Source organism: Haliotis cracherodii, unplaced genomic scaffold, assembly GCF_022045235.1.
Source record: "Haliotis cracherodii isolate W230 unplaced genomic scaffold, xgHalCrac1.p SCAF_2, whole genome shotgun sequence".
In the NCBI taxonomy this organism is placed as follows: domain Eukaryota; kingdom Metazoa; phylum Mollusca; class Gastropoda; order Lepetellida; family Haliotidae; genus Haliotis; species Haliotis cracherodii.
Genome location: NW_027266275.1, coordinates 44,639,697 through 44,783,875, shown reverse-complemented (window position 1 = coordinate 44,783,875; position 144,179 = coordinate 44,639,697). Strand labels below are relative to the sequence as shown.

At 40.8% G+C, this 144,179-nt stretch overlaps 3 protein-coding genes and 1 pseudogene across 3 annotated transcripts in view; 1 reads left to right on the top strand and 3 right to left on the bottom strand.

The window, feature by feature from the left end:
* The window catches only part of LOC139467629 (homeobox protein Hox-B4-like), a 429-nt gene extending 178 nt beyond the window's left edge, over window positions 1-251 (bottom strand). Inside the window, exon 1 of the mRNA XM_071249156.1 lies at window positions 1-251. This exon is cut by the window's left edge and continues 178 nt beyond it. Coding sequence (XP_071105257.1) covers window positions 1-251 — 251 coding nt within the window.
* A 24,344-nt stretch (window positions 252-24,595) lies between these two features.
* LOC139468143 (nucleolin-like) lies at window positions 24,596-110,614 on the top strand. The gene is made up of 11 exons (XM_071249920.1): window positions 24,596-24,742; window positions 40,298-40,399; window positions 51,190-51,505; window positions 52,535-52,609; window positions 81,865-81,976; window positions 93,940-94,067; window positions 94,816-94,954; window positions 102,148-102,323; window positions 103,463-103,595; window positions 104,560-104,696; window positions 110,051-110,614. The coding sequence occupies exons 1-11, from the start codon at window positions 24,713-24,715 to the stop codon at window positions 110,179-110,181; spliced, it is 1,479 nt and encodes a 492-aa protein (XP_071106021.1). The 5' UTR covers window positions 24,596-24,712; the 3' UTR covers window positions 110,182-110,614.
* On the bottom strand, window positions 77,830-79,950 carry LOC139468982 (uncharacterized; annotated as a pseudogene).
* A 15,532-nt stretch (window positions 110,615-126,146) lies between the features above and the next one.
* Window positions 126,147-127,130, bottom strand: LOC139467628 (myb/SANT-like DNA-binding domain-containing protein 4). The gene is made up of 2 exons (XM_071249155.1): window positions 126,988-127,130; window positions 126,147-126,438 (listed from the first exon to the last, which is right to left on the bottom strand). The coding sequence occupies exons 1-2, from the start codon at window positions 127,128-127,130 to the stop codon at window positions 126,147-126,149; spliced, it is 435 nt and encodes a 144-aa protein (XP_071105256.1).
* Between the last annotated feature and the right edge of the window lie 17,049 nt (window positions 127,131-144,179).

The following is a 144,179-nucleotide window of genomic DNA, read 5'->3' as shown; positions in this document are numbered from 1 at the left end:
GGTGGCAGGAAGGCGGGAAGGAGAAAGGTAGGAAGGAGGAAACAGGGAAGGAGGGAGGCAGGAGGAGGGTTCTTTGTTTTGTTTTGTTTTGATGGTGGAGGTGGTGGAGGTGGTGGAGGTGGTGGAGGTGGAGGGTAGTCAAAGCAAGGATGAAAGCGATCTTTCGGGAGAGATGGGTGGTCCTGAAAAGGGCCATTTGGAGGAAGATGATGAAAAAACAGGAACCGGAAAACGGGAAACGGAAACGTCATCCTAGCTTTCTAGGGCCGTGGCACTCAGCCATAGTAACAGCATGGTGGCCAACGACCAAAGTAGCTACAGTTGGGGCATGGCGTCTCCAGTGATGAACCTGTGGGAACCGGAGCGTTCTGACAAGCAGCCTTGGGGATCCGTTTGTGCCAGGGAGTCTTTTCTCCTCCTCCTTCTCCAGGAAATGTAGCTGGTGTGTATCCTCCAGTCGAGGAGACTTGCCGGGATGTCTACATGGTTCGTCGAATAGGTTCACAATGGGGATGATTCACAAGTGACACTGACTCCACTCGAGGGATCCCTCTTTATAGGAGAGGGACCGGATTGAACATCGCTGCACACTGATTGACCCAACACGCTGTGCGCTGATTGGTCCAAAACGTGGCGCGCTGATTGGTCCATTCCCACGCCCGGCCTGAGCCTCGACTTTTCCAAAACCGACAGACCCTTGTTTTTCTTTCCATAGGAAATGGATTTTACCACGGGAAAGAAAGCACATCCGATTGGTCAGATGTTTCGACCAATCAGATAAATAGACCTTCTTGTTTGTCTATATAGAGGAGGGCAGAAGTTCATCAGGCACTCATAGCCACCATGACTGGCAAACAGAGTACAGTGTATCATTTGGAGAAGGCAGAGATGTCTCGATCCAGACGGTTAAGAAGCGCTAACCATACTTATTGTTTGACATTGAACCCAGACTACTTGGAAACCATACCACCAGACCGCCTACCCATAGAGCTACCACCTTTATTTGACACGGTGATTGAGGACTTCTATCAACAGATGTCAGGCCAGAAGGGGGATCATATTGGTCTAGGTATCCGACACCCCCATTTGGACACCCACATACTGATTCCATTTCGCCGCTTTGAAGATCTCCATGGCCTAGATATCTTGCATGCTGTGGAAAAAGTCCAACAGTCCAAACAAGACATTGCCATCGATGCCATGGTTGTGACCTTAGTACACGTAGCAGATCCTGATGGGCTAGGATCAGGCAGCGGCCTGGACGACCTAGAACGCGTGGGACGTGCCTTTGCCCAAATCAACTATCAACTGAAAGTCTACAGTAAAGATGTGTTCTACAGTCTGTTGTACAAGTGTGAAAAGGCTCCATCCGACGCCACCGTGCTGCATTTATACCATCATCATGACCACTACCATGTGATCACTTCCATGGGTCTAATCATTACTGCGAACTCTGCGAACTCATCCCGAAAAACACCCCTGCTGCAAGCAATACCACTGCCACCACTCCACCACTTGCAGACCAAAGGAAGATCATGGGATGTCTTGCTTGACATGTCAAGGATGGTTCCAAAATCAACACTGTTACACCTGACATCTCCAGAGGGAGGACCCAGTGCCTGTCAATCGATTCACAGGTGCCCGACCTGTTTTCAGCTTGTCCGTGTCTTGGAGTCACCCATGACTCATCACAAGTGCTCAGATTAGCGAGCTCCATGCTTAGTGTGTCAAGAACCCGTGACCCCAGACCATTGATGCTACGTCACTCCCCTCCGTGATGCCAACGATGCAGAGGAGGAGGTGGAGGAGGAGGGATGTTACAAACAAGTCCATGAAATAACATAACCATCAGCTGACATGTACGATCACGATGGCATGTCTCCCATGGATGCACTGCCTTCCTCCAGTGACATGCCAAGAAAGTTCAAGAAGGAGCCTTGTTTGACTTGCAAGAAGAACACTTAGCCTACTGCCAGAGCGATGTCGATATTTTCAGACGTGGATGCGCTGCCTTCCGACAGTAGTTCATGATGGACTGCGGCGTGGATCCCTCTGTAGAGCTGGTGACACTCCCTGTGCTCTGCGTGAAAATCTTCAATAAATGCTTTCTGAAATTCAAAACCATAGCCATCATCCCACCTCAAGGCTACCAACCCAAGAGAAGATATTCCCAGGCCTGTATGAACTGGTTATGTTATCTCATGGAGACCGACCCCGATCTGCACATCCAGCACGCCAAGAATGGGGGTGAAAAGACGTTCACGTGCTGAGAGGGTAAACATCTTTACAGTGTGGATGGCTACAATCCAGCAATAGGCACCGTCTATGAATTCATGGGCTGTTTCTGGCATGGGTGCCGCTCCGGTTACAAGACCAAACGTGGAGAACCTCATGCCGTCCTGGGCTCGTCGATGGGAGCACATTATACCGACACCCACTATCGCCTGGGCCTCTTGAAGCAACATCCTGATGTGAAGCGTATCATCACCCTGTGGGAATGCGACTTTAAAGCCCAGCAATGGTAGGACCCAGCTTTGTGGACTATTTTGCAGGGACACCACTGTTCCAACCTATCTCCCCCACTAAACCCTCGCAACGCCTTCTATTGAGGACGAACTAATGCCACCTGAATATGCTACGAGGGCCAAGAAGGTGAAACCATCAAGTATATCGATATCTGTTCGCTTTTCCCTACATTTGCAAGACCGACACAGCTCTACCATCCGCTACTGCCCTACAGATCGGGTGGAAAACTGTCCACTCCTTTGTGCCGAAACCTGGTCAGAGACGCCCTGCGAGCACACGGACGAAGAGAGGGCCTGGGTGGGCACGTACACCACCATAGAACTCCATAAAGCCGTGGAGAAGTATGGCTGTGACTCAACTGAAGGAAGGTCTGCGGGTTCGCCTGCTTTTATGAAAGTCTCCTCTCCTCATCTCATAGGATCGGCACATACACGATGGGCATCTTGGATCTCGAAAATAGGCTGGTACCTACGCGATGGTCTTGCAATGTAGTGGGCTTCAAGTCCAAGAACAGGTAAGTGTAAGGCTCTCGGGTGGCGTCTTCATAGGCTTCACGCAGAAAAGGAACTTTGCCCGGAAACACGTGGCTGGCCAGACTGTCGATCTGCGATGCATCACTCAGATTTTTATAGGGGACCATGTAGTGAGCATTCAGACTAATGGTGCGATGTTTTGGGTGATTGGGCAAACAAGTTCTGATTGAGATACAGCACATATGTGTTTCGGTGATGATTTTTCTTGGTGTACCACCGCAACATTTCCGTTTCTTCTTTCATATTGTCGCCCAGCAAATCATCAATGACCAGCCAATGCTAAAAGGCCACACCTTTTTCAGGCAAGGCACGATATCCGCTTCTTAAATGCTGTGCCCAAACTCAAGAGCGACCCCTGAGCGGTCTGCCATTACTTCCAGCTCATGATGAAGCGGTTGCCATTGGCTGTACAAAAGGGGAGGTCATGACCTCTTCCTTCTCACCATGTGACGTCATCCTCCTGTGTTCGGGGGATGACTGACACAAGGCAACTGAGCCTTGCAAGCATGGGCTGACTCTTTTTTTTTCAACGAGCATGCGCACAGGCATGACAGACAGACAGATGCACAGACAGACAGACAACGTACATGACATCTCAACTCAGCCTCTACCCTCGGTTTGGCACCCTATCTGAGATGAGATCAATCAAGACACAAAGAGTCAGTTCAATCTATCCCTGTTTAATGATGAACCATAACAAACTTCAACTTAGATACAAGTAGGAACAAGGGAATCAAGGCCAACCAGGCAATACAATGCGATACAATGCGAAAAAACGGATGACAACCCTCATCACAGTCATCACACTTGTCTGCCCAATGATGCTGTTGGTACTGTTACGGCTGGTGTTGCTGCTTCTGCATCTGAGGCTGACCATTGTCCAGAGAAAAGGAATCCACAACTTTTTGGAGGGTATAGTTATTCTTTCTTGTGGGGTATAGGTCACCAACACTATAGCTTCGTTGATGACAGTGCTATCGTTGATGATATTTCGTTCATCTCTCAACAGAGCAAAGTGCTGGACAGGCTCACTGAATTATTCTGCCCACTACTTTGCTCTGTAGAGAGATGAAAGAGTGTCGCACCATCATCACACATGTGGGCCCGATGAGGGTGGTGGCGGTGGTGCTGAGGTTACTACTGTTACTATTGCAACGAGTGCTGCTGTTGCTGCTTCTACTGATGCGGGTGCGGCAGCTGTGGCTGTTTTGCTGTTGCTGCTGCTTCTGAGGGTGTTGTTGCTGCGGGTGCCCTTCTATCTGCCGCGTGTGCCGCATGGGTGAGTGCATGGATGAATACTTCTAGTGAGGGTGTTGTTGCTGCCGCTATGGCTGCTTCTTCTTCTGCCGGTGTGGTTGCTGCCGCTGCTGCTAGTATCGCTGTCCATAGTGCTGAGTCAAGTTCTTGTGCTTCTTCCACTGCTTCTGAGGGCGTTGTTGTTAGTATGGGTGCTTCTCCTGCTGCTGCTGTTGCTGCTGCGGTGAGTGCTGCGACGAGTGGTACTGCTGCTGCTTCTGGTGCTACGAGTATTGCTGCTGTTGCTGCTGCTGCTGCAGGTGTTGGGGTTGACTTTTCCACACGTAGTCCCATGCTGGGTATCCAGATGGCATACCCCGGAGGCAGCAATGTGTCCACGACAATCTTTACCCTCTCACGTATGTGGTCATGGGAAGATTTGTACAAGCGACTCGATCTCAGCATCTGCCGATGCAGAGCTACCTGCTCCTCCATGATGTCTTCCATTTCAAGAAGTCCGACATAGAGCATCAGACTTTGATGTTCATCCTTGAGAACGTCCTCGTACTTGTCCCCCTCCCTCTTCTGGCAGTAGTAGACGTTGTCATCCCTGCGGTACATGATGGTGTTGCTGCTTGGAGCGTTCAGTGAAAAAGTGATGGCCAGAGAACGTCGGTCATATTTAAAGGCACTGAAACCCTGCTTCCTGATTGGTGAAAAAATCCAACCTTCTCATTGGTGAAGAACCCGACCTTCTCATTGGTTGGTTTCTGTCCCACACAGCACCCTGTGTAGCTCACCCATTGTGTTTCTTTTCCATAGGGTCAGGCTTGTATCAGAGGGCCACCCAGGGCGGAGACGGTCTCTGATTGGTCCAAAACCCTAGCTTCTTATTGGTCAGATTTCGATCCTGTTTTTAGTCTCTCGAAGTGGTGTATGTCAATCCACTTTCGGTCCGTGGGTTCATGGCTTCATGGATGGAAGTGAGAAGGGCATGGTACTCTCTCTAACCATGTCTGTCTTCCAGATAAAACGGCAACAGCCAACACAACATGAGGAACATCATGAAAAAAAAATGGTCTAGTCGTCTCTGTACCCAAAGGGCAGCATGTCTACAGGCAGGCCTGTCGTTTCATCGTAGACGATCCATCGCTTGTCGTAAACGGCAACGGTAGTCTTTTCGGGTGGGTTGGGTCACAAGATCGTTCCCATGCCGAGGTCCTTTACGAACGATCTGATGGCCTTCTTCCCAGGCCATTGTCCCAGTATCAATCCTTTCATGGTGTCAAAGTTGAGGTGTTGTTGGTTTCTGTAATTCAAGGTGAACCCTCGCACTTTGCAGACCATCGGGTCTTGGGTTCATCAACTCATAGGCATAGTTTTGGGACCTCCTGACACAAAAGTCTTGATGGTGTGTCCGTACAGTTCGTCTGTAAACTCACCCAACGAATGGCCCAGCTCTGGATTCGTTTCGTGGGGTCGATGAATGTAAATGAGGCTGTCGGTGTCAAAGTACAAGGCCCAGTGACCCACCAGGGTGTGCGGTGAACCAAGCAGCTATGGCGACATCGAAATGAGGATTAGGGGTTTGGATTTCTGCCTTGCGGGTATAGGTCACCTCAACCATATGTTTATTGACGACGGTGATATCGTCGATGGTATTTCGTTCGTAGGTTGGTACAGTGGGGTCCCTGCAAGAAAGCACGCAAAGAGGGGTCATCCTGTTGCAATTTTTTAAACTCGCATTCCCACAGGGTGATGATACGCTTCACATCAGGGTGTTGGTTCAAGAGACTCAGGTGATAGTGGGTGTTGGTATGACGTGCTCCCATCGACGTGCCCATGCAGGCATGAGGTTCTCCATGTTCGGTCTTGTGACATTTCTGGCACCCATGCCAGAAACAACCCATGAATTCATAGCCATCCACACTGTAACAATGTTTACCCTCTCCGCAGATCGGGGTCAGTGTCCATGAGATAAACCTAACCAGTTCATACAGGCCTGGGAATATTTTCTCTTGGGTTGGTAGCCTTGAGGTGGAAGAATGGCTATGGTTTGGGGTTTCAGATCGTGTTTTCGGAAGGCTTTCATGCTCAACGCAGTGAGTGTCATCGCCTCTACAAAGGGATCCATGCGATCCATCCTGATGTAGTTCTGTCGGGAGGCAGCACATGCAGGTCTCAAAATATCGACATCGCTCTGGCAGTAGGCTAAGAGTTCTTCAAAGTCAAACAAAGTCAAACAAGGCTCCTTCTTGAACTTTCTTGGCATGCCACTGGAGGAAGGCGGTGCGTTCCATGGGAGACATGCCATCGTGATCGTACATGCCAGCTGATGGATAGGGACCTCTGTAGGTCTGGTTGGCTTCGGTATTGAACAAGTGAGGAAAATACCCTTTCTTCAGTTCATTCAGTTCAAAGGTCTCTGGAAATGTTTTCAGCGCCCAGGGTATGAAATTGTAACTGTCTTCGAAACACAACCGTCCCACGGTCACCTGTAAAATCTTTTGCCCAGATGTGGGCACATGCCCTTCATGATCAAGTGCAGATCATAGGCTCGCGCGTTATGAGCAATCACATAAATTAGGTCCTCCTTCTCAGGTGGCTGGACGGGGGTGTTCTTCTTCGTCTTCTTCGTCTTCTTCATCTCCTCCTCCTCCTAAACCGGGGCGGGCGCGTCCACCTCCATGGTATCCTCCCCCTTTCCCTCCCCCTCCTCCTTGGATGATGGACGTCGCCGATGCTTAGAAGGGGGGTTGCTTGAGAGGGTTCTGTCCTGTTTTCTTTTGCCTAGGCATGCTGTTGTCCCCTTGCATGCGTCCTCCTCTTCTTGGTTCTTCTTCTTCTTCTTCTTGGTTTTTTTCGGCCAGGGTTGCCAACCAGGCACACGTATCGTCTAGTGTGGTGGGGCCTTGAAACACTTTCTCGTGGCTGGGACCATAACCTTCTTCTCTTCATGGACAGTGTTCGCACAACTCCTTTATCGCTTGACCGATGCATCATCCACATCCTAACTGCATCACGCACAAATCCAGAATGTGCACCCTCGTGTCTTGCATACATTCAAAATCATAGAAGAGGAATTTTACGTTGTCTTGTCGGTTTTGGTTGTAACATTCCTCCTCCCCCTCCTCTGCATCATTGGTTTCACAGAGGGGAGTGACGTAGCAGCGATGGTCTGGGGTCACAGGTTCATGACACTATCATGATGTAACATTTATACTAAGTTTTCCTTTAATAATTAGATCCACATCAAGTGCTTTTATGAGTTATCATGGTGTAATATTTATACATCATTTCATATAATTATAGTTTAGCAAGTAATACTTATCATCAGGTAAAATGCATGTATAAAATATCAGTAGTTTCAGTTATAGCTTTTTAGATAGATGCTAGCCTAAGGTAATGGTAGCGTATCTCCTAGACATACTATTCAAGAAGACAAGAGTTATGTCTACATAGTTTAAAAGATTTGAAGCTTTTAGATAAATGCTAGCCTAAGGTATCAAGATCCCATCTCCCAGACAAAAGATATGTCTACATAGTCTTATAGATTGCCTTGAACTATTTTATCTAAGTAAATCTGTCATCACCTATATTAGAATAACATTCAGCAATTACTTCAATTTAGACTCATTAAGGATTAGCCCCCATACAAGCTCGTCTATAATGATACCATAATCTCTTTCCAAGCACCCAGTAAATATGTCAACAAGATAAGTGCCAACAGGATTAACAGGATTAAGTATTCACCTCTGTCTAGCCATTCATTTAGCATATGGCACACCCCATCGTGTATCAACCAATCATATTCCTTTTTGTTGTTCTAAGTTTAATTAAAGACATACAGAAGCAAAATGTTAAGCAGAAGGGGTTTGTCACTAACCAAGCAGATCTCTCTCCCACAGAGGGTTGTACCAACTCTCTGTGGCACCCCAGCTATTTCTAAGATATTGTTAATTGTTCATTGTTAATTGTTCTTGTAAATAAAATTGTGATTAGTCTCTTGTGACTCTGGCTCTTTGCTGACTAATTCCCCCAAGAAAACCAGCACGCCATTTGGAAGGTTTGGTTCATCCGAACAGAACCATAATAGGACCATAATAATTTGGCGGAGAATCATCGATTTCGGAACCACGGAGCCCAGGAACTAACTACGACCAGCTACAAGAACCCATTGGAAGACATGTTCAACCGTGATCATCTAATGGAATAATGAGCAAGCTGCATCCACCTCTGACCTCAACACTGGATTAAAGACAACCAACTCCTCCAAAGACACCAACCAAGGAAGAAAAGGTCTTCAAATATTGTAAGTACTTCATTACATTGTTGATTACCGTATATGACCGCGGATAAGCCGACCCCGTAGATAAGCTGAGGTGTTAACTTGACCATTGAAATACGAAAGAAAATGATATGACCCGCAGATAAGCCGAACCAGGAAGTTAAAGGCAAAAAACACTGCCAAGTCGGACTGCAAGACATGTGCCAGTACTCGCAGATATTCAAAAATATAAGATGAAAAACGTTGCAATTATATTTAAAAAGTCATTATTATTTCTAGTAAAGATTTAACAAACCAGTCATCCACTTTCATAATGTGGGAAGCTGTTGCTCTTTTCTTTTTTTTAATCTCATAATGATCGTTATGTGTTGCCATCAACAACGAAGCGCCATTTTGTGAATCGTTGTATATAGAATTATGAACCTGTGAGAAAATATATCAGCTAGTGCGAAGACTCACAGTTTGAATTCAGCATCGTAAGCATGGCGTTTTCGTTTCAAACTCATGATGAGAATGTCAGTCAGTATAAATATACCAACTTTTATAACCCCCTTTATACCACTATTGTATGTTAATCCAATTGAATTAAATAAACTATGAACACATTTAATGACCATCACTTACTCACAGGCTTCTCCAGTTTATTAAACTAATCTCTCGAAAACAAAGGAATAAAGCCCCTACTCCAAACACGATCGCTAAGCACCCGCAACTTGAAAATGTTTGTGTAAACAACATGACAATACCAATCGGCCAGTTATTTTCAGTGCTCATTTCCTTGTGTACCGTGTTGCTTTTTAAACAACAGGAAGCAATCACAGTGGTCACCGTTTGTGACGTCACAGGAAACAGCTGATCACATGTTTTTTGCAAATGGCGAACAGAATAACTCGCCGACACAGTTGTTTATTTGCCTCTTTCAATAAAGGTAGACACTTGTTCACTATCAATTTATGAACTTTGCAAAACGTACGTAATAGCTATTGGCAATTTCATCTGGGGATTATATATTATTGCTGTGAATTTCATATATACATCTAAAGATTTAGGAGTTTATGAAGAGCGATAAACTTTGAACATTCAATTGAAAACTTATTATCGGAAGTAGTAACATGCATGACATTTTTTAATAATGACAACATTGGTGTATAATAATAACTTTATTGATAATTTATAACAATAATGGCTCTAGTCGTGGTAACTTCCAAACTTTCGGGAAGTTGTAATCTATCGGACCATCATTCAGGCGATGTTTCTGACAGATCACAATCTGAAAAATACTATCATGAAAGTGTATCCCGTGGATAAGCCGACTCCTTTCTACAGAATCTTTTTTCTGGCCTCAAAGTTCGGCTTATACGCGGTCATATACGGTACTTGTCTTTCTTTAATTTAGTATGGTACATACTAATAGGTGTCATGGCAAATATGGAGTCTGGAATGGAAAGGAACTTTGAAAGTGAAATTCCAACAGTGTCTTTGCCAAAAGTGTAATTCAGGCAAAATTTGGCCAAAAAACAACAAATTGTTTAGTAGATACAGGGGCATCCATTTGTTGTATTTTGTCTGCTTTTCTTAGCACAGCTTTTGAAAACCTTACTCTTGGAAACTCGCCCTTTCCACAGGTTAAAGGTGTTGGTGGCGAATTGCATAAAGTGTTAGGTTCAGTTGTGTTAGATTTTGTCATTGAGGATCAGGAATTTTCTCAAAGATTCTATGTTCTGCCTACACTACCAGAGGCAGTGATACTAGGTGAGAACTTCCTTGATCACAATGATGCAGTCTTAGATTATAGCTGTCATTCCTTGATACTTAACAACAGCGCCTCAGATAGGCAATATATCAATTTCATAACCAATTCAGTGCAAGAGATTTGTGGATTAGCAAAAACAATAGATCAGATTTACATTCCCCCTCAGAGTGAAATTCATTTCAAGGTTAGTCAGAGGCCAAAGGGGATTCCCTCAACCTCATTGAACCCATTGCTTCCCTCACTGCTCATTCTGAAGTAGCAGGTGGTAGAACTCTTTCTAAAGCAAAAAGCAAAACTGCTACATTTAGGCTTATGAATCCTTCCCAAGAAGAAAAGGTTCTAGACAAGGGTACAGTTGTAGGAAAATTTAGTTACATTGACAAAGACTCTGTTTATGAAATAGACTCTGACCAACCATTCATAAGTACCTTTAACACTGACAATGAGAAGAGAGACAATAACACCAGGGACTAAAGTGACGTCCAAAAGAAACTTAACCAGTGTTTGAAATCACTCTTGCTCAAAAACAACAAAACATACATGCATGAAGTAAAGTGTATTGAGAAGATCAATATATCAACATAATCAACACTGAAAATGACAATCATACCGCGACCAAAAATAACGTCAGAGCCCCCCAAAGTTGGGTGTGGTACAAAACTCAAGCTTTCAGAATCATGGACAATAGGCAGAGTACATAAACAATTGCTCACGTTCAATAACAAGTCATTAGTAGCGTGTGTGACCACCAAATGCCTCAAAACACGCAAAAACTCTTCGACGCACAGAAAAAGCCAGTCGTCTGATGAGGTCACGTGGGATTTGTCGCCATTCTTCTTGGAGGGCCAAGATCAGTTCTTGCCGGTTGGCTGGAGAGTGTGGTCGTTGTCGAACACGACGATCCATCAAGTCCCAGAGGTGTTCTATGGGGGACATGTCGGGTGAGCGTGCAGGCCACGGCAGGCCGTTGACGTTGTTGGCTGCGAGGAAGTTAGTGACAATTCTGGCTGTATGGGCTCTAGCATTGTCATGCCGATAAATGACACCACGTGGCGGCTGTTGGAGAAATGGTAGGACAACTGGACGAAGAATGTTATCCATGTAACGCTGGGCTGTCAAGTTTCTGTCAACGATGACCAGCGGTGTCCTCTCCTGCCAAAAGATCCCTCCCAACACCATGACACTCCCTCCACCATATGGTACGACCTCCTGCACGCAACACGCCGCATGTAAACATGTCGTCATACAGAATCGACTTTCGTCAGTGAAGACAACCCTCTGCCAGTCACGTCATTGCCAACGTTGTACAGTCCGGGCCCATCTCAATCGCAGACGACGATGTTGCGCTGTCAATAGCTGTCCTCTGTATGGTCTAAAAGCCCTGATTCCATGAGCAGTGAGTCTCCTGGCCACTGTCTGTCGACTAACACTGTGACCTAAGGCATTTGTCGCCAATGACGTCACTGTCAGGAAGTGATTTCGGAGGTGCAAGGTACGCAAGTACCGGTCATCATGGGGTGTGGTCACCCTGGGTCTGCCTGTTCTTGGCCTGTCAGCGGTCCGTCCTGTCTATCTGTAACGTTGCATCAAGTTGGTAACGGCAACACGGGAGCAACCGAAGGTTCATGCAATATGGGCGTGGGTGGCTCCCATCTGTGCCATACCCAAGGCTCGTTCACGATGTTTGACTGTGAGTCGTGGCATTTCTTTTGTGTTTTTTATCACTGTGGATGTCTAACTTGCTGTTGCAATCGTTTTATACCCTTACCCGCACGTGCGTTTGCAGTTGTCCGTGGTGCACATGTTTTTCACTTTTTCGCGTGTTATCTCGCAAACATGTAACAGAGGATTAACATTTTCTGCAGACACTATTGTTGTATTTAGGTTATACTTTGTCTGAAATTTATATTTTCAGTTGGTAAAAATTCTTTTGGACGTCAGTTTATGTTAAAATTGCACATGAATTAGGATTGGATTTGACCTATACACAACTGACTCCAGACCAACGATACAGACTACTTAGATTTGGGGGACAAAATAGAGACATGTTTTCAACCAGTCTTGCAGATTTAGGAAAGACTGACACTGGCAACCACCCACCTGTTAAGTGTAGACCATACTGCCAATCTCCTCATCTCCAAAAAGTCACTGAAGAACTTATAGATGATTTTCTGAAGTATGATTTGATCAAGGAGTCTACTTCTATGTATTCAGCTCCCATTATCCAAGTCAAGAAACGTGATGGCTCATATAGATTTGTTTGTGACTACAGAAAGTTAAATTCTGTCACTTTACCTATGTCATGGCCTCTTCCTGTTTTTGATGATGTTGTTGATCACATCGCCAATGCACAAGCTAAGATCTTCTCAACTTTAGACCTTGCTAATGGCTTCTTCCATGTGCCATTACATGAAGATTCAAAGCATAAAACTGCTTTTGTCACTCATCAAGGCCTTTATTAGTTCAAACGTTTGCCCCAAGGTTTGACAAATTCTCCACTTTGTTTTCAACAGTTCATGAGCAAAGTGCTAAGAAAATTGCTTTTTAAGGTTGCGCTTATTTACATTGGTGATTTGATAATTTACAGCAAAAACTTTGAAGAGCATCTCCAGCATTTGGAGCAAGTATTTTACTATCTCACACAGGCAAAATTAACACTAAAGCCATCCAAATGCAAGTTTGCAACAGACAAAGTTTCTTTTCTGGGACATGTTTTATCATGTGGACGTGTTCAAGTTGATGACAAAAAATTGAAATGATTAAAACCTTTCCAGTGCCCAAATCACAAAAGCAGATTTGCTCCTTCTTTGGCCACACAAACTTCTACAGGAAGTATATGAAAAATTACGCTCACATAGCGCTTCCACTGAATGCTTTGCTAAAGTAGCATTCAGAGGCAGAAGTAGGAAAGAAACCAAAGTTCCAATGGTCACTTGCGTGTGATCAGGCATTCAATACACTCAAATATGCTATGAGTAATACAACTGTTCTGGCTTATCCAAATTTTGACAAAGAATTTCTACTCGCAAATGATGCAAGTGATATGAGCATAGGTTTTGTTTTGAGTAAAAAAGATGAGAAAAATAATGAACATCCAATAGCTTTAGGTGGTTGAGCTCTTCAGGGCAGCGAAAAGAACTGGAGTATTACAGAAAAGGAAGGCTTATCCCTAATTGAACCAATAATATCATTTCGTCCATACCTTGCAAATTCCAAATTCACAGTCTACACTGATCATATAGCATTGAAATGGCTGAAATCCATCAAGGATGCCACAGGTAGGTTAGGGCGATGGTCTTTGGAACTTTCTACCTACGCTTTTGACATTATGCACCGAAGCGGCAAAGCCAATGGGAATGCCAATGCTCTCTCACGTGGGGAATATGAGGAAAATATTAACTGTAATGATCAGACAGAAGAAGATGCTGAGAAAACAGTCTTCTCAGTAACTTCAACTCAGCAAAGCAAATCAACTAGCAGTACCACAATCTTGCCAAACACACATTCATCCACACAGGTCACACAGACAACTCAGACTGAGGATATTTGCACACCTATTGTTAATCACTTGGAATAAGACACACAGACAACACATTGGTCAGTCACCTTTAAATATGAAGAGGATTATCAGTCAGTATCAGTTAATGTTGTTGCAGCATTACATGCTACAAATGCTGATGTTACTCAAGAGACATTGGTTGAAGTAAGTATAAAAGAACATCCAAATTTACGTCATCTACAAAGGATTTGTCCAGATTTCATCCAAATCTTTGACTACAAAGAGGATGATGTCCTTCCTAAAGATGAAAAGGATCGTCAAAAGATTCTTATCGAATACTTTTGAAATTGATGAAGGCATCCTATACAGATTCGTTCCACAAAGACAGAAAGGCCATGCGGACAAATTCATTAAACAGCTGGCAGTCCCAAGAACCCTCAGGAATCAAGTCCTGCAATCCTACCATGACTTTGCTGACTAATTCCCCCATGAACACCAGCACGCTATTTGGAAGGTTTTGTTCATCTGAACAGAACCATAATAGGACCGTAATAACACACTAAGTATGGATGTCCCTCATCTGAGCACTTGTGATGAGCCATGGTGTCTCCAAGACGCGGACAAGCTGAAAACAAGTCGGGCACCTGTGAATCGATTGACAGGCGCTGGGTTTTCCCTCTTGATGGTTACTGCAGATGTTGGGTGTAACAGTGTTGATTTTGGAACCATTGGTGACATGTCAAGCAAGGGATCCCGTGATCTTCCTGGGGTCCGCAATAGCCAGAATGGAGGCAGCGGTGGCAGCGGTATTGCCTGGTGCTGGGATGTTTTTCGGGATGATCATAACGGTGGTCGCAGAGTTCGCAGTAATGGTAAGACTCATGAAAGGCTGTCATGGAAGCAATCACATCGTAGTGGTGATCATGATGGAATAAATGCAGCACGGTGGCGTTGGGTGGAGCCTCATCACACTTGTACAACAGACTGTTGAACACATCTTTACTGTAGACTTTCAGTTGATAGTTGATTTGGGCCAAGGCACATCCCACACATGCTAGGTAGTCCAGGCCCTGACAGGGGCCTTCAGGAATGCCAAGGCACTGAAACAAGACCCGTGCTCGTATGCCTTGAACGTCGCCTTTATCCGTTCTCTTCAATCTCTTTCTCTGGTTGGTCCATTCTTTTATCAATGCGTGTCGGTCCGACATTGATTAATGAATAATTTGCATACTCGTATATGCAAGGGGCCGACACATGGTTCCTGTAGGAAGTGACAACTTGGAGACGATGGCTTGCGGTATATACAGTTCTACTTTATACATGTTGATATATGTGGTCAGCACATGGTGGTAGTGGTTGTTGTCTAGGTGCCCCGGAGCACCCAGCCTAACCCTAGCTAGGTTTTTTTTTTTCTCCTCTCTGGACCAAGGCTTATATAGCCAAGGTCACATGACATTTAGTAAGTAATAAATATAAATGTAAACAGTAAATCATCAGTGACATACTTGCACATCCTGTTCAGGATGGCAGACGGTCTATGTACACAAAAATGGGGATTAACAAATAGGATTAGCATCTAATAAATAACAGCAATTAAGTGTTTCAAGGCATATAGATGTCATGGCTCCAGGGTAATGAGCCTTTGCAATCAAATGTTCTTCAGACAATGGATGTCGTAAATCAGTAGCTATGACAACTTCCCTCCGTTACGTGAAGCTTGGACCCCAAGCTTACATGAGTCCAAATTGATATGTGTGAACTTTTTCACCAAGGAAAACAACCATGCAAATGTGATCAAAATCAGTTATATGAAATCCTTATGCAACAAATATATCTATGCAATGACGGTATGAAAGTGATCATCTAGCCAATTTGAATTAGTGCCAGTTTGAAAACTAACCAAGTGATCTTAATAATGTGCAATTTCACTACAAGGTAATTACCGCTTTTCACAGATTCAATAAATATATCACAGAAGGTTCTTTGAATTCAGGAGTGACACAGTACTGCATAATGATAATGAGTAATGTCATAAAAAGTACAAATTAAACATCTCAGCAAATATTTCGCATAAAGAAATTTGAAACCAGGAGTCTAGCTTTACCGCGTGACTCAAACGGTACTTGTGGGTACTATTGCCCTTTTAAGTACAATGGGTGCTCTTCCCGTGCCTTTGACGGAGCTTGCCCATATATTGTGGGTGCGATGCCCAAGAAAAAAAATCCTTAATTCCGACATCAAAACTCTGAAATGCTGAATACTGCTGTGCTGTTAATTACTTAATACTGACATACAATAAACATTTGTGTGGGGGTGGCTCACCCAAGAATATCCCTAATCTGAATTCAAAGTCCTAGACAATACATTCAATTTTGTACCAAACTGTGAACATTAATAACTTGTAACAAATGACAAATTTTGTCGTTTAGATTTTTGAAATTACAAGTCGAGCTTTAAGGTGTGACTCGATAACCCTACAGCTTAGGTTTGTCTGGGCCCTAGCTGTATCAATATGTCTGGCGTGGCCTGGAGACATTTCAAAGATTCCCTACACAATAACTTCAAAGATCTAGCTTGACTAAAGATGTATTTTGGAGTATATTGCGCATATATAAAACTGAATTTTTGAAAGACACATTTTGGCATTAATATACTGGCTTTGATTAAACATACCTGGTTGCAATATTCAACAGTCACACAATATATATCCTTGATTGAGTCCATGTAAGTAAACACAAATTTGTCAGTCCCAATGAGATATCTTGTACACAGTGTCCATCTTGTAGGTGCCCGTGAGGCGGCTTCTGTATTGTGCAGGGTCTGCATGAAGATGGCTGTGGTCGGGTCTCTGTGGGATAGGCGTGTATACTTCTTTTCTTTGGTCGTGTGCAGTGTGCAGGAACGACATCTTGAAGGGGAAGTCTTAGCAGTGTTGCTAAGATATTTGAGCAGAGAAGGTTTGGGATCGGAGAACTTGTTCTTGATCGGAGAGGTTCTTGTTCTTTCTTCAATCTTGTTACAGGCCGTTTTTTCGTTCTTGGTGATTGGCCTTCAGGAAGGTAGTATATCTTTTCAATAAGAGACTGTCACTTCCTACAGTATTGTGAACCATATGCCTTGCTGCAAAGAGGTACAGGAAAGGACAGACTAAGAAGTCTGTCATACCCGATAGCTCCACCAAATTAACAACGCATGTGGGTCTGACGTTGATTAATGAACAATTGGCACACTGGTATATGCAAGGGACCGACGTATGGTTCTCAGTAGGAAGTGACAACTTGGAGACGATGGCTTGCGGTATATACAGTTCTACTTTATACATGTAGATATATACATACAAAAGACACTATGTGCCTGGTCAACACATAGTGGTAGTGGTTGTTATCTAGGTGCCCCGGAGCACCCAGCCCAACCCTAGCTAGGCTAAGGGTAAGACCTTTTTTTCTCCTTCTCAATCTCTCTCTCTCTCTATCTCTCTTTTCTCCTTCTCTCCTGTCTCAATCTCTCTCTCTCTCTTGTCGGTGTTAACGTTACTGATGAATGGTTGGTCAGAGCCGATTTCAAAAACAGAGTCTTTGTCAATGTAACTAAATTTGCCTACAACTGTACCCTTGTCAAGAACCTTTTCTTCTTGGGAGGGATTCATAAGCCTAAATGTAGCAGTTTTGCTTTTAGATTTAGAAAGAGTTCTACCACCTGCTACTTCAGAATGAGCAGTGAGGGAAGCAATGGGTTCAGTGAGGATGAGGGAATCCTCTTTGGTCTCTGATAGTCTGACCTTGAAATGAATTTCACTCTGAGGGGGAATGTAAATCTGATCTATTGTTTTTGCTAATCCACTTATCTCTGGCACTGAATTGGTTATGAAATTGATATATTGCCTATCTGAGGTGCTGTTGTTAAGTATCAAGGAATGACAGCTATAATCTAAGACTGCATCATTGTGATCAGGGAAGTTCTCACCTAGTATCACTGCTTCTGGTAGTGTAGGCAGAACATAGAATCTTTGAGAAAATTCCTGATCCTCAATGACAAAATCTAACACAACTGAACCTAACACTTTATGCAATTCGCCGCCAACACCTTTAACCTGTGGAAAAGGGCGAGTTTCCAAGAGTAAGGTTTTCAAAAGCTGTGCTCAGAAAAGCAGACGAAATACAAGAAATGGATGCCCCTGTATCTACTAAACAATTTGTTGTTTTTGTGCCAAATTTTTCCTGAATTACACTTTTGGCAAGGGGCATAACTAAAGACACTGTTGGAATTTCACTTTCAAAGTTACTTTCCATACCAGACTCCATATTTGCCATGACACCTATTAGTATGTACCGTACTAAATTAAAGGAAGACAAGAAATCAACAATGTAGTACTTACAATATTTGAAGACTTTTTCTTCCTTTGTTGGTGTCTTTGGAGGAGTTGGTTGTCTTTAATCCAGTGTTGAGGTCAGAAGTAGATGCAGCTTGCTTGTTATTCCATCAGATGATCATGGTTGGACATGTCCTCCAATGGGTTCTTGTAGCTGGTTGTAATTAGTTCCTGGACTCCGTGGTTCCGAAAACGATGATTCTCCACCAAATTATCATGGAACTGTTCTGGGTGAACAATACCTTCCAAATGACGTGCTGGTTTTCTTGGGGAATTAGTCAGCAAAGAGCCAGAGTCACAAGAGACTAATCACAATTTTATTTACAAGAACAATTAACAATTTACAATATACTTAGAAAATAACTGAGGGTGCCACAGAGAGTCTGTACAACACTCTGGGCTGTGGGAGAGAGGTCTGCTTGGTAAGAGAGTCAAACCCCTTCTCTCCTCTCTGGACCAAGGCTTATATAGCCAAGGTCACATGACATTTAGTAAATAATAAATATAAATGTAAACAGTAAATCATTAGTGACATACTTGCACATCCTGTTCAGGATGGCAGACGGTCGATGTACACAAAAATGGGGATTAACAAATGGGATAAGCATCTAATAAATAACAGGAATTAAGTGTTTTAAGGCATATAGATGTCATGGCTCCAGGGTAATGAGCCTTTGCAATCAAATGTTCTTCAGACAATGGATGTCGTAAATCAGTCGCTATGACACTTGGTCAGAGGATTGAGCTTCTGGGCATAATGTTGTGCCACCACAAGGGCCCTTCCCAAACAGGATTGATCTTCGTTCTTGATCCGTACAATGCCCCTTTTGCATTTTAACCATGATTTCACTCCAAACAGATGGTGACCACCTGATCCTAACCTGTCGGGATCTGCTACGTGTACTAAGGTCACAACCATGGTGGCATTGATGGCAAGGGCCTTGTTGGACTGTTGGACTTTTTCCACTGCATGCAAGATATCTAGGCCATGGAAATCTTCAAAGCGACAAAATGGAATCCGTATGGCAGTGTCCAAAGCGGGGTGTTCGATACCTAGACCAATACGATCCCCCTTCTGACCTGACATCTGTTGATAAAAGTCCTCGATCACCATGTCAAATAAAGGGGGTAGTTCTATGGGAACGCGGTCCGATGGTACGGTTTCCAAGTAGTCTGATTTGAATGTCAAACGATAAGTATGATTAGCGGTTCTTGACCGTCTGGATCGAGTAGTGTCTGTCCTCTCCAAACGGGACGGTGTACTCTGTTTGCTCGTCATGATGACCCTGAGTGCCTGATGAACGTCTGCCTTTCCTTTATATAGACAAATCTTCTCCCAAATCTGGGGAAAACCCAGATCAACATCTGACCCCATCAGAAACTTCTGGAAGCTTCCAGAAACTTCCAGAAGCTTGGGTTGTTGACCAGGGTCTGTTCTGGTCTCTGATTGGTCAAAATCTCCGACCAATCAGACGCTTGGGTTTTAGACCAATCAGAGGACATGCTCGGCCTGTTCGGGTGTCTGATTGTTCGAACCGGGGTTGTGCTTTCTCTCCCATGGTAAAATCCATTTCCTATGGAAAAGAAACACAAGGTTCAGTCCGTTTTGGAAAACCGGGGCTCAGGCCGGGAAACGGAACAGACCAATCAGCGTGCCGTGTTTTGGACCAATCCGCGTGCAACGATGTTTGATCCGGTCCAACTCCTATAAAAAGGGATCTCTCAAGTGGAGTCAGTGTCACATCATCCTCATCATGTCACGTCGTATGCAAGCATCCTGCCAAGTCTCCCCGACTGGAAGATACACCCTAGCTACATTTCCCAGAGGAAAGACTCGAAGTAGGAGTGCCTCGGCTACATCCACTGGAAGAGGAGGAAAGGCTCCCTGTCAACAGCACCCTGATTACATACCCCAGAGGAGAAAAAGCTACAGAAGGTATTAAGATACATCTAGTGAAATCAGGGACGATGTCACCCTCGGAGGAGTGGGTCAGATGGTTGACTAGTGGACTATCATCAGAGGAGTGGGTCAAATGGTTGACTTGTGCACCATCAGAGTGGATAGAATCAGTGGCTCGTGCTGGCAACGAGTTCAAGCCAAAGCCACAACACCACAAGACGCTGTACTACAACTGTAGCTACTTTGGTCGTTGGCCGCCATGCAGCTACCACTGAGCCCAATGGCCAAAGAAGCAGGTGTTGCAGGTTTCATATCCGGGGTTTTCTGTCACTTCTGTTTTCCTCTCTGCTGCTGCTGCTGCTGTTTTCCCGTTCCTGTTCCGGTTCCCGTTCCTGTTTTTTCATCCTCCTCTTTCCTTCCAAACGGCCCTTTTCAGGGCCATCCATCTCTCCCGAAAGATCGCTTTTCATTCTTTGCTTTGACTACCCCTCTTCACCATCGTCACCCCCCCAAAACACCCCCCAAAAAAGAACCTGACTCTCTTCCCTCCTCCCTCCTCCTGCCTTCCTCCTCCTTACCATCTTCCTGCCTTCCCAATGCCGCCATCTTGGAGGCGCTGTGCCGCCATCTTGGATGGGGAGATGCCGCCTCGGAAACCGGAAGTGAGTAGAACCCACTTCTGAGTGACGTCATCGGAACCGGAAGTGCCGCCATCTTGGATGCGCATGGAACCGGAAGTGCGGTCCCCTAATCCTGTAAACAACTACATATATTTCCCCATATATACTCTTCAAAAAAAGAAAATTGACATAGATGTAAAACCACTTTTTGCCAAATATCTAAAATAATTACATTAAATGAGAACCAAATAAGTCAAACAGAAAGATGATGTGTCTATAATTCGCGAAAAACACATGCAAAGCACATAAACGTAGGGCTTGGGGATCAATTTTACAGCTTCATCCAAACGCAACTGCCTGTTAAAAACGTGCAGCACAGGATCCTGCATTTAGGCATGCAGGCCCCCCTGCTGAATGGGTATATAAATCCACATCAACGGCTGTTCACACAGTCCTTATAACGGCAGTAGAGGCGGTGACAGAATGCCAAGACTGAATGCAGCTCAACGGAACAACGCCATTGGGAGATTACAAGCTGGAGCAACTCAGCAAGAAGTGGCCAGGCACTTTAGCTATTCAGACAGACAATCTCCGCACTGTGGACCCGATACAACAACTCCAACAGAGTTCAGGAAGACCAAGGGTGACAACCCAAGCACAAGATCGATACATCCGGCTACGACACCTCCGAGACCACACTACCACAGCCACGTCTACAACCACACAGATCCCTGAGGTACGCAGAATATCAGATCAAACGGTACGCAACAGACTGAGGGAGGCTGGACTTTTTGCACGAAGACCTGTTTGACATCATGTATTGACCCCATGTCATCTGGCGGACCGTCTGCTTTGGTGCAAACAGAGGGTTGCAAGGTGGCACGTGCAAGGTGGAGAAATGTACTGTTTACTGACGAGTCCCGTTTCCTAATCACACGTGCTGATGGGCGCGCACGTTTCTACGTGTCTACAGACGTCGGGGTGAACGTTACGCCCCCAACTGTGTGCAGCAGGTTGTCCCATTTGGCGGCGGGAGAGTCATGGTATGGGCCGGAATTCATCACGGTGGTAGGACACCTCTTGTGCATGTGGCAGGTGCATTGACAGGTGTGCGTTACAGAGACTTGATCCTACAGCCTTACGTTCTTCCTCATGTCAACGTTCATGGCGGACAGTTCCAGCAGGACAACGCTCGACCGCATATTGCACGTGTTCGTCAGGACTTCCTACAGCACAACAACATTCAGACATTACCTTGGCCAGCCCGGTCACCAGATTTGTCCCCGATTGAGCATCTGTGTTCGCAGAAGGAATCCACCGCCCCAAACACTTCGGGCGCTTCTTGATGCACTTCAGCATGAATGGCAGCACATCCAATAGCGTGTTATTGACAACTTGATTGCATCTATGGGTCATCGGTGTCAAGCGGTGATTGATGCACGTGGTGGGCACAACCGATACTGACATTTTCTGTACCCCTGTGACATTAACTGTATTGTGTACGTGTGTCTGTCTAGGTGACACGATTAATGGTGTGATTAGCAGGAGTGACAGCAGTATATGAGTGTGTAGCGGGCGGTGTAGCAACAAGAGGTTCTAATTTATGTAATTTTGGTGGAGAAAGTTGTGTGTTGAGTAATTTTTTTTTTAGGTTATTTTTAGTTTTACAGACATTCTCGTTCATTAGCGGGAATAATGCCTGTAAGTATCACTACCCCTCAATGCCCGCGGGCCATATGTTGGAGGAGGGCCCATCCGAGGAACAGAACAGTTCTGGTCCTATGGTAGGGGTCGTTACATCTTATCCAAGCCATGTTGTATGAGGTAGAGATCTGGCCATGGCAGTACAGCAATGTTATGCTCAAAATTCTGTTACAACACGAGCAATATGTGGGCGGGCATTATTATGCTGCAACGTGACGTTACGCAGTAAATTATCTTGAACGATGTCGTCCCGGTAGGGTACGCTGTTCAAATTCCCATTAACAATGATACGTTCGGCCATGTGTTGTGATGCCACCCCATACCATTACACTCCCACTGCCAAAATGACATCTTCCTGACGCAAGGGCGTTAACTGACTATAAAAGTCCAGTTTCCATCCTTGTCGACCGTTGGTCTTCTCTTACGACAAGCATAGTCGCCTTTTACGGCAAGCATGGGTTGCTTAAGACCCAACACCTGACAGTCATTGTGTGCTGTTCACATTGGAAAACCATGTGTGCGAGTGTCATACTCCCAACAAATACGCAAACATCCAATTTGTGTTTATTTGTAAAGATCGACGTGACGTCAAGGGAGCTTTCATTTTGCGATGAGGAATGTATTATATCACAAATTCAATTTATTGATATTTAAGATATGTAAAATTCACCATTACATCACCAAAAATATTTATTCATTTTATCATATCTAAATTTTTGTCCTGTATTATGTACTTCAGTGTGATAGACTTCTGAAGTTGAGGAAAGTGACATTTCCATTGCAGTGAACATGACACTTTGGCGGAACTATTGTTTTACAGGAACATGTTTCGTTATAAACTTAAACTTCTCATTTAAATCTTCAATAAAGACTGTTCGTTTCACAAAGTGCCATTTTTCTTATATGACCAGCGTGTATTCTTTCGCTTCCAACAGCGGTCTCGTAGATTTATAGATATTTTTTTAAGTTGATTATATTGATGGGTATATTCATATCCAAATGTAGGGAAAATAATTTTGTTGAAGTCAGATAGTTTTTTTATCACTTTTGTTTCTCTGTAATAAGATTTTACAAACACGGAACTACTATTTTAAAGTCGCAATTACAAGAGTTGTTGAAACGACCCTGCGTGTGATAGGTGGGTGAATTTAAGTATCAAGGTTTTATATTTAAACGAAATAATTGAATCTTCCGGTAGACAACTACGCAAACAGTATATAATGAATAGGATATTCCATGTGTCGAGTGAAATATCACGTTTCTCTCATTTCATCACACGATGAGTGAAACATTATATATTACTCGACACATGGCATATACAATCTTTACAAACATGTCATAAAAAACCCTCTGACGTAATTTGGGTTATAGCGAAAACGGCACCTCAGCAAAACGTCACCGGGCGAAAACGGCACCGATTGGCGAAAACGGCACCTCGACTCAAGCCAAAACGACTACTATTGTCTGGCGAAAACGGCACCTTATATTTTTTTTTAACCTTGGTCAAATAAGTGCTATTAGTGCTAATTAGACCCCTACTCCAATTTACTCTCCGACTGATTGGGAGGCGCAGTTAACTTAATGTGAAAACACTATATGCTTTCAAGTTTTAAGTACCTTTACTCAATTTAAACTGAAACTGTATTTAAGAGGCCTAACATGGTGCTGTCAGATCACAATTATCCACAATGGCCTTTCGATGTGTTGCATGAGAGAAGAATGTCAGAAAACAACAACATGCTGTGATAACTGTGACCATGTAAATAAACCATATATATTACTAAAAAAATCGTTCTTATCCTTATTAGAAATAGAGGTGCCGTTTTCGTCCGACACATAGTAGCCGTTTTCGCCAAATGCGGTGCCGTCTTCTCCAGAGAAACCGGTGACGTTTTGCTGGGGTGCCGTTTTAGCCTGCACCCTTCAAGGATGATTACGTATTGTACCAAAAGACATTTAGTAAACAAGGACGTACCAAATAAAAGAACAAGCTTACAACACTTGTATAGAAGTGAAACTACATTGCACATTTGAAACTGTTTTTTGTTGTTGACAAAATAAAACATAACTGGGGCGTTTTGACTTTGTCGCGTAATTACGTGCCGTTTTAGCAGAGTCCCGTTGTATCTAGCGAAATCTGAAAACGGTGTTCCTTGTCTTTCAGAGAGTTCTAGTTCCGGTTCGCACGAATGCAACAGTCGCCAGAAGATTGAACACGAGTGTGGAGCTAGGAGGATCTCAATTTGACTGTACGCGAAAGTACGAAAGAAAGCTGAATATAGACATGGCTCCCCAGCAAACGAAAAAATCAAAGGTAATGTTATAATAGAACACATTTACATTATCTAACGTATCCAAGTGCGCCTCAAAATTTCGATTTGTTAACTTGACGAGAAACCACGTGGTCATGCTAAGGCTGATGTATTACCACGACCACGTAGATGAATACACAGATATATGTTGGCAGTAAGTTACGATTTACAAATTGTATTATCTGTAGCGCAACAGTCTTAAGTGAAAGATGTCACGACAATTTCTATTTTGTTTCGATCGAAGGGTTGAAATTAGACGATACGACCAGTTGCCGCCATTTTTTCTATTAGGCCTATTACTGTAATATTCTTACATTAAAATATAATTATTAAGAAATACTATGGCAGTTACAAATATAGAACGAGTGTGTATGCTATATGTTCATAGTTAAGTCTCAAGACATTTCACCGATACCTCTGTGCCTGGAGTCAGATATTGTGTTGGTCTCATACATGGTCATGTAGGCCTACATGTCCAGGGACAGCCACCAAGTCTTAAAGCTCCTTAGATGACTTGATAATCATATCTTAGAGTGTCTGTGTATATGGAACTCCCTTATGGAATTTGTCATGTGCAAGAAATTTACAAAAAGCTCTCTGTGGGGATGTACAATATATTTTTATTTATAACATTAATTAATGTGTGTTAAAGGGGCACTGATCTAAAGCAATTCCCTGGGACTGGTTGTTGCCTTTGTTATTATATTTTCCCAGTGAGTACCCGGATGTATAGCAGAAATCTAGACTAGTTCGCGACCTCTGCTGCGCCATTCGTAAGCGCATTAGTCACTTTTATGGGTGGTAATAAGCACGTATGGTCACATTGATCAACAAAATGAAATACAGTTTTCGAGATATATAAGGAAATGTAGGTATCTTTGTAGGTAGCATCGGTAATGGTGACGAAGTTTTGCTAAGTCCCTTGCTTAGTAATTTTGCGATTTTTGTTTACAATATTTTTACTTGCAACACAAAGTAAATATTTCACCTGAGCATTGCTTTTTTTATAGTGTGTATATTTTTTTACAGTCAATATGTGTAACATTTTAAAATGTATTAAACGCCTCAATATTTAGTTGTTTTACAAAGTGACTGAAAAACATTTCCAACTGTATTATGATAACGAATTCCAAACATTTTTTATGTATATTTCATCACCAAGAGACTGAAAATGTTACGTTGAAAAGTACATTTCTATGTTGTTTGGCTTCTAATCAGACATAATAATCTGTTGTGATGTTTTTAGGCCCTTTTGATTGTCTTGATCACTTTTAGTCAATTTGGCCAGAGTTTTCAGTCAAAATGACACATTTATTACACATTTTATTATTTGCCATAGAGAATCACATTTTACAAATTCCCTGTTCGAGGAATGTATCTGTGAATATCCACACAAAGGAACAATATCCCAGTTGTCTGCAGCTGTACAAAGAAACTTTTTCGATGTCACATGTCTCTGTAACAATCAAATATTTTAAAAGCTATATATTGTTTCGGGATATTATAACCCATGTTCGATTCTCAACTGATCACTTAGATTGTTTGAGATGTTTCACATAGGTGTCAAGTCTCAAGGGTCGACTGAGAAAGCCCATGTGAAAACTATTTTCATAACGTCCACGGTTCCTAAAACATCCATTGAGTGATAGATAACAATGAGCAATCAATCAACATATTATCAGTTAACCCTTTGAACAAAGTATGTTGTTTTTACGTCGGCACTTCACGCCATGATGTGAGTGTATTCCCTTTGTTTTAGTAAACCTAGACATGTAAACACTCACTTTTGACAGTGATTAATCAATCAACGTATTTTCTGTTAATCCTTTGATGACTAGGAACGATCCATTGATTTACAAAAAAGTAAATCAACTGATCATTCACCTCTTGCTGGGCTGCCAAGTGCTTATGACATAACACACATTTCACCTCACTTCAAACCTGGATTTAGATTGAATAATTACCCCAGACACAATAAATGCCAAATGGGAACCTTTGTCAGGTAATCTAAGTGGTACTACCACTAATTGTTACACCAGAAAACGTGGATGACAACAAGGGAGTAGTAATCATATTATCGATGCAATCCGAAGTCCGAAAATGCTTTCACTGCATGGATACTTTTTTTATTATTAAACTATAACCATCTGGTGTATTTCCAAATGACTACATCTGATGAGCTCCGCCGTTCTTTTTGTCTGTTTGTTTAAGCTGAAGAAATTAATTAACATGCGCCCTTTGTCAAAATCTTTATAGATCACAGTTAACTAATCAGTGTTCAAAAATGCGTAAAACAAATATTGCCTCCAGCCTCCAAGTTTGCAGACGGTAGCCCAGTCTCTGGTCACGCTCAGTTGTGTTGCGTATCATCCGGGTACTCACGGGAAAAAAAACAATAACAAAGGCAACAACCAGTGCAGGGAATGGCGTTAAATCAGTGCCCCTTTAAGGATAAAAGAATGACTAAAGAAAAATAACAGCAATACTGGCTAGTGACCAGTTATCACCATTTTTTATGCATTATTTTAGTTCTCTAGAAACTCTGATGATAGAATCAGCTATGTCTAATTGTAAATCTTTAGGTATAGTCTGGAAGGTAATTTAAGGTACCGATGTTTACTACAATATCTGAAAAACTATCGGACCTACTCCAGTAAAAGTTGGTATGAGATTATTAAACAGTCATACATAACTGGATATTACATTTAAAGACAATCAGTGTGTAGCGGCCATAATATTTCCGTGTTCCGTGATGGGATTCGAACCACTGGCCTTCTGATCAGAAGTCGGACACCTTGTCCTTGTGACCAAAGGGGTTAACCCTTTTGATATTTTGTGATTTTTCTAATTTTTATTTTTTTTAAAAAGTTTATGGAATGAAGTTGGACATAGACTCAATTGGGGATGTGGTTCGTTTCCGGGGCAGAATTCCAAAACCATTCAGTGTATTTGATCGAAACTTGGCAAATCTATCAGGCACATACTGAAGTGGTTCATTTTTGATAAAAAAAATTGATAATTTTTTTTATTTTTTACAATTTTTATGGAAAGAAGTTGGACCTAGACTCCATTGGGGATCGGGTTCGTTTCCGGGCCAGAATTCGAAAACCATTCAGTGGGTAAACAATGTATGCTTCTTAAAGAACATTCAACTGTTGACTCATTACATACAGAATTGCACATTTACTAGTGGTTACTTTACAGACAGCTGCCGGGGGGATATGTCATCTTTCTGATGACTCTTGTTTCAGCATGTTCATATGTAAGCTCTGTCCTACCATGCATCAGAAAATCAGCTAAAGTCACATTAGGATAGAAAGATCCTTTTCTCTTACTTTATGTGATTTGCAACCTGCTATTAGCTTCAAAAGCACACGCACTGGCATGTTGTCTCAATTCATGATAGAAATCGTCAATATTGTCAGTTTTCTGGCAAAACTGACAAAAAGCATATCTTTAAAACTAAAGATTTACCTGAGGATTGAAAGAATTAGTGATGGCAGTCACCAATTTTCTGAAATGTCTCAGCTTGTTCCAGTTGTAAATTTGCTGCAGGAAACAAATCAACATTGTCATTGAGGTCATCACCACCAAAGGGTAACAAAAGTTCTTTCTTCTGTCGATCATTCCTGATGTTATATCCAGTGAATAGATTGTTTTCAAGACAAGCTATCCACTTGTTCCAAAGAACGAGTTGACCATCCGACTTGCAAATGAATGCAGGATAGTGTGGCAGATTAATCACTGTATGTGTCTCTTGTTGATCTTGTTCCACCATAAAGTCGGTTGATATTTATGGAATCCCATATAATTGTCGTCAATGTAATGTTTTAATCGGCCTTTGGACTGTGTCATACTGGATGATAAATGATTGAAGTCATAGTAGCGTGGACCATCTCGCGTCCATGATATCATGTCCTAAAATGTGAATACTTACAACACCTGTATAGCTATTAGGTTCACAAACAGTGTGGATGTCGGATTCAAATCCATGATCACCGAATTTGGCACTGCTAATGCATGGGTGCTGTTATGCATGCACCTGGAATTGCCGATTCTCAGACATGCCCCATTTTTATCCCCCTGGCATATAACGCGGGGGGATATAGCTATGGGCATGTCCGTCTGTCCGAATCGTTTCCGTAGCAGAACTCGAAAACCGATAATATTTCTTCAAACTTTGCATCTACATCACTTAAGTGGTGAAGTTGTGCCTTTTGCTATTTTGGACTTTTTCCAATTTTTTTTATTTTCCAATTTTCATGAAAGCATGCTGGACATAGGCTGTTTAGGAATTTTAGAATTTTTTATTTTTTACGTTTCCATGGCAACAAGTTGGACTTAGATTCTTATGGAGTATAACAAATAAAATGTTGAATATTTCCTTGCCAAACATTGCATGTCTATATATAAAGCACATACTGAACTGCCATTTGATATTCAGGAGTTCAGTTCACTGATGTTTTAGAAATGTTTATTTTAGAATTTCCATTGCAGCTATTTTGACATGGGCTAATAGAAATGTTGGGTCAGTTACCTGGTTTGGGACCATAACATGTTAAAATGGGCGGGGGATATAGTTCCATGGCAACAAGATGGACTTGGCTTCCAAACTCTTCTTTTTTTTTACAATTTCCATGACAAGTTCCACCTCGGTTAAAAAAGGTTAGGGTTTGTTTAGATTTAATTATGTCATAAATTCTGCAACAGGGGCGGGGGATATAGCCACGTTAGTGGCAAACTCTTGTTAAAATGGGCGGGGGATATAGTTCCATAGCAACAAGATGGACTTAGCTTCCAAACTCTTCTTTTTTTTACAATTTCCATGACAAGTTCCACCTCGGTTAAAAAAGGTTAGGGTTTGTTTAGATTTAATTATGTCATAAATTCTGCAACAGGGGCGGGGCATAAAAACTCTTGTTTTGTTATTGTTTCTCCTATATTTTTTTTCATTTTTTGCATAGAAAACCGCACAGTAACACTTGTTTTACTTTCAATTTCATATGGATGCGACTATGGTGGATCTTTTGTTGGTAAACAATGTATGCTTCTTAAAGAACATTCAACTCTTGACTCATTACATACAGAATTGCACATTTACTTGTTGTTACTTTACAGACAGCCGCCGGGGGGATATGTCATCTTTCTGGTGACTCTTGTTTATATAGATAACAATAGTTTTCAGTTCATTAATTCTGGAGGTGATAGTAATTTAATGCTAACTATTATTTTGCCATATCCTTTTTCTTCAGCAAATTATGTTTGCCATGGATGTAAAGATTGCCTGTATAGGTCCCAAAATAGCTGCGTCAGGAAGCTGTTGGATTTGAGTGGTGTGTGGAGGCACAAAAGCTCAATGTCATTCTCCAAGGCAGTCTCCATGATGTCCAGGCGAACATGACCATCATGATTGTCCATGATCAGTTGCACAGGTTGCTGCCATCCACAGTGTGGTATGAAGATGCGATTGAACCACTCTAAATATCCCCCCATCAATGTAACCACTATCAGAAACAAGGTAGAGCCAGCCTGAGGGCACACCTTTTCTATAGTTCCTGTGGGGTAAGCACTTGGAAAAGATGACACCTGTTGGCAGCACCTTCCCGTCAGCGGAAATGCAGATATTAGCCGTTATATGATCTGATGTGGTTACTTGTTGCTGGTAAATATGGGTTCCTCTCCGAGTTGCAACACATTGGCTGGAGGTCTCCTGCCACTGAGGCCAGTTTCATCTTCATTAAAGATTTGACCAAATTTATCAGGAGGCGCTCTTGCAGATTCAGATGATGTTCAAAGAACTTCTGGAACCATTTTTCACTTGGCCCAGTAACCATGTTGAACTTGAAGAGCTATGGTCTTCACACTTCTTTATTATGGCGATGACAAAGGTCCTTGTAATGGATCACTTATATGGAAATCCATGTTGTGCCATGTATGTTATGTAGTTAACTAAACTATCCTCCTCTAAATTAAGCATAGGTTTTGGACCACGTTTTGAAATATCTTGAATGAGTCCATGAACATGATCATCAATATTTTTTCTTGGTACAGCATTTTCCCTTCAAGCTTGCGGAACCGTCATTTTCCTTGCCCCTTCAACATCAACAGCATTAGCCAAACTTTTGGCTGGGTATCTTTGTTTGTTTAACAGACAGCATAGAAAATTAGATATTTAATGAATGATAATGGGTGCTATGTATTCCTCTAATATATTATCATGATTATTTCAACTCGTAATTTTAGTTAAATCTTATGTAATGGCTACATCATGTTGCATTACAAATTAAGAAGAAACACATTGAAAGAAATTACTGGTAGTCTAGTAATCTTCTGAGCTGGATATAGCCTTGGCCAAAAATTTCGTGTGTGTAGAATCTCCTAATTAATGGTGTTTCAGATGGCATCCATTTCGGAAACCGATTCTACACCTTGACTTAGAAATTACTCTAGTAAGCTTTTTATCGAACATTTTCTAATTTGTCTGTTATTGATTTGACTTAGCTTATTTTAAATTAAATGGACTCCAGGGTTTAATGAAAAATGAAGCTCTGCATGTTTCATAGCCGTTGAGTATGTAGTTTAAGATAGGGTTGTCTCCCTTTGTTAACGGGACAGTCTTTGGTTTTGTTTTTTGGAATAACCAAAATTATGTGATGTGCGTTAATTGAATAATGATAATCCGAATAAGAAACATGACTATTAAGTTATGAAACTCAACCATATGTTTTCCTTATGTCTAATGCCTATTGTATATAGCAAGTGACTGGTTGTCTGCTGTATTCTATCGTCTGCTGACGGAGTGTGTATCAAATGTAGTCATACTGTCTGCAAATGCAACATAGCAGTTCCCTGATCTGATCTGTGAGGTGTAAACTCGGCAATATAATGTTTGTCATAAGTTTCTTCAGACTATCACCTTAATAAATGATGTCTCCCTTGTGCTTACCCTTAGTTACAGTTAGTCATGGTTTGTCGAACAGGCCCACTATTGGAGGTAGTGTAGTACATCTACTATACCAACATTCAAATAATTCTTGATAGACTAAATTTATTTGTCATCATGTGAGTCGGCAGTTTATCGTCTATTTGGGCCTATGACATGACAAGAATAAAGCAGAACCATCAAAGTTATGTTAAGCAATATCATTATGTTGCTGTCACAGGTCACATGACATTCCCCAGGTATGTCGATGCTATTAAAGTTTGGGGACGTAGGCGTCTAACTGGTGTTGCCTTTTTTTATTATTTTCTGCAAATTGATTCCATCATCTGTCTTCTGTCTTGCTGGCTGCCTTGTGAAAACAAGCGGAAGTGACAATATTTATAACTGCAAACAAGTCAAACAGGGGCTTGGCGATAATTGGTACTTGGCGATAAGTGGTCGCTAGCCAGTATATGTGTTGGTTTCACTTTGGTTGAATGAAAGGGTGAAGTTTCAGACAACATTTAATGGTACTTAATAATCAATGGAGAAACTTCACTGTAGCAATAGTGTCTTTAGGCATTCCCACCATATCAAATCAGTATAATTTGTGAATATGATGAAGAGTTGAAAGAGCTTAGATCCCCTGACGATGGGGATGAAGAGTGTACAGAGCTTAGATCCCCTGACAATGGGGGATGAAGTGTGTACAGAGCTTAGATCCCCTGATGATGGGGATGTAGTGTGTACAGAGCTTAGATCCCCTGACAATGGGGGATGAAGTGTGTACAGAGCTTAGATCCCCTGACAATGGGGGATGAAGTGTGTACAGAGCTTAGATCCCCTGACAATTGGGGATGAAGAATGTACATTGCTTAGATCCCCTGATGATGGGGATGAAGTGTGTACAGAGCTTAGATTCCCTGACGATAGGGATGAAGTGTGTACAGAGCTTAGATTCCCTGACAATGGGTGATGAAGAGTGTACAGAGCTTAGATCCCCTGACGATGGTGATGAAGAGTGTACAGAGCTTAGACCCCTGACAATAGGTGAGGAAGAGTGTACAGAGCTTAGATCCCCTGACGATGGGGATGGAGTGTGTGCAGAGCTTAGATCCTCTGACGATGGGGATGAAGTGTACAGAGCTAAGATCCCCTGACGATGGGGATGAAGTGTGTACAGAGCTTAGATCCCCTGACGATGGGGATGAAGTGTGTACAGAGCTTAGATCCCCTGACGATGGGGATGAAGTGGGTACAGAGCTTAGATCCCCTGACGATGGGGATGAAGTGTGTACAGAGCTTAGATCCCCTGATGATGGGGATGTAGTGTGTACAGAGCTTAGATCCCCTGACAATGGGTGATGAAGAGTGTACAGTGCTTAGACCCCTGACAATGGGTGATGAAGAATGTACAGTGCTTAGATCCCCTGACGATGGGGATGAAGTGTGTACAGAGCTTAGATCCCCTGACGATGGGGATGAAGTGTGTACAGAGCTTAGATCCCCTGACGATGGGGATGGAGTGTGTACAGAGCTTAGATCCCCTGACGATGGGGATGTAGTGTGTACAGAGCTTAGATCCCCTGACGATGGGGTTGAAGTGTGTACAGAGCTTAGATCCCCTGCGGATGAAGTGTACAGAGCCTAGATCCCCTGACAATGGGGGATGAAGAGTGTACAGAGTTTAGAATCCCTGATGATGGGGATTGAGAGTATGCATGGCATGGATCCCCTTATGAAGTTTTGAGAGAGGATGAACAGCTTGCTGAAGCCTTGAAGAGCATTACGAAAGGTAAAGTGCTATAGTAGAAATGTTTCTGTCAAATATTTAGCTTCCTTGGGAAGAAAGTCAGGTGAAATTACATCGTGGCATGCTTGTAAATGGTAGCGGTGGTCAACAACAAAAATACAAATGCTACTGAAAGTACTAATGTTGACACTGTAATGTGTTCATGTGGCATTCATTTTTATAAACCCATTGCGTCTTCTTTACTCAGATTGCTATGGAATATGATATACATTATGTTGCTAGTAGGGCTCCAAATAGTTAAGGTTTGTGTGCTCCTGTTTTTAAAATGATAAAATATTTATTATTTGAAATATTGACCATGCTTTTGAACTCCAAGATTCATTATGAACTTAGTTGAGAATCTTTTTCTCCTGAATCTGCTAGAAAAAAACAACTAGCATTGGTCTGTTGTAACCTATGCTAGTTAAAAGAGGTTAGACTAACATTTCATATCTGTAATTGTGTTTAATTATCCCCCGTCACGAGGTGGGTGCCATCCGTCCGTCTTTTCGTCCGTCTGTCTGACAATCACATTTCGTTTCCGGAAAAGAACACAAAAACCATGAGCGATATCTCAACCAAACTTGGCACATAGATAGGCCTAGTTGTGAACTAGTGCCTTTTTGATACTTTGGGATTTTCCTGTATACCTTAAACCTTTTCTATTGCATAAAGGAGGTATCTGTACACAATTTTCATTGGGTAGTAGGCTTGCAAGTTTGTGCGTGAATTTTCAAGGGGTCAAAATTGCATAAATTGAACATTTTGTTTCATATAACTGTTATTCTAATTCTCAGTGGAAAAAATGATAAATGTAATGTTTTTTTACTTCCATTTTCAAATCGTGTGAGTAGATAAAACACTAATTCCATTGAATTGTGACAATAAAACTGGGTATTAAAATCTGCCTGAAAGAGGTGATCGATCAAAGAAGATTCGAAGAATAATAGATAAATGAGACATCCTTCTGCTGGCTTTATTCAAGATGGCCACCATATATGCTCACAGAAAAACTTTCATTTTTTAAGCATTGTTGCAATTATCCCACTCATCCACTACATCAACATAATCTACCACCATATCTCAATAAGCAATTTTATCAAATTGTTTTTTTGGGGGTGGTGGGGTAACATTGTATACAATATCTCAGCCCCTATGTAATGTTTTCATGTTGTTTTCTGTATAGGATAGTACAATGATTCAGGCAGATTTTAATCCCCAGTTATAGTGGTTTTATTGTCTCAATTCAATGGAATTGGTGTTATACCTACTCACAAGATTTGAAAACGAAGTAAAAAAACATAATTTTTTACCAATGTTTCCACTGAGAATTAGAATAACAGTTATATGAAACAGAATGTTTGCCAAATTCAGATAAGCAAACATATTACCTGTAATCAAAGACATGATTTGGATAGTTTAATGACTTAATAAAAATGTCAGTGCCAATTTTGAAAAAATATGCATTTTTACTTCAATTTATGCAATTTTGACCCCTTGAAAATTCACGCACACACTTGCAAGCTTACTACCCAATGAAAATTGTGTACAGATACCTCCTTTATGCAATAGAAAAGGTGTAAGGTATACAGGAAAATGTGGGAACGAAAATCTAAACTAATCCTCTTTTCTGCTGGTGGCCAACTGACTATTACACTGAAAATCACCAAACTTGGCTCCAATCTTGAAAACAGTACAATATTTCTTCAAACTCGGCATATAGATAGGTCTAGTGGTAAACCGGTGTTTTTGATAGTTTGAGAGTTTTTACAAATGTTTCCTCAGCAAGAGCATTACTCGTAAACTGTTTACATATTCTACGAAAACATCTACGCAGAGATGTCCGAGAACGTTACCATAATTACCTAATTGAGATGTATACCACTTGACAAAGAAACTTGGTCAAGGTATATGGTGATTGATTGTGGAAACACAACTTACAAGCGGCACCCTTACCAGCCAATTTCAGTGCATGGTGGTAACATGAATAGGGGCACCCGAACCAGCCTACTTCCTCACAGTGGGTACCAGTAACATGAACAGTTGCACCCTGAACCAGCCTACTTCCTCGCAGTGGGTACTGGTAACATGAACAGTTGCACCCTGAACCAGCCTACTTCCTCACAGTGGATACCGGTAACATGAACAGGGGCACCTGACAAGCCTACTTCCTCACAGTGGGTACCGGTAACATGAACAGGGGCACCCGAACCAGCCTACTTCCTCACAGTGGGTAGTGGTAACATGAACAGTTGCACCCTGAACCAGCCTACTTCATCACAGTGGGTAGTGGTAACATGAACAGGGGCACCCGAACGAGCCTACTTCCTCACAGTGGGTACCAGTAACATGAACAGGGGCACCTGACAAGCCTACTTCCTCACAGTGGGTAGTGGTAACATGAACAATGGCACCCAAACCAGCCTGCTTCCTCACAGTGGGTACCGGTAACATGAACAATGGCACCCGAACCAGCCTACTTCCTCGCAGTGGGTACCGGTAACATGAACAGTGGCACTGAACCAGCCTACTTTCTCGCAGTGGGTACCGGTAACATGAACAGTGTCACCCGAACCAGCCTACTTCCTCACAGTGGGTACCGGTAACATGAACAGTGGCACCCGAACCAGCCTACTTCCTCACAGTGGGTACCGGTAACATGAACAGTTGCATCCGAACCAGCCTGCTTCCTCACCGTGGGTACCAGTAACATGAACAGTTGCATCCGAAGCAGCCTACTTCCTCACAGTGGGTACCGGTAACATGAACAGTTGCATCCGAACCAGCCTACTTCCTCACAGTGGGTACCGGTAACATGAACAGTGGCACCCGAAGCAGCCTACTTCCTCACAGTGGGTACTGGTAACATGAACAGTGGCACCCGAACCAGCCTACTTCCTCACAGTGGGTACCAGTAACATGAACAGTTGCACCCGAAGCAGCCTACTTCCTCACAGTGGGTACTGGTAACATGAACAGTGGCACCCGAACCAGCCTACTTCCTCACCGTGGGTACCAGTAACATGAACAGTTGCATCCGAACCAGCCTACTTCCTCACAGTGGGTACCGGTAACATGAACAGTGGCACCCGAAGCAGCCTACTTCCTCACAGTGGGTACTGGTAACATGAACAGTGGCACCAGAACCAGCCTACTTCCTCACAGTGGGTACCAGTAACATGAACAGTGGCACCGAACCAGCCTACTTCCTCACAGTGGGTACCGGTAACATGAACAGTGGCACCCGAAGCAGCCTACTTCCTCACAGTGGGTACTGGTAACATGAACAGTGGCACCCGAACCAGCCTACTTCCTCACAGTGGGTACCGGTAACATGAACAGTTGCATCCGAACCAGCCTACTTCCTCACCGTGGGTACCAGTAACATGAACAGTGGCACCCGAACAAGTTTCAAGAACAGTGTCCAGCTGTGTGATGTAATGTCATCTCGCAGTATTGAATACATTTTCTTTCTTGTTGGCAAGTTCTGCATTGCTTGTGTGTATGTTCCTCCAAAAGTGTCATGGACACAGTTGTCACATTCACTGACTCATTTCCTGCAGAAACTTCAGGATTTCTCCAAGCAGCATGGATGTGAACATGTCCTAGTTACTGGGTATTACAACTGTGGTCTGAGTGAAAAACTGAACCTTAACGATTTCTTTAATGTGTGAAAAATGACTCGACTCATTCACTCTCCAACTCACCGTCTTGGAGCAACAGTGGACTTGTTGTTTACTGATCATGCCAGTGCTGTAGCATTCCAGACTCCACTCATCTACTCAGATCTTCAGATGACTGGTCCTGTACTTCTCCGTACACCCCATGGTGACCCCTGCTCTCATTGATCTCAAAGTGACGTAAGAACTCTGATTGTTTAAGTAATAACACAACTCATGACTAATAGTTACATATTCTATCATAAACTGCGGATGGCAAAACAACACCAGTAATAACTTTTTTTAGTGCTGCAATTAGGCCATTTACAAAAAGGCCCAGTGAACATAGTTCACAGGAGCTAATGCATTTCACACAACCCGACATGTTATATTGGCGGGGGATATGAGTATTTCATGCTTGTTATGTTATAGAAAGGATTGAGACTAGAGAATTCTTTTACTTTGGTCATATCAAACTTGTGCGTAGATTTTGGGGGAAAATTATACGATATTCGCTAGTCTCGGAATAACAGTCTAGTGGGTGTGTTTAACACTGCTTGCTTTGGATTCAGATTAAGATACTTAAAAAAATCATTGGCTATAAACCCTTCAAAAGGTCATCTGATTGTTTCTGTCAGTTCCAATCAATATACTCATTACAAAAAATCTGAACACTCCAGTTTTGGTTTAAAATAGAAAATGTTTATTGTCCCATGTATGATATCTCCATATATTTTGGTGATAGGATAGTTATCTCATCTTGGCAGAACTGTTCATCAGTTGTGGTTAAATTTGTTGCCAGTAAATTATGTCTACATGTCTCACAGGATTTTAGCTCACATGTGAAAATCAAGTGAGCTTATGTTGTGGTCTATTTGTTTGTTGTCTGTCTGCCGTACTGCATCTGCCGAAAACATTTCAGAAACTGGTTCCTATAGCATGATCAATGTCTCCTCCCCTATTGTTCAAGAATTTTTAATCTGACTTTCAATATGACAAACCACAGAAGCTACATTGAAAAAGCTATTTATGCTAATATTTGATGAATCTATAATGAAATTGGGTGTATGTTTAAGTGGGCATCAAAACATGTTGTATTTTGTGATATTGTAAATTTTGAATATAATTTTACCTTTGCATTTGGACAAAGCTCTTGGTTCTGTAGTATTTTTACATCTGCGAACAATGTGGTGATAACATGCTCTGAGATTTTCGTCCAATGATTGTGTGATCGTATGGCCTGATCCGCGAAGTATAATTTCAAAATATGGCCTGCGACTGCTTAGCTCTGAACTAGGGATTTTACCTGTTAAAAGCTTCGGTTGCAGACGACCCCTTTTCCGGTTGCGCTCGGCCTCGTGCATCACAGCCTTGGCTGCCAAAGCACTTCCGAGGGAACCGAATGGAAGTCGGGATTGTCCCACTCCAGTTCCCTCAAAATATGCTTTAGGCTCTGTAAACATCTCTTCAGAAACCACTGGACCAATGAAGCTTAAACTTCACATACTTCCCAGCAATGACACCAGCTATATTAAAAAACCTTTTTGTGGCCACTGCTCAGCTTAATTAGAAAATATATATTGCTATTGTAATTCATGTGGATAAATGGCTTTTAAATGTGTAAATGGCTTTTAAATGGGAACTATTATGCATATTTTATTTTTGTCGATTCAGTAGTTTTCATTATTATGCACAGGAATGCAGATTATTTGGTGTACCGTAATCGACACAATAAGCGCCCAGGGCGCTCTCAAAATTAGAAATAGGGGGCTCTTATTAGAATATTATTTTGGTGAAAAAACAGAGTTGAAAGATAAATTTCGTGGTTTATGCTGACAGACTTAAATATTTATATTCGACAGATATATTTTTCCGGAATTTGATTGCCCATAATTAAGGGAGCTGGAATATTGCTGTGCGGCGTTAAACAACAAACCAACCAACCATAATTAAGGGTGCATATAACACACGAGTGCGTCTTATACGCAAATAAATAAATCTTGTGTACATTGATCAATCGGAAGGGTGCTAATTGGGATTGTTCACTAGCCATTATATTAGCAAATATCGCCGTGGGCGCTTATTAGAGCGGGGCGCTTATTACGTCGAATACGGTATATTTATTGACATTGCACACATCTAAATGGCGCTGTTTCGGGACATCTTTTGCAATAAATTAGTTATGTTTGTAATAACATGGCTGGATACGATTGAGTGAGTTAAATGTAAGGGTTTTCTTGTTTCATTTATTGTTTTCACTTTTCAGTTGCATATATTTTTCTTTATAAAATGTGTGAGCAGGATGATATAAGTTGTAGCAGGATCACTCGGGGTACATGGGGTTTGTACCCTGAGTGATCCGGCTACAACAAATTTATCCCATGTTTTGACATTGATAAAGAATTAACACAAATTCAAAATTGATAGAAAACAGCTGTTTGAGACATGACTTCTCACGATGTCATGTGACTTCCTTTGACTCGGAAAAAGCGTGAAGATTTTTGCTTTGAAGCAGAGTATAAGGTTTTTATTCTGTCTCTCGGAAATCCACATGTAGCCTGTATTGCTCATTCAGATTTATTCACTCGCTGAGAAATGTATTACCCTCCAAGGCAGGTTACACAGTATTATACCAAGATCACGTGGTATGATTAAGTATTTTCATTAAGCCTCTTTCACTTGCTCTACTCCGTCATCATTGATTCGAAAGTAAATTCACCCTTGTGTGTCAGAAGCAATGCTTGTGTCTTCTGAGTTCCTTGCTACAGTCATCATTATCCTTACAGTATTCTCCCACCCTTTTAATTTATCATATAATTTTTTAATGTAATGTTTTCACGATATATAGCTTTTCCAATAGACGAGTGGTCGGTCACATAAGAATGATAACCGCGAAACTGACGTTCATGCATATGAACAACACAATTTGATGTTCTTACGTTTTTCATGAGATTATATTCTTGAAATGGCATATAACCAAGGACAAACTACTTACACATTCCTAGCATGAATACATACAGAAGAATATTTGTGGAAGACCCCAAATTACTTTGAAGAACTAAAAATAAAGGCCCATGGGACCCTCTTAGATTCGTGACCTTGGAACACGGAATACTGTTTAGCTTGCTGAAAGCAGGTTGCACAATGCAGGAAGAGATGTTGAACAACCTTTCATGTGTTTCAGGGAAATCCTGGAAAGGTGAAGCCAAGTAAAGGCAAAAAGGTTGCACCTCCACCGACAGTGTCAGATGAAGATTCAAACAGCTCCCATGAGGAAAGTGAGGAGGTATGTAAGGCAGTTGGTTTTATGAAAATTCAGATAATTTCAACAATGAATTTTCAATTTTAGCTTTAATTACAATTTTGTTTACAGGATTTAAGTTTCTTTATGGAAAAATGTCTTTCTGGCTTGTAAGATACCTCTACATGGTCTCAATGCTAGTGTCGAACCTATTCGACGGTATCACTAGCTGTGCATCAAATGTCAAACAGGCGAATAGCATAAGGACACCACCAAAGAAAACTCGCAATATTTACTTACCAAGAAGGCTTTGCGTAATATTTCAAATATGTATGTCATGCATAAACATGATAAAATGTTCAGCCTGCTAAATATCAAAACTTTCAGTAGAAAATATTGTGAGTTTTGGCCACATTTCTCGGCACATAACTAACAGAATCGGCCATTGTTGACTTTTGGCACTTCACGTTGAGTGCCATGCAGTCGGGTATTTTCTTTATGATATCTTTTTTTACATATGATCTTTTTCGATCATATTTTTTGTTAGCAGACGAAAAGAAAACACTCAAATTCCTTAGTTCTAAATATTAGCAACTTTTGGTGTAATTTATTGTAAACAAAAACAATCTGAATCAGAACAATGATTGGATGGAACTTGACCCTTGAATACTATGACAATCATTTTGTTACATCTAAATTAATTTTCTAGAATTATTTACACAGATGTATAAAACCTTCTGACATTGACCTGCTGTTGACAAGCCGACAAACGTCAGACACTTTTGTGACCCTAATTTGAGAGTTTTGTTTAGTTGAACAATGTCCATAAACGCTGCGAATAGTTATAAATATTTGATGATATGCAGAACCTGAACTTACATTGCTCATCATTACTAAAACCAGAAGCGTGTGCAACATCTCACACATCGAGACAAAATATGCAAAAGTTGATCAAACTATCGTAAAGAAATATCCCTGATAGATTCAAAAGAAATTACATTATTTAATATCTGTTACCTCTTTACTATGTATTGACCTAGGTAGCAGTTTTCACTCCTGTTTTATATTTTTAGTGATTTCCGCATGTGCTTAAAGCCCTGCCCTGACTATAAATAGCCAGCAAGGTGGCGACTTACCAGTTTCTAACAGTGACTGACAATGTAAACACAACCGAGTGTCTAGAGAAGCTTTTCAAAAAATGTATGCAGACAAGATCACCTTTGACCATCAAACTTTGTATCAACCTGAATGATAAATCTTGGACACCACAAATTGGTCCATATCTAGATATAAGTCAAAAAGATTTTTGTGGTTTTATCATAAAAAATCGAATCGATCGTGTTTGGCGTCTGCATCAATCACAAAGGATGGAGCTTATTTACGGTTGCGCTATAAATAGCAAAGCACATGGTCATGTGTACATGTGACACATTCAATGCATTTGTGGTCCAAGTGTATTGTTTTGTATAATTTTACGGCAGAACAGCAGCACAACAGTTTCGGTTAATGTAACAGTACCGATACATAAATACGAAATTGACATTAGTTACATTTGTATTAGACCACAGGGTTCACAGGGGATTAGCCGTGTGTGGAGCTTGAACTAGTCCACTGGGTCGTTGCTGGCAGAACTGAGATCCTGGGAGACCCATATGTCACCAACATCATCCGACATGGGAACAAGCTGGCGCTTATAGACGACCCGCAGCTCACGTCGTTGCCCATAGCCACCTACCACCCTACTCAACAAACGCTACCTGGCGCGTCCACCTTATTCAGGATGACCACCTCAGGCTGCTGTGCTCCCGGATCCAGGCACAGGATGTATTCATCAGCCTAGATATCGAGGACGCCTATTGACATGTCCCTATACATCCAGACGACCGGGTCCATTACCAATGGGCCGTTCCCCCATTTGGATTTTCTTCGGCACCGTGGCTACTCACACAGTTTACCACCATTTTCGGGACATTCAGTTCGAGGCATTGGGACACCGTCGCTCTACTTCGCTGCAGGGACTCCTAACTCATGTACCTATTGGGGTGGAAGATCAACCTCAGGAAGTCAGAGTTGACACCCTCAAATTTCCTTCAGTTCATCGGGGGCCTCTTCTAGGCGGACCTCGATCTCTTCTCTGTACCCAGAGACGGGTGGGATCGCAGCAGGTGCACCTGACTCCAGCTCTCCACCTAACATACACTCTGCGCCAATGGCAATTCCTCCTGGGCCTCCTAACCTCAGCGCAGGACTTGACCTACAGAGGAAGGCTCCAACTGCGCCCAGTTCAGATGTTCCATCGTCATCCCGGATCATCTCAAGTAGCATCCCCGGTAGTGGACGGTGGAATCGAATGTCTTAGGCGGCGTCTCCTTGATAGGGCTTACGACCTCTCTGCGCCTATTCGTAGACGCGCCCCTGCAGTGATGGGGCACAACTGGAGGGACAGTTTGCCTCGGGTCTGTGGTCCGCCGATCAGCGCCTATGGCACATCAACAACCTCGAACTGGAAGCGCTTATCTTGACCATCGCTCACTGGAAGCAGGCCCTCAGACACGCCCGGCTCGACGGACAAGATCAGTGTCGTATGGTACTTTTGGAACCAAGGAACGAGTCACTCGACTTCGCTCTTTCAACAGACGTTCCGATTGTTTCACCTGGTGGATCATCTGGGGATTCAGTTCCAAGTCCACCACATCCCGGTCTGCCAAAACATCCTAGCGGATGCCCTCTCTCGGCCATGAAAAGTGGCTCCCACAGAGGGGAAACTTCACCCAGATGCCTTCGCTCTTGTTTGTCGAGATCATGGTCTCCCCAACATAGACCTATTCACCACCAGCCAGAACTACCAGATCCACGACCTACATATCTCCGGTGCCGGATCCACTGGCTTGGGCAGTCGACACTTTCAGTGTCCCCTGGGAAGGACTAAAAGCCTACACTTTTCCGCCACCTGTATTCCTTCCCAAAATCGCCCAGAAGATCAGATCGACACGGAACCTTGATCTGACTTTGGTCGCGCCCTGGTAGCCAGTGAGGGCTTGGTTCGTCGACCTCAGAGAGCTGTCCGACTTCAACCCACTGCCACACCCAGATTGGCCAAATCTGCTGATCCACCCTCACAGCAGACAGCCACACTCAGGACCAGACGGGTTATTTCTTCACTTCTGGTCCATTTACAGAGAGCACAACGCCAAAGGCTACTCGGCAAGAGCGGCTAGGGCCATCACGTGAGCAAATGGTCTTCCTACTGGCGCTCGCCACAGCAGCCCATGTCAGTGAGCTACACGTCTTGGACGTCACTCGTGTCTGCTTTGAGCATGGAACACACAGCCGTGCGTCTTGGACTGTGGCGCTACACAGCAACTGAGCTCTACTTGCCATCATGGAGAGGTGTACTGGCGATCAAACACATTCGTCGCCAGTCACCATATGCGAGATGTCGTATTGGAGGATGTGCTAGGCACGCACAACTTGGTCCGTTCGTAGTGCCCAACAGGGTCCTTTACTACACGCACTGACCTCGCCTCCAAGTCCAGAGCCGTACTTTTGACCTCCCCTGGCGTAAGCCCTGGAGGATCCATAACGTCGCTTCCTTTGGTCACGTGGGAGCTGCGTGACAGGGTTTGCCTCTCAGCTAGTTGGAACAACTTCTTCAAGCAAAGACCTTCACACAGATCTTTTCTCTCTGTCAAGAACAAGCAGTGATATGCATTAAGGAGTAATGCAGGATGAGTATACAAATATAAAAAATATCTAGGATTTTACTAGGATGAAAATAACGCTGTCCATATTTTATCTGAGTTCACCTGCCGCTTTGGAAATTTGTGCACAAATCTAATATAAAAAAAAATACTAATAGATCAAGATCTATCATTGCACCATCATAAAAGAAAAGCTCAACATCTTCATCAGTTTTATTAAAAATTTGTTTCTGAAGCAAGGTAACTAGATCTACATCATAAATTAATTCATAGACTAAATTCTAGCACCAAGTGTTTTGAACTTATTATCCCCCGGGATATAATGCGGGGGGATACAGCTATGGGCATGTCCATCCGTCTGTCTAAATCGCCCCGGAGCAGAACTCGAAAACCGTTAAATATTTCTTCATCAAACTTTGCATTCATATCACTCAAGTGGTGAACTTGTGCTTTTTGCTATTAAGGGATTTTAGAAATTTAATTTTTTTACATTTCAATGGCAACAAGTTGGACCTAGGTTCTATAAGGGTGGTGTTCATTTCCGGAGCGTAACTCACAAACCGTTACATACTTTCTTACAAAACTTTGCATGTCTACCAGGCACATACTGAACTGTTGCCTTTTGCTACTTAGGAATTTTAGAAATTTTTATTTTTTATGTTTCCATGGCAACAAGTTGGATTTAAGTTTTCATATAGGGTGTGTTATCTTATGGAGTATAACAAATAAAATGTTAAATATTTCCTTGCCAAACATTGCATGTCTATTTATAAAGCACATACTGAACTGCCATTTGATATTCAGGAGTTTTAGAAATCTTTATTTTAGAATTTCCATTGCAGTTATTTTGACATGGGCTAAGAGAAATGTTGGGCCAGCTACCTGGTTTGGGACCATAACGTGTTAAAATGGGCGGGGGATATAGATGACTTTGTTGACTATATGCTTGTTATCCCCCGCCCAACGAAGTTGGCGGGGGATTTAGAAACGGGCTCCGTCCGTACGTCCGTCCGTACGTCAAGTTTCGTTTCGTTTCCGGAGCATAACTCAGAAACCGTTCAATATTTTGCCTGTCAGGTACATGCTGAACTGTTGCCATTTGCTATTGAGAAATTTTAGAATTTTTATTTATGTTTCCATGGCAACAAGATGGACTTAGGTACTGTAAGGGTAGGGTTCGTTTCCGGAGCATAACTCATAAACCGTTCAATATTTTTTCATCAAACTTTGCAGGTCTGTCAGGTACATGCTGAACTGGTGCCTTTTGCTATTTAGAAATTTTAGAAATTTTTATTTTTTACGTTTCCATGGCAACAAGATGGACTTAGCTTCCAAACTCTTCTTTTTTTTACAATTTCCATGACAAGTTCCACCTCGGTTAAAAAGGGTTAGGGTTTGTTTAGATTTAATTATGTCATAAATTCTGCAACAGGGGCGTGGGATATAGCCAGGTTAGTGGCAAACTCTTGTTACGTTATTGTTTCTTGTAATTTGTCATTTGTTTGCATAAAAAAACCGCACAGTAACACTTGTTTTACTTTCGATTTCATATGGATGCGACTATGGTGGATCTTTTGTTGGTAAACAATGTATGCTTCTTAAAGAACATTCAACTCTTGACTCATTACATACAGAATTGCACATTTACTTGTTGTTACTTTACAGACAGCCGCCGGGGGGATATGTCATCTTTCTGATGACTCTTGTTTTAAAATGTCTTAAAATAACTTACACAATTATTGAAAGGCATTTTTTATTATTATTAATTACATATTTTATTTAGTCCGCCAGCTCGCTCTTTAGTTAAGGTTTGAGGTGAGAAACACATAAAAAATACGGAAGCCCTAATGACACTTGGCATGCAAATCAACAGGAAATCTGGGTAACTGCCATGGGACTTGCAAAGTTTCACAGATTGAGTGACTTCAGTTTGAAGAGCTTTTCAACAAGTGTGACTTGCTACTGGGCAATGAAAATGTGACGGAAACGACAAAAATACAACTTTCATCAATAAGTAAGGAAAGTACTTGACCATTACAAGGGTTTTCATGATCGTTGTCATCCAGATTCAAGATGAAGGCAAGACAAACACAACGAAAAAAACCAAAACACTGTTGAAATCACCGATGACCGTGAATATTGAGAAATGCGGTTACTAAACTTCAGATAGACCGTACACTATTGCTGAGTGAGGCGTTCAACAACAAACATATATGATATATTATGGTGTTTGTTCATAAACACTGCTATTATTCATCACGACAAACATGTTTTGCTCTCATCGAGAGAATAATGCAGAACTAATTTGTGTGTTGGACTGGAATAAAGACATAAATCGTGGACATTCCACAGTATCGCTTTGTGAAGATGTGAAGACGACATGGTAGATAAGTTTTGAAACCAAACACCTACGCGTCTGTTTAAAAGTTTTGTAATTGTTTGATGCTTATTTATTACCAATAAAACTTAGTCCTTGATGTCAAAACTGCCCATGTTGGTTGGTGTTTACATGACGTCACCCGTTGACGCATTAACCAATGAAATGTGTGAGTTAACATGTCATATTGACCTGTTAGATCACTCGTATAAGTTCCGCCCACTGAGAGTGCGGTAGTTCCTACCGTTAATGCCCCTTTAACATTAATATTTGAAGTCTAAATCCTTAATCGTAATGCATAGATTTCACGCTCGAGTTTTTCGAATTAGTGTCTGACAACAGCGGCAGTAGAGATATAACATGTACTGATATGACATAACATATATATTTTAACTTATCCTGCATTACTCCTTAATGCATTCACTGCTCACCTTTGACAGCAGTGAAAACTGTGATTGACCCTGCTTGACGAAATGAAGATGTTGTTCCATAGCAGGACCCCCAATGACAAGCTGCCACCTCATACCGGAAGTGGTAGATGCACTGTTGGTCACGACAAAGTACAGACGTGTTTCTAAATCCCTTGATAACTTCAGCAGTCAAATCAAAGGTTAAATCATTGCCATAAATCCTGTAGTTTGGCTGTCATCACACCACAAGTCCTTTTCACTGTTGACTATCCAATATTAGTTATACAAAGTGTTTAATAAATAAATAAAATGCCAGGCTTCCCCCTACACTTTAGAAGGTCCGATACATTATTTAATAAACTGCAGTTTATTGTAACCATAACTTGAATAGTAAATTTACTGCAGGTTATAAGGACCCTTACAAATTTGAAACAATGGGCCCAATACAAGGCCTACCTGCAACAGGCTTACTCTGTGCAATGTCTTACTACAGTGTAGAATATTTAACTAAGTTACATTAGTCAGGTTAAGACTATAGAACTGCCATCATCGAAGTAGATAGTGAAATTATACTTGTCACAAGTGTGGTCAGTTGTGTACAATAGGAACCTTTGATGGAAGTGTTTCCCATGACTGAATGGCGACTTTCAGATGCTCTGCATGTGCTGTTTTTTCAAGACAAGATAACAGCCATCATCGATCTTCTATCACATGATGCAGGCTCGGCATGGCTCTCCATCGCCTTGTTGTCTTGCAAACACTGCCTTTGTGATGATCAACTTAAGGCTTGGCTTTTTCAGCTCCACTGTTCCTCTTGAAGCCTTTGCAAATAATGAATCCATGAGATTGCACAAGAAGTGCACAACGATCATTGTTATCCCCAGTTTGTGCCTGCTCATCAGGATCTCAGGGATTTAACTAATTTACTTCTTTTCATGGACTTGGGTGAGGATATAATGGGCAACGAGAATAGTCCTCATCAAGGACTCTTGAGAGATTCATCAGCTAAGTGACTTTAATCTATTTCGGGACAACTGGTTCCTTCCACCTCTTCTTCCAATCATACACACTCGACCCCTTAGTGATAATAAACGGTTATCAGTTTCCTTTGATCACCACTACAATCCATTCTCTACAGTGAAAATATCCTGCCAGCCAGCTAGCTGCCGATCCTGACATTGGCAAAAGGTACAATATTCTTAAATAATGCTATCATCAATTGTCTCAGTACGAGACTCACAGATTTTATTCTTTTACATGCTGTAAAAGACAAATTAAACCTTGATGTTCAACATATGGTCTTTCAAAAATCTGTAGCTAGAAGAACCGCCTCATTTCCGCATGACTTCTGTTGCGTTACTCTGTACGCTCATATGTCATAGCGATTTTCTTGTCTTACAGGATGCGTATCCATCAGGAGCATGGCCATTTTTTTCGATTTGTGTTACAAGGTCGTCCTTACAAAGGAAATTGCTCCCTTCATCTTCATGGCATTGTTTTCAACTTCTATATCTACGATTGCATTCAGGAAAACACTGATGTCACCGTCCTTCAACAGCTCGCTTTCACAAAGTCAGTTGGTCAATGTCAGCAAGTCCGAATTGACTCCTAGCCAGCTTCTCAGTCTGTTGACATCAGCACAACCTCTCATCTTGCAAGGGCAACTTTGACTTTTTCAATGCTTTCTCACAAAGTTCACTCAGATCGATGACTGTCGACCACTGATCTCCCCGCTCCACCTCCGTCCCCTTCTTCAATGGTGGCTCATCAAATTGAACGTCTGCGTCAGGGTCTCTTTGAGGCCGTTCGTATCTTCAAGATCTCGTCACATCCCAGGGGTCTCCTGTCCCGACCAGACCCGACAAGCTTTCGACAACAGAATGGTGACTTCTTGACCTGGCACTCTTCAAGTGGATTTTTCACTTATATTTGCCCCCAGAGTCGATCTATTCACCACTCAGCTATCCTAAGTTGTCTCCCATCCCCAACCCACAGGCTTTGGGTCATGATGCTTTGGCAATCCAATGGGAGGGACTCAATGCCTATGCCTTTCTTCCAACAGGTGTTCTTCCTCTGGTTTTTCTAAAGGTGGAGGCCATCAATCACTTGGCTCTGACTTTGGTGCCACCCTATTGCCCAGCGTGCCAAACTCAAAAAGGGGCGGTTGTGTAGCCTAGTGGTTAAAGTGTGAAACCCATTTCTGGTGTCCCCCGCCGTTATATTGCTGAAATATTGCTAAAAACATATCCTCACTCACTCGCTCAATTGAACGTTTCCATCGTCTTCCACTCCATGATGACCTGCTACCTCACGTCCGGTTGCTGCATCATTCCCTTGTAACGCTCCATCTATGCGATTGGTGCATCTGCAGAGGTCCCTTCTCGCTGAAGGCTATTCTAAGCGTCTATTACTGCAGCTCATAGATCTTCCACCACACGCCTTATAAGATCATAAGCAGATGGCCTTTGAGACTTATTGTCGCGCTCGTGATGATTGGCCTCAACAGATCGCTGAATATCTGCGTCTTCTTTGTCTGAGAGTGGAACTGGTTGGTCCGGTGAGAGAGCAATGTATCTTCCATCTTCCTGAGGCAAGAGAGTTAACTGACTTTAAAAGACCAGTTTCCACCCTTGCCGAACTAGGCTGGCATTACTGGGCTCGATCATAGCGCCACCAGTGGCTATTACCAGTTATGTGCCGTTTTGGTCTCTGATGTCCAGGGTCCCCGTAAGTTCAGACTGCTGATCCTGGCTCAACAGATGTCTTGGCCTACTCAACGCAGATAATGCCGTACACTTGATCTTGTTCCTGTTCTCCTGCTCACTTGTGTATAAATGGAATAAATCTTTAAACTTGAACTCTGTGTTTTTTGCTTCTTGTTTGTTTAGGTATTCCCAGATCGAGTTGCCCGTTTGATGGGTGGATTCGCTCATCTTTAGATCTGTAGAGACCATTGAAGTCACTGTCAGGCGCGGCCATGCATACTGTGTCCTGAACCTCTAGTCCGCTCAGCTCTACCTTGTGTATCTGTGATGTTGTGTTTTGGTTCAAAGATCGTCTTCTGGATATTCTCATCCTGGCTCGCTTCATTCATTAGGGTTAAATGAGATGCCAAGCTTGTGCATGCTATGGTCATTTGGAGATAGTGGTGTACATGTCTTGTAGAGACGCTTGGCACTCCCCCTTCCTGACTGATTACTAGTCGTATGCTGTATCGATCTTTCATTGAACAATAACACACATGAAAACACGTTTGGCATGTATTACCTACTCGAGCTCATGTTCCGTCTCATTTGCGGATTCGTGTATCAGGATTGTTTCACCTGTTGTGGGAGTGTTTTCCCGCTCACAAGTTCTTGTTGTTTTTGTATGACACTAGGCAGTTATGTTTTTATATATTTCATTGTTTAGAACCTGCTTCCTTGTTTTGTCTCAGTTGTAGACATTCAGTCTAGGGTATCTGTGCCCACTGTCCAACCGTTGAATATATGCATATTGTGAGACAGGATAAGTTAACAAATTTGAGTTTATTATAATTTCTATATTTATATAATTATCCTTCTCACACGCTATATGCCCACCCATCCATCCCTGCATCTCGGTTCCTCTGGCCTGATAGCTCTGACGAAAGAGAATGAGTTGGTAGAGACAGACATGTGATCAAGTCATGTAAGGTTCATGTGCACGGAATGGCCTGTAACCATTGTGATACTGGCATGTGTTGGGGTGAATTGTTTTTAAGAAGCTGGAAACTTTGTTCAAGAACGTTTCCACAAAGGAACGAAAGGAAAGAAGAAATGCATATTGTAAGACAGAATAGGTATATATAAATACACAATTTAGAATAAAATTTCCAATATTCACCAAGATCACTTGAAATAAAGATTAGTGTATATTTGTCATTTATTGTATCCTGCAATTTCTTACATGTTAGAATCACCTTATATTCTCATTTCAGCAATTGTCATGACCTCAAAAATTGACTTTGCATATTAAATTAACTGAAATGGTTTGTACTTTACCCTCGCATTGCATGCTGATGAACAATATATACATGAATTTGAAGTCTCTACTGCATGTGATGCTAAACTAAATCCAGCAGGCAGTGTTAAGAAATGTGCAAACAATTATGCAGGGTTAAAGTAATTTCTTCTATAAAGTGGGAAAATAGTCATTCTTGTTTGGAACTTTTTCTGACTTTTCCTGCAGACTCTAGGTCTGTTACACAGCCAATTAACAGCCACACTTGACACTGGCTTGATTGATCGGGATATCATTTGATCCATCTCACTTTCAATAACCTTTTGAGAAACAGTGCCTTATCATTAATATTTTTTCTCACCACAGGAGAAACCAAAACCAATGATGGTTAAAAAGAACCAAAAATCCAGGGTTCAACCATCTAAAAAAGTGAAAGTGAAAGAGATAGTAAAGGATGAAGATGACAGTGAAGATGAAAGCATGGAGGATGACACTGACAGTGAAGGTGAGAACACCATTCCACCTGTCATAACCAAGGAACAGAAAAATGAGGATGAAGATGAAGATGAAGATGAGAACGAGGACAGTGATGAAGAGAGCATTACTAGCACAAACAAGACAGCTGAAGCATCTGATAGTGATGACGACAGTTGTGATGATAGCAGTGAAGACGAGGGTGAAGGTAAGTGTTGTCGAACTATTCTCAATTCTCAAATGATCTCAATGCGAACTTGATTTGTGAAACATGGTATGCTTGTGTTTTAGTTATATTTGTATGGATGAGCAGACATTCATATTTTGCTAACAAATAAAACCAATAATTATTTTCTCAGGGTATGTTGACAAAGGACAATGTTGCAAATATTTCTTTCTCCTTCAATTGCACCAGTTTTGATGATCACTGATGTTGGTCACCATGATAAGATTGAATGTTCATGAAATGGCAGTTTCAGATAACATACAGCCAAGATAATGGAAATTTGATGTGAATGATGACAAATTGTCATGAGGCCAGGGTCAAGCTCACTAGATGGAAAACTTTCCCTGTGTTTGGTTACATTTTCTCTTAAAGTGTTAATATTTTTATCACAAAACTTGGTTTGTGACTTGAAATAGGATAACTTCCTCTAGAAAGGCTTTTTGTCCTCATATCTGCGTGTGATGTCATATTTCTGGTCTCTCAATTTTTAGTTCAACTGGCCAGAAAGTCCATGTGAGCTCAATGTTTCTTTTTTCTCAATATTATAAAATTTCACCATTTGACATAAGGGTTTTGATCATGCTTTTAATTTTTATCTTATAATGTATTTGGATCTGTAAACAACTTATGAAATTGCAAGATTGAGAAAATTCAACTTTGGCATGTATGTTTATTTTCATGACAGGGCGGTGGGGTAGTCTGGTTGTTAAAGTGTCGCCCCAAAGCTTGGGGTTCAATTACCCACACTGGTATAATTATAATTATAATTATACAGAAGCCTATTTCTGGCGTCATCCTCCTTAATAAAGCAGTGTAAGAAAACCATACTCACTCACTCTTTTCATGACATAATTTGTTTCAAATCATTATGATGTTAGTGTTAGTATTTGGTCCTCAGCATTTTTAATGCAGAAACATTGCATGTCATTGCTGACATTCATTTTCATAAAGCTGATTTTCTACATATCTAGGTGAGCTACAGTGCTATAGTACTGGTTTTGTTTGTTGCAGATGAAGAAGTGAATGGGAAAAGGAAAAAGCCACAGAAAGAAAAGCCAGTTAAGAAAAGTAAAACTGAGACTACAGGTAAGGGTATTTAGAAAATATGAGATAGTCTTCAGATTCATATGCAAAGTTTACTTGTTTAAGCACGCACATCACTATTTACGTGCAATAATCTTGGCCTCAATGTTAAACCCCATTAAACTTGTTCTTCCCCTGCTCCCACCCACCCACCCCGTTTTTTTTGTGTGCGTGTGCGTGCGTGCATACGCGCAGCTATTATTATGAATGTCATGCAAACTACCCGTTCCATGAAGATAAAGGTCCCTGACGCCAGTCTTGTGGCTAAGGATCTAACTAGCATAATCCCAGGAAGGGAGGAGTGTCTTTGGCCCAATGATATCCTGAGCCTATCGTGGTCTTAACTCTTTCATCACTGGCTGCCCCAGAGTTATGTCCCTTGAAACCCTGCAGTCCCTGACACTGACAAGGCCTGTACACTGGCCTCCCTGGCAGTATTATTGGAAAATCACACTATCATTTTTGATGCACTTTTTCTACCAGAAACTTGCTTTTAATATACATTTATCATATACCATTGTAAAGAGGATTGAGTATACTTTAATATTCTTTGTTGTTATTGACTCTAACCTTTGTCATTATCTAATTACAGGTGTTTACAAGTGAAATAAAACTTGAAAACACTGAAAAAATGAAAACAGACAATGAATTTTGGCTCAAATTGTATTAAAAATCACAAAAATAAATCACAGATACAAGGTAAACATAACACAGTGGTCTTGTCATCTTGGACGGCACAGGTAATCGCAGGTGTTACAGGTAAATTCTCTTCATGCACATCTGTAAACAAATAAACAAGTTTACAACTCTTGGTACTGACTTTGTTTTCTATACTGATGTCACATATTACTTATGATACACCTACAGCCTCTTAGGTAAACTCGTTAACACAGGTAAACTTGTTAACGCAGGTAAACTCGTTAACACAGGTAAAAACAAATATTTGATTTATTTTGTTCTTTTTCAGGATTTGAAACAAAAATTAAGTATTTAAGTAATTAAAAAGTAATTTATCACATTACCTGAACATTGAACCACAGCTACTATAAGAATGACATCACAGGGAAGATATCACAGATTGATCTGAAGAGGGAAAGATTGTAAAAGGACAGAAAGATCGTAAATTCAAGTTCTGCAAATATAAAAGTTGTGATAACATATTTACAATACACTGCTATTTACAACTGCATAATAAATTAAATCAGTACTTTATTAAATCAATCAATTAATAAATAAATAATTTATACAGTTACTAAAATTTAAATTAAGATGTAAATAACAAGAGAACAAACATGATTATAGAAATAAATTTTATTCAAATTGAGCGAAATATAAGGACATACGACAAACCGGCAAACTACTATTCGGATTGCGATCAGAAAAATAAATTAAAAAAAAAAGAAACAAATACGTCATGCCACTCACCTTTGTTGTTGTTGTGATCGCTCGTTCACGTGTAGGCTGCATTCTCATTCGTCGCACTGATAATCTGTTCAAACACAGAATCATTGTAAAACAGTTGGAAAAAATCAATAGCATGACTCTTCACTCACCGTACGTGTCAATATATATATTCTTGAGTCCGGTCGCCTCTTCAAAATCCCTCATGTCTCCACTGTTGTTGTCCCTCTGCCACTCCCATTCTTGAAAGTTGGCGGGGGGGGGGGGGGGACATCTCGTCGAAACCGTCAAAATCTTCACCAAAATATTCGCGAAATTCCCTCTCCCCTTCGCTTAAATTATTCAATTCAAACACATTACTATTCCCGATAGAGTCGTTGTTAATCATCTGATCGCTATCCGAATCGTAGTTGGCCGCCATTACGCTTGATTTACGATTCAAGCGAGAAAAATACCTGTCGCGAAAACAGGTGACGTCCGCGATTTTCACGCCAAAAAGACGGGGAAATTCCATAGAATGACGTGTCAATCACGTGTAGATCTCATTTCCATATTTAGAACGAGATTACACACGAGAAAGGAAGTAGAAAGAGTGATTTTGTAAACACGCTCGCGCCGCCCGATTTATCGGGCAGCCGTGTGTGGGGCTTGGACAGTTCTCGCCCGATTTTTCGGGCAGCCGGGTACTGGGACACGGTTTATGCTGCCCGATAAATCGGGCAGTCGGGGCGAAAGGGTTAAGCCAGCCTGCTACCGTGGCCTTGTCAGAATGTGTCTTGCATGAGATAACGTCTGTTTCCATGTCAGCGATAGGGATCCGTAGCAGTGATAGTATTTGAGGCCTCTGATAAGGTAGAGAAGTTTGTCAGGATGGTCCACCGTGGGTCCCAGTGCAGGAATGGTACAGTGTCTGTGTCCCAATGGGACGAAACTGTCTGTCTGGTTCTTGGCCATGAATTCTGGAAGTGAACGTAAAGCAATGGAAGACCAGTTTGGGGAATGAGTAAGGCTGGAGTTGTTCAAGGCATGGTGTTCAGAAACTCTAGTAGCCGTAGCCATGGATATGAGCAACGCTGCCTTCTGGGATTTCTGAAGTAATGTAGCAGAAGCAAGAGGCTCGCAACCTGGTATCAGGAGGGCTGTGGGGACCACTGAGAAGTTCCATTTCGGGAATGTATGAGAATTACTGACATCTTCCAAGAAAAATGAAGGCATAAGCAGTGTTCACTGTAAGTTGCGCCATTGGCGCACTAAAGTTTTATATGTACAGGCGGGTCATGTAGGTGTACTTGTGAACTTGAAAATAGATCATATTATGAGTTTTTACTTGCAAACTGTTGCAAAACTCCAAACTACGTAGGCTTTCATTGTAACAAAATTAGCGCTACCTTACTTCCCCGAAGCGAACTGTTATTGATTTGAATACTCCGAACGCGGCACATAACTTTCACACCATCTTAATGAATGACAGGCGATGCCTACAAATCGGTTTAATGAGGAAAACTGAATCTCTTTTTAAAGCTTATTGTGATTGGTCTATTTCTTTGAGTGAACCAATGACGTTGCATGTTGCAAATTTACACTTTTGTTGCTATGGCGGACACACTTGCTGTCAAACGCTGATGTCAGTCAAGAATTCTTTTAGTTTTTCACGAAGAAGCAAAGAATCAAACCTCAAATTAATCAATCCCCCCTTCAAATTAATTAATTAAAAGGATTGAGCGGCAATGCATACATATATGGGCGGTACTCCTCCAATGCAAGGACGATGCCCATCCAGGAAAACGTATGCTATGTACGGTGTGCACTACCCACAACAAAAACATGTTTACGGGGAATGGCATAGTAACAAAAGACATGCAATATCAAAGGTTCACAAATAGCCTAGTCAATCGAAGCAGAGAATTTGAAAAATAATTTTGAAGCAGTTAAAAGGCCTTTATCTGAAAAAAGCAGTCATTGTAGGTATGAAGGTTGTTTACTTGTTAGGCAATGTGCAGTGTTAGTATTATTTTTGCTTTTTTTTATACAAATTCATTTTGAATTGATATTAATTGTTTAATAAATGTGTTGAACAGATCTTGCTTTCTATTCTTGGTGTTCGGATTGTTGACCTTTCCAGGTGGTGAGATGGAACTTGGGAATGTTCTCGTGCTTGAGGCCTGATTTGGGTTAATGTAGAATATCCTTGCGTAACGGTAGTGGAAGAGGATTGTCATGAGTAGAGCTAATAGTCTTTGGAACCAGGGTCTCTTGGGCCAGATCAGGGTGATCAGAATGATGGTACAGTCTGTTGATACTACCTTCCGTATCACCCTGTCAAGGAGCGACCATGGAGGGAAGGCTACGCAAAGAGATTGGTCCCATCCATGGACAGTGTGTCTGTCTGTAAGGGCTTAGGACTCAGAACTGGACTGACATAGACTGGAAGTCGGTGAATCAGACAAGTCACAAAAAGATTTACGTGCTTGCTGTCCCATGTCGACATGATCCAGGAGAATATCTGGATGGAGGGTCCATTTCTGCCGTGTCTTGACAGTCTGTCTGCGAGGATGTTCAATTTCCCTGGTATATATGTCTCGCTTCCATCCGGCAAGGTACTGAGTCGGCCAAGTTGAATAAATGTGAAGTCTCCATCAGAGAGGTGGACTTAGTCCCGCCCAACTTAGGCCACAACTCTGGTGTTGTCCATGGCATTAAGAATGGAGAAGGTGAGGAGATTTTTCCAGTGCTGGATTGCGTAAAATCTATATCTCGGAGCTGACGAATGGCATGTGACTTGTGAAATGTATTCATGGCGAGGTCTGCTTCTTGCCGAACAGACAGAATCTGTGATGAGGTCGGGATGTGAGAAGAGATCAAGTCTGGAAAGATGAGAGTTATATCGAGTAGACATCTCAGCCTTCTGCTGAGCAAAAAAATGCTCCAATGCACTGATTAAGAACGCCGGCTGCTCAAGCGTAATGGACAGCTGTGGGCAATTGGTCAGTTGTTTAGGTGGAGGAGTCAGCTTGTCCGACTGTGACATGTAAGCCACCTTCTTGGCCGCACCTTTTCTCTTGGCTTTGGTGTGTGCATCGTTAAGTTTGTAGAATGCCTTCTTGGAGAGTTGGAGACAGAGTGTACAGTGATCGTCTTCTTTACAAGAAGGCTCTCTTCGTTTCTAAAACTTGTGATGGGGATCGCCAGAAATCATGACCCTGCCACACTTGTGACAGGCTGATTGCGAGGTGGGTGGTGGTGGTTAGGGTAAACAAATCAACAGTCACAACTGATATTCACTTGGATTGAGCCCAGTCATCAATATACACTAATATACAAATATAGTATAACAAAGTAATGAAGTATAGCAACGACTGTGACCTAAGCTAAGTGCAGAGAGATCATGTACTTTTGTAGGGACGTGTCGAGCACACACTGAAAAGAAGTGAGGATTTTCCCGCCTTACGCACGTAAGAGATGTGGGCTGCGAGTGCTTTTTTCGGGGCAACTAATGTTGTACAGTTGACAGTGAAGAGGACCCCAGTTGAAAATCTGAACGTTTTAGTATGGTGTGACTGCATCCAAAATACAGGATTTATGGCAACAATGTAATAGAGGTAGAGGATTCATAAGAGTTATATTTCAAATAACTCTTGAAAAAACGCATGCTGGTATACCGGTCACAACATCACGAGTCACCAGACACCTTTAACCTGCCAGACCATAGCCATGTCAAAATAGTATATTATTTTGTGAACCTACCTGTCATATCATTCATTTATTAAACACTTCACAATGTCTGAAAACATGTGTCATTTCAATTCATCATATTTTATTGATAGATTTAAGTTTATTAACCATTTCTCCCAATGTTCTAAAAATGAGATTCTGGCACACATGCCTCGACAATGGGTCCCTGTAAAAAAAAGTCAGAGCAAAATAAAGAACTTTCAAGCAAGTCTTTAAGTAAAGTAATAAAAATATTCAACTAAAATGTCTCTAATAGTTTAAGTTAGGGTTTTTGTTTTGATTTTCATGCTTGTACATAATGTTTAAAGCTCTCAATGCTACTGTTGAACCCATTCGACAGGCGCATAGTCGAAGTACACCCCAAAATGAAACTCCCTATAACTGTTAAACGAGTAGGCTTTGCATATATTTTAAATTACAAATGGAATGCAAAAATCCTCAGCTTGCAAAATATCGAAACTTCCAGTAGTTTATTTACCTCAAAAAGAAAACATCGCGAGTTAAGAAAGTATCAACCAAATTTATCGGCACACAGCCACCAGAAACGGCCACTGTTGACTTTTGGCACTTCTCGTTGAGCGGAATGCAGTCCGGTATTTTCTTTATAATTTTATCATTTTTCATATTCAATCATATTTTTTTGTTTGCTGACAAAAGGAAAACACTCAAGTTCCTTAATTTCTAAAAATTAGCAACTTTCGGTGTAACTAATTGCAAACAAAAACAATCTGAATCGTAACATCATTGATTGAATGGAACTTCGATCATGGCAACGGCGGTAAACAAACAACGCCACATGCATAGTGATCGTGTCAGACTATTACAATAATTTTGTTACATTTAACTTAATTTTCTTGAATTATTGACACCGGTGTATAAATCCTTGTTCTCATTTTTATAGTTTGCAAATGATTTCATTTGATAAACTTTCGGACACATTGACAACCCATCATTGGGCAACAAACACTGCAAATAATGACAAATATTGGATTATACACAAAATCTGAACTGATATACATTAGAGGTGAACCATTCAATAACAAAATAATGCAGTTTACGAAAAATGATCAAAATACTTTCAATTTTAGATATCGTATCTGAAACTGGAAGCACGTACCGCATGAGACACATGGAAGCAAAATATGCCAAAGTTGGTAAGCTATCATCCAAAAAATTCCAAAATAGATTCAAATTCAAAAGAAAATACATAATTTACTATTTGTAAACTGTTTACAATTTATTGATCTAGGATAGCAGTCTTCACTCCCATTTGTTTCATATTTATTCATGATTGCCGCTGTTGCTTAACATCAAATTTGTAAGTCTGAATCCGAAACCGTTAAGTATTCCAACCTCGATTATTTGAAAATTATTTTCTGAAAACGACAGCAGCGGAGAGCGATATAACATTGATATGCCATATTAATAACAACATTATATTGTTATTGGTCTGTCATTGCAAGGACAATTTAGAATATTAAGGATTGTTTTTAAAATGTTTACTCCCCATGCCCCCATCTTCAGAACGGATGACAGTAGGTATACATCGACTCGATGAATGTAGGGCCTGTGATTTTGTACCCAAGAAAAATAACGTAATCTGTATGACTTTATTTATTTTTTCATGTTTATTGCAAACAATGAGCAGAACGTTATGATAAAACACTTAATCAAGTTGATTGATTGTGATAGGAAAGTAATAAATTCTCGTCACTGAAGAAGAGGCCAATAAATTGGTAAACAGTAATTTGATTGTAGTGTTTTGACAGGAAAGTGATAATAAATTAACTTTTTCAAACAAAATGTAATGCAAAAACTACAAAATTGTAATAACAAATTATTCTTGTACAAAAGCACATACCAGTTAGGGTACGAACTCTCAAGAAATATTATGTACAAAAAGCTCATTTCAAATGGATTTCATGGAACGATGGGATAAAAAAAGATTTCTCATCAGTGTAATTCCTTTTCACATTTTAAACAATGGTTTATGTTCCTTTAGGGACAAGCATCAATGTCACTGTCACATACCTGAGCATACTACAACTAACCTGGAAAGTCCTGCCTGACTATTACACATTATTTCATAGGTGAGAACCCAAAAAGAAATACATAAATGTGGGATATGTTCCAAATACTTTTCTCCAACAGAACAGAACTGCAAGAATTGTCTATCTGCCCTATTCCTTTTTCAATAGATATCATTCTCTTATAAATATAGGGCTAACTCACCGCCACCCTGGTTCTGGTGATTAAACAAATTAAAATTAACGTATCATTTTCATATGACAATTATATTTAGGGCTCCAAGCCGAAAGGCTGTAGAGCCCTATTGTAACCGTTCGATTTATTATTATTATTTATTATTATTATTATTTATTATTTCGCCGTTTTTTGTTCCAGAGATAGCAGTTTAACCACTGGCTCGATTTTGTTCAAATTTTGTGTGTGTGTGCAGGTTGTTAGGTACCAAATACCACAAAAGGCCGTAGGCCCAATGGCCAAGGACAGATAACTGAAAAACAAGAATATTTCGCCTCATTGCTCCGCAACAGCTTGTCCGATTACTTTCAAACTTTACACATGTCTGCTGCTTCGGGTGCTTGACATTTTCTGTTCTTTGATCTTGGTCATTGGTCACGTGGTTTGCCAGCCATATTGAATTCAAGGTTTTCACAGGGTTTTGAGGGTACTTGTCTTCAAATCCTATCTCCTCTGAATCCACTGCATGAAATGCATCCAAACTTTTTGAGAATTGTCTCCATACATATCACATCAAACTCTGTTAGCCGATTTGGGATATCTTTTTTACTTGCTGCCATATTGGATTCAAAGTTTTTACAGTGTCTTTTGGGCACCTGTCTTCAAAACCTATCTCCTCTGAATCCACTGCAATAAATCATTTCAAACTTTCTGAGAATTGTCTCCATACATAACACACCAAACTCTGTTAGCCGTGTTTAGATATCTTTGTTAGTGACGGCCCTATTTGATTTTGATTTTGATGATTTATTTCACCGAAATTTTACTTTATATAAAGATCATATCTTGTAAGGTTCTCCACAGAAACTATTGAAAGTTGACCTGAAGTTAGTCGGACATGTGAACCTCATCTTTTGTTCTTGGTTGCATGCTAAAAGTAACACCGCTTGGTGGTAATATTGACAAAATACCGAATACATCGCTCAGAAAACCCAGGGTTATTTCCCTTTGACCGTCAAGTGTCTTTTGCAGTATGTATACTACCCTTGAAGATGAGGGTTAGAATTGGTCTTCAGCAACCCATGCTTGTCTTAAGAGGCGATTATCGGGAACATTGTCTTGGTGGTAAATGGGTTTAGAACACACTGGTTAACTCTGGCACACACCAATTTCGTAGTGGTGATGTCCTGCAAACAGCGACTCTCTTTTGATGGAGTTGGTACAAGCAAACCATATGCGGATTCGAACATGGTCAAAGTCAAACATGGGTGAAGAACACACTGGGACATATGTGTTGATGTCTCATAAGCAGTTCATTACATTTGACGGCGTTGGTACAGGCAAACCATTTGAGGAAATCGAACATGGACGAGGTTGGAAACAGGTTTAGCACTTTATCTCAGCAATACGACATAAACCCGGGGCCCTGACGAACTCATAACACTCATCCATTTGACTTGAGCTCAACTGACAAAGAAGTTACAGCCTGTTAAGAGTCACCAAGCCAAAAAGCTGAAGAGTCACATTGCTATCGTTCCGCTATATTCCGCCGATTTTTGTACCAGAGCTAGCATAATAACCACCGTCTCGATTCCGTTCAAATTTTGTATGTGTATCCAGATACTTATGTAACAGATACCACACAAATACCAAGGCAGTAGGCCCAAAGACCAAAAATAAGCAATTTCTAAGCTATATTTAGCCCTATTGCTTCGCAACCGCTTGTCCAATTACTTTCAAACTTTAGATGTGTCTGCTGCTTTGGGTGCTAGACATTTTATTATCCCCCGCCGCGCGAAAGCGCGAAGCGGGGGATATAGTATTCACGACCGTCCGTACGTCCGTCCGTCCGTCCGTACGTCCCACCTGTTTGTTGCCGCGATATCTCAAGAACTAAACACTGGATTGTCTTCATATTTGGAACTATGGTGTATATACAGACTCCGCAGACACCAGTCGGTTTTGGTGACCTAGACCCCATTTTCAAGGTCACAGCAGGCATATCTGCTTTTGGAGTTGGAAAACGGTGTTGCCGCAATATCTCAAGAACTAATCTCTGGAATGTCTTCATATTTGGAACTATGGTGTATATACAGACTCCGCAGACACCAGTCGGTTTTGGTGACCTTGACCCCATTTTCAAGGTCACAGCAGGCATATCTGCTTTTGGAGTTGGAAAACGGTGTTGCCGCAATATCTCAAGAACTAATCTCTGGATTGTCTTCATATTTGTAACTATGGTGTATATACAGACTCCGCAGACACCAGTCAGTTTTGGTGACCTTGACCCCATTTTCAAGGTCACAGCAGGCAAATCTGCTTTTGGAGTTGGAAAACAGTGTTGCCGCGATATCTCAAGAACTAATCGCTGGATTGTCTTCATATTTGGAACTATAGTGTATATACAGACACCGCATACACCTGTCAGATTTGGTGACCTTGACCCCATTTTCAAGGTCACAGCAAGCAAATCTGTTTTTGGAGTTGGAAAACGGTGTTGCCACAATATCTCAAGAACTAATCGCTGGATTGTCTTCATATTTGGTACTATGGTGTACAGGCGGGGGATATTTCGTCACTCTGTGACAAATACTTGTGTTCTTTGACTTTGGTCATTGGTCATGTGGTTTGGCAGCCATATTGGATTCAAGGTTTTCACAGTGTCTTTTGGGTACCTGTTTTTATATGCATACTCTACTGAATCCATTGCATGAAATGTTTTCAAACTTTCTGAGAATGGTCTCCTTACATCGCACATCAAACTCTGTTAGCCGATTTTGGATATCTTTTATAGCAACGGACCCATTGGGTTTTGATTTTGATCTTTTTTTTCACCGAAACTTTACTTTGAAGATCATTTCTTGTAAGGTTCTCCACAGAAACTATTGAAAGTTTTTATGAAGTTGCCATATGCATCTTATTGTTTGTTCTTGGTTGCATTCTAAAAGTAACACCTTTGGTGGTAATATTTGATTAATATTTGGGACATCCCTAGAACACGCCAATTTCGTTGTGGCGATTTCTGTTGACTATTTCTTTACGGAATTGGTACAAGCAAACTTTAAATGGATTCGAACATGTCCGAGGTCTGAAATGGGGTAAGAACAGACTTGGACTCTCCCGCCACGACAATTTCATAGCGGCGATACCCTACAAGTGGTGCCTACATTTGAAGGAGCCCGCCATTACTGCTTTGCAGCTATATTTTAGAATTGTTTTGTTTGGAAAAAAACCACTTCATACTCAAGATTAATGCCCATATGAGCTGTTATGTGTATGTTCAAATGGATCTTATCTATTTCTTTATTTTTTATGGAATACTAAACTTAAATGACATGAAATAGTTACTTGATGTTCAGGTGAAAGATATTATTTGTTGAATAAAATATATTTAAACTAAAGATAGTCATTGAAGTTTAATCTGTTAAACTGTGCTGATGCATTGACAAATATTTAGTGTCCATACACAAAATCATTGTGGAAATAAAAAGCTGAATATAAAAATATAACTTAATAATTTAGAAGTTGTGAACAGCTGTAAATAATTAAACATTAACAAATCTTATCATCAATAAGCAATCATGGTGGTTTCTATATTGATGGAATAAATTTTAAAATGCTCTGTGAAATTGTTCTAAAATCATGCTCGAATCGATAAATGTAGTATGAAAGGAAAACTTCTTTAACAGTCCCACATTTAATTAGAAACTAACATAATATGTATGACATTGTATGTAGTATTCTATTGTATGTAGTATTCTATTATTATATACCATATGCACTTGCTTATATCCTATCACATTCGGCATCGCATGAATGCTATTTTGAAACACATTTTGTTTGTTGTGGAGGGTGATCATTGACGATATCTTTTGATGTTTTGCGTGGGATACAACTATTATAGTGAAAACAAAATCATCAGCATGTACCTCGCAAATACATGAATCCTACCCCTTGATATTCATGTAACATAGAATGGTGATCCTTATATATATATCAACAAAAGTTCAAATAAAAGATACCGTGACACTTGCATGTGGCGTGTTGATTCATCTTCTACCGTTTCCGGGTCACCGGAGCATGCAAGGTCAAACGGATTAAAAAATATGCCAATTGGAAGGTTGATGTTACGTCCTCTACAGACATGGAAGAACTCACTACGATCCCACACCCTAGAGTTTAAGACTCGGTTACCTCCCAACTTATCACAGGACCTGCATTGGTGGACTGACAGAGAGCACATGATGAGCGGCATTCCTCCATCTATTATCAGACGCATCAGATTCGGGATGGGGAGCCTATATTGATGATCTTGCAGAACAAGGATCTTAGAGCACCAGAGAGAGGATCCTACATATCAACTGCAGGAAAATGAAGGCCATTTATTACGCCATCCTGGCATGGAATATATGTCTCTCCCAATTGTGCATCCTCATAGCCACGGACAACACCACAGTAGTGGCATACGTTCAGAAACGGGGAGAAACCAGATCCATTTTTCTGACGATGGAGACAACATGATTGTATGCCTTGGCAGATTCCATCAGTTGCCAGATGGAAGCGAGACATATTCCCGGAAAGCTGAACATCTTTGCTGACAGCTTTTCACATCAGGGGGAATAGTGGCAACAGAATGGACCTGACATCCCCAGATCTTTGCTTGGAAAACCACGTTATGGGACACACAGCACCTAGATCTCTTTGCCATTTGCCAAAACCATCAACTTCAGGTTTATCTCAGTCCAGTTCCTGATCCAATGGCTCACCAGATTGATGCGCTATCAATGGATTGGATGGGTCTATTTGCATACGCATTCCTACCATGGTCTCTCCTAGACAAGGTCATCCACAAGGTGGAGGAGACGGCTTGCATGATAATCTTGATAACACCAGTCTGGCCCAGCAGAGCGTGGTTCCCCAGAATATTAAGTCTATTAATGGAAGAGCCTCTCAGGTTACCTCTCTAGTTACCTCTCCGTGGAGATCTGTTACGACAGCCGAAGTCTAACATTTTCTATGATAACCTGCCCAGCCTACATCTAATCACCTGGAAGTTAGCGTGCATTAGATGCAGACATCCAGGTACTCTGAACTTGCCTCGGAAGCTGTGGTAAGATCATGGAGAACTTTATCCTCCCTTATATATGACAATAGATGGGATAAGTTTTTCCAGTGGAGAAGATAAAGGGATTATAACTAATACTATATAGTAGCGGATTTTCTGCAACAACTACGTCGGGACAATAAGTTCTGACATGGGACGATAGAATGTTACAGATTGGCTCTTCACTCTGTGCTTCAACATGACGGACTGTCAATTGGTAACCATCCCATTCTAAAAAGACTAATGAGATCCTTGATGAGTACTCCCTTGATTATCCTGTCTATTAGACAGGGTTAGAAATTAACTGAAAAAGTGATCCAGTCCACAGGGCTAACTGCAGCTGAACTTAGGCTTAAATTTTCTTGGGGTCACTTGGACCCCTTCATCATAAAATTAGGGGTCCCAAACAAAAATGGAGGGGTCCAATTTATAGCATTATAACATAACATTAACAACAGAACACAGTGGTTGTGAAAAATAAGAAATCTTTTCGCAACTGCAAAATATCAAGAAACAGGCAAAGTGAGAGAAAGGTTCACATCAGGGCACATCCTGCTCTCATAACCAAGAGGTTTACATTAAGGGACAAACAATTTCTTAAAAGGGACATTTGGTATTAATGAATATTATAACACAAAATTATCCATGTTAATATCTAACTTCGTATATGAAAAGGCAGTACACAGGTCAGCCATTGGTAAGGGGTCATTGTGACAGACATTTGTGAATGTTTTTACCGAGATCTACCAATGATTTGAAGTTATGGATTCAGTTAAGTTCAATGGCTGTTCTGATGCTACTGTACTGAGTATTGAGTTCATGTTGTAACTGTGACAATGATCAATGAGTCATAAAATATAACTGGCATATCAAACGTTTTTTTAGTAAGAGTATGTTCAGGATCCAGCATTTCCTTGATAAATCTAGTCAACATGTTTCAGGTGCTATAAATGTTTAAACATGTCGGTTACACCAATAACGGTCTTGGCAAAATGTGTTTTGCAATTCTTAATGTAACTCACAAGAGATTGAATTATTATCAGCTTGATAAGTCTGTTGTAGAATAACTAAATATTCAGAGTCCGCTAAATAAAAACAATGCTTACATCATTGTACATTCAAGTGTTCGCATTCATTCTTTATCATATACAGTATCGCGGTATTGATAAATCTCGTAATCCACACAACCTGTCGACTGTTTACTTATGCAAATCTAAGCACGATATATTTCATCGCATGATCGAATACAGGACTCGTTGCGGTATGTCACGGCTACTTGTACACACGTTAACTTTTTTTATGACAGTTCCTGGGATGTTTTTGAAGTGGAATTACCCCTTCCTCCATTCAAAATTGATAAGAAAAAGAACCCATTTGTTCAAACGAAGTCCCTTGACCAAACCTCGGTCGTATGCAAAATTCAAAACAGGAAGTGATATACCATATAATCCACACAGCCTTACTTACTGCGGTAAGATTCACCAATGACAGGTACTTTGTTTACCAAACTCGGTAAAGAAAATCACCAATCAATCCAATGAACAACAAACATTTTGTGAATCACATATTTAATAAGTTTGTAAGCGTGCCCCACTACGATCCATTATAAATTAACTACCCCGATAACATAGCGTATCATCCTACACGGTCGCTCGATTTCGCGGGTCACTGAAATACTGAAATTAATACATGCAAAACCGACAATAGATATAGGTCAAGAAACCGGTTTGGGTATTTGTCATAAAAAGGGAGAGAATAATGAAACTGGTTTGGTTTAGCAAATGGAAGTGTTAATCAACATGCTTCGCTGTCTTGTTTGGCAACAAATACCTTTACGCAAAGACGTACGTCTTTGATTTACGATAACAGTGTCAATTCGATATGAAATTAATATAGCCCCAGTCACTGCGACCACGAGATCCACACGTTATGCAGGTGCGTTCAAACTTATTTTTGTGCGTCCAAACCTCAAAAATGCGCTCTTCAGCCAACACTGCTTTAAGGTTAGTTTGCCACCCGGGCTAGCGTTTTGCGGATGTTCTTAGCCCTGTAGGAAATACTCTAGCCACGGCAAATTGGCACTAGTCCTGTAGTCCTTGCCAAACTGCCCAATATGTATCATATTTGAAATTTGCCCTTTTCAAGGATTTTATGTTATGTTATCATTTTAAGGACTAGTGGACGAAAACTTTGTTTCTAACGCTGAAAGTGACGTCAGAGCCAGGAGAGATAGAACCGGAAATAGCAGAACAAGGTCCCTCTAATCAGGAAGTGATGTCTTTTGGTAGAAATAGACCATAAGAGTCATCATTATCTAATAAAGGTGAAGTGACAAACCAGAAGTGACGTCAGCACCAGAAATAGTGTCACAAATCCATTTTTAACAAATGACGTCATTGGGTAGAAATAGACCCAAATTGACATCATTATTACTAAAAAGATCAGCAAATATAACGGTAATTCTAACGAAGGTATCACATATTTTACTGATTCTTGATTCTTTCTGATTTTTAAATCCTCAAGAGAAATTTCAGAGGAAAATTATCTCGGATCAGGATTAGAATCAGTGATTAAGATGTAAAAAACAAGAAAATGAACATGAATATGGAAATAAATTTTATTCAAATTGAGCAAAATACAAGGACATCCGGCAAACTACTATTCGGATTGCGATCAGAAAAATAAATTAAAAAAGAAAAGAAAGAGATACGTCATGCCATTCACCTTTGTTGTTGTTGTGATCGCTCGTTCACGTGTAGGCTACATTCTCATTCGTCGCCCTGATAATCTGTTCAAACACAGAATCATTGTAAAACAGTTGGAAAAAATCAATAGCACGACTCTTCACTCACCATGTCAATAAGTATTCTTGAGTCGGGTCGCCTCTTCAAAATCCCTCATGTCTCCACCGTTGTGGTCCCTCTGCCACTCCCATTCTTGAAAGTTGGGGGAGGGGGGGGGGAGAGACACCTCGTCAAAATCTGCGCGAAATTCCCTCTCCCCTTCGCGTGAATTATTCAAATCAAACACATTATTATTCCCGATAGTCGTCGTTAGTCATCTGATCGCTATCCGAATCGTAGTTGGCCGCCATACGCTAGATTTTCGATGCAAGCAAGAAAAAATTCCTTTTTCGCGAAAACAGGTGACATATCTGCGATTTTCGTGCCAAAAACACGGGGAAATTGCATGGAATGAGGTGTCATTACGTGTAGATCTCGTTTCTATTTTTAGAACGAGATTACACACGATAAAGGAAGTAGAAAGAGCGATTTTGTAAACACGGTCGTGCCGCCCGATTTATCGGGCAGCCGTGTGTGGGACTTTGACAGTAGCCGCCCGATTTATCAGGCAGCCGGGTACTGGGACATGGTTTTTGTGAATTTGGGCAATTGGGGCGAAAGGGTTAAAAGGTTTCCAGAAAAGGATTACTGTCAATTACACAGGGAGTTACTAGAGACAAACCCTGCCTAGTCTATCTGGTGCATTTTGGGAAAGATGTAATAGAGGTAGAGGATTCACAAAAATTATCGAACAATACTTATGGGTAATAATTCTAAGAATACTACCTCTATTATATCAGAAGTACTCCTGACCTGTGAAGATCTGGGGTAGAATAGGTCTTCAGCAACCCATACTTGCCGTAAAAGGTGACCTATGCTTGTCGTAAGAGGCAACTAACGGGATCAGGTGGTCAGACTCGCTTGATTTGGTTGATGCATGTCAGCGTATCCCAATTGCGTAGATTGAAGCTCATGGAGATCTATCATGAGTTTTCCCGTCATTAGGCAAGTTGTTGCGCAGTGGAACTGAATATTTTTTAGCGTGGTTCAACTTAAATGAAAAACTAAACTTAAATTTGTATGACTTACCTTTTATAAATGAAACAAGGATGTGAAGGAAAATGAATAAACCTCAGATGAATGCTAATTCTAGCAGTTACTATATGCTTATGTGTTGGTTACTGCTACGGGAGTCTTAACACTGTCTAACGCTGTGTAACACCCTCTCTCTAACCATCTAACTAACCAGCTCCCTAACAAACTCTAACCAACCAACTAATTGATGTGCTCTACCGCCTTATATTTGTTCACAACCCTCACATTTTACGTGCAGTCACAGCCATAAGTTGGTGTGTTCAGACAATGCGATCGTTATGCATCGGGTGTGTTTTGGAGAACAGATTCTTTATTTAAAACTAACATGACTGCACGAGAAGCACGTTCTATAGGCTCCGGATGCGTTTTGGAGCACATTTTTAATGAACAAACATGTCTTCAGAACACAAGTCATACCTTGGGTTGCTATAGTGCTATTTTGGGAACAACTGATTGTGTGCAATTGACAGTAAAGGGGACATCTGTTTAAAATATGAACATTTAGTCAGCAAAGATGTAATAGAGGTAGTATTCTTAGAATTATTAACAATGATAACCATTGTTCAGTTTCCTTGCTCTAAAAATAGGAAAGGGGAAACCCTGATGGTAACAAACAAGCTTAGTTTGTTAAAAAAAATTACTTACATGAATATACACGATGTTTTGTTAACAACAAAGGTTAATAAGGTACTTCATTTGCCGTCCACAGGGACTGGTAGTCACATGAATTACCGGTCCAAGCATAATTTTACAGGAAAAAAAATGGTAATTTCCGTTAAGCAGGTAACCTGATATTTGACTCCCGTTTGGCTACCAGTGTGTGCATAATACATGCATACAATTTGTATTTCACAATGCAAAGTCATTAATGTGAACACCAGAAGTAGCATGTCGACGAATCTGTTCTGAAGTACGCAAGCTAGTCCTGTTAATACACTATCTGACTATAAAAGTGTTCATTGTGTATCTGGACTTACATTTGTACTGCATTATATTACTTTGTCCAAGATTTTGTTAAGTTTTGTTTACATTCATTTCGGCGAAATCGTGTATTAATTGATCGGCAAATCACATTAACTCATCTTGAACTTGCCTTGAAACAAACATTAGTTGTTTGAGATAAAGTCTTCTGTCTTCAGATCACTGTATTGGATTTCTTTTCAGTGGTCTTCCTATCACTGTATTGAAATTTCTTTTCAGTTATGGTATTGGCCATGACATTAAGTAATTTTTAAACTAAATCGCCCATAGATAGGGGAGAAAATGTGTGAACAGCTGATTCCAATTTCTGGCTTATTTTATGTAAGCGGATTCTTACAAAAGTTTGCACAGTCGATGCTTATAATTAAATTCGCCATGAAAGCATGTTTTCAATAGTTTAATCAAAAACAGGTATATATATATATATCAAAGTCGACAAAAATGACAACATTGATAAACATTCCAGGTGTAGGAATACATACTTTGGTATGACATGAATCAGGTGATCGTTTAATTTATGCACATAACTTGACACGCCGAAACAGTCAGAAGCCAATCAACGGAGAGTAGGATCAGAACAATGTTCATAGAAACTGTCAGTTAAGGCAAGAGGAGAGAAGAACTGCAACAATCAGACTTTTAACGAACCGAAAGAAATATGTCCAGGAGAAGGTGGCTGTTTCTAATGACATGTTCAGTTACCGCCCGATTCAAACATCACTTCCCTGAAAACGGGAAAACACAGTCGGAAAAATGCTACTTAGAAATCAAACCCAAAGACGTGAAAGTTGTGGAACCCAAGGTGAGCGGGGGGAAAAAACAGGCGAGCGAGCCTGCCTGCACGTTTGCAGTTCCATTCCTTCATGGCCTTCGATCTCAAAGGGTTGTTTGGACAATGAATATGCATGAAATTCACTAAATGTCCTGTGCATGACAATCAATACTCTTAAACAGAGAGGGAAATCCCTCGAATGTAATTTTGGGATTCCCGACATCCGGTAGTAACAAAAGTAGTCCGCCTCGGTGGACGTGGCTAAATGTTTTACATTCATTGGGAAATTAATGCAATAACATGTGACCAATTCAGCTAATCAGAATGCAGGAATATGAATGAACACAACGAAAATTTAATCATACACCAAAGAAATGTGTACATGTTGCAGTGACAATAACATTGTCTTCTAACACTTGTCAGAAATATTGTATATGGCGCTATAAACTATAGACATATAAGTAATCAGAAACATTCTGAGAACCTGCGTATTGTTAAAAAAATATTATGTTTTTCATTTGAACCAACAAAAATAGTCAGAAATGCCTAAAAATGCTGTTGTCTTTGTGCGTTATTTTGCGTCAGCCATGACGTCACGAAGAGTGAAAACTTTGACAATCTTTGTTAGACGAATGGATAGCTCAGAATAGAAGAAAATGCTACAGTGTGTAAAATCTGAATTTTGATTTCAAAGAAGTGCAGTTATCCAAGCATAGCGTTCGTTTTTACACCTAAGTTCTTTTGTTTGATTTCATGTAAACACTTTGTATTGGTGACAAAGACCATTTGTAATAGCAGCGTCAAAAATTGGTACAAGTCCTGTAGTCCTAGCAAAGCTGCCCAATAGTTAAGGTATCATAAAGGACTTGTAGAAATTTGCCATTTCTGGATGATATCACAGAACAGGGAATTGTGTATTTGTGTGTGTGATGTATATTGAATTTTATTTGACTTCAAAGTGAGGGTTGAATACAAGGGACATATATATCCAGGGCCCTGATTTTCAAAACGATCTTAGGCCAGACCAATTTAATTGCTAGGATTACAGATTTTTTCGGGTAAAGTGGCTGAATGAAGGAGGGAATGTTAAAAAAAAAAAATACTTGAAAGAAGTTTTTTTCGCAGGTATTACGGATTTTAGGAGGCAGGAATGCTGATAGGAGGAAATTAAAAAAAATAAAAAAATCCCTCACTTGTGCCACAGAAGCTACAAAAGTATTTCAGTATTACCCACCACGCATGTTGCAAGCAATGCACTATAGACCCTTTATCTAATGACACTCCTTACTGATGACCAGGGTTTACAGGTATCTTTTGGCAGTTTTCCACAAGCAGGTAGACTTCAACAACAAGCTTTTAACTTATTAAAGTTTTATTGTATTTTAAAAATATAAAAACAATGTGAAATACACTGAAATTAAAACAACACTTGGCTTCAAAACAAATATACATTTGGTACTTGAAATACTCTGTCCAGTATAACTTTATCGTGTTAAATGATCAGGTAACACTCATGGCTGACGTGTTATGCTAACATGTGGAATGCACTTAAATTAAATAGCCCTTGACTTCAAAACAAAAGAAAACATTTGGTACATACAAGTACTTGAAATACTCTGTCCAGTATCACTTTATCGTGTTAAATGATCAGGTAACACTCATAGTTGACGTGTTATGCTAACATGTGGAATGCACTTAAATTAAATAGCCCTTGACTTCAAAACAAAAGAAAACATTTGGTACATACAAGTACTTGAAATACTCTGTCCAGTATCACTTTATCGTGTTAAATGATCAGGTAACACTCATAGCTGACGTGTTATGCTAACATGTGTTATGCACTTAAATTAAATAGCCCTTGACTTCAAAACAAAAGAAAACATTTGGCTCATACAAGTACTTGAAATACTCTAAATTGTTTGATGGGCATTACTTAGAAGTTGACGGATGACAAGATAGACACATTTTTTTATTGATAACAACTTCTTTAATACTGTAAAAGGCGACGTTTCGGTATAGATCCTTATACCGTTGTCAAGCAAGACTGAATGATGAGAGAGAGATATTTGGAGATTTTACGAGCGCTTCAGCCTCTGGCTATTTCGCACTCGGGGCAGACGGTTCTTATAAAATATGGAATAGTGGGAATAAGTGTAAACGTCTTGCCCAAAAAACTGTAAGTGAAGGGGGATAAAGTAATGAGAAGAGAGGTTGAGGTTTTAGTGGCCATAGAGAGCCGAGGAGGGATAAAAAGTTCTACGTTAGCCAGGTTTATTTGGGGTATGATAACTAGGATAGATAGAGTGATAGAAGTAATCAGTTAAGCTGATGTATAACTACTAATAATAAACGTAAATAATTTATAGAGGGGAAAAAAAATGGATAATGTAGGTAACCTAGGTTAAAAACAGGGGCCTAGTGCCGGGGGGTGGGTGGTTGGGGCAAGACTGTGTGTCAGCGTGATTGGTGGTAAGCTTGTTTTGTCGGCTATGGGTGGATGGCTGGTTAAACGGCTATAAAGGTACTATGAATGGATATGTGGGTTTGAAGCGCGGACGTCGGAGTAGACAATCCGCGCTTTGGGTTGAGTGCGCGGACGTCACTGGGGACAATCCGCTATAGAATTTTGAGGCGCGGACGTCATAGAAAACAGCCCGCGCTGAGAATTTCGATCCCAATCCGAATCTAGAGTTTTGCTATTAATGTTAGAGTTACTAGCTGAGTTTGTTTGGGAGGGTCTAAATTTTTTCTATTAAGTTGGTGTCCTTGAGAAAGGTGGCTATTTGTAGGTAAATGGGTGGTGCATTGTCGGGTTTGAATAGCATAGTGATATTGTTGTTGTATTTGGGTGGGAGTGAGTTATATAGTGTTAGCTGTTGTTGTTTATATTTACTGTAGGTGGTGAATATGTGTTTTATGTCTTCTATAGTATTGCAGTGAATGCAGTTTGGGCTTGTATGTCTGTTTTGCTTAAATAGTGTTACGTTTAAATTGGTTTGATTACTTTGTATTCTGTTTATTACTTTGTCTGCTAAAATGGAGTTTGTGTAGTTTTTGTTTTTTGTTGTTGGTTTAGTGAATAGTGTTTTGATCCATTGGGACTTACATTTTTGGATGTTATTGTTAAAGTTTTGTTGTATTATATTGTGTTTTATTAATGTTTTTGTTTCGGTTTTGCTTGTGTGAAATTGTAAAGTGGGTATTTGGTCAGTTGTAGCTATTTTTGCTGTTTGGTCTGCAATTTGGTTTCCTGGTATGCCTGAATGACTGGGTATCCATACTAATATTATTGTTTTGTTTGCTGTTTTGAGTTTTTTGTGGGTATTTATTATTTGTTTGATTAAATCGGGTCTGCATTTGGAAGATTTGTCAGCTATTTGTTTTATTGAGTTTAGTGAGTCAGATATGATGATGTTTTTGTTGTGGTCTGATGTTTCTGCTTGTTTATAGGCTTGGAGAATGGCTAATAACTCTGCTGTGTTTGTATGTGTGTAGTTTGCATATTGGTATTTCTTTGTGCTTTGTGTGGGCTGTGTTGTATGGATACCCAGCCTGAGTGGGATAACATATAATCAACCAATAATCACCTGTTTATTGGCTTCATGCCCCCATTGGCTTCTAGCTATGTGTTTTCTGTCCATCGTGTTGTGATAGCATAATCCCTTTGTTGTCACACCTACCTATGTTATCCCACTCATGCATGCCCTTGTTGTTACTGTTAATCCTCTATTGTTAATCATCCACTTGCTATATATATTCTGCACTATGTCCATCATTCACAGCCAAAAATTCCAAGATAAACTTAAAACAGAAAACAAACGCACAAAAGAACCAAACAATAACAATCTAGAAATAAATCAACCCTACACAATGGAGGAGCTCCTCTACGTAATCCAAAACAGGAAAAAGGGCACAGCCCCAGGATTAGACCTAACCTCTTACCAAATAATTAAAAAACTCCCCCTAAAACTACTCCAGGCACTACTCAAACTATACAATCTCATCTACCTAAACGGACAGGTTCCTACTCCCTGGAAACAGGTCCTAGTCATACCAATCCCTAAACCTAATAAACCAGCTAATCAAGCTAACTCCTATAGACCAATATCCCTAACTTCAAACTTTTGTAAAGTAATGGAATCAATGGCTAAAAATAGATTACAACATTACTTAACCCAAAATAACATCATAAACCCAGATCAAAGCGGTTTCACTCCTGGCCGCTCAACCCTAGATAACCTCGCCCGACTAGAACAAGATATTAAGACAGGACAACTAAATAAACAATACACCACAGGCATCTTCTTAGACTTCTCTAAAGCTTTCGACATGGTATGGCACGATGGGCTAATACAAAAACTTAAAAAAATAGGACTCAAAGGTCAGATAATAAACTACATCCAGGACTTCTTAAACAATCGTAAAATAACCGTGGGTATAGACCAAACTCTATCGGACCAATGTCCCCTAGAAAATGGCACTCCACAGGGCAGTATCCTCAGCCCCACCCTCTTCAATATAATGATAAACGATCTATTCGAGGGTCTATCCCCTAAAGTAAACACATCAAAATTCGCGGATGATGGAGCCATCTGGATCCGCACTAAAAGCATGAAAATGGCCAAAAATCTACTCCAAAAATCTCTTAATAAAATACAACAATGGGCTGACAAATGGGGCTTCTCCCTTAACTCAGAAAAAACAACAGGAATAGTATTCAAACATAAAAACATGAAACCCGCCTCCCCAATCCTCCAGCTAAACAATCAAACAATCAAATTTCAAAAACAAACCAAATTCTTAGGACTTATTTTCGATGAACATCTCACCTGGGATGCTCACATCCAAAACCTAACAACTAAATGCAGTAAAGACCTAAACACCCTAAGATGCCTAACTGGCTCTAACTGGGGAGCCTCCAAAGATACTCTCCTCTCTCTCTACATATCCCTAATTAGATCAAAACTAGACTACGGCTGCGCCATATACAACACCCTAAACAACTCTCTATCTAAAAATCTTGACTCAATACAATATCAGGCTCTCAAACTCATTACACGCACCCAACATGGCACCTCCTACACCTCACTTCAGGCCTTAACAGGAGAAATGCCACTAAGTCTACGCAGGGAACAGCTAAGCTTAAATTTCTGGGCCGCGTCCCAATCAAACCCTCTCATCCAAAACTTAATAAACCAAAACATCAGCCCTAAAAACCAAGCTCTAGCTCGTAAACACCCCTTACTTACCCCAATATCCCAAAGAATAACAAACTACCTAAATGAACACCAAATTAAAAATCTTAAACAAAACTGCAAACAATCAAATATCTTCACCCCTAAACTTAAAATACCCAAAATAGACACAACACTTGCTAGCCAAATAAATAAACAAACCGACCCAAACATAGCTAAAACTACCACACTAGCATACATAAAAAAAAATTGGCCAAATTGGTGTCACATTTACACGGACGGATCCTCAGATCCGACCTCCAAACACGGGTTTCGGAGTCCATACCACATAACCAACTAAAACCACATAATCCTTCCGACTCCCAAATAACCAATCAATATTCACGGCAGAACTAATGGGCATGGCCTCAGCCCTCCACAATCAAGAATCCAAAAACCACCAAAAAATCCTAATACTTACTGACTCCCTAAGTGGACTACAAGCCCTCCAAAACAAAAATACCAAAAACCGACCTAAATTAATAAATCAAATACTTAAAAGCTCCAACGACCTAACAAAAGCAGGCAAACAAATAACCTTCTTGTGGATACCCGCCCACGTAGGAATATACGGTAATGAAAACGCCGATAAAGCAGCTAAACTATCCCTCAAAATCCCAGAAATAAGCTTAAACTTACCCATCTCAAAATCAGAAATTAAAAGTGTAAACAAGCAAAAAATCACAAAAAAATGGCATAACCTATATCTAAACTCAAATAGCCAAATCAAAAGAGTGCTCAGCAAACCACTAACCAAACCAAAAATTCTCCATCCATCAAAAAAAATCGACAGAGTAATCACTAAACTCCAAACAGGACACACCAACCTAAATAACCACTTAAAAAAATTAAAAAAACACACTGCAGGTAACTGCCCACACTGCAAACAACCAGAAACCCCAGAACACGCACTCATCCACTGCACACACTACCTAACACATCGAACCGCATTACAAACCACCCTCAATCTAAACAAGGCTCTCACTCTAGAAGCAATACTAAACCCACAAAATAAACTAGAAAACTTCAAGGCCTTAGGCGTATTCTTAATAAAACGGAACTAATAAAACGCATCTAAAACCATAATAACCTACCAAATAAAAATCACATAAACAAACAAACATCCACCATACCCAGCTCCCTTAGTTCTCCTCCCCAACCCCATTGGCATCTATTCCAAATCTCAAAATTCCCAAATTCTATATAAGCAACCCCGAAAGCCCCCTTTTGGGTTGAACAGACCACCCTCGCCCCTTTCGGAAACACATTAAATGGCCTGGCCGGGCCCGTGTGCGAAATACGCTGCAGTCGGAAAGCGCACGTTAAATCTCCAGAGTCAGTAAGTAAGTAAGTCCATCATTCAGTCCTGCTTGACGACGGTATAAGGATCTATACCGAAACGTCGCCTTTTACAGTCTTAAAGAAGTTGTTATCCATAAAAAATTGTGTCTATCTTGAAATACTCTGTCCAGTATCACTTTATCGTGTTAAATGATCAGGTAACACTCATGACTGACGTGTTATGTTAACATGTGGAATGTACTAAAATGAAATGGCACTTATTAAAAGGCTTCAAAACAAATAACCATTTAGCACCTACAAAAACTGTACCTGAAATGTTACAAAAAGTACTTTTTTCCACTTTCACTCAGTATCACACAGCATTTTCCTCATGGAATTATGAGGTACACACCACCTATTAAAAGCAGTCATAAAACAACAAAAGGATAACATACATGAGCAGAGACATTCTGCACAAATTCGGGCCAAGACTTCCCCCACATCACATCAAAAATGGAAAATGTATTTAAAAAATAAGAGGTACCATTTCTGATTTCACACAAAACACAGGAGGTAACATATCTTCCATCATCTGAACAGTACCTGCATGATTTACAGGTCAGTTAATGCAAAATGATTTATGATCTCAGTTTTTTAACATTACGTTTCCCCCTCACTGCAGCTTCTTTTCCTGATTGTTTACAAGATCGACAGATAGGCCTCACAGTGCTTTACATAGCCTGAAGTTCATGGATTACACTGTCATCAGCAAAATCTTCTGACGTGGCAATTCCACAGTGAAAGCAAACACTTGGCAAAGAACATGTATTACTGGCATAGTATGTAGTCTTCATTGTGGACGAACATCTGAGACTCTCTTTCACAACTAGCGTTTCAAAGTATGGAGATGCTGGAGGAAACAGTGGTGACCCACAAGTGTAAGAACGTCTCTCTCTCATGCGGATGAAGGCTGTTTTGTCTTTGTAGGAAAGTCTGGTGTCTGAATAAACACATCTCGGTTTACGACATTCAACACATGTTACTGACTCTCGAACTTTGTTTGCAGTGAGAATTTTCCTGTTTTGCTTGTCTCTTATTGAAGACAAGGTGACAGAACTCAAGGAGGGTCTAGCTGAATCAGTAGTGTCTGTACCATAGACAGAATGAAACTCTTCAAACTTATCTCCACTTTCAGGAGATACAACAGGATCTGGAATGAAATTCAATTGTTCATACTCATCATCAGGCAGTCTTGGAGGATTGATGACACAATACCAACAATCGTCAACTCTGTGAGGATCACATTTCTTGATTTGAAAGATGTACTGCCGACAGCGACAATGGCGATCCATGAAGTCATTTAGATTATCTGATTTCTCCAGATCTTTCTTCGTCAACTTGTTCATATCAAGTTTATCATCCATATGATCTTTCAAAATTCCGAAGAAATTGTCAACATTCTCATTGCTTGCAGCACTGTTTCTTATCACTGCATCCCCCTTGACTTGCAGGTGAGAAAACCTTTCCTCCAGTAACTTCAGAACTGGCAAGACGGCAGCTGTAAGGCCTTCTTTAAAAGCTGGATACCTAGAAGCAATGTCTCTTGCAGTTTTCAGGGTTGACACTCTCTTCATTTTCATTTCCAGTTCCTCTGTCATCCGTTCCCTCTCTAAGGAGACATTTTGTAGTGCAAGGTTCAGAACAGAGTTCATTCTTTCGGCCAGGTTTGCCCAACTGCCCATTGGTGCTGTCCTTGCCGTGATCAACATGTCCAAATCGAGCCATGCAAACATGGCTATCATAGCCAATTGCACAGATCCGAAAGTAGTGCGGTGATCAGGGCCACCATCCGTGTACATTATGAGTATAGCTTTCTCTGAATTTCCATCATCAGTACTGAAATGGGATTTGATGATGTTTGTTGTTTCAGCACCATGACGAATAGCATTGGACGGACCGAACACTTTGTCCTTTACAGTCACAAAGGCTGTTCCAATGAAGAAAGAATCACTGGCATCCTGTGGAATGTCACAGTGCAGAGCAACAGAGGGGATGGCCCCGCACACATTATAATCATGATCTAATGCTGTAAGAGAGCTGGTAGTAGTACTGGAAGGAGAAGCATTATGTGGGCGAACAGGTAACAGGTAATCCAGGCTCTCCAATAGGAACAATGGCTTTGTCATCAAGCCAAAAGAAATCGACATGCTCTCTCAATGTCACAGCAAATTTCTTCAAGTAGACCAACTGTGCAGCCACATAGTGACTATCCTCATGTTTTCCACGTATCTGTCTTGTTTGAAGTGAAAACTTCGATTCCTATCGCAACTCTGACCGAACACAGTTGTTGGAGATAGAAAAGCGGGGTGTTTCCCAATGACATCACAGGGATTCTCCAGTCGCTGACAACAACATGGAGAAGTGACACGTAATTCATGATCACACTGTTTAACACGCAACTATTTGAGGGACATTCCGTACAATCCTACATATGTCCCACATGTTGACGTTTTGTTCTTGTGATAAAAGATGCCATGACTACCAGAACATTCATAGCACTCTTGTGCCATGCAAAGACATTTTTCAAACCCAATAAATGTTATAATCAATAAGTGTAGTGTTACCACACTATAGCTATTAGAATTGAAATAACCTGCAAAAAGATACTTTACTATATTCCGTTCAAATGGTCCTCTCACGAGTGAGCAGAACTTTGTTAACACATCGCGAACAAAGTCAAGGACGAAAGTAAGGGACATTATTCTAAATGACAGTGACAATGATCGAACAGTGGGCGTTCAGCATTTAAGATGCGTGTTCAAGTCTGATGTTACGTGATGTATATGGGTCTATCTAGATCCATAATTCTTTTCAAAATTTTAATGTGACATAATTTTCATTCGCAAAGAGATGATTTAGGAATTGTCAAGCTATGTTATCTCATGGAACACGCCACAAGTTAACGTGAACATACGTATAATTATTTTACAATGTAATCCTTATCTATCGTTTTGAATTAAGTAGAGCTAATAAACTGATTTGTCTGGTTTCATTTAAATCTGACCGAGGAGCGTAATACATTGTAATGTAAATGTGTCAAATCTATTCCAGAATGTAGTTTGTTTTTCTTGTCTGACAGCATTATTGAGGATATTTAACTAGTATTTGTCTGTTGACCCAATACTTTACAACGATTTTATTGTCTGAATGGTGTCAAGTATCTATATATTTTTTTTGTCCCCCGCCGCTTTCGCGCGAAGCGGGGAGGGGGAGGGGGAGGGGGAGGGGGAGGGGGAGGGGGAGGGGGGGGGGGAGGGGGTGGGGGTGGGATATAGTATTGACGACTATCCGTCCGTACGTCCCACCTGTTTGTTGACGCGATATCTCAAGAACTAAACACTGGATTGTCTTCATATTTGGAACTATGGTGTATTTACAGACACCGGTCGGTTTTGGTGACCTTGACCCCATTTTGAAGGTCACAGCAGGCAAATCTGCTTTTGGAGTTGGAAAACGGTGTTGCCGCGATATCTCAAGAACTAATCGCTGGATTGTTTTCATATTTGGTACTATGGTGTATATACAGGCGGGGGACATTTTGTCACTTTGTGACAAATACTTGTTCAACATAAAATGGGTAGATGTACAATTAAATATTAAAAATACCAAAATCAATTATTTTTTTATTGAATGCAAAATTCAAAGATTTTTGTGTTGAAAATGTCTTTTGTATTGATCAGTAAATTTCATTCAATAAATGTTTTCTGCAAACACACATATATATATATATATATATATAAGAAATTGAATTTTGGACAATGTTCAAACTATGCTACTTTTTGACATTTTAAACCCGGACAAGCATAACCCATTTTTTAATTTCATTTTTTGATACGAAAATCTGTGCTTAACTTTGGCTGTCAAAATTTCAATTAATTGTCATAAATGAAATACATCTACATGCCTGTTAATCCCCTGTTTTTAAAAAATGCAATTGTTCAACAGACAGTTTTTAATCACTTATTATCAAATATTTGTCTTTCACGTAAAGCTAAATCTGGCTGGCCGAATACAAAGGGAAACAACTCTCAGAGTTTGAACTAAGATGAGTTATCATTAAGGTCACGGTCATTACTATAGCCTGCCGACACCTTCCATTTCTTATCCTTCCCAAATTCACACTTCTTCAGCATGGACTTGGATAGCAATATATTTTAAGCCATCGACTTCATAGTTATGTGGATCTCTATTGCGATTAAGAACATTTCTGAAGTGAAATCTTTTGATGCTTTCTTCGTGTTTTCGAAGTGCTAATTTGAATCACCCAGTTTAACCAAATGAAATGTCAAAGTTTGAACGTAAAGTGAACTTATTGTTTGGCAAAATATCTATGGCAAAGTATGCCGCCATCTTGGATGAAGATAAAATAAACATACGACGGGTGTGGGGCTATCTTAGATTTACGACAAACTTAAGATATCTCAGGGCTGCGATAGTTTTGAAAATAGGCTACCATAGCCTACGATTTCCTTACGATAACTTTACGGTAAGTTTAGGGCTATGATCTTTTCGAAAATCTAGGCCCAGTGGGTTAAGCAAACATTTATGTATCCCACAAACTACATTGAAGTAGCTTGGACCATTTTGTAAATTTTTTGGGGTTGTAATTTCAGTGACAGTCTTTATTGCAAACCTTGGCCGTGAAACAGAAGCAAAGAAACTTGCAAAACTTTTCAAGAAGAACAACATTGAGGTGACAGATGTCAGGAAGATGCCCAATAAATCGTGAGTAAATCTACAACTGATACATCATACAAATATTTTGCGCCGGTTACTGTGTCAGCTATTGTTATCCCCATGTCCTATGATACAGCGGATGTAGCTCTCTCCGTCAGTCTGGTTCCTTTCCAGAGCAGAACTAATAAAACTTTCACTATTCCTTCATGAAACTTTGCAAGACCAGTGAACTTCGATAACTGCCGTTGTCAGGGTTCAAGATCTCGACCCTGAGTTCTTGGAAAGAGGGTTTTACGAAGGGGGGAGAGGGGGTGGCACAGGAGAGGAATTTTGTTAAATGTAGATCTGAAATGGTGAACTTTAGGCCATTCTGAGCATAAATAAAGTGTGTGGTTAAAATCTTTAAGTGTCTGTTTTTATGTGCGTACACAAAACATCTTTGAATCTTCATAGATTAGCCACTTAATTCTTGACACTCAGCACCAGTCAACCACAGAAGCTTTAACTGCTGTGACACTGAGTTCCCAGAGACTCTTGTGTGATAGATGAGGCCAACATTTATCAAGGAAAATATCTGCTTGTAAAACATTAATCCTGCACCATGACTGTGGAATATATTTATTATATTAAAAAAACACCAATCTAGAAACGTATATCTAAAGAAAGTCAAGCTAGCTCCAGCCAGGAAATCAGCATAGGGAAAATTTTTTTTTTCTTTTCGGAGTCGAGAAGGGTATTGTGTAATTTAAGATTTCATAGTCTAAATGTTAGTCCTGTAAAATATCTTTGCAACTATTATGGTGTGGTAATACACCATTTGAAAGGCCTAATCTTACTGTTTATATATGAAAGTTATCACATTATTTAAATAAAGCATTTACAACTTCAGTTCGTTGTTAATAAAAAAAATGTAAGCAAACACATTCAAAACATCCAGATTAAGGACCAAGGAAGCGAAATTTTTTGCTGATTTTTGTCAAATATTAAAATTCCTACAATCCATTTGCCTATTTCTTTTTTTAGTTTCATTGTCATTGTTTACATGATCGGAAAATTATTTTTAAAAGAATTGTAAATAGTATCTGTCATCACCAATTTCCCGATAACAGCGGCTGTTCGCTCAGTAACATGAAGAAATATGTCCGTTTTCGAAGCTTCACATTAGAGAGCTTATTTTTTCATCTACACTAACCTCACCCAGAGTCTTTTTGTAGCTGTAACATACTTTTTGCCGAAATCTGCTATAACTACAAAGTTGGTGATTGGTCAAACTAGAGCACATGACATAAGGATGTCAATCAAATTACAGCAATCGTACCATCCTCATGTGTAATCAATTTCAGATTTTGGCGATAGATTTTTGTTATTCTGAAAGTTTCGAGCAGGAAAATTGCGATCTATATTAAAAACATGGAATGTATTGTGCAAGGTTAGGAGCTGTGCCAAAGATTTTTCATTCATATATTTTGGCATTAAACATCATATCCGAGCCGAGAAATTGAGACGATGAAAGCCGAGATCTCATTTCATTTACATTACAGGCGATCACACGGAAAGTTGAGAATGATAACTTTGATGTAAGTTTGAAAACTTTAGATATATTTTTGTTTTTATCTATTAATAATTTAAGATTTGCTTTAAAAAAAATTATTTTGCCCTTTGACATGTTCCGTTGTCGAAGTGTGTCTCCGAGAATATTATTTTCAATAACATCACAAGAAATGGTAAATAATTTTTAATCTAACAATAAAAAATGATAAATATAAATGGAATACATATTTCAAACATTGTGAAATGTGATAGATTTAATATATGATTGATATGACTGGTATAAAATTATAAACTACTTTGACGTGACCATGGTGACAGGCTTGGCCGGTAAACCGGCCTCGATGCTTCTTGGCTGGTGTACTGGCCTAAGATGTTGAAAGAGTACATTGGCTCTTCAAGCCAACTCTCTTGAAACCTATTTTTCTTTTGACAAAGTTTCTGCGATTCCAATTTGACATTAGTCCTTGATATTGACAAAATACTGTTGACAAGATCTGCGGTTGGCATACATTTCTGTCCTGTTTTGTAAACCAATCAGCAATGCCATTACGAACACGACATGAAAGAGAAACGTCATCAGACACTTCAGTTTCCCACCATCACACCGAAATCTGGCTAGCACCGGAACCCAGGGATTATATAAGATACACATTATCACTTAGGTTTTTGGGAATGAGAGAAACTCAAAAAACAACAATAAGTTATACGTTAAGTGAACTTTATAAAAAAAACAAACCGATGTGTAAAGGGACGCATGTATGGTGGTTTTTTTGCATCCTGTATTTTTTCAGTGCATTTTTTTGATGATGATGATGATGGTGATTCAAACTGCAGTCATAAATCATGTAAGTAATTTGAAAATATTGAGTTGTACATTAATAAAAGAAACAAAAATTTGCAAAAAAAATGATGATTTACCATTTAAATGATATTTTCCTTTTCTGCTAGGCATAGTTTTCAATGCATATATGCAGAGATTAAGATTACTAGCTGGAAACAGCACTCAGCTTTATACTCATTTTCTCCCAATCAACTGGTGATTTGGTTAAAATTACCTGATAATATGACTTTAAAGAGTTTTGATGCAATGTCTAGAAAAATTGTTTGTGAATATTACTATTAACACCATAAATTATATATACTATTTCAGGGATTATTCTGGAAATATTTACCTATGAGAGAAAATCTCCCTTGGTCCAAAATATATTTAAAGTGATGGCATGATATAGTGACTGTTGTAAATGGTGTTACAAAAAATATATCATTTACATTCCAGTGCTTTCAGTCATACCAGTACTCGTCGGTTTCACCAAAGTGGTAAACGTCTGAGACCCGCATCAGTTAGGACTTTCCTCCCACATAAAGCTGACAGGCCGTGATATAACTGGAATACTGTCAAGAGAGGCAACTCACTCACTTTCTGTCTGTAGTGTGTACTGTATCAATGTCCAGGGGTCTCTGACCGTATCAAATGAAATCTTAACAATATGGACTTTTCAATTAATTGGAAGTGACAGGTCATCATACAGTGATTATTGATTCAGGTTCACCCTTTTGTTTAATTAGCAACAATGAAGTTAGGCAGCGTGTTTTCCATGCGCAGCAGCCAGAAAATGTTTATGAGTAACTGAAAGTTGAAAAGACTGTTCACATTCACAATGTTTACGAGTTACATTTGAATGATTAAGTCACTGTTTTCTTTAAATATGGACAAATCTGGAAGCAAATGGATCATAGCATATTCTAAAAAAATCTCCCACTTGCTGTTTGGCCACTAGAAATAGTTCACAATTTGCAATTCACACACAGTGGCCATTCTTGCACAAGGGTACGTTCATAAAAAAAACAGTGCAATCTTATCTAAAGGCTAGGTGAATCTCATCTAAAATATGATAGTTTGTAATCTGAAATTTGATTATTGTTATGGAGAAAGAGTTGTAGGTATGTACATTTCGGTTTTGTTTTGTTTTCATTCCAAAATCGAAATTTGCTCGTGTTTTGAATCGTTGCACGCAATTGCCTTTTCATCCCCTGCCCGACGAAAGTTGGTGGGGGATACAGAAATGGGCTCCGTCCGTCCGCCCGTTCGTCCGTCATGTTTCGTTTCCGTCCGTCATGTTTCGTTTCCGTAGCATAACTCAGAAACCGTTCAATATTTTTTCATGAAACTTTGCAGGTCTGTCAGGTGCATGCTCAACTGGTGCCTTTTACTATTGAAAACTTTTGGAAAGTTATATTTTTAAAATTTTTCAATGGCAACAAATTAAACTTTTAGAAATTTATGAATTCTTCATTTAAATGCCCAAAAATTCAACTTGATACCCATTCAACCTGTTTAAGGAATCTTATAAGTCATAATAAAGTGTTTTTTGTGCCTACGTTTTGTGTTGGTCATCATTTGGAGGTATCTCCCATTGTAAGGGAAACTGTGCATGCCTTCTACCAAGTTGTCAGTATGTGCCTCAATAATGGTTAAGGGTAACTTTCGTTTAATGACTTCATTATCAAATCCATCATCCCTTCTTCTGCATTGATTATGACAGATGAGTGTGTGATAAGATTTTTCAGTTTTCAGCACATGTTGATAAGAAGACTTTTGTGCTGTAGAGTTTTAACATTCACATTTATGATATTGTCTTGGGTTTTTTTTCACATTATCATATCGAATGGTATGACCATATTGTTAAAAAACCACATCATCATCATCATCATCATCATCTAGGAGAACTTTCCTCATTCACTTGCGAACTCTGCTGGAGCAGCTGCCTCTCAAGACGTTAAGGATTGTTATCACTAGGGACTTCAATATCTGTCCAATGCACTATCCAACCTCATGAAGCAGTTTACATTCCCATGGTATATCAGCAAACCAACCCACACCCTTGGGGGTACACTAGACTTGATCTTCTGTAATGATCCTATCTCAACAGGAGTCTTTCCAGTTCCATACACTGACCATCATCTTGTGTGGGGTGTGACGGAATAGGTGTAGTATATTGAAGTGACTATCATTATTTCTTTGTATGTTAAGCAATGTGGTAAAGAACAGAATTGTTTTAATCTTAATATTTTTTGTTTAATCTACTTTGTCCAAAGCAACATCTTGAGTTTGAACTGGTAATGACCATAGTCACATATCACATACCAATACCATTTATGTTTCTTAACAAATATTCCATGGAGATATTATAATGAGTCAAAATGTGACTTGAAATGTTTTTTCTTTCTCCCACCCTCATGAATTCAGTAGTAAATGTTGTAATTGGTTTTGTCAGGTTGTACTTCATCATATGTTTGTGGAGAAGGTTTCATTTTTTTCTTGAACTTCATAGAAATTGTGTTTTGCAGCATTTTATTTTGTTTCTTAAGGATATTTTGCATCAAGTAGATGCTCCCCTGCTGCCTTTTACTCCTTACAAAATTTTGAATGTTTTCAAATGTATGTGTTTGTGTGATCAAATTTCACTATTGTTGACATGACATACACTTCATTTGCTGGGCCGGAGACTTGGCCACGTTAGTGGCAAACTCTTTATCTTTTTTTACAATTTCCATGACAACAAGTTCCACCTCGGTTAAAAAAAGGTTAGGGATTGTTTAGATTTAATTATGTCATAAATTCTGCAACAGGGGCGGGGGATATAGCCACGTTAGTGGCAAACTCTTGTTCTCTCTTGATTTCTACGAGGACGTACATACATGTATGTCTTTGATTTCTGCTAGGATTTAAATGACAAAAAATATGCTTAATGACTTGTGTTTTAGGTCACCAAATAAGATTTTCATGCACTACCAAAGTGGTTATGTTGTAAAAGCAAACACTCGTTTTGCCAAACAGTTATGAAAAATGTTGTGCACTCCACCATTGTCAGCTGATGCAAAGCTTCAAACAGTGATGTAGGAATCGGTTTTGCACAGTAAAAGGTAGCATGCACTGTTGCGAGTATACAAATCGCTGTTTTGATTGACAACTTTTGACGATTGAATAAACTATCGTGTAAGATTTTTATTGACATTTTTAGGTTCAGCCAAGAATTTTATTAGAGTAACACGTCATTTTTTATGTTTGAAGGTGAAAATGAGTGGCAACTATGCGAGAATATCGCGGAAATGCGGCCGAAGTCAATCCCTGCTGTTTACTAATAACTAAACACACTTAATATTGATACTCAATAGCAAAGGTGTCATAAGGATTATCAGAAAGGTTTTTGAAATAAGTTAAAATTATAAAACCAGTGGACTAAAAATGTTAGTTTCTACAGCTTCTAACAACACTAAATACTACTAACTAGATGCTAATATTGATACAAACTATACTTTATGCTTACCCTTGGTTGGGTGACAAAATCACATAAAATCTGTGACTGCCAGTCTGGTGCCTTGTGCAATTCAGGATTTTTCAAAAAATTTCCATTGCAACAAGGTCGACTTCAAATTAAGGTAGGAATTGTTTCCAGAGCATAACTGATAAAGTGTTTCTCACTTCTTTGTATGAGGCAAGTGCAGAACTGGTGGGTTTTGCCATTGGTGTGGTTTTTTTTAGATTTCGTTGGAAGTTGGTCTAAGGTTTCAAATGAAGGTTTCATTTTTGGTGTTTAGTCATCAGTAATAATGTCAGTTGTACTCACAAGCTTTTTTTGATATGATGTGGTGTATGATATAAACATTGTTTGAAATATGCACTATAACAGGGCCGAGGATATTGATGATTTATCTTGTTCAGTTTGCATCCCATAGTCGATAGTAAACAATATCTATGCAATGGCAAAATGCGGTTCCATTTATGGCCTAAAAAAAATAAATCAAAAGTTTCTTTTTTGTTAACATGGTTACAGAGCTCCAGATAAGCTGCGTATGTGCGTAAAATATGCATCAGAAATGCAGAAATATGCAGTAAAATAAAATCCAAGCGTATCAAATACGCAGAGAACATTACAGATACGCTACAAAAATAAAACTTATGCGTATCATCAAAATTTTGTGCAGTAACCCTGCGTATTCGATTAGCAAATCAGCAACTTATTTTGAAATTATAGACGGGCATTCCGCCAACCTTGCCAAACTCCACGATGACAGTTACGTCATGATCATTTGTCATCACACTTTCTTGAGGAAGTATCGTGGTATTTTTTAGTCCTATAAAGCACTCGAACCCACACGACACCAGTTTGCAGGGACTAGATGAATAGTGTTTATAAATATTTAACTTAAATACCCACATGTGTAAAAACTAGTCGGTAACAGAAATGTGAATACCCAGATAGAATTACTGATAACCAATGATTTTAAAATGCATGGGTAAAATAATCACAACACCAAAAGCTTATCTGGAGCTCTGTGGTTACAGATCTTTTGACATGACATTATTACATGACATGATTATATATCAAGCTTTGGAAAACAAATGGGATGCAAATCAATCTGTCCTCTTATCACGCAGTCAGAAATCCAAACACTTTTTCTTCAGGGACACTTCCATCATTTCTTTTGTCTGTCTGTTTAGGTTACATGCACGCTTTGAGATAATCATTGTTCAGAAATACGTATTGATACTGATTCCGAGTTGATTTCCGCTGTACTCACAGATGGTAGCACAGTCTCTTCTCATGCTCAGTTATGTTAGCCAGCAAATCAACTCACAGCAGCCAAAGTACTGTCGGAAATGCTAGAAAAATGTTTTTTGCCTGTAAAAAAAGGATATAATTTTTTAGACTGTTATTGAAATATCGAGTAACTGCTGATCGCCCTACCTGTGGTTTGAAGTATTTCAGTCACAAGGAGTTCTATCGACAAGTTCACAGGAGACCAATTCGAACGAAAATAGGAAGTTCAATGATGACAGTCTGAAACGAACTACAGAAATATGCGCACATGACTGTTACAATGATAATAATAGACTCTTCCTAAAACATCTAATCCACACATAAAAATCATTTTGAGAAAATTCTAGATGTGCATCTTCTAAAATGGCAAAATGATGCTGCATTTGTTTTGTTAACATTGCTCCCATGCTGAATGTTACATTACAGTTGCATAGCCATAACCATGGTACACGATACTGTGAAATGTATGCAAGTTCTTTACACTTCAGAGAGATACCATCAAGTCTATGGTATGATAAATAAAACAAAACAGGTACAGGGGTGGTCTCTAAAACAAAACAAGGAGGTAAAAGTATATTAGACATATAGTGTACAAGCTTTATGAGCAGAAGGTAACCCCCCTGACTTGTAGTAGAATTTGGGAGGAATTAAAGATACAATTAATGTTTCCCAGACTGCACTAACTATTGATCTACAAGAGATGGGATTTTGATACTGTGCGCGACGATGACCGCATGGTTTTCAGGGGAAAATATTCCATCCTGTCTGAGGTCACATTATCTCCGAACCATTCATAACTATCAGTCAGGGCGTCCAGATAATTTACCTTGATGAATTATTCCACTGACGAAATATTCCACTGACTACATATGGCTATCGGCAGATGGACAAAAAGCACCCATCAGGTAAAGGTAATCGTGTCATTGTTTCGCACATTGCAACCCTGATATGGAACTTATTGATGGATGTGTGCTAGTTTTTGAGGCGAAAAAGAAAGCTGGTGATTTTCATAAGGAAATTATCGGAGGTGATGTGTTCATAGACTGGTTGGAATTTCAGCCATTGCCCATTTTAAACAAAGCCAGTGTTATTGTCATGGATAACACCAATTACTATATGTCCGGGAATCAGATACTGTCGCCAAAACCATGAGTAGTCTGAAGGCGACCATGCAGGAATATATGACATTGGTTGACTTCAGACCATATGAAACGAAAGTTCAACTCATGGAGAAAATTCGGCTGAAAAAAACCAGTAAAGTACAAGGCATGTGCTGGCGACAAAACACGGTTACGTTGTCTTACGTACCCCAAGCCAACATTGTGAGCTCAACCCTGTTGTGCCCATCTTGGCTAAGTGTAACTGGTTTGTAGCAAGACATACCACAACATTCAGAAGTACAGTTTCACATATGTCATCAGTGGAGATAAATGCTACCTCAAAAAACCACCTGTAGAACAACAAATACTTCTGGATTCCAAAACCGAACCCTTCCAATACTCATCCCGTTTCACAGCTCTTAACTAGTCCATCATGTTACCAAGCAAATATAATGCAGTAGATATCCTAAATTGCTACCCCATCAACGCATGTCAATTAAGTACAATAACAGCAATATTTTGAGACCACCCCCAATTCGGTGACATTTGCACCTGGGAGAATGCATGGGATGGTGTGAGGTCATCACCTTGGGACAGGTGTTCGGTAATTACCTCAGGTTATAGGCCATTTCATACAAGCATGACAACACACAAATATTTTCATCATTGTACCTGTAAAAGTACAATTTAAGGGTAATCACAATGTCAGTTAAGACAGGCTGGATTAGGTCAATTTGCGTTATTTTGATATATGCTCTTTTTATAGTCCTTTGACTATTATGACTGACTATTTATTACATGAAGCCAGAAAAGCAGTTTTCAAGCATTTCTGACAGTACTTTAATGAACCCTAGTGGGTAGTGTCAGACAGCTTGGTCGAAACCAGAGCACAGTTCCCCTTTAAATAAACTTTTGAAATCTATTACAGGCTGTTATCTAAAATTGTGTTTTCTTTGTGAACTAATTTGTGGAAAAGGTTTGTGTTTTCATATTTTCCATATGATTTATGCCATAGCATGAATATTTAACGCCTGGTGGTGGTTTTCACCACAGTAATCACAGGCATTTTTCAAATAGCCATTTTGAATATTGTTCTTGACCATGCTTTTTCGTGTTGTGGATTCTGTATTCGTTGTATTGCCTGGTACTACATTTAATGTATATTTGCAATAAAATTTGTCATTAAAGTGGTGATGTTTTATGTTGTTTGCATAAACTTGTTTATCATAAGCTCACAAGACTGGGACAAACGATTATAGCGTATATAATCGGTCGGGGATGCATTTTGATTACACCTGCTATCATAGCAGATACATGCCAAGTTGTAGCAAGTGTCACCGTAATAAGTCTGGATGGGATCCACATCCATTCTTCCTAAATTGCACTTCCTTCTGCACCCAGACTTCCAAAGGTAAAGACTGTCTTGCACCTTTCCCCACAGCTTTCGCAGAATATTTCCAAGCTTCGAGGCAGTCTCATCCGGCTGGGAAACATGGTCTCCACAAAATGTTGAATGCTTCTAAACCAAAGCCGCCAGCCCCCGTACGACATCTGTCAACACTTCTAAGACGTCAATGTCCACCCGTCTCATAGTCGGGTAAAACATCTACTGCCTCCGTTGTGATCTACTCACAGGCGCCAATGTCCATTCCTGCGACCCCCATCTACACTGGGGCGTCTGTCAGGAGATGACGCCTGGGGTGGCGCCTACCAGCTTAGTTACATCTATCCCACAGACTTACCACCTATCCACTGCACCTATGCCATCGGCGCTCCAGGCGCATACAGACATACCAGCCACTTCACATGGTCCTGTGTGATTCTACTATATGCAGTTGCTGCAACAGACCATGCCTAGGTTTCCTGCGCCTTCAGCAGCTGTGTCTCTCTCAGCATCTCCTCCAGCGTCTCTACAAGCACCTCCAACAGCTTCTATACAGGTGCCTCCACAGGTGCCTCTGCCATGCCTGTTCTACAGCTTGTTCAACCTTGTCACACGATTCCACCTCGCCAGATGTAACGGAAGCAAGTTTTCTCGTTCTAGGCACCACCCTCGGAACCACTTTCCAGTTCGGCACACTTGAGAATATAGATCCCACTCATCGGAGAGTTCCTTCATCATGGGGTATGAGGGGTCTTTATCGGAGATGGAGTCCCCTGTGGGACTGACCCAGGTTACAGACTGTTTAGCTGACACGCTAGAATCGGTGGCGCCTTCCCCACGATCTGGAAGTGATAAAAAGGACGTAATTTGGTCAGACCAGACCCTATTATTAAGGAGATGATTACCACAGTTGATAAGGACTGCACAAAGCTCCTTCCCAGGGTTCTCCAGAAGATCAGATCAACACTTAGTCGTCGAGAGTTTGATTCATCGATCTCGGAGAGATACTGCCAAGCCACTGCCACCGACCTGCTCGAACTTCCAGACTGGCCGAATCGGCTGATCCACCCGCACAGCAAACGGCCCCATCATGCTCCAGACAGGTTGCATCTGCTAGTCTTGTCCATTTACAAAGAGCCTTAAGTTCCAAGGGCTACTCGAATAGAGTGGCGAGGGCCATCACCCTAATGCAAAGACTGTCTACCAGGGGTATGTCGATGGCACGTGGCGGTCCTTTGAAACTTTCTATGAGGAAAAACACCAGGACCCTACCTCTACCCTGTTAAATTTCATAAAGTTTCATGCTCGGTTATCCTTCACAGCTGACAGTACAAAATAATTCAGTCCTTGCCATCTACATTCATCTCCAACCATTCAAACTCGCGCCCGTGGTTTGTTTTCTTTTTTCACAGTCATACTGTTTTTGAGAAAACTTTATGACCTGTTTGTTAATTAAAGCATGTTTTTTTGTCGTTAGTCCCACCACCCACGATCAAAAACATAAAATTCTTTGTCAGCCATTTCCCTCACAAAGTCATTCATCAGCTGTTCACTATTGCTTTGACATCTGAACAAGTCTTACAACAAAAACAATTCTTTCAATTATCTCCCTAGTTTTGATACCTGCTGCGCAGCCATACTTCCTGTTTATTTCTGTTACAGACAGTTGCCAAGTATGTCGTCTATTTATGATGTGAGCTTTTGCGCCCTTCAGTATAGCGCTAACTTGGTTATAGCGTGCGGTAAAGCATGGCTCCCAAAATTTACTTACATTTTTATTAAGCTCAAAGTTTACACAGATTTCTTTCCTTATCTCCAAAAACATCAGCTGATCATCGCGAGAACCGGAAATAAGTCAACAAATGCAAACTGAAGTGCACAATTCGATCCCATTATTATACTATCTGGTAATAAAACCATGTTCATTGAATATCTGGACTTATTTTTGTAATATATTTGATTAATTTTATTCAAAATTTCATTCGATATTGTTCACATTAATTTCGGCAAAATCTTGTGTGAAGTGATCAGTACATCGCACATCTCACCATTTATTACCGCAACCAATCATAAACAACTACTATTCTAATCTTCTTTCAAACTCTGAAAGTGCATCATAGATTGTGTTAGGTAGGCAGAGCATGTACTGCTGTGCTGGTCATCTATCCCCTACAACTCCACCTCGGTAAACTGCTGATTGTCTATAACACTCATCAATTATTTGGATCCCAAAGGTAGCGGTGTAGCCAGGCCATGTCAAAACATGTCAGTGAAGTGAAATACTCATCCAAGTTGCTAAGCTGGTCAAAGGTGAAGACCAGACAGGCACTTGTCAAAGTGATTGATTGTAGAGTTCCACTGTATTTGTTTCAGGTTTGGATATGTTGATTTGGCAGATCCCTCTGATTTTGATGCTGCTGTCGCTCTCAGTGGAAAAAACATCGAGGGACAGGAGATCCGAGTTGAGAAGGCCAAGGAGAAACAAAAGTCTGGATCTACAGGTGTGTTGCTTGTCTTACTATATCAACTGGTTGTAGATTAGCTTGGTGTTTACCAGCCTGTCAGCATTTTGGCTTGTGGGTGATTGCTCAAACAAAAAAATACATGTACCTTAACCACAAGGATATATTGACATTGTTAGGATATATAGGTCAATCAGGGATTGAAGAACAGGGATATAGTCAGCATCATGTCCATCTGTCCTCCGTCCGTGTCCCGTTTCTGTTGAATATTTCTGGTTGAATCTTTACATTCAGATCAGTCTAATGATGAACTCTTGCGCTTTGATGATTTGTAATTTCTATTTTCTATTTTTTGTCTATCTGTTTTAATGACAAGTTGGAGTTTACTGAAAATAGGCAAGTGATTGTTGCCAGAGCAGAACTCCAAAACATTGCATATATCTAGAGGAACCTTGCTAAACGCATCAGCATTATTTTTTCTTCATTGAACTGAAGGTATCCAATGGCAATGAGCCAAAAGTGGGATATTATTTGCCAAACCCCATTTCTTAATTGCATCAGACAAGGGGCATATGTCATCTCCTGCAAGTTACATTAAGTTACTTAAATCGAACCCTGATATGCGTAATAAAATGTATGATCAAACTCGTATTACTACATTTCCACGACTCACAATCGACATAATATTTCACATGCTGTCATTTTGCTGACTGGGGGTTGGTAAACAAGCACAATCAGGTGCATGGTAATGTAAGATTTGTTCTAATGCCAATTATTTCTATTTCAGGGTCACGACAAGATGAGGACAGCCGAACAATATTTGTCAAGAATTTAGCTGAATCTGTTACAGAGGCCTTGTTGAATGATATGTTTGAGGATGTTGATTCAATTCGCATGCCATCAAACGAAGACGGTTCCCATAGAGGGTAACACATTGCCACTATTTACATATACTTAACAGCTTGTTTCAACTTTCAGTTCAAGTGAGTGTTAGGGGCGGTCGGGTAGCTTAGTGGTTAAAGTGTCGCTCGTCACGCCGAAGACCTGGAATCGAATCGCAACATGGGTAGAATGTGTGAAGCCAATTTCTGGTGTCCCCTGCTGGGATATTCCTGAAATATTGCTAATAGTGGTGTAAAACCATACTCTCTCAAGTGAGTGTTAAAGGTTTGGAGCATTGTCTGGCCATCAGTCAGTGTGTGTTGCCACTTTTAGCTCAACTGAGTGAAAGTGCAGTGAACTTTTTTCGTGGGTTGTTGACCATCCATATGCAACTTTATTTTTGACAACTTTTCAGAACATATGAGGCGTATGAAGCTGAAACTTAGTGTGAATGTTCTTAGACATGGTGTCTCTAAAAATTTGCTCACAAGATTTTGTTCTGATGTTCTGCGCCACCACAGCAGCTATATTTAGAAACACATTTATGGCTATTAAATGGCCATCTTTTTGGAAAATGTATTGACTATTATATGTCAACAAAGTTTTTGCAATGGCCAGCATGGGAGCATCAACGGTGATTGGTCAAATTGTTCCATACTAAAAAATATCTGGCAGTAGCGATCAACTGTTCCAAAGTGCTATGCTTATGGTTATTAATTATACCCCCGACAAAATGTCGGGGGTATATAGTTACACCAAGGTTCCGTCCGCCTGTCAGTTAGTCCGTCGGTCCGAAAAACTTTGTCCGTGCGATTTCTCTTAAACTATTCAGTGGACTCATCTCAAACTTACTACAGATAATCTGTGTCATACGGAGGGGTGCAGTCAAAAGAAAAAAATTGTTTTTATTAATTTTCCATTTTGTTATGAATTTTTCAAACCCTAACCCTATCCTCGCTATTTAATTTGAAACTACTGACACATTAGGCGGGTCAGGGGTATTAGTGAGCTACGCTCACTTTTTTTTCTTGTTTATTTTGATTATTCGTAGTAAAGCTGTAACTAAAATTATTCCTGATAAATTAATAGTTTCAGATATAATTCTTCTGATCCTTGTATCAAAATTCTTTGAAGTTATGTTATTGGGTAATTTTTAACAGAATCACCGGTAGATTCCGAGAAACATGTGCACAGCTAATGGTTGCTTCCGGCTTAGTTTACAAGTAAATACACATGGTAATCCTAATTTTTGCTTATAAAACAATGCCTAGAAGAACAGGAAATATCATTTAATCGGTAAGTCATCATGTCTAGTGATGTTTACACTTAAATTTTAAATTTGTATTGACCAAATTTAATTGTTTTGATCTGAATTGTTTCCCTAAATTCGCTGAAGGGATACAAGACATCATTGCAAATGTAGGGATTGTGTATGGGCTGGTGATGTCCATCGTTCTGATTCTCTTAATAGACAGGTTATATTGAAGGCTTGTGCGGGGGGGGTCTCCTTTTACGTGGGGTCGTGTAATAGAGAGCAATATACGATGTATGTTCCATATTTTGCAATATTATGATTTATGGCCTTGATTCAACCTCTACAGGATAGGTTTGCTGTCATTGGCAACACAAATCCAAGAGGTGAAAAAGTGGCAAACAGATGCCAAAAAGTAGGCTTCATCTAATTTGACTTGTTTGTTACAAAGCCAAAACAGCCCATGCTTTTGTAGTCGAGGCAACATCACTCCAAAGAGGAGTCTTTCTTGAGACAAACTGATTTATTGCCGTAAAATGCTTTTGCTTCCACACTTCGATTTTGAGATAGTTTTAATTTTAGAACAAATATACCTATACTTCATGTTCACCAATGTTATGTTTCAAAATCGTTAAAGATCTTTAAGTGTTCAAATTATGTCAATCGTGATTCAGATTTGGACTCCATATCAAACAAAATGCTTCACTTCAAGGCTGCAGAGATGTGAGACGTTTGCAGAAATGCTGAATTTCAGATTTTTAAAATGATATTTCCTTTTTTTTAATGCAAAAACAAAATCAACTCTCATTTGTTTGGCTACTAATTTGAACCAGATATTTTCTGGCAAAGCTCTACATTCCGCCTTCAAGACAACAAATCTCAGCTCACATTTGCACAATCTTTGATTCCATTTTCCCCACTTGTCAAAAGCTGTGGTGTTTTTATTCATTCCTCCCTAACTATGGAAAAACATGTAAATTGTCTCTGTAAGACATTCCATTTTCATTTGAAAAATATTTGATCAATCTGTATCACTACAAAAGCTATAGCCGCCCTGGCAAGATCACTCATCTTGTCTTGCCTTGCCTGGACTATTGCAGTAGCCTATTTGTTGGTTTATCTGATCAGTTGAACCGACTGCAGAAGACACTGAATAGAGCTGCCCAAATAATATTGACAAAGCTTCGGTCACATATCTCTCCCCATCTTGATGTCAATAGCATCCTGCAAGAGGATTGATTATGAAACTAACTATGAAAGTCTTCCCTTGACCTGTCTCTCATGCAGGTGCATCACTATGGAGCTCTTCCCGTGGCCCGTCTCTCATGCAGGTGCCTCACTATGGAGCTCTTCCCGTGGCCCGTCTCTCATGCAGGTGCCTCACTATGGAGCTCTTCCCGTGGCCCGTCTCTCATGCAGGTGCATCACTATGGAGCTCTTCCCGTGGCCCGTCTCTCATGCAGGTGCCTCACTATGGAACTCTTCCCGTGGCCCGTCTCTCATGCAGGTGCCTCACTATGGAGCTCTTCCCGTGGCCCGTCTCTCATGCAGGTGCATCACTATGGAGCTCTTCCCGTGGCCCGTCTCTCATGCAGGTGCCTCACTATGGAACTCTTCCCGTGGCCCGTCTCTCATGCAGGTGCCTCACTATGGAGCTCTTCCCGTGGCCCGTCTCTCATGCAGGTGCCTCACTATGGAACTCTTCCTGTGGCCCGTCTCTCATGCAGGTGCATCACTATGGAGCTCTTCCCGTGGCCCGTCTCTCATGCAGGTGCATCACTATGGAGCTCTTCCCGTGGCCCGTCTCTCATGCAGGTGCCTCACTATGGAACTCTTCCTGTGGCCCGTCTCTCATGCAGGTGCATCACTATGGAACTCTTCCCGTGGCCCGTCTCTCATGCAGGTGCCTCACTATGGAGCTCTTCCCGTGGCCCGTCTCTCATGCAGGTGCCTCACTATGGAACTCTTCCTGTGGCCCGTCTCTCATGCAGGTGCCTCACTATGGAGCTCTTCCCGTGGCCCGTCTCTCATGCAGGTGCATCACTATGGAACTCTTCCTGTGGCCCGTCTCTCATGCAGGTGCCTCACTATGGAGCTCTTCCCGTGGCCCGTCTCTCATGCAGGTGCCTCACTATGGAGCTCTTCCCGTGTCCCGTCTCTCATGCAGGTGCCTCACTATGGAGCTCTTCCCGTGGCCCGTCTCTCATGCAGGTGCCTCACTATGGAGCTCTTCCCGTGGCCCGTCTCTCATGCAGGTGCATTACTATGGAACTCTTCCCGTGGCCCGTCTCTCATGCAGGTGCCTCACTATGGAGCTCTTCCCGTGTCCTGTCTCTCATGCAGGTGCCTCACTATGGAGCTCTTCCCGTGGCCCGTCTCTCATGCAGGTGCATCACTATGGAACTCTTCCCGTGGCCCGTCTCTCATGCAGGTGCATCACTATGGAGCTCTTCCCGTGGCCCGTCTCTCATGCAGGTGCCTCACTATGGAGCTCTTCCCGTGTCCCGTCTCTCATGCAGGTGCCTCACTATGGAGCTCTTCCCGTGGCCCGTCTCTCATGCAGGTGCCTCACTATGGAGCTCTTCCCGTGGCCCGTCTCTCATGCAGGTGCCTCACTATGGAACTCTTCCCGTGGCCCGTCTCTCATGCAGGTGCATCACTATGGAACTCTTCCCGTGGCCCGTCTCTCATGCAGGTGCCTCACTATGGAGCTCTTCCCGTGGCCCGTCTCTCATGCAGGTGCCTCACTATGGAGCTCTTCCCGTGGCCCGTCTCTCATGCAGGTGCCTCACTATGAAAGTCTTCCCTTAACCCGTCTCTCATGCAGGTGCCTCACTATGGATCTCTCTTCCCTTGATCCCTCTCATGCAGGTGCTGACCTCCTCCGTGGTCTAGTGGTAGAGCGTCCGCCAAGAGAGCGGAAGGTCCCGAATTTGATCCCCGGCCGCGTCATACCAAAAGATGTTTAAAGATGGTACCTATTGTTACCCTGTCTGGCGCTCGGCATTAAGGGGCTAAAACAAGGACTGGTCGGCTTGGAGTCAGTATACTGTGTCTGAGTGGGGTATTCATGTTAAACTGGTATCTCAGTGAGCTAGCACTATAAATCGGCATCAGTCTGGACTAGTTCAAGCAGCCACACAAACACACACACGTACATGCACGTCACTATATATAAGTGCAATAATCTTGGACGCGACATTAAACCTCATTTCACCTCGCCTCATGCAGGTGCCTCACTATGGAACTCTCTTCCCTTGATCCGTCTCTCATGCAGGTGCCTCACTATGGAGCTCTCTTCCCTTGATCCGTCTCTCATGCAGGTGCCTCACTATGGAACTCTCTTCCCTTGATCCGTCTCTCATGCAGGTGCATCACTATGGAGCTCTCTTCCCTTGATCTGTCTGATGCAGGTGCATCACTATGGAGCTCTCTTCCCTTGATCCGTCTGATGCAGGTGCATCACTATGGAGCTCTCTTCCCTTGATCCCTCTCATGCAGGTGCCTCACTATGGAGCTCTCTTCCCTTGATCCCTCTCATGCAGGTGCCTCACTATTGAACTCTCTTCCCTTGATCCCTCTCATGCAGGTGCCTCAATATTCCCTTCAACCCTCAAAAGTGCTCTGGACTCAAAACATACCTTTCAAAATGCTACAACAGACTCGTATAGGAATACTAAGTTGCCCTGAGGCCTGTTGGAAATGTGTGGTCATGACATCTAAACAAAATGTCCTGTCGGGTTTACAGGAAAAATCCTCACCTTAATCCAAATTAGCGCTGAGTAGAGTACTTCAGCTAAAACAATATGTGCGCGCTGGCTCGTGTCGGCCTTTGACGCAGTTGCTTAGAGCAAAGACACTGTTGGGTGGCGTCTGTCTGGACTTGCAGGTGTGATCAGTGATGACATGAGTAGAACGCTTGTCTTGACCCCAGCAGTGACAATTCACAGGATGTAGTTAGTGTTTGAATGACATTGTTTATATACTTGTTACAAGTGCTGCTCAATAAACAGTGGTGTGGAATACATAATTGTTTGTTTTCAGCGTATGTCTAAGTTGGTATTTCTGCTATCCAAAATGTCTTATTGTTGATATAAATGCGATGTTTGATAATGCGAGAAAAGACCACTCGCATTTTTCGCATTTAATTCACGCTCGCGTTAATATAAAGATTTACAGTACCCTGTCTGTAAAGCGAATGGGAATAAAGCACATCACCAGCGCATACACAATCCCTACATTTGCAATAAAAATGTGTTTGTCTTCCGCAGAAATATTTTACATCGTATTCCTTCAGCAAATTCAGTGAAACGAAGAGGTCATAACAATTAAACTTGGTCAATTCAGATTTGAAATTTGAGATAAAACATTACTAGACATGATTTACCGATTCTATTAAATTTTCTGTTCTGCTAGGCATTGTGTTTTATGCGGATATTAAGATTACTGTGTGTATTTGCTCGTAAACCTACCGGAAGCAGCCAACAGCTGTACACACGTTTTCTCAGAATCTCCTGGTGCAAAAACCATTTAGGGTAACAAATCAGACCTTAAGTAGTTAGTCTTAAGAAAGACTCCTCTTTGGAGTGATGTTGCCTCGACTACAGAAGCATCGGCTGTTTTGGCTTAGTAACAAACAACTTTTTAACAAGTCAAATTAGATGAAGCCTACTTTTTGGCATCTATTGCCAGATATTTTTTCGTATGGAACAATTTGACCAATCACCGTTGATGCTCCCACGCTGGTGATTGCAAAAACTTAGTTGACATATAATAGTCGACTACAACAAATGACTTTCAGCGAGTCAATGTATGGCATTAAGGCGGCAATTGCAGCAATATGACCGTGGTTGCTGTAAATAACGGTGAGTTGTGCGATCTTCCGATCACTTCATAAACGATTTTGCCAAAATGAATGTAAACAATATTGAATGAAATTTTGAATAAAGTTAATAAAATAGATTAGAAAGTCTGGATACATAATGAACTCTCTTTATAACCAGAGTGTAATTACATGATCAGTTTGTGTACTTCAGTACAGATTTGTTTACATGGTATTTCCGCTGTTACATGCTCGCAGTAATGTCTTTGTGTTGGGGGCAAAAAACATCAAAACGGTTCAACCGTGTGATAACCCGCTTTGAAAGCCCCCTAATTCTAGGTACAAAAAACTCTCCTTATGCACACCGATGTACAGTATATACAATGCATTTAGATGTCCCTACATGCAATATTTGTAACTCTACAAGGCAAAAATAAGCCATTGTATTACAACAATTAGTGCATGGAACAACCTCACGAATATATGAACTGTGAAGTTGCTAAATCGAAAAAGCCTGTTAGGAACATATTGTTTTTGCACATTAAACAAACTGTCAGTAAGAATAGTTGTGTTATACGTTAATTTATGTTGCGATTAGGTATATGTTCAAGATTGTATGCTGTTACATTTACAATTTGATTGATCCCACAAAACACTCTTACTGACAGAAATATGAAAAATACCTGTATATTACAGCAGTATAAAATATAATGGTGGTATTAGCAAATGAGTCACTGATAATAATATTCACGTCACAGCAACAGTAAAACTTCCAAGAAAGGCTTAGGCTGGATATCCAAGGTGAAACAGTGATCTTAACACAAAAGCTGGTACGGATGTAATTGGGAGATCTGCTAGGGATACTCATACCCCCTTATATTGTCTAAATTCCTTCTGGAAGGTTCTCTTCACTGCTGGATAAGTTATGCTACACTTGAACATTCCAAATTACACTTGACACCAAAAGCATCTAAATTAGTAACATCCACACCACAACTTACAGTAGATGGTGCCACATTCCTGTTAACTAAGCACTTTCAAATCACAATGCTATGAACTTCTACTGAATCTTAAAACAGAAACAATGTACAATTGCATTGTTTAACAAAACTCTGTCATATAACACATACACACAGGCACATAAAAGTTTACATATTTTTCAGATTTGCCTATATAGTGTTTGGTACCGCCGAACAAGCCACCACAGCCTTAGAAGAGAAACAAGGGGAGGACCTTGAAGGCCAGGCCATTTATCTGGATAGACCAAGACAGAAAGGAGACAGCTTTAGATCTCCATCAAGCGGCCAGAATAGGGGCAACAACAGACAGAAATCAGCAGGTAATTACAATTTCAACACCATGAAGCAGGCTTCTGGTGCAATCTCTAAAAATGTCTTTTACTTAGGACTTCTCCTGAACCTGGTGCCAAGTGGCCCATTGCTTAGAGACACCACGTCGCACTTCATAGTGCCATACACATCTACAGTTTTTTGCCATGATTTAGACATAAACTTTGGACCTAGTTACAAAAATGTCTCAATGCATTTCTTCGTCTGTAAATACCATCTTCTTGACCTTGTTTTTGTCCATTATGTTTGGGCCATGCTTATTTTCTCTCAAAATGCCTTTTTGGCTCTGTAAACATCATTTCCTCAGACTGCAGGGGCCTTCACATGCGTGAGACCATCAACGATGACATCCCAATTTGTTCAAGACGTTCCAGTCCTATTTTTTAATGTCTGAATATTTGAAACAACCCTTTTCAAGTGAGCTTTTGTATGGCGTTGTGTATGAGTCGTGTACTGTCCATGCTCCCATTGTCCATCAGAAGTCACTTGAACAGTGAAGCAGAAACTTACAATGACAACTGATCTTGTTGGCCACCAATATGGCCATATTCTAGGTTGGAATTTGTTCCTGTAAGAGCTACAGAATTGTTGGGGTGGCCAGACTGAGCCATAACTCACCATTGCTCACAATTAATCTTCACTGGAATTGTCTTGTCAAGAAATGATTATTTTGCAAGGCCTCATCATATACAGTTGTTCCTTGTTGTGTTGAATTCATAGGAAAAAAAGTTCAAGTCATCCGGGGTTCGAGACAACTAACAAAGTGAATTTTCGAAGACCTAACATCATGTTATGAGAGATTATTACTAGATCTGGATGCAACGGTAGATTTCAAGGCATACTTTCAGTGCTCCTGGAGAGGCACCATTGTTTTGCTTTATCTTGAATTATAGATTCACCAACATAATCCTTATCCCTTTATCCCATTTCTCAAAGTTCATAAGCCTCTCTTACTCCCATTCCGGATCTGCAGGCCTGGGCAGTCATTGCTCTAAGCATCCTTTGGGAGGGGTTAAAAGCAATACGAGTTTCCAGCCTTTATCATGAGGCTTTTGTTTGCCCTATTGATTAAGCAAAAGACTTGTTTCTTTGTTTTGTTATCAAATATATGTTACTTTTATGATTCCAGAACGTGGCTCCTCTAAGATCCTCTTCGTGAGAAATTTGTCATTCCAATTGGATGAAAGTTCCTTAAAACAGGAATTTGAGAATTCTACATCTGCAAGAATAATGACACATGCAGACTCTGGAAAGCCGAGAGGGTATGTGCAGACAAAATTGTCTCGGCTCTCCGGAGCCCTTTCATTAAAATTTAAAACAATGATGTTATACTAATTGTTTGGCCATATGACGCAGAAAGACAGTTGCGAGTCATTGTTTGTAAACTTCTTATTGTGACACCAGCTCTAGAACCGTTTGTTTGACCTGAAATGTTTTGTAGGAATTTTCACCCATGACTGGCAGATCTGAAATCAAAGATAATTAGCACCGACAAAGATAAAACCAAAGGCAGAGGCACAGGCATGGCAAGTCCCAACCCCCGAGGATGCATATACCAGATCCACTGCAACTGTGGCCACCAGAACATCAGACCTCTGTCAACAAACTCGACCGCTAATTCTGAACACAACAAGAGCTAAGACCATACCATCATGTGGGAAGCCTGTGTCCTGTCTACCAAGAATAACAACTGGCGACAAAGGAAGAAGCCATTGAAATCAGGAGACACCATCACCAGGGAACCCATCTGCCTCGTGCTTGAGACGTATTGCTTTGATCTTTGTTGGTGCTAATTATCTAGCTGGCTTCCATTTGCCCATTGCTATTTCCACTCTATTACCTATCTGTGCTAATAACCCCCAGTATCCTGTTTGCCCATTGCCCATTGCCAATTACCACTCAGTGATAATATAAGTCCATAACTATCAGCGCTAATTACTGTGAAGTGTTGGCTTCCATTGTCTATTGCTAATCACCTATCAGCGCCAATTATCTGTTGGCTTCCCTTGTTAATTTCCACCTTTTGTTATCTTATTACTTTAGGTTGTTCTTACCTGTACATATATATGCTCTCTGCCTCAGCATTCATTCAACTGATGAAGGAATAAGCATATATACGTTTTTTGTTTGTGATGTTCCTCTGTTTTCTTTGTGGCAGTGCTTTGAAAAGACCTGCATGTATTTATTACTTTGAACTTAGCAATACCATCTCTTTTGTACATATAGGTTTGGTTTTGTGGAGTTCAGCACTGCAGATGATGCATCTAAGGCATATGATAGTATGCAGGGTCAGGAAATCATGGGCAGAGAGGTGTTTGTTGATTTTGCTTCAGAGAAGTCTAATGGTGAACGCAAGAGTTTTGGTAAGTTCTAAATGTTTTATCTTATGTTATCTCACACTTTGCATATCTTCTGGTTCGATCCAGTATTGAAACACGCTTGAACCATGTTTTCAGCTTCTAAAACAAAAACATTCAACCGAACACACCACAGCACCTCAATGGTTTTCGTCTGGCAACTGGGTCAATTATGTGCTCATGGTAAGCTTGCTGGAGCTGACCATGTGTATACCTCTGCTAACTCATTCTCTCTTTCATCGCCACTCGGGCACGGGTGGCCCAGTCGTCTAAGCGCCGCAATTCGCTGTGCAGAGTTGCATCCCTTGGGCATGCCAGAAACCTATGATTTTGGGTTAAAATCCCGGTTCGCCCTGACAGTCTAGGTCCGGCATGTTCAGAATGCCGATGTACATACTCAACATCTGACCCTCACACTTTGTGCTGAGATTGTCATGGGCAGTGCTTGTTGGGACTCACATTGATTCTGCTTTCAGCATCTACCTCCATAGTGTCCCCAGCGGATTCCTGCTCCCAGGGTTGGCATTCAAGATCGGGTCACAACTCTTGCTCTCCCAATGTACGATCAGCTGATAACAAACACTCACAGTGTCCACTGTCGATTATCGACGTCTACGCAGATCGCAGACAGGGATGGGATGCTTAACAGTGTATTTCTGACTCGGCCCCTCCCTGGTTGGGTGGTCTGGTTTCTGTGTCAGGCGACCCTACTCCACCGGAAACCACCAGCTGACAGTTCTCTCCCACCTGGTGCGCTTGACCATCACTGGTCACCATCCACCTCGGCACTTTTGAACCCACAGACCCTGAATCAGTCTTTCAATGGATCGCTGACAAGTTAAAGTTACATCGTACAAATGTGGATCGACTCGCAGGGTTTGCGGTAGCAGCCAGCTCATGCAATGTTGCGCTCCCTCCCTGACCAGTATTATTGTCCCCCACCGCGCGAAGCGGGGGATATAGTATTCACGTCCGTCCGTCCATCCGTCCGTACCTCCCACCTGTTTGTTGCCGCGATATCTCAAGAACTAAACACTGGATTGTTTTCCTATTTGGAACAATGGTGTATATACAGACTCCGCAGACACCAGTCCGTTTTGGTGACCTTGACCCCATTTTCAAGGTCACAGCAGGCAAATCTGCTTTTGGATACCACAGTACGCCGTACACTACAGTTTGTGTTTACAATTCTGTCAGAAACGGATGCGCTCTCCACCTCTTTCTTCAATGTCATGAGGACAACTTCATTCAAGGATTGGTCCTGTTTATGCTGGATAAACTCACGCAGATCCTGGACCTTCTCTCCCATCATTCTGGTTCCATGACATCTGAACGTCGCCATCATTGGTCGCAACCATGGTCTTCCCTGTATCCTATTTGCAGATGCGGTCCAGCGGTACAGATCAAGAGGTACAGAGTAATTCTGGATTTCTTGCAACATCTGTAGGATCGAGATCAGAAGGATCGGAACTGTCCAACACGATTTTCGAGATTTTCCCTCCTCCCGCCTAATCCCTTTGATGGACGCGGAAAAGGATGAAGTGAAGTTTCAGACCTCTTGTCACGCTCTTGACATTTCAACTCCTACCTCCTACCTGACTCTGTTTGCCACCACTTCTAGGTGCAAAGGTTTCCACAGTTGAGGAACTCAATCACTCATCTGCTCATACAAACTAGTAGATCAAGCCTCTCGTTTCACCCACCTTTGTGGGACCTGATTGTCATTTTACAACATCCAGTATCCGTGATTATGAGCAACTGGCGGAGAAGGACTTTGAGATTGTCACACTAACTGTCATGCTGTTGGCTCGGCTACTGCAGCTGGCGTTATCAAAATTCATGTGTTTGATGTCACCAATATGAGAGATGCGGAAGTGGTCAGGTGTTCCTCTGCCTTGGGATTTTATGGCAAATCAACTTCCCTGTCAACCTGTTATTTGCAATTCCCTGCTTTCATCAATCCCAGGATAGGATGACCATGAAGATCTCTCCCAGTGCCCAGTTCGAGCGCTTCCACTGTATCTGGTTGCATCTCGCCTACGCAGACGCTCTCGAAAGCGGCTTTTCATCCCGCATTTCTACTGTGTCTGCCAAGGAAATTTGGGCAGCACTCAATCTTCCTTCGAGCGTTTACTTTATCTGGGCTGCCTCCACCTACTACGACCAATCCCCGCGAGACTCAAGCGGTTGCTTCCACGATGGCTCTACACAGTAACTGCATCCTCTTCGCGATCATTGAAGGGTGCTTTCTGGAATTAACAAGTTAGGTCTGTTGGTGTTGGTGCAACAATTCTCACCCCAGTTCATGCAGATAGATAAACTGGTATACACACGTGATCCTTACGTGTTTTATGTCTGAATATACAGAATAAATGATGGAACATATACTACTGGTTTTTTTTTTTTTTATTATTCATGTTTTCCCAGATTAAGACCCTTTTGGAGGGTGGTTTTAGCTCATCTGAAGTTGCCATTAGGTGCTGCCGTTCATAAAACTATGAACGGTGTCCCCAACCTTTATTATGCTCAACTGTGCCTTGGTATTTTTTATGTAGGGTTTTTGTTGAAGTGAGTGAGTGGTTTTAGGCTGCTTTTAGCTTTTAGCTTTTAGCAATATTCCAGCAATATCCCAGGTCGTGAATAGAACACGGGTCTTCGGCGTGACGAGCAAACGCTTTAACCACAAGGCTACCTGACCGCCCCAGTTTTTCTTCTAAGATCCTTGCTATTGAATATTGTCCATCGTTCCTCCTGTCACCATTTGCTTCATGCACTCAAATGTGTTTGATAACATTGATGAAGCTTTAAAATAGTTACCAAACCTGGAGAACACTATTTTCCGTGGGAGAAAGTGTTGTTTTGTTTGAAGTAGTGATGCCAGTCCATGATTGATTTTTAAATAGTCAGCCATTTCGCTTATGAGTTTACAGTTATGCAATCGTTCTATAAAGAAAGATGACATACGGGGGTAAAACGTTCAGCATGTATTCCCGATCTCATGCTGGTTTTTTTTAGAAACGTATCGTGATTGTTAACACTGGTTGATCATGTGAGTTCCTGTCTTTTAGTCATTAGACAGTATTTTAAATTTTATAAACAAATTTAAAATTAAGCTGAATAGAATAAGCATATATACATATACATTTAATGCTAAAATTTCCAATATTTCATTGCTTAAAAAGGCCTTGAAGTATACAGATGTCATATAAAGGAGTTAGCCATAGGAGTTAGGTAATTATTGAGAAAAGACTGGTGAGTGCTACCAGCAGTGAGGTTCTCAATGAATCAGTGTCAGATTAAGACTTCATTTATTTGGATGGACAAAATTTGACCATACATGTAACAATCAGGTCTAAATTAGTGCACAGTCAACTAGGGGGATAAACAAACCATCAGTTTTTTTAACAAGACAAGGTTCAGAGGAATGTCACACTTATCAAGAGTTGGATTCAGATCAGAGTCATATTGATTGTTGTGCGGGATCCTTGTATATATTATATACAGGCTATTCTCCTGGACACTCATTCTTTGATTTATTAGAGGAGCTTTGCTACCTGATGCCAGACCTTAAACCCCAGGTAGAGGAACCATCTGTACCTGATAAGTTAGAATATGCAGGATGTCTTGGTCCTGTTCCCATTGATGGGCATAGATAAATTATGTAACCTTGGTCTATTTGTGTCAATCAGGTTGTTGACCAGGCAAATGAGTGGTTTAAAAGCCTAGGAGTGACAAAAAAAATACCTCTCCCTTAATTAAACTGACATACACATGACTCCCATGCAGGATTCATGTTAGATATTTTATTCTATAAGCCAGTCAGGTCCCTCAACATGTCCATGCCAGTTCATTTGACGAGGTTTAGATATCTGATGTGGTCAACTGTCACACCATGGATATGGCAGCATATGTGATTGGTTTATTGCTCTTGATCACCATGTATTACCTCGGAGAGTTCCTTACGAGGGTATACCGGGGGCACAGGTGGCCCAGTAGTCTAAGGTGCCGTGATTCGCTGTGCAGGGGTTGCGTCCCTTGGGCATGCCAGAAACCTATGATTGTGGGTTTGAATCCCAGTTCAAGGCTTGTCAGCACCATTCCCGTGCTCGTGGGTTTCACCGAAGTGGTAAATGTCTGAGACCTGCATCACTTCGGGCTTTCCTCCCACATTAAGCTGACATACCGTGATATAACTGGAATACTGTTAATAGTGGTGTTAAACCCAACTCACTCACATTCACAAGGGTATACCAACAAAGGCTATTATTACCATTTATACTGACCAGATGGACTCTACGTATGCAGCTCTCCACACAATTGTTGATAACCACACAAAACACCTCTCTGTAAAGACTGCATTTGTTATCTCAGGTTCAAAATAATGGGGTTTCGGAACAAACTGACAAGTTGATCATGAGTCGCCTTATTTCCTCATTCGATCTTTCAAATGACACACTTAAAGGGTGTCACAGGAGGTCAGACAAGAAAACTACCATTGCACTAAATTCAAAGAAGTCTGGGTTGGATCCAGGGATACTTCTTTCTGTGCCTCACAGGTTCACTGTCTTCTGGGACTCAATCCTGTTGACCTTGCTCTTACTACTGACTTGGATTCAAGACTTCCAGAATTCAACTGAGAACCAACTCTTGGGTTTGTGAGGTGGACGTCTGATTTTATGAAAATATATAACTTGTATGTCTTTGCGCATACATCAACTATTCTGTCGACAAATGGGTTCAAGAACCCAAGATTAGATAGAATCAAGCCAGTACAAGACATTTGTCTGCTCCAACCTCAAGGCATTGCAGTGTCCACTGGAGGACATCAATAGAAGATCATTTTAATCAAGCTCGTCATTGATGAAATATTACTTCTAAATTGGAACAAAATACAGAACATATAAAAACATTTTCAAATTGGTATCGATCGTGTGCATGACAAAAATAAACCTGTTGCATAAGAGGTTTATAAATATAGATCAGGCGCTCAGAATGCTCCAACAAAATGGCTGATGACCTTGGTCAGTGTCAACTAAGGTTAAGCTGTTAAAACTGCATAGCGATCCATTTGAGCTGATTAAAAAGTTCTATTTTGACAGGGTCATTGAGAAAGAGCTGTACTTAACTTGCTACCAAATTGTAAAGTTTTGATGCCCAATACATGAGATCTCAGTATTAGCTGACGTAACAGTGAATGTATGGACGAGAGGGTATTATTTTCTTGGAAAAACAACGTATGTCACAGCTATATTCCTAATACTCTGTGATTGTCAGGTTGGAAAATGTCACTGTTTAGAAGTGACTATCTGGCAGTTGCACAGATGCATTGATTAATGGTTTTATGTTTTGTTAACTTGCAGGAGGAGGTAGAGGTCGAGGAGGGTTCGGAGGTGGGCGTGGTGGACGAGGAAGAGGTGGTGGCTATGGTGGTGGACGGGGAGGTGGTTTCAGAGGTGGAAGAGGCGGAAGAGGAACACACAAAAAATTTTAAGAAACTTTATTGTCCGTCCTGTAAAGACTTTTGGAATGTTATCAGGACCAGGGGCAGTGCAGTAACGTTATCCACCTGTCCGCCTGTCCATAAACCCAAGAAAACTATATCAACGTCTAGAAAAAGAATGAAAACCTGAAGCCATGTCCATAATATAATGATTATCTACATGGTGCATTCCAATGTTGTTTCTTGACTGCTGTGAACTACTGGTGGATTAAAAGTTATCCATTGTCACTGTTTCCATTACGATCCAGGATGATTGTCATTTACAAATCTGATTCCACACCTGTTCAGCTTATGAAAGGGTGCATCAGTCAATCAGTTAAATGATGCAATGTCAGCATTTCAAAAATTAAGTTTGTGTTACTTTGTGTTACAGTCAGGCTAAGACTGAAACAGATTGTAATGTCATTGTTTTTGTTTCTTTGATTATGATTATAGCTCACTTTAAGACTCATTACTGGCCACAAAATAATTGTCATTTCCTAAAATATTTTCTATTGCTATCGGTCTGTACTTTAAGATGAACGCACCTATCAACCTACAACTGCTAAGGCAGATGCGATTATTGGGAAAGTCATTTTGGAGCAGACACAACCCAAGTTGTAGATGGTGGTGGTTTGTTAGAAAAGATCATTAAAAAAGTTTTTGGCAGAAAATGTTGGTCATTTTTGAAGCAGTATTATGCATATGACTGTTACACCAGAACCATTTCTGAGCATGTCAGACCAAGAAAGAAGATGTACTTTCAAGTTTTTGCCCTGAGTTCCAATTTCATAAGTTACACTCTACAAATACAATTTTGGCATTTATTACTGCAACTAGGGTTCAATAGATATGAAATAATTTTATGTAAATCTTTCATAAACAGATTCCTGCAGCAACATCACCCAAAATAAGTTTAGAAACATATGTTTTATCTACTTATATTTAGGCAGTGGTACTAAATTTGCAACTGCTTACAGCAGAGCAAACGACTACCCTTGTCGGAGTCAGACTGCTGAATTGTCAGAGCTAACACTCGTTTGTATTGCAATTAATACTGAGTTTATTTTGCTATTAAACAAACATTTTGCAGGTTTCACAACCTGTACAGTATGTACAGATGTTATTACACCTTAACTTATGATCAAGTGGTTAATACTGTGTCCATAATGAGGATATTGTTAAATATATCATTAGTCATTTGCTCCTGAACCATTGAAGTATAGACAGTTAGAACTGGATTGGTAGTCTATGAAATCAAGTTGAAAGTTTATTAAATTTATGAAATTAGCCTAGAACTGTTATCAAATGATGATCAGTTTAGTTTTGCTGTACAAGGTAGACATGGTGTCGAGGTTCGATTGTTTCCTGTATTTTTTTTTATGGTAGTATGGTCTGTAGCTTTCCTACATAAAAATCCAAATATACCAAACATTGGTAGTACCTAGGATGTCTTGTGTGTGTTTTCTATTGTGTAAAACTTTGTCCAGTCAGCATGCAGTCATGGTAGTGTTTGATTGAAGGTACTGTGAACCAGTGGTCGAAATAAGCACCAGCCTGTTGGCTCTTGGGAGGAAGAGCTTGAGTGAGGCCCTTAGTTTTATATTTGTACTGTTCCTTATGGCCTGTAATAAATTTGTGACAATTTATTTCCCCCCCAATGAGTTTTTTAAAAGAGAGACTGAAGTGTTTAGTCAGGGCTTGCAGTTCCTATAGTCTGTGGGTCATCATGGCAGCCTGGCATTTTTTAATATTTCAAACACTGCTCTGCACCATCTTGTAACAACTTTAAGTTTCCTTAAACAATTTTAAGTTGCTTGACTGCACGTCTGATGTTTATTTGCTCTCAAATGCTTATGCTGACAGATTCATCTATATGGTTGGCAGATAGAGTATTGGTCTTGCAATTGAGATTTTGTCATATGTTAGTGACCATGTGGATGTGTAAACTTGTAGAATGTAGAGTCTATGAACTCGTAAGTGATGTATGTCCAGCATAATTGTACAAGCATATATGGAGGAAATAAACAATGTCATGAAAACGTTTCCATGTCCATTGTCACACTTATGAATGGAAATATGTGACCAGGAAAGAAAAAGGACCAAATGTCGACTATTGAAATTAAGTTGGGCATATTTTAAATTATAATATTATCAAAGATGATTTCAAAAATTAAAATGTCAGTAAATAAATATTTTAATGGCATTGTGATTTGAAGTAAGCAAGGGTAAAAAAAATGAGCTTTTTCAGTGGTGGTTTGGTCCTGTGGTTGAAAAGGTTGTTATGTTTGTTCTATTGCAGTTAAAAACACCTGTTGTGTTAGAGAGTGGGCATCTTCCAGATAGCGGGAAATCATGGGTTCCATCCTCGGCTACTTCATACTAAAAGACCGCCATGATACTGCTAAAAGCGGCGTGAAACCATACTCACTCATACTAAAAGACGTTAGACGATGGTACTTGTAACTCTCTCTTATTTATTTATTTATTTATTTATTTATATATATATATATATATATATATATATATTTTGAACATCCGCAGGATGTGTGCACCATGTGATTGAAAATCTGTGTTTGGCTGTATCGTTATAGAATTGTTGCACATCATTATCAGCAAGCACAACATTTCCTACTATAATTGCTCGAACTGAATACACATATTGCCCCTCAGGGTCAAAGGCGTAATTTGTCGACCAAAGAATTAGTGCCAAACGTCACATTGCAAATGACTTTGCCAGCAAAAGACATGTTGCGCATGCGCTAAAGTGTGGATGGCCTGTCACATCGCTCCTACAAAAAGTGAGTTTTAACACACTTTACAGAAATGTAGAAAACCTCAAAACAAACATTGAGCTTGTAAGAAGATTTTCTATCATTATTTGAAGCCTTTTGTTGAAAACATGACATTACGAATCTTGTACTTAAAACCCAAACCCTTCACACAAACTGTATAGAGTGTAAACTTGACAAGACCTAGCCAGTGTACCTAGGCTTATATCTTGATTGAACAACAATGAGTGACATGGGAGAGGAGGACGTGTTGTATAATACTCAACCCAGCGACAGCCAGGACAAAGCGATATATGACGAACTCAAGCTCAAGCTTGGACACAAAGACAAAGACTCTTTTCAACAAGGCCTGATTGGTATCTATAAAAGTGACCCCAAGGTACTTAACCACAATCGTGAAAGTGTGTATTACTATGCTAAGGCTACTTGTGACGAATTTCCTGCTGGAAGACTTGTTTAACGACGATATAAAAACAAGAAGCAATCTATTCTCAACAAATACGCTCAAGATGTGTATTATATATTCCAATATGTGGAGGGAGGAATACCAGATCACGTTTTACAGACGAAAGTGCTCAGCCGGGCAAGTATCAAATCTGTTGGTAACAATTAGATTCTCGGTGACGAAGACAGCCATGGAGGAGACGACGGAGACAACGCAGTGGAGGAGAACATCACATACAGTGAAAGTGACTCGTTACCCTTGATCTTAAGTCATGTGATCCAACTTAAACAGTGTTTTAACCAAGGGAATGATGCAATAGACAACAGGATTAAGAAACTGGAGAAGAAATTCGAAGATGAAGTTTTGACATTGAAAAACACTATCTACGAGAAGGAAGTACAGGTGAATGAGCTAAAAGATAGATTAAATGAATCAGAAAATCGACGAGCTGAATTCAGAGCTGAACTTAAAATTAATAGCCTGGAAAACAAATGCTTCCGGGACCATATCCATGAACTGGAAAGCGAAGCATTACGCATGAACTACTCAATTGATACTAAACTAAAGTTCATAGAAACGAAGGTCAGCAATATGGCGTCTAAACTGAATACTTCACATACCCCTAATAGACCTAAATCAAATGGAACCATTTCTACAATAAATGAAGTCCAACCAATTGAAATGCAAGCTGAACCTGGACCAAGAACCAGAGAAACTTTACCGGATCCTAATGCAGGTGCCCAACATAAAGTAAATAATGACAAACCAAATAAAGACGCCCATATGATGCCTACAGAAAATAGACAGCGGACAAATGAAGTTTATATATCATCAAATCCTGGAACATCAACATCGTCAGATAAAGGTGACAACTGCCTTGATCTCACCAACAAAACCTATCTGTACGACTTTACTTCTAATGGTGAACACAGTGATAATGATTTTTGGAAGTCTGTGAGACGAAGACAACGAAGCAAAGACAATGATGCTCGTGAATCTGGAAGTAAACAAGCTGGATATGAATCTTATCCTATTAAATCCTTAGCTAAAACCTATCGAACTCTTGAAGGTGTACCAAGAATGCGTACCAAACGGATTGTGCTGTATAACATTAGAGCAGATGTTGATAGATATATTAAATGTGCATATGATGGCAATCCAGATCCCCACTCCTTAGATCCACAAAGTTTAGAAATCCAATGTGACATCATAAATGAAATTCTTATACATGCAGCTAACAAATGTATCCCACAAAGTGTGTTTAAGCCCTTTCTTAAACCATTTTGGAGACAAGGTGGTCTTGATAATGCACACTATCGTATGAGGGTGGCTCGAAGAACTTGGATTCAAAATGGTAGATCGAGAGATAAAGATTCAAACGAACGTATATCTTACAAAAATGAAAAAAGGTGTTTTAGACGCCTTTATCGCAAATCCAAAAAAGGTAAAAGGAAGGAAGTCCTTACAGAAATAGAAAAATCATCTGAACTTGATATACATTCCTTTTACAAAACTGTAAGAAAGCAAAGGTCACAAACTACAGATATAACAAAACTCAACTATGAGGGAGAGAGTGTCACAACACCCTCGGACATTTGTAGATTGTGGGGAAAATATTACTCTGATCTAGCTCAGCCATATTGCTCAGAAACTTTTGATGAAAATATTCGAAAAGATATCTTCTTCCCTAGAACGTATTCACGAAGAGATAGGGGCACATGATGAGGAGCTAGAAAGACAATTTTCCACTTTAGAAGTAAATGAAACTGTTAAAACACTGAGTAGAAACAAGTCCCCTGGGCCTGATAAAGTTACAAACGAGCATATAATTCACGGGGGTGAATCTTTGATAAGATATCTGTGTGCCCTGTTTAATGATATGTTAAGACTACAATACATTCCTTTTAATTATAGACTAGGAATGGTCATTCCTATATACAAGGGTAAGAATGACAAATCGGATCCCCGAAACTATAGAGGTATAACCATAACTTCATGCATTGGAAAGCTGTTTGAAAAACTTATTGTTAAGTGCCTTGAACTAAAAATGATAAAGTCAAATCCTGATTTCCCTGACATGCTCCAGTTCGGCTTTAGGAAAGAACATGGGGCAAGAATGTCCGTTTTTACCTTTATTGAAAGTATTCAATTTTACTTACAGTGAGATTCTACAGTATATGCTGCTTTCTTAGACAATGAAAAGGCTTTCGACAGAATATTGCAGGACGGCCTTTTTTATAAATTACACCAAATTGGTATCAGAGGAAATACATGGAAGTTATTACACCATAGCTATACAAATAGCCATGCTTTTGTTACTTATCAGGGTGAACAGTCAGATATATACCATGTAAGGCAAGGTGTCGGACAAGGAAGAGTTCTCTCTGCTTGGTTCTTCTTAGTCTTCATTAATGACCTTATAACAGCCCTTGGCCAAGCAAATAGTGGTATTTGTGTATTTGGTCTAGATATTCCAACTGTTTTGCTTGCAGACGACACAACTCTTGTGAGCACATCGCCCACGAGGGCCTCAAAACGCACTTGATACAGTACATTCATATGCCTCAAAGTGGCGACTAACGTATAACCCTTCAAAAGGTAATGTTGTTGTCTTCTCTAAGACAAAACAAAAGGGGTTAGATATTAATTGCAAACTTGGTGATATAAATATAACAACATCTGACTCTGTCATGTATGGTGGCATACTACTAACGCATAACCTGTCATGTAAATCAAGTATTGAAAAATGTTGCCAATAAGCAAGACAAAGTATTAATTCGTTAAAATCTGTGGGACTCAACAGTTCTGAGCTACATCCAGCTACCAGTGTAAAAATCTGGTTAAGAATGATATTAAAAACAAGTTTTTACGGCTGCGAACTGCTCTTTGATATTAAGGGTCAAAACATTAATGTCATTGAAAATACTCAACGCTATTTCGCGCGAACTGTACAAGGACTTGATAAAAGATCTCCATCAGAATCCACTATTGCTAATCTTGGGCTTTGGACAATGATCGGCTATATCGATAACTGTAAACTTCAGCTGCTTGGCCGCTTATGTAACTTAACCTGTAACAGTTTTGTTAAACATCTTTTTTGTGCATACATTGCAAATCCAACTAGTCCTAAACCTGTATGTGGAGATTTATTACCAGTTCTTAACAAGTATAACCTACGAAACAACCTTTGTACATATATAAGCTGTGGTGTATTTCCTACAAAGAGAAACTGGAAGCAACTGGTTAATAAAACCATTCATGAATATGAAGAAAATATGTGGCGCAGAAAAGTTTCTGTCAATACAGGTCTTTCACGCTTCATGCTAATACACACAAAGCTTACTCACCATATATTATGGCAACTAGCCTATCAGTACCCAGAACAGAGGTCAAGTTTAACATTTTGTGTTAGAGTTTCATCACGTAACAAAACTTCCAGGGACTGTTTATTGTGTAACAAGCATGCCTTTGATTATGATAATCACATCATATTACATTGTGAAGCTCTACTGCAGGAAAGAAATGAACTGTTTTCAACCTTTATTGATCTGCTTGATGTTGAAACCTATGTCCAGTTGGAATTACAAGATGAAGAAGATATGTTGTCATTTTTCTTTGGTGCTGATACTCACTTCTCACAATGTATTGATATAGTTACATGGGAATCTGTTATCCTGATATTTTCTGCTTATGTACTTACACTAAAGCCTTACCTTGATTATGTCATCTGATCTAACCTTTTGTACTGTGTGAATGGCATGACACTGGTGCTACTGTCTTTTATTGTATATATGTACAGGTAATATGAGTTTGTGTGAATACGTTTGATTAATTATGTATAATCTTCGGATTAACTTCTGGAGGAAATAAAGAATCTCTCTCTCTCTCTCTCTCTCTCTCTCTCTCTCTCTCTCTCTCTCTATATATATATATATATATATATATATATATAATTTTGCAAAAGAAGAAATGCGATGGCATTGTGTGTTGGGCTCCCGTCAGTCCTAGCATCTTTTCGCAGTTCATATGCTGTAAGATTGGAATGGCATGCAAAATGAACCCCAACAAGTGATCTCATGTTGGTATGTTTCAGCGCCAGGCTCACTTGATTGTGTTTTTGCGATTTTTCCATCTGTAATTTCTGCAGATATCATTGTTTCCTCACATCAATCTGAATCAATGCAGCAAAGTACAATTCAATTTTGGTATTAATTTTGTACTGATGTCGGCAACACTCAGATATTTAGGATGTTACAAATTTTGCGTTTCGTTTTTTGCAGAGTATATGTTTTGTCAATTAAATTTTACAAGCCAATTTTATGTTCAGTTGTAGAGACAAGATAAAGCAAGGTTTCTTCCAAGTGGCTGATTCTAATAGATGATACGCCAATAGACATGTCATCAGCGAATAAATGAGTCTAATTGTGCAGATTATCAGCCAATTAGTTAATGTAGCAATGAATAAAAAGATACCTAGTAGAGAACCTAGTAGAGAGCCGTGGTGAATTTCAATGAGGATGGACTACAATTTACAAATACTTATCTAACTTAGCTCTTTCCAACTCCATATCTAAGCTAGCTCTTTCCACATTGCTGGTCGTAAGAGGCGATCGAATTGGACAGCCTGTTTGCTGTGGGCTGCGACAAACGTTTGGTATTTAAAAATAGTTTATTCAAAATGACTAATATATGTATCAATCTATATAACTTGCTTAGAGCCCTATGCCCAGAAGGCTCATGGGTCATTCTGGTGATGCTGACATCCGAATTGTTTACTTCTCCAATTAATTGTCATGGGCCAAACCAGCCTGACCTTTAATTTTGCAGATAGCTATAGCTTTTCATGTCAAAGTTGCTGGAGTATACCACCCCTTTGTCCTCGGCCTTTGCAGATTGGAAATCTGCTGCATTATTAGACTGTCCATGTTGAGACACTGTGATGGGTGGGGAAAAGGGGTGCTGAGTCTTTTTTTCATTTCGACTTTGCATCCCAACATCCTGGTTAAAAAAGACAGATTCTGACAATACCTTGTCTGACGAGTATACATCTATTCGATCTGACTATTGGCCATGTTTGTTGGTAATTGAAGCACGTGACAAAGAACCAATCAAGCTAAATACTTTTGCAATTTCCAAAGGTATCTGCAGAGGGGTTTCAAATGTCACTAAACTTTGTTCCAGTGCTCTCCTTGTTTTGAGTGCAAAGAAACAGCAATCCGTCAATCTTCTCAAATTGAAAGAGTTTGTAAACATCAAGGTTGCTGTTTCAGAGCACAAGACTCATGTTTAGGGCATTGTCCGTGAGAGCATGCTGCCTGTGTGGCATGGCCGAAGAACAAATTGTCAAAGACTTTGATCATCAGACACAGCTGTGAAGCCGTTTTTCTGTCAAGACGAATGGACTGGAGGGAGGATGTGAAGTGTTCAAACTGTGGTGGGAACCATATGGCCTTTTCCAAATCCTGCCCTGTGTGGCAACATGAATTACATATTATGAAAATCAAGACTGAACAAAATCTCTCGTTCCATGAAGCCAAGATGACGGTTGTAGATTGCAGGTTCTACTGCAACCACTTCTGCTATCTCTTACTCTGCTTCAATCTCTCGCACTCCTGTAACCACCACCTCTATCGACTGCCAGGGTGATGTGACATGGGTCAAGTCTGTCCAGCCACTTCCCACCGCCTCACTCCAAAAACCAGCAGCGTCACCTTGGTCTGTGACGTCCCCAAATATATCAAGCCGTACATGCCAAAACCAGCAACAGAACTAGAACCAGAAAATGTTCGTCTGACAAAGAGAGTTATTTAAGCAAAAGCCACAAAAAGAACTGTAAACACAACACCAGAGGCCACCTCTCTTTAAGTTGTTAAACAACGCACTGGGCAATGTTCCAGCTATATGATCGAGTATGGACCAGACAGTCCAGTGATTGACATGAGCATCAATTCACGCAATTCGGATACCATAACATTTTTCAAACAAGTCAGCGAGTCTGACCACCCGATCCCGTTAGTCGCCTCTTTCGACAAGCATAATTGCCTAACAGCAAGCATGGGTTGCTGAAGACCTATTCTAGCCCAGATCTTCACGGGTCTCTCTCCTTAAGAGGTCCTCATTTAGGCCCATACCTCCATTTCCAGAGAAAAGAGTTAACTCCGTCTCCACATGACAATAAGAGTACCACAAAGTCTTACTCACGTTCAAGTCTCACCTGTGGAAGCACCACCACAATGAATCAACAAAACATAATTCAATGGAATTACAAAGGTCTTGAGAATATTTTTTATGAAATACAACTTTCAAGATATACTGAACAACAGTTCCTGTGACATTGAATAAGATTGAATGCAGAGTTATGTTTTTTACCAAATCTGAAACAATTTCGGTTTGCAACAGATAAAAGACCCATGTAAGTGTTCAAATGGGTTAATTTGCCAAACTGACTTCAGAAAATGCGTGATTTAATAAAAAAACAAAAACATGAACATGCCAAAATGTCAATTTACAAATCAACAGCGTTTGTCCACCTCAGGTTGCGATGCAAGCAACACATCTTCGTCTCATGGACAGATATCCCACAGGACTGGTCCATTCCATATCTGCTTGAGCATGTTTCGAAGTTCCTGGAACACGTGGTTGACGTCAAAGGCGCCGATCCATCTAATCCCAAGTGTGCTCGATTGGTGAGAGATCAGGGGAGCCAGCCGGCCAGGGGATGACATTCACGTTGTCATGTTGAAAGGTAATGCCTGGGCCATGACAACGCAAAAACGGTAGAACAACGGGGCCGATGATCTCGTCGCGGTAGCGCTGTCCATTGAGATTTCCCTCTACCACTATCAAACGGGTCCTCTGTCTTGCTGTAATCCTACCCCATACCATAACGCTGCCGCCCCGAACCGATCATCTTCCATGACACAATGATTGACATAAGGTTCACCTCGACGTCGGTACACTCGAATCCGTCCATCGCTGTGGCTGAGGTGAAAACAAGACTCGTCAATGAATAGAACTTGTCCCCTCTGCATGCCCGTCCAGCGTAGACGCTGTCTGCCCCACTATAGATGTGCTTGACGGTGGTTTCCTGTCAAAATGGGACGTCTGGCTGGTCTTCTGGCGACAATCCCTGCACATCTGAGGCGACGACATACGGTTTGTGAAGATATTCGTCGAAGGCCAGGGATGCTTCTTGCAGTCACTGTTGCTGGCTGGAATCGATTTCGTAGGTGTGTTGTTCGAATCCAGTTGTCTTGTCGATTATTGGTTCGCCGTGGCCTGCCACTGCGAGGGTGGTCTCTGACTGCATTCGCCTGTTGCCAACGTTGCCATAAACACCAAATGGTGTTTCTGTGGACGTTTAATTGTCTTGCAACATCATGTTGACTCGATCCTGCTTCAAGCATACCAATGGTTCGCAGACGCTCATTTTTGGCCGGGGGTGGTATTTCGTAATGTTGAATAATTGCGTAATTGTGTTGTTTTTCTGAGTGGTTGTTGTCAGCACGATGCTAAACAATGCATATGGAATCCCCTTAACGCACATGTTTTTATACCCATTCTTGGGTAGTGAAATGCATGGGGCTTGCATAAAAGTCAACTTTTGCATGGAATGCATGCTTTTCTGTAGCAGTTGCGTTTTTGTGACGTGAATCCATACATGTACTACAATATTGAAAACCAAACTTTACTTGTTAAACACTAACACTAAAATATTGGTGTCACAGGAACTTTTGTTGTTGAGTATATTAAAATTCAAGATATTAAACCGTCAGCTTTTAGTCTCCATGAAACATACCTAAAAACACAGATCTATTTGACATCCGCCAGTGCAGTTCTTTCAACTCGTTTTCCATCCTGATGACAAAGCAGGGCATAATCCATAGCCCTATTCCACTTAACACCCCCCTCCAGGCTGTTCCTGTCTGTGTTACTTTGAACATAGTGTTGACATTATGTTCACTGTATCTTCCACCTTCCTCAAGTACCCGCCAATCAGATCTTCAGATTTTGTATGATCAGCTCCCGAAACATGTATCATGATGAGCGATTTAAACGGTCATCCTCCCCTGTGGGGGAGTACTGATACAAATGATAAGGGAAAAGTCCTCAAAGATTTTATCTCAAACAATGATTTATGCATCTTCAATGATTGATCTAATACTTCCCTGCATCCTGCCACTTTCACATACTCTGCCCTTGATCTTTCACTGACAGATTCCAATATTTTAGAATTGAATGATCGGTCCAACTTTTGTGGAAGTGACCATTTTTCAACTGTTCTTACAACTATCAATCCTGCTGACGGACCGGCTTCAGCACGGTGGAACTTTACAAAGGCCAATTGGTCTTTATTCCAAACACTATTAACGGAAAAAACTAAAACTTGACAGTTACCGGAATGTTACTGATCCTATACAATTTCTTTTCAAATCAAGGGGCGGTCGGGTAGCCTAGTGGTTAAAGCGTTCGCTCGTCACGCCGAAAACCCGGGTTCGATTCCCGACATGGGTACAATTTGTGAAGCCCATTTCTGGTGTCCCCCGGCGTGATATTGCTTGAATATTGCTAAAAGCGGCGTAAAACCATACTCACTCAATCACTCTCTTTTCAAATCCATTAAATGTTATTATGCGAAACAAACTGTATACACATTTGTCGTAATATACTCTTCGAAAAAAGAAATGCAATACGGATGAACCATAAATTGACACGAGTTTTAGCATGTAGTGAAGCCTGATGGTGTTATCAATATTTTTGGTTGCATTTTGGAAGCCCCGAGTAAAAACGCAACATAAAAAACGAATCGCCAAAATGCACCATTTCAATGAATATGTGGGTATCATGCACCCATTTGTCGGGAAATCGAAAATGCACGAACTGTAGTGGGTATAAAACTGTGGCTGATTCTTGGACCTACCACTCCTTGGTCAACAATGCCACGCCCAACTCAAATTCAGAGAAACCAGGCTATCGGACGAAGCTGAAGAGTCTGTCCAAGATGTTGCCCGTCATTTCAACGTTAACATAACAACAATTTACCGTCGCCTGCATCGATACAATGCTACACAGACCACAGATGACGTTCCTCGGAGCGGTCGTCCTTGGGTTACCACACCTCGACAAGATCGGCAGATTACCCGTCAACACCAGCGACATCCGTTTCTAACTGCAAGTGAAAGTGCTCGACAGACCATAGGAACACATAATCGACACATTAGCCGGGACACTGTGATCCGACGTCTCCGTTCCAACAACCTCAGATGTCGCCGACCAGCACGTCGTCCTGTTCTCCAACCACGGCATGGACAAGCACGACTTCAGTGGGCACAGGGTCATCACAATTGGCGTCATCGTGAGTGGAGGCATGTCATCTTCTCTGATGAAAGTCGCTTTTGTGTCTCCCATGCAGACGGAAGAGTCAGAATTTGGCGGCGTCGAGGTGATCGTTTCGCTGACAGAAACGTTGTGGAAAGGGATCCATGGGGTGGACCTAGCGTCATGATATGGGCAGGGATTGGACTTAATACGAGACTTGGGCCGATTTGCTTTCTGAATAATGGTCAAGGTCAGGGACACGGCATCACTGCTCAGCGGTATATCAACCAACTGATCAGACCCCACGTTGTTCCATTTTTTGCACAACATCAACAACACATTTTCCAGCAGGACAACACTCGTCCCCATGTTGCCAGAGCTACCATGACCTTTCTGCAACAACACAACATCCGTGTTCTACCGTGGCCAGCCCTCAGCCCTGATCTGAACCCCATCGAACACTTGTGGGATGAGGTTCAAAGGCGTCTGCACAATGTGCGCCCATTCCCTAGGCACAGCTGCTCTGGATGTGTGCAGGAGGATCCCAAGGGCCTTCACAAATCGTCTGATCAACTCAATGTACAGGAGATGTGTGACAGTGATCAATGCTAATGGTGGTCACACCAGGTATTAACTGCCATTTTGGGTATTGACCCGAAACTGTGTAAGCCCTTAACATTTGAAAAAACTATCATGTCATCTGCCTTTTAAACCATTAAACTGTCTTCAGTCAATTTTTTTGCCAATGTTGCCCTATTAGTATTTCTTGTCTTTACTGTTGAAAATAAATAACTCGACTTGCGTTTCTTTTGCGTGTGAGTATATGTTTTTGTGCCAAGTGACAAATTCTTCGGATCAAAATGATCACAACAAGGACATGCAACTTGAAACACGTACGATTCGAAACGATTCGCATTGCATTTACAAAATTTACAATTTTTTTTGTCAAAGTGTCTAAAATTTAACATTACCTTGTCCGGAAAAATGAAATTTGATGATAAAAAACAAAGCAGATGACAATAAAACCGATCGCCCAAACGCATCACGGCAACGGCCATGGTAACCCGATGCACGTGAGTTCCTTGCAAATTGAAATGCGCACGCGTTCCCCCATTTCTTGCCCTATAAAAATCCACCCAGATTGGATAACATTCATTCGTTATTGAATTGCTACTACATGCCATGATTGACAAGAAATCAGCGACACCAAGCCCTTGGACGATTGCAAGTTGGACAAACCGCACGGCAAGTAGCCAATGCATTTTAAGTTCACGTAAGGACCATATACAGGCTCCGGCAACGGTACCAGACCACCGACACTACAGATGACCTACCACGTAGTTGAAGACCAAGGGTCACCACCCGACGTCAGGATCGTCAGATTGTGCGACAACATCTTCAAGTTTGCTTTGTTACTGCTGCGGAAACTGCTCGACAGACCATGGGGACACACCAGCCACACATTAGTGCGGAAACCGTGCGTCGACGATTGACGAGCTGACACCTCCACTGTCACGGGACCGTCTTCAGTGGGCAACACAGCACCAGCGTTGGTGCCACCAGCAGTGGAGAAGTGTTCTCTTCTCAGACGAGAGCCGTTACTTGATCTCAACAGAAGATGTTGGATGGTCCGAGCATCATGGTGTGGGGTGGAATTGGTCTTGCACAGAGGGTCGGCCCTGTGGTCTTCCAGAACATCGGTCCAGGGAGATGCAATGCCATGATAGCGTCCGTGCCAACACTGCGAGAGCAAGAGACCTCCTCCAGCAGAATGGCATCAGAACCATGCAGTGGCCTGCCCTCAGTCCCGATTTAAATCCCTTTGAGGCACCTGTGGGACGAGATTCAAAGACGGCTGAATGACGGCTCAATTTTAAATATACTCTTCAAAAAAAGAAAGAAACTATAATGCCTAAATGTGATGACACTGGACCCGATTGTTTTTGTATGTTAGAAATTTATTAAATTTTCGAGTAAACATGCAGATTGCCCGAAACGCAATGTTGTGACGTCGCGACAGAACAATTTGCCCAAACGCAGCTGAACTATCGTGACAATTCCTCTGTCGGCAAGGTTTAAAAGGCCAGGACTATGACCCCTGAAACACACATCAGGAAATCAGAAAACGAACCGTTAAAATGCCACGTCTATCAGAAGCACAACGCAACAACGCCATCGGGTGAAACACAACAGCGTGTGGCGAAGGTGATGGATGTGACCAGATTGACCATTTCTAACTTATGGAGACGTTACAACACCACCAGCAACGTTCGTGACAGGCCAAGATCAGGACGACCTCGAGTGACATCCGAGTACGACACCTGCGGGACCGTTTCATCAATAGCCTCACCAGTACCGGGACTGCGTCGAATATCGGATCAGACTGTTCGAAATCACCTTAGAGCAGCCGGTATTCTAGCCAGGATACCCGAGCGGCATAACATCCTGACACCTCCGTGAACGTCTGCAGTCGTATCGTCAGAGAGTCACATGGCCTCAAACAAGATGGAGACGTGTTCTGTTCACAGACGAGTCCCGTTTTCGGCTGAGACGTGCTGATGGACGTGCCCGTGTGTACCGATGTCGTAACGAACCTTACGCTGAAAATTGCGTTCAGCAAGTGGATCGTTTGGGAGGGGGAAGCGTCATGGTGTGGGAAGGCATTCAATCTGGAGGCCAGACAGCACTTGTGAGAGTGGATGTGCCCTGAATGGTCTTCGCTACCGAGACGAGATCATGCAGCGCCACGTTGTCCCCTTCATCAACGTCAATGGCGGCATCTTTCAGAAGGATAACGTAGCATGTGCTTGCACAGATTGTCTGCGCCAGGACAACGTGCCTCTGCTACCCAGGCCTGCCCGCTCGCCAGACTTGTCCCCTATTGAACATCTGTGGGACGTGCTGGATAGTCGTGTCCGTCAACGTCAACCACCCCCACAGACATGTCAGGAACTGTTTGTGGCCCTAGAGCAGGAGTGGCAAAACATCCCCAGGGCTGTTATTCGAACTTGATCGCGTCTATGGGCAGTCGCTGCCATGAGGTGATAGAAGCGCGAGGAGGACATAATCGTTACTGACTTTCACCTACCACGGACGTCTTTGCGCCTGTTTATGTTATGTTGCAATCCTGATGTATAGTTTGTTTTTTAAGAGTATATATCAACTTAATCTTGTTGCTATGTGGCTGAAATAATACCGATGCGACGTTAAATTGTAACTCACTCATTCACTCACCCCATATATAACTTAGCTCTCTCCAACTCAATATCTAACATAATTCTTTCAAGCTCGATATCTAACTTTACTCTTTCCAACTTGGCTCTTTCCACCTCCAAATCTAACTCAACTCGTTCCAAATCCATATTGAGCTTAGCTCTTTACAAGTCCATATCTAACTTACCTTTTTCCAGCTCCATATCTTACTAAGCTCCGTCCAGCGCCATATCTAACTTAGCTCTTTCCTCCTCTATATCTAACTTAGCTCTTTCCAACTCCACATCTAACTTTGCTCCGTCCACTTCCATATCCAACTTAGCTCTTTCTAAATCCACATCTAACTTAGCTCTTTCCAAATCCACATCGAGCTTAGCTCTTTCGAAATCCATTTCGAGCTTAGCTCTTTCTAAATCCACATCTAACATAACTCTTTCCAACTCCATATCTAACTTTACTCTTTCCAGCTTAGCTCTTTCCAACTCCACATCTAACTTACCTCTGTCCAGGTCCACATATAACTTAACTCTTTCAACCTCCATATCTAACTCAACTCTTTCCAAATCCAAATCGAGCTTAGCCCTTTACAAATCCATATCTAACTTACCTTTTTCCAACTCCATATCTAACTTAGCTCTTTCTTAATCCACATCTAACTAAGCTCTTTCCAAATCCATATCGAACTTAGCTCTTTCCGAATCCATATCGAGCTTAGCTCTTTCTAAATCCACATCTAACATAACTCTTTCCAACTCCATATCTAACTTTACTCTTTCCAGCTTAGCTCTTTCCAACTCCATATCTAACTTACCTCTGTCCAGGTCCACATATAACTTAACTCTTTCAACCTCCATATCTAACTCAACTCTTTCCAAATCCATATCGAGCTTAGCCCTTTACAAATCCATATCTAACTTACCTTTTTCCAACTCCATATCTAACTTAGCTCTTTCTCAATCCACATCTAACTTAGCTCTTTCCAAATCCATATCGAACTTAGCTCTTTCCGAATCCATATCGAGCTTAGCTCTTTCTAAATCCACATCTTACATGACTCTTTCCAACTCCATATCTAACTTTACTCTTTCCAGCTTAGCTCTTTCCAACTCCACATCTAACTTACCTCTGTCCAGGTCCACATATACCTTAACTCTTTCAACCTCCATATCTAACTCAACTCTTTCCAAATCCATATCGAGCTTAGCTGTTTACAAATCCATATCTAACTTAGCTCTTTCAAAGTTCATATCTCTCTTAGATCTTACCAACTTAGCTCTTTCCAGCTCCATATAATAATAATAATAATAAATATAGCTGCAAAGCAGCAATGGCGGGCTCCAAGCTATACTGTGCACAAACGTCCATGTTTGAATCCTCAAAGGGTTTCCTTGTACCAAATCCCTCAAATGTAGGCACCACTTGTAGGGTATCACCGCTACAAAATTGTCGTGTGCCGGAGTGTCCAAGTCTGTTCTTACCCCATTTCCGACCTCGGACATGTTCGAATCCATTAAGGGTTTGCTTATACCAATTCCGTAACAACATAGTCACCGGAAATCGCCACAACGAAATTGGCGTGTTCCAGGGGTGTCCCAAATATTAATCAAATATTACCACCAAAGGCGTTACTTTTAGCATGCAACCAAGAACAAACAATAAGATGCATATGGCACACTAACTTCATGAAAACTTTCAATAGTTTATGTGGAGAACCTTACAAGATATGATCTTCAAAGTAAAGTTTCGGTGAAAAAAATGATCAAAATCAAAATCCAATAGGTCCGTCGATATAAAAGATATCCAAAATCGGCTAACAGAGTTTGATGTGCTATGTAAGGAGACCATTCTCAGAAAGTTTGAAAACATTTCATGCAGTGGACTCAAAGTTGTTTGCATTTGAAGACAGGTACCTTAAAAACACTGTGTGAAAATCTTGAATCCAATATGGCTGCAAAACCATGTGACCAATGACCAAAGTCAAAGAACAAAAAATGTCAAGCAGCTCAAGCAGCAGATACATGCTAGGTTTCAACGTAATCGGATAAGCGGTTGCGGAGCAATAGGGCGAAATACATCTTCAAAATATTCTGTTCTTTTAGTTATCTGCCCTTGGCCCTTGGGCCTACGGCCTTGAGATTTTGGCGGGCACCAGTACCCACCGGTCCACATACACACACAAAATGTGAACATAATCGAGCCAGTGGTTATTTTTCTAGCTCTGGTACAAAAATCGGCGGAATAATAATAATATTAAATCAAACGCTAACACTGGGACTCTTCAGCCTTTCGGGTTGGTGACTCTTCAACAGGCTGTAACTTCTTTGTCAGTTGGGCTCAAGTCAAATGGATTATCGTTCTGCGTTCGTCCGGGCCCCGGGTTCCTGTCGCATTGTTGAGATAAACTGCTAAAACCTGTTTCCCACCTCGTTCATATATTCGAATCCTCAAAGGGTTTACCTGTACCAACGCCGTCAAATGTAAAGAACCTCTTGTGAGACATCACCACTACTAAATTAACATGTGCCTGGGTGTCCCGGGATGTTTAAAACAATTTCCAACTTCGACCCTGTTCGAATCCTCAAATGGTTTGTTTGTACCAACGCCATCAAATGTAAGGAACCGCTTGCGAGACATCACCCCATGTGTCCCAGTGTGTTCTTAACCCATGTTTGACTACTACCATGTTCGAATCCGCATATGATTTGCTTGTACCAACTCCGTCAAAAGATAGTCACCGTTTTCAGGACATTGCCGCTACCAAATTGGCGTGTGCCACAGTTTCCCAGAGTGTACTTAACCCATTTCCGACCTCCATATTCTAATCCGCAAATGGTTTGTTTTTAACAACGCTGTCAAAAATAAGGTACCATAGCAATTGGCAATTGAAAAATGAAGAACCAAGTCAGCGAGTCTGACCACCCGATCCAATTAGTCGCCTCCTGTGACAAGCATAGTTGCCTCTTGAGACAAGCATCGGTTGATGCCAATTAGGCCAATTCTAACCCTGATCGTCAAGGTTAGTACACATAATACTGAAGAAGACTGTGGAGAACGTTTGGGTATCTGCAAAGCCAGTGAATGGGGGTTTTATGGTAGATTTATGAGGCACTTCCTTCAGTATTTGTACTAAAGTCTCACATTTTACTAAAATCAAATAATACCACCAAGCGGTGGAGCTTTCAGTATGCAACCCAGAAAAAAATTAGGTACATATAGTATTAAAACTTCATGCAAACTTTCAACAGTTTCTGTTAAGAACCTTACAAGCTATGATCTTAAAAGTAACATTTCAGTGAAAAAAATGATCAAAATCAAAATCCAATATGTCCGCAACTAAAAAAGATATCCAAAATCGGCTATTAACGTTTGATGTGTTATGTATGGAGACAATTATCAGAAAGTTTGAAAGCATTTCATGCAGTGGACTCAAAGTTGTTTGCATTTGAAGACAGGTACCCAAAAGACACTGTAAAAACCTTGAATCCAATATGGCTGCCAAACTACATGACCAATGACAAAAGCCAAAGAACAAAAAATGTCAAGCAGCTCAAGCAGCAGATACATGCAAGGTTTCAAAGTAATCGGATAAGCGGTTGCAGAGCAATAGGTCGAAATACATCTTTAAAAAAATCTGTTTTTTTGGTTATCTGCCCTTGGCCTTTGGGTCTACGGCCTTGGGTTTTTGGCGGGCACTAGTACCCAACGGTCTACATACACACACAAAATTGAACAGAATCGAGCCTGTGGTTATTTTGCTAGGTCTGGTACAAAAATCGGCGGAATAATTAATAATAAATAATAATAATAATAATAATAATAATAATAATAATAATAATAAATCGAACGATTTCAATAGGGCTCTACAGCCTTTCGGCTTGGAGCCCTAATAATAATAATAATAATAATAATAATAATAATAATAATAATAATTAAAGCTGCAAGCAGCAATGGCGGGCTCCAAGAAACACTGTGCCCAAACGTCCATGTTCGAATCCTCAAAGGGTTTCCTTGAACCAAATCCCTCAAATGTAGGCACCACTTGCAGGGTATCGTCGCAAGGAAAATGGCGTGTGCCAGGGTGTCCAGGTCTGTTCTAAAACCATTTCCGACCTCAAACATGTTCGAATCCATAAAAGGTTGGCTTGTGCCAACTCTGTCAAAAGATAGTCACCGGAAATCGCCGCTACGAAATTGGCGTGTTCCAGGGGTGTCCCAAATATAAATCAAATATTACCACCAAGCGGTGTTACTTTTAGCATACAACCAATAACAATAAATGAGATGCATATGGCACACTAACTTCATGTAAACTTGCAATAGTTTCTGTGGAGAACCTTACAAGATATGATCTTTAAAGCAAAATTTCGTTGAAAAAAATGACCAAAATCAAAATTCAATATGGCCGCAACTAAAAAAGATATCCAAAATCGGCTATTAATGTTTGATGTGTTGTGTATGGAGACAATTATCAGAAAGTTTGAAAGCATTTCATTCAGTGGATTCAAAGTTGTTTGCATTTGAAGACAGGTACCCCAAAACACTATGAAAACCTTGAATCCAATATGGCTGCCAAACCACGTGACCAATGACCAAAGTCAAAGAACATAAAATGTCAAGCAGCTCAAGCAGCAGATACATGCTAGGCTTCAAAGTAATAAGATAAGCGGTTGTGGAGCAATAGGGCGAAATACATCTTCAAAATATTCTGTTCTTATAGTTATCTGCCCTTGGCCTTTCCGCCTACGGCCTTCGGTTTTTGGCGGGCACTAGTACCCATCGGTCCTCATACACACACAAAATGTGAACAAAATCGAGCCAGTGGTTATTGTTCTAGCTCTGGTACAAAAATCAGCGGAATAATAATAATATTAAATCAAACGCTAACACTGGGACTCTTCAGCCTTTCAGCTTGGTGACTCTTTAACAGGCTGTAACTTCTTTGTCAGTTGGGCTCCAGTCAAACGGATTAGCGTTCTGCGTTCGTCCGGGTCCTGGGTTCCTGTCGCATTGCTGAGATAAAGTGCTAAACCTGTTTCCCACCTCTTTCATATATTCGAATCCTCAAAGGGTTTACCTGTACCAACGCCGTCAAATGTAAAGAACCTCTGGTGAGACATCACCACTACTAAATTGACATGTGCCTGGGTGTCCCAGGATGATTTTACCAATTTCCAACTTCGACCATGTTCGAATCCTCAAATGGTTTATTTGTACCAACGTCATCAAATGTAAGGAACCGCTTGCGAGACATCACCACATTTGTCCCAGTGTGTTCTTAACCCAAGTTTGACTAGACCATGTTCGAATCCGCATATGGTTTGTTTGTACCAACGCCATCAAATGTAAGGAACCGCTTGTGAGACATCACCACATGTGTTCCAGTGTGTTCTTGACCCATGTTTGACTTCGACCATGTTCGAATCCGCATATGGTTTGGTTGCACTAACGCCGTCAAATGTAATAAACCGCTTGTGAGACATCACCACATGTGTCCCAGTGTGTTCTTAACCCATGTTTTACTTCGACCATGTTCGATTCTGCATATGGTTTGCTTGTACCAACTCCCGTCAAAAGATTGTCACCGTTTTCAGGACACTGCCGCTACCAAATTGGCGTGTGCCACAGTTTCCCAGATTGTACTTAACCCATTTCCGACCTCGACCATATTCTAATCCACAAATGGTTTGCTTTTAATAACGCCGTCAAAAGTAAGGTACCATAGCAATTGGCAATTGAGAAATGAAGAACCAAGTCAGCGAGTCTGACCACCCGATCCGATCAGTCGCCTCATGTGACAAGCTTACTGTAGTTGCCTCTTGAGACAAGCATCGGTTGAAAAAGGCCAATTGTAACCCTGATCATCAAGGGTAGTACACATAATACTGAAAAGACTGTGGAGAACGCTTGGGTATCTGCAAAGCCAGTGAATGGAGGTTTATGGTAGATTTATGAGGCGCTTCCTTCAGTATTTGTACTCAAGTCTAATTTTTTACTAAAATCAAATACTACCACCAAGCGGTGGAGCTTTCAGTATGCAACCCAGAAATAAAATTAGGTACATATAGTATTAAAACTTTATGCAAACGTTCAATAGTTTCTGTTAAGAACCTTATAAGCTATGATCTTAAAAGTAACATTTCGGTGAAAAAAATGATCAAAATCAAAATCCAATATGTCCGCAACTAAAAAAGATATCCAAAATCGGCTATTAACGTTTGATGTGTTATGTATGGAGACAATTATCAGAAAGTTTGAAAGCATTTCATGCAGTGGACTCAAAGTTGTTTGCATTTGAAGACAGGTACCCAAAAGACACTGTAAAAACCTTGAATCCAATATGGCTGCCAAACCACGTGACCAATGACAAAAGCCAAAGAACAAAAAATGTCAAGCAGCTCAAGCAGCAGATACATGCAAGGTTTCAAAGTAATCGGATAAGCGGTTGCCGAGCAATAGGTCGAAATACATCTTTAAAAAAATCTGGTTTTTTGGTTATCTGCCCTTGGCCTTTGGGCCTACGGCCTTGGGTTTTTGGCGGGCACTAGTACCCAACGGTCTACATACACACACAAAATTTGAACAGAATCGAGCCTGTGGTTATTTTGCTAGGTCTGGTACAAAAATCGGCGGAATAATAAATAATAAATAATAATAATAATAATTAAAGCTGCAAGCAGCAATGGCGGGCTCCAAGTAACACTGTGCCCAAACGTCCGTGTTCGAATCCTCAAAGGGTTTCCTTGAACCAACTCCGTCAAATGTAGGCACCACTTGCAGGGTATCGTCGCAAGGAAATTGGCGTGAGCCAGAGTGTCCAGGTCTGTTCTAAAACCATTCCCGACCTCGAACATGTTCGAATCCATAAATGGTTTGCTTGTACCAACTCTGTCAAAAGATGTCACCCGAAATCGCCGCTACGAAATTGCCGTGTTCCAGGGGTGTCCAAAGTATTGATCAAATATTACCACCAAGCGGTGTTACTTTTAGCATACAACCAATAACAATAAATGAGATGCATATGGCACACTAACTTCATGTAAACTTGCAATAGTTTCTGTGGAGAACCTTACAAGATATGATCTTCAAAGCAAAATTTCGTTGAAAAATATGATCAAAATCAAAATTCAATACGACCGTAACTAAAAAGGATATCCAAAATCGGCTATTAAAGTTTGATGCGTTATGTATGGAGACAATTATTAGAAAGTTTGAAAGCATTTCATTCAGTAGACTCAAAGTTGTTTGCATTTGAAGACAGGTACCCTAAAAACACTGTGAAAACCTTGAATCCAATATGGCTGCCAAACCACGTGACCAATGACCAAAGTCAAAGAACAAAAAATGTCAAACAGCCCAAGCAGCAGATACATGCAAGTTTTCAACGTAATCGAATAAGCGGTTGCGGAGCAATAGGGCGAAATACATCTTCAAAATATTCTGTTCTTTTAGTTATCTGCCCTTGGCGTTTGGGCCTACGGCCTTCGGATTTTGGCGGGCACCAGTACCCACCGGTCCACATACACACACAAAATGTGAACATAATCGAGCCAGTGGTTATTTTTCTAGCTCTGGTACAAAAATCGGCTGAATAATAATAATATTAAATCAAACGCTAACACTGGGACTCTTCAGCCTTTCGGGTTGGTGACTCTTCAACAGGCTGTAACTTCTTAGTCAGTTGGATTATCGTTCTGCGTTCGTCCGGGCCCCGGGTTCCTGTCGCATTGTTGAGATAAAGTGCTAAAACCTGTTTCCCACCTCGTTCATATATTCGAATCCTCAAAGGGTTTACCTGTACCAACGCCGTCAAATGTAAAGAACCTCTTGTGAGACATCACCACTACTAAATTGACATGTGCCTGGGTGTCCCGGGATGTTTACACCAATTTCGAACTTCGACCCTGTTCGAATCCTCAAATGGTTTGTTTGTACCAACGCCATCAAATGTAAGGAACCGCTTGCGAGACATCACCCCATGTGTCCCAGTGTGTTCTTAACCCATGTTTGACTACTACCATGTTCGAATCCGCATATGGTTTGCTTGTACCAACTCCGTCAAAAGATAGTCACCGTTTTCAGGACATTACCACTACCAAATTGGCGTGTGCCACAGTTTCACAGAGTGTACTTAACCCATTTCCGACCTCCATATTCTAATCCGCAAATGGTTTGCTTTTAACAACGCTGTCAAAAATAAGGTACCATAGCAAGTGGCAATTGAAAAATGAAGAACCAAGTCAGCAAGTCTGACAACCCGATCCGATTAGTCGCCTCCTGTGACAAGCATAGTTGCCTCTTGAGACAAGCATCGGTTGAAAAAGGCCAATTCTAACCCTGATTGTCAAGGGTAGTACACATAATACTGAAGAAGACTGTGGAGAACGTTTGGGTATCTGCAAAGCCAGTGAATGGGGGTTTATGGTAGATTTATGAGGCGCTTCCTTTAGTATTTGTACTCAAGTCTCACATTTTACTAAAATCAAATAATACCACCAAGCGAAGGTGCTTTCAGTATGCAACCCAGAAAAAATTTAGGTACATATAGTATCAAAACTTAATGCAAACTTTCCATAGTTTCTTTTTAGAACCTTATAAAATATGATCTTTAAAGTAAAATTTGGGTTAAAAAAATGATCAAAATCAAAATCCAATATGTCCGCAACTAAAAAAGATATCCAAAATCGGTTATTAAAGTTTGATGTGTTCTGTATGGAGACCATTCTCAGAAAGTTTGAAAGCATTTCATGCAGTGGACTCAAAGTTGTTTGCATTTGAAAACAGGTACCCAAAAGACACTGTAAAAACCTTGAATCCAATATGGCTGCCAAACCACGTGACCAATGACCAAAGTCAAAGAACAAAAGATGTCAAGCAGCTCAAGCAGCAGATACATGCTAGGTTTCAAAGTAATCGGATAAGCCATTGCGGAGCAATAGGGCGAAATACATCTTCAAAAAATTCTGTTCTTTTAGTTATCTGCCCTTGGCCTTTGGGCCTACGGCCTTGGGTTTTTGGCGGGCACTAGTACCCAACGGTCCACATACACACACCAAATTAGAACATAATCGACCCAGTGGTTATTTTGCTAGGTGTGGTACAAAAATCGGCGGAATAATAAATAATAATAATAATAATAATAAATAATAATAATAATAAATCGAACGATTTCAATAGGGCTCTACAGCCTTTCGGCTTGGAGCCCTAATAATAATTAAAGCTGCAAGCAGCAATGGCGGGCTCCAAGAAACACTGTGCCCAAACGTCCATGTTCGAATCCTCAAAGGGTTTCCTTGAACCAAATCCGTCAAATGTAGGCACCACTTGCAGGGTATCGTCGCAAGGAAAATGGCGTGTGCCAGGGTGTCCAGGTCTATTCTAAAACCATTTCCGACCTCGAACATGTTCGAATCCATAAAAGGTTGGCTTGTGCCAACTCTGTCAAAAGATAGTCACCGGAAATCGCCGCTACGAAATTGGCGTGTTCCAGGGGTGTCCTAAATATAAATCAAATATTACCACCAAGCGGTGTTACTTTTAGCATACAACCAATAACAATAAATGAGATGCATATGGCACACTAACTTCATGTAAACTTGCAATAGTTTCTGTGGAGAACCTTACAAGATATGATCTTTAAAGCAAAATTTCGTTGAAAAAAATGATCAAAATCAAAATTCAATATGGCCGCAACAAAAAAGATATCCAAAATCGGCTATTAACGTTTGATGTGTTGTGTATGGAGACAATTATCAGAAAGTTTGAAAGCATTTCATTCCGTGGATTCAAAGTTGTTTGCATTTGAATACAGGTACCCCAAAACACTATGAAAAACTTGAATCCAATATGGCTGCCAAACCACGTGACCAATGACCAAAGTCAAAGAACATAAAATGTCAAGCAGCTCAAGCAGCAGATACATGCTAGGCTTCAAAATAATAAGATAAGCGGTTGTGGAGCAATAGGGCGAAATACATCTTCAAAATATTCTGTTCTTTTAGTTATCTGCCCTTGGCCTTTCCGCCTACGGCCTTCGGTTTTTGGCGGGCACTAGTACCCATCGGTCCTCATACACACACAAAATTTGAACAAAATCGAGACAGTGGTTATTTTTCTAGCTCTGGTACAAAAATCAGCGGAATAATAATAATATTAAATCAAACGCTAACACTGGGACTCTTCAGCTTTTCGGCTTGGTGACTCTTTAACAGGCTGTAACTTCTTTGTCAGTTGGGCTCCAGTCAAACGGATTAGCGTTCTGCGTTCGTCCGGGTCCTGGGTTCCTGTCGCATTGCTGAGATAAAGTGCTAAACCTGTTTCCCACCTCTTTCATATATTCGAATCCTCAAAGGGTTTACCTGTACCAACGCCGTCAAATGTAAAGAACCTCTGGTGAGACATCACCACTACTAAATTGACATGTGCCTGGGTGTCCCAGGATGATTTTACCAATTTCCAACTTCGACCATGTTCGAATCCTCAAATGGTTTATTTGTACCAACGCCATCAAATGTAAGGAACCGCTTGCGAGACATCACCACATTTGTCCCAGTGTGTTCTTAAACCAAGTTTGACTAGACCATGTTCGAATCCGCATATGGTTTGTTTGTACCAACGCCATCAAATGTAAGGAACCGCTTGTGAGACATCACCACATGTGTCCCAGTGTGTTCTTGACCCATGTTTGACTTCGACCATGTTCGAATCCGCATATGGTTTGGTTGCACCAACGCCGTCAAATGTAATAAACCGCTTGTGAGACATCACCACATGTGTCCCAGTGTGTTCTTAACCCTTGTTTTACTTCGACCATGTTCGATTCTGCATATGGTTTGCTTGTACCAACTCCCGTCAAAAGATTGTCACCGTTTTCAGGACACTGCCGCTACCAAATTGGCGTGTGCCACAGTTTCCCAGATTGTACTTAACCCATTTCCGACCTCGACCATATTCTAATCCACAAATGGTTTGCTTTTAATAACGCCGTCAAAAGTAAGGTACCATAGCAATTGGCAATTGAGAAATGAAGAACCAAGTCAGCGAGTCTGACCACCCGATCCGATCAGTCGCCTCATGTGACAAGCTTACTGTAGTTGCCTCTTGAGACAAGCATCGGTTGAAAAAGGCCAATTCTAACCCTGATCATCAAGGGTAGTACACATAATACGGAAAAGACTGTGGAGAACACTTGGGTATCTGCAAAGCCAGTGAATGGAGGTTTATGGTAGATTTATGAGGCGCTTCCTTCAGTATTTGTACTCAAGTCTAATTTTTTACTAAAATCAAATACTACCACCAAGCGGTGGAGCTTTCAGTATGCAACCCAGAAATAAAATTAGGTACATATAGTATTAAAACTTTATGCAAACGTTCAATAGTTTCTGTTAAGAACCTTAGAAGCTATGATCTTAAAAGTAACATTTCGGTGAAAAAAATGATCAAAATCAAAATCCAATATGGCCGCAACTAAAAAAGATATCCAAAATCGGCTATTAACGTTTGATGTGTTATGTATGGAGACAATTATCAGAAAGTTTGAAAGCATTTCATGCAGTGGACTCAAAGTTGTTTGCATTTGAAGACAGGTACCCAAAAGACACTGTAAAAACCTTGAATCCAATATGGCTGCCAAACCACGTGACCAATGACAAAAGCCAAAGAACAAAAAATGTCAAGCAGCTCAAGCAGCAGATACATGCAAGGTTTCAAAGTAATCGGATAAGCGGTTGCCGAGCAATAGGTCGAAATACATCTTTAAAAAAATCTGTTATTTTGGTTATCTGCCCTTGGCCTTTGGGCCTACGGCCTTGGATTTTTGGCGGGCACTAGTACCCAACGGTCTACATACACACACAAAATTTGAACAGAATCGAGCAAGTGGTTATTTTGCTAGGTCTGGTACAAAAATCGGCGGAATAATAAATAATAAATAATAATAATAATAATAATTAAAGCTGCAAGCAGCAATGGCGGGCTCCAAGTAACACTGTGCCCAAACGTCCATGTTCGAATCCTCAAAGGGTTTCCTTGAACCAACTCCGTCAAATGTAGGCACCACTTGCAGGGTATCGTCGCAAGGAAATTGGCGTGTGCCAGAGTGTCTAGGTCTGTTCTAAAACCATTCCCGACCTCGAACATGTTCGAATCCATAAAGGGTTTGCTTGTACCAACTCTGTCAAAAGATGTCACCGGAAATCGCCGCTACGAAATTGCCGTGTTCCAGGGGTGTCCAAAGTATTGATCAAATATTACCACCAAGCGGTGTTACTTTAAGCATACAACCAATAACAATAAATGAGATGCATATGGCACACTAACTTCATGTAAACTTGCAATAGTTTCTGTGGAGAACCTTACAAGATATGATCTTTAAAGCAAAATTTCGTTGAAAAATATGATCAAAATCAAAATTCTATACGACCGTAACTGAAAAAGATATCTAAAATCGGCTATTAACGTTTGATGCGTTATGTATGGAGACAATTATCAGAAAGTTTGAAAGCATTTCATGCAGTGGACTCAAAGTTGTTTGCATTTGAAGACAGGTACCTTAAAAACACTGTGAAAACCGTGAATCCAATATGGCTGCCAAACCACGTGACCAATGACCAAAGTCAAAGAACAAAAAATGTCAAGCAGCTCAAGCAGCAGATACATGCTAGGTTTCAACGTAATCGGATAAGCGGTTGCGGAGCAATAGAGCGAAATACATCTTCAAAATATTCTGTTCTTTTAGTTATCTGCCCTTGGCCTTTGGGCCTACGGCCTTGGGATTTTGGCGGGCACCAGTACCTACCGGTCCACATACACACACAAAATGTGAATATAATCGAGCAAGTGGTTATTTTTCTAGCTCTGGTACAAAAATCGGCGGAATAATAATAATATTAAATCAAACGCTAACACTGGGACTCTTCAGCCTTTCGGGTTGGTGACTCTTCAACAGGCCGTAACTTCTTTGTCAGTTGGGCTCAAGTCAAATGGATTATCGTTCTGCGTTCCTCCGGGCCCCGGGTTCCTGTTGCATTGTTGAGATAAAGTGCTAAAACCTGTTTCCCACCTCGTTCATATATTCGAATCCTCAAAGGGTTTACCTGTACCAACGCCGTCAAATGTAAAGAACCCCTTGTGAGACATCACCACTACTAAATTGACATGTGCCTGGGTGTCCCGGAATGTTTAAACCAATTTCCAACTTCGACCCTGTTCGAATCCTCAAATGGTTTGTTTGTACCAACGCCATCAAATGTAAGGAACCGCTTGCGAGACATCACCCCATGTGTCCCAGTGTGTTCTTAACCCATGTTTGACTACTACCATGTTCGAATCCGAATATGGTTTGCTTGTACCAACTCCGTCAAAAGATAGTCACCGTTTTCAGGACATTACCGCTACCAAATTGGCGTGTGCCACAGTTTCCCAGAGTGTACTTAACCCATTTCCGACCTCCATATTCTAATCCGCAAATGGTTTGCTTTTAACAACGCTGTCAAAAATAAGGTACCATAGCAATTGGCAATTGAAAAATGAAGAACCAAGTCAGCGAGTCTGACCACCCGATCTGATTAGTCGCCTCCTGTGACAAGCATAGTTGCCTCTTGAGACAAGCATCGGTTGAAAAAGGCCAATTCTAACCCTGATCGTCAAGGGTAGTACACATAATACTGAAGAAGACTGTGGAGAACGTTTGGGTATCTGCAAAGCCAGTGAATGGGGGTTTATGGTAGATTTATGAGGCGCTTCCTTTAGTATTTGTACTCAAGTCTCACATTTTACTAAAATCAAATAATACCACCAAGCGGTGGTGCTTTCAGTATGCAACCCAGAAAAAAATTAGGTACACATAGTATCAAAACTTTATGCATACTTTCCATGGTTTCTGTTAAGAACCTTATAAGATATGATCTTTAAAGTAAAATTTGGGTGAAAAAAATGGTCAAAATCAAAATCCAATATGGCAGCAACTAAAAAAGATATCCAAAATCGGCTATTAACGTTTGATGTGTTCTGTATGGAGACCATTCTTAGAAAGTTTGAAAGCATTTCATACAGTGGACTCAAAGTTCTTTGCATTTGAAAACAGGTACCCAAAAGACACTGTAAAAACCTTGAATCCAATATGGCTGCCAAACCACGTGACCAATGACCAAAGTCAAAGAACAAAAGATGTCAAGCAGCTCAAGCAGCAGACACATGCTAGGTTTCAACGTAATCGGATAAGCCATTGCAGAGCAATAGGGCGAAATACATCTTCAAAAAATGCTGTTTTTTTAGTTATCTGCCCTTGGCCTTTGGGCCTACGGCCTTGGGTTTTTGGCGGGCACTAGTACCCAACGGTCCACATACACACACAAAATTAGAACATAATCGACCCAGTGGTTATTTTGCTAGATGTGGTACAAAAATCGGCGGAATAATAAATAATAATAATAATAATAAATAATAATAATAATAATAAATCGAACGATTACAATAGGGCTCTACAGCCTTTCGGCTTGGAGCCCTAATAATAATAATAATAAATCGAACGATTTCAATAGGGCTCTACAGCCTTTCGGCTTGGAGCCCTAATAATAATAAATCGAACGATTTCAATAGGGCTCTACAGCCTTTCGGCTTGGAGCCCTAATAATAATAATAATTAAAGCTGCAAGCAGCAATGGCGGGCTCCAAGTAACACTGTGCACAAACATCCTTGTTCGAATCCTCAAAGGGTTTCCTTGAACCAAATCCGTCAAATGTAGGCATCACTTGCAGGGCATCGCCGCTACAAAATCGGCGTGTGCCAGGGTGTACAGGTCTGTTCTAAACCCATTTACGACCTCGAAGATGTTCGAATCCATAAAGGGTTTGCTTGTACCAACTCTGTCAAAAGATAGTCACCGGAAATCGTCGCTACGAAATTGGCGTGTTCCAGGGGTGTCCCAAATATTAATCAAATATTACCACCAAGCAGTGTTACTTTTAGCATACAACCATGAACAAAAAATTAGATGCATATGGCACACTAACTTCATGTAAACTTGCAATAGTTTCTGTCAACAACCTTACAAGATATGATCTTTAAAGTAAAATTTCGGTGAAAAAAATGATCAAAATCAAAATCCAATATGGCCGCAACTAAAAAAGATATCCAAAATCGGCTATTAACGTTTGATGTGTTGTGTATGGAGACAATTATCAGAAAGTTTGAAAGCATTTCATTCAGTGGACTCAAAGTTGTTTGCATTTGAAGACAGGTACCCTAAAAACACTGTGAAAACCTTGAATCCAATATGGCTGCCAAACCACGTGACCAATGACCAAAGTCAAAGAACATAAAATGTCAAGCAGCTCAAGCAGCAGATACATGCTAGGCTTCAAAGTAATAAGATAAGCGGTTGCAGAGCAATAGGGCGAAATACATCTTCAAAATATTCTGTTCTTTTAGTTATCTGCCCTTGGCCTTTCCGCCTACGGCCTTCGGTTTTTGGCGTGCACTAGTACCCATCGGTCCTCATACACACACAAAATTTGAACAAAATCGAGCCAGTGGTTATTTTTCTAGCTCTGGTACAAAAATCGGCGGAATAATAATAATATTAAATCAAACGCTAACACTGGGACTCTTCAGCCTTTCGGCTTGGTGACTCTTTAACAGGCTGTAACTTCTTTGTCAGTTGGGCTCCAGTCAAACGGATTAGCGTTCTGCGTTCGTCCGGGTCCTGGGTTCCTGTCGCATTGCTGAGATAAAGTGCTAAACCTGTTTCCCACCTCGTTCATATATTCGAATCCTCAAAGGGTTTACCTGTACCAACACCGTCTATTGTAATGAACTGCTTGTCAGACATCACCACTACTAAATTGACATGTGCCTGGGTGTCCCAGGATGATTTTACCAATTTCCAACTTCGACCATGTTCGAATCCTCAAATGGTTTATTTGTACCAACGCCATCAAATGTAAGGAACCGCTTGCGAGACATCACCACATTTGTCCGAGTGTGTTCTTAACCCATGTTTGACTTCGACCATGTTCGAATCCGCATATGGTTTGTTTGTACCAACGCCATCAAATGTAAGGAACCGCTTGTGAGACATCACCACATGTGTCCCAGTGTGTTCTTGACCCATGTTTGACTTCGACCATGTTCGAATCCTCAAATGGTTTGCCTGTACCATCGCCGTCAAATGTATTGAACCGCTTGTCAGACATCCCCGCATGTGTCCATGTGTGTTCTTAACCCTTGTTTGACTTCGACCATGTTCGAATCCTCAAATGGTTTGCCTGTACCAACGCCGTCAAATGTAATGAACCGCTTGTCAGACATCCCCACATGTGTCCCAGTGTGTTCTTAACCCATGTTTGACATCGACCATGTTCGAATCCGCATATGGTTTGCTTGTACCAACTCATGCAAATGATAGTCACCGTTTGCAGGACATCACCACTATGAAATTGGCGTGTGCCAGAGTCAACCAGTGTGTTCTTAACCCATTTACCACCCAGACAATGTTCGAATCCCGATAATCGCCTCTTAAGACAAGCGTGGGTTGCTGAAGACCAATTCTAACCCCGATCTTCAAGGGCAGCAAACATACTGCAAAAGACACTTGACGGTCAAAGGGAAATAACCCTAGGTTTTCTGAGCGATATATTCGGTATTTTGTCAATATTACCACCAAGCGGTGTTACTTTTAGCATGCAGCCAAGAACAAAAGATGAGATACATGTGCCCGACTAACTTCATGTAAACTTTCAATAGTTTCTGTGGATAACCTTACAAGATGTGATCTTTATATAAAGGAAAAATTCGGTGAAAGAAATCCTCAAAATCAAAATCAAACAGAGCCGTCACTAAGACAGATATCCAAAAACGGCTAACAGAGTTTGGTGTATTATGTGTGGAGACAATTCTCAGAAAGTTTGAAAGCATTTCATGCAGTGGATTCAGAGGAGATAGTATTTGAAGACAGGTACCCAAAAAACCCTGTGAAAACCTTGAATCCAATATGGCAGCAATTTGCTGGGTCGTCCAAGTCTTTTCTTAACCCATTTCCGACCTTGAACATGTTCGAATCCTCAAAGGGTTTGCTTGTACCAACTCTTTCAAAAAAAAGTCACCGGACATCGCCGCTACGAAAAAGGCGTGTTCCAGGGGTGTCCCAAATATAAATCAAATAATACCACCAAGCGGTGGTACTTTTAGCATCCAACCAAGAACAAAAGATGAGGTACATATGTCCGACTAACTTCTTGTCAGTTTTCAATAGTTTCTGTGGAGAACCTTACAAGATATGATCTTTAAAGTAAAATTTCGGTGAAAAAAATCATCAAAACCAAAATCCAATAGGGCCGTCACTAAGAAAGATATCCAAAAACGGCTAACAGAGTTCGCCAGGACCCCGGGTTTCGTCGCATTGTTAGATGTAGTGCTAAACCTGTTTCCAACCTCGTCCATGTTCGAATCCTCTAATGGTTTGGTTGTACCGACGCTGTCAAAATTAAGGAAACGCTTGCGAGACATCGCCCCTACGACATTGACGTGTCCCAGAACGTCCGGGATGTCCTAAACCCATTTGACATGCCGTCCATGTTCGAATCCACACATGGTTTGCTTGTACCAACACCGTCAAAAGTAAGGGACCGCTTGCGAGACATCACCACATGTGTCCCAGTGATTTCTTAACCCATTTCCGACCTCGAATCCTCATGTTTTAATCCTCAAAGGGTTTGCTTGTACCAACTGTCAAAAGAGAGTCACCGTTTGCAGGACATCACCGCTACGAAATTGACGTGTGCCAGAGTTAACAAGTGTGTTCTAAACCCATTTCCCACCTAGACAATGTTCGGACCCCGATAATCGCCTCTTACGACAAGCTTGGGTTGCTGACGACCAATTCTAACCCTAATCTTCAAGATTAGTACACATAATGCAGAAGACACTTGACAGTGAAAGGGAGATTATCCTAGGTTTTCTGAGCGATTTATTAAGTATTTCAGTAAAAAAAATCATCAAAATCAAAATCCAATATAGGCGCAACTAAAAAAATGTCCAAAATCACTTAAGACAATTTGTTGTGTTGTGTATGGAGACAATTCTCAGAAAGTTTGAATGCATTTCATGCAGGGGTTTCAGAGGAGAAGGGATTTGAAGACTTGTGAAAACCTTGAATCCAATATGGCTGCCAAACCACGTGACCAATGAAAGGACAAAAAAATGTCAAGCAGCTCAAGCAGACCTTGTATTGTATCTTGTTTCAGGG

Excerpts from the sequence above, each read along its gene's own strand:
- LOC139468143 (XM_071249920.1), top strand. The coding sequence starts at position 24,713 with ATGGCTCCCCAGCAAACGAAAAAATCAAAG. Across the intron at positions 51,506-52,534 it reads CAGTGAAGACGAGGGTGAAG|ATGAAGAAGTGAATGGGAAA; the intron begins GTAAGTGTTGTC and ends TGTTTGTTGCAG. Across the intron at positions 103,596-104,559 it reads GACTCTGGAAAGCCGAGAGG|GTTTGGTTTTGTGGAGTTCA; the intron begins GTATGTGCAGAC and ends TTGTACATATAG.
- LOC139467628 (XM_071249155.1), bottom strand. The coding sequence starts at position 127,130 with ATGGATTTGGAAAGAGTTGAGTTAGATATGGAGGTTGAAAGAGTTAAG. Across the intron at positions 126,439-126,987 it reads ATGGAGTTGGAAAGAGTCAT|AGGTAAGTTAGATGTGGAGT; the intron begins GTAAGATGTGGA and ends GGACCTGGACAG.